The sequence below is a fragment of the Peromyscus californicus genome, unplaced genomic scaffold, assembly GCF_007827085.1.
Source record: "Peromyscus californicus insignis strain IS unplaced genomic scaffold, ASM782708v3 Scaffold_4__1_contigs__length_199733344, whole genome shotgun sequence".
Classification (NCBI taxonomy): domain Eukaryota; kingdom Metazoa; phylum Chordata; class Mammalia; order Rodentia; family Cricetidae; genus Peromyscus; species Peromyscus californicus.
In genome coordinates this window covers 22,356,573-22,478,468 of record NW_026294562.1, presented here as the reverse complement: position 1 = coordinate 22,478,468, position 121,896 = coordinate 22,356,573, and the positions used below count along the sequence as shown (strand labels likewise).

At 38.9% G+C, this 121,896-nt stretch overlaps 2 protein-coding genes and 1 pseudogene across 2 annotated transcripts; 2 read left to right on the top strand and 1 right to left on the bottom strand.

Annotated features, from left to right (window-relative positions):
- The first annotated feature begins 17,116 nt into the window (after positions 1-17,116).
- LOC128094761 (cytochrome P450 2C70-like) lies at positions 17,117-68,734 on the top strand. Its single transcript, XM_052713275.1, has 9 exons — positions 17,117-17,309; positions 34,745-34,907; positions 38,053-38,202; positions 41,875-42,035; positions 45,625-45,798; positions 46,669-46,810; positions 58,799-58,986; positions 60,444-60,589; positions 68,337-68,734. The coding sequence occupies exons 1-9, from the start codon at positions 17,142-17,144 to the stop codon at positions 68,512-68,514; spliced, it is 1,470 nt and encodes a 489-aa protein (XP_052569235.1). The 5' UTR covers positions 17,117-17,141; the 3' UTR covers positions 68,515-68,734.
- A 6,665-nt stretch (positions 68,735-75,399) lies between these two features.
- Positions 75,400-110,586, bottom strand: LOC128095198 (cytochrome P450 2C70-like). The gene is made up of 8 exons (XM_052713989.1): positions 110,419-110,586; positions 98,938-99,100; positions 96,812-96,961; positions 85,763-85,923; positions 81,980-82,154; positions 80,798-80,929; positions 76,878-77,065; positions 75,400-75,582 (listed from the first exon to the last, which is right to left on the bottom strand). The coding sequence occupies exons 1-8, from the start codon at positions 110,584-110,586 to the stop codon at positions 75,400-75,402; spliced, it is 1,320 nt and encodes a 439-aa protein (XP_052569949.1).
- A 4,741-nt stretch (positions 110,587-115,327) lies between these two features.
- Positions 115,328-117,680, top strand: LOC128095196 (cytochrome P450 2C37-like; annotated as a pseudogene).
- The last annotated feature ends 4,216 nt before the right edge of the window (positions 117,681-121,896 follow it).

The window sequence follows — 121,896 nt, the reverse complement described above, 5'->3', positions numbered from 1 at the left end:
TTTACCAGATTTCTTTTTAATAACAAATACAGGAGAATTCCAAGGGCTGGTTGATTCTTCAATATGCTGAGCATTTAACTGCCGTTGTACCAGCTTTTCTAAAGCCTGCAGTTTCTCTGTTGTTAAAAGCCTTTGCTGAACCCATACAGGCTTGTCTGTTAACCATTTTATTTTTGGTTGTGAGCCTAGCCTTTAACGGCTGAGCCATCTCTCCAGCCCTGTTAACCATTTTAAAGGTAGAGCTGTTGGTGTCTTTGGAAGATCTTCAGTTGTGCCCTGTTCTTGTACAGTCTGGATGGCTGGTGTCTGTTCTTTATAATACCTTCTAATTTATCTCTCAGAAACATGTGTTAGTTTATGATTGTTTCTGAGGTTGGAGGAATGTTAACCTGAGAATTCCATTGTAATAGATCATGGCCCCATAAGTTCATAGCTATGTTAGCCACATATGGCTTTAATTTTCCTCTCTGTCCCTCTGGACCTGTACATTCAAGCCATCTTCCACTCCAATCACTAACAGCTGAACGTTTACCTCCTGATAAGACCAATTTGGAAGCCAAAATTCTGGTGCAATTATTGTCACATCTGCACTTGTGTCTACTAAATCTACCAAGAAAACATCATTTATTCATGTTTTTAATTTTAGTCTTTGTTCATTTATAGAAGTTTGAAAAATTCACTTTATGGTTTCTCCTGAATTTTCTATTCTCTCTGCTACAGCTGTTCTATCACCTTGAGCAGCCTAGTTTATTCTAATAGGCATTTGGTTATTTAATTGCTCTGAGAAGGTATTTTTTCTATGATGGCAGGAAAGGTCTGAACTGAATTTGCTGTGGGGGCATACAAGAGGCCCCTCTGGGAGTTTCCCAAGGGCAGTGGCAAAGGATTACCTTGTCTGTCCCTTGTTGATCTACATTTGTTGGTCCAGTGTTTACCTTTACCATACCTTCTGCGTAATCCAGAAGGGAGGAGTATTCTGTTGCTGTTGTTCCTTGAATAAACATTCTTTCTAGGAACACCCTGTTTACACTCCCTTTTAAAATGACCTTGTTTACCACAACCAAAACATCTGACATTATTTTTCTTCAAAGCTTTTGAAATTACTTCTCTTATCCACATCTCATCATGGTCATGAGACTCAATATTAATTTTGTCCTTGATCCAATCCTCCAAGAGTGCTGATCTTGCCTTTAATGGCCTGATTATTCTTTTGCACACTACATTCACATTCTCAAAAGCCAAAGATTCAATTATTATCTGTCTAAGCTTCTGAATTTGATATCATTCTATTTACTGCTGGTGACAGCCTTTGTAAGAAATCCATGAAGGATTCACTGGGACCCTGTATAACTTTTGTGAATGATTCAATTTTTTTCCTGCTTCCTTAATTCTGTCCCATGCATTTATGGCTGCCATGTGGCATAGAGTTAAGGTTTTATTATCATAAACGTTGTTTTTGCATATCAGCATATTTGCCTTCTCCAAGTAGCTGATCCTGGGAAATTTCCACAACTCTAGTTCTACATTGTTGTTCTATTGTTTTAGCCTCCTGCTTAAACCATGTTCTCCATTGTAACTGTGCTCTGGACTCCAGGACAGCTGTTACCAATTCTTTCTAGTCCTGTGGAATAATCCCATTACAAGTTGACCACAAGTTTAACATTTGCTTTACAAATAGAGAATGCACACCAAAAATAGCTTCCTTAAATCTAACATTTCCACTGGAGTCCCATTAGCTTGTAAATGTCCTTGAGCAGGTAGTCCCTATCAGGTTATCAGATAGATTAAGTTTGGTTGTTTGAAAACAGGCTGTCTCTCTGTAACACTATAATTCAATCTTGAAATAATTTCACCTTTAAATTCTTCTGTCTGGGTCTGAATTTCTCTATGATTCACTTTAACAGGTTTTTCTAAAGCTTTTATCTTGGCACTTAAATTAACCAATCTTTTTAATATTAAAATAAGGATAATTAAACAAATAATATTCATAATTGATGTTACATATATCCCATCAACATTAATTATCCTCTCTTTAATTGTTCAAATTTTAGACTACCTAATGTGTTATCAAACAAAGACCAATTTCCTTCCATTGTAAAAATGTTTCCCATTTTTTAATGTGGGAAAAAATTATCTTTTAACTAGTTTTTCCCTTTAAGATATCTTAGTCGACTTCCCAAGTCTGTGTAGAACAGTAGAAGTTCAAGGGAATTTCAAAGCAGCTACCTAGTATGGTGGAAGTCTTAGATGGAAATCCAGAGAGAGCCCACCACCCACCAGGAGCTAAAGAAAGTCAAAAAGACTCCGGCCATGTGAGTTGGAGGTCTGGCTGCAACCAGCTCCAGCTGTGTATAGCTCAGATTGCTTGTAGTTCTGGCTGAGCTAGGGGGCCTGTAATCCCCAGCCTATAAGGCCACCAATGGTTTTTTAATGAATTCTTGCCACATGGGTGCCAATTGTAGACAAATTTCTAAGTGGTCATATTAAATACAAAGCACAGAGTGAAATATAGGGGTGAAAGCCTTAGAGATCAGGGAAATAGGGATAGTGACCAACAAACTTTACCTCACCATGCCACAGCTTCCAAAGTGAGCTACTTCCTGTCTACCCATGCCTATATTGCCTTTCTGTTCTGCCCTCTCATTGGCTCTTAGCCCAGCTACCTCACTTCCTTGTCACTATCTGTCTGTACAGACATCTAGGTCTCTATGATTGGTACTGGGATTTAAGGCATGGGTCACCATACTTGGCTCTGTTCCCTAGTATGGCCTTGAACACACAGAGACCCTGCCTGCCAAGTGATGGGATTAAGGGTGTGTGCTAACACTGCCTGACTTCTGTGTTTACTTAAAATGGCTTGCTATTTCCTCTGATCTCCAGGCAAACTTTATTAACATACAAATAAAATATCACTACATTTCAGCACAAATAAAATATCACCACAGGTCTTATTAATAAAAAACCTGGAGCCAGATATTGGGGTGAAAACTGAGAGATCAGAGGAATAGAGCAAGCCAAGCCACAAGTTCTTACCCCTAGGAAATCCTCAGCCTAAGAAAGAGCTACTTCATGTATACTCACACATACATACCTTTCTGTGCCCTGCCATCTTACTTCCTCTCTGCCCAGCTACATCACTTCCTCTTTCCACTCAGCTCTATCACTTCCTGTCTGTTCAGATCTCCAGGCCTCTATAGTTAACTAGTGCTGGGATTAAAGGTGTATGCCACCATGCCTGCCTCTGTTCCTAGTGTGGTCTTGAACTCACAGAGATCCAGATGAATCTCTGCCTCCCAAATGCTACGATTAAAGGCCTGTGCTACCACTGCCTGACCTCTATGTTTAATATAGTGGCTGGCTTTATCCTCTGATCTCCAGGCAAGCTTTATTTGTTAGAGTACAAATAAAATATCACCACAATCATGTTCATCCAACACATACTTGGGACATTTTGTCTGGCTTGATCCTCCATATGTCTTGTGTTTGTTGTCACAACTGAATTCATGTATGATTTACACATTTGTCTGCAAAGCACTTCTTCTTTGTGCTCATTCATGATCTCTGGCTCTTACAACATTCTGGCCCTAGATCTGCAGTGATTCCTGAGTCTTAGAATGTGATGATGTTGAAGAAACTGACCCATTTGGCATTGAGCAATTTACAGGCTCTTATTCTCTGTATCTTAAATAGCTGTGTGTCTTGGTGTTAATTGCCATTTAATGTGTTGTAAACATAAACAAAACCAACATGATCATTAGTATTCAGTTAAGTACTATGACCCTTTAAAGTATTAGTAGTTGGCTCTCCCCTAGCATAAATAATCTAGCTATAGGTTCTAGGCCCTGATAATAGTTTCAGTTAAGGGTTCTGTCTTGTGGGCTGTGTCTTAAATCCACTCAGAAAGTGATTGGTATCTCCCACTATATTCATATCACTGTATCTCTGGTACTTTCATGTCACTATAGCACTGGGGCCTTTGTCTTTCATACTGTTTGGTAAAAGGTTCAAAGCTGGACATGATTGGTGATCATAATTCTCTTCCATTAGTGTGTATAGCACCTTACAGTTCTATGAAATTTAGCCAGTATAGATAAATTTTCTACATCATATACATACATAAAAAGAATTTAAATGAATTGCTCTAAATTGTGGTAACAATGCCCTTAGTAGATAGTAAGGCTACTAAATAAAAAACTTTATACCAGCCACAAGCTACCTCTACTGTTGGTTTTGGCCAGTGAAGCCTCATAGACATAGAAATATTACAGGTTATTACAACTGTTCTGGGTTATCCTTTAAAACTCATTGGTAAGATCCCATTGCTGATGGTACCTCATTCTTGAGTCATAGACCATGGAAAATCAAAATAGTATATATCTGACAACAAAAATAATAAAGATAAGCTTGTCTACATTTTGCTTTGTGTTTTTGTTCAAGGAGCCATTTGTGAAGCATTGTGATTGTCATCAGTCATGTAGCAAAAAAACAAATACTAGATGAGTTGACTGTAAATTTTTTTCTTTCCTGTTATTGTATATCTTACAGTAACTTGTCTATTACACCATTAATATCACAGAGTCTTTGATCACTGTATGTTTGCTTTTATAATCATTTATTTTATGTAGACATAATTAGCATGTGTTCATTTTACAAACTAAAAGGATCCACAGTGGTATTTTCATTCAAGAGTCTCATGACCTTTGACAGTCATTCTCTTCCTCTATACTGTGAGGTTCTTCATCACTCTTCTCTCTAGTCAGCTTGTCTTTCCAAATAGCACCTATATTTTTAAGTATTCTTTAGAATAACATAAATTTTAGAGTAAATCTCTTTATATAAAGAGAAAGGAGATTTATTAGAATGGTTTATGAGTTTCAGTCCAGCTACTCCAACAATGGCTGCTTATGAACATATAGCCCAAGAATGCAATGGTTGTTAGAACAGGAGGCTGGATGTCACCGTGGTCTTCAGCATATGCTGGAATCTTGAAGAAGCAGGCTCTAATGCCATTGAAGAAATGGACTTTCTATCAAGGTGAGGACAAGCAGGCAAAGAACATAATTTTCCTTCTTACATGCCTTTATGTAGACTTCCAGTAGAAGTTGTGGCCCAGATTAAAAGTATTTGACTTCTTACCTCAAGATCTAGATTAGAAGTGGATCTTCCTACTTCAAATCAAGGAAAAATCCCCCACTTGTATGACCTTTGTTTTGGGATTTTAGTTAATTTCAGATTTAGTCAAGTTGACAAACAAGATTAGCCATTACAAGTCCATCCCTTCTCAACTTTACACTCAATCATAACTCTTCATACCATGAATAATTTCCAAATGAAAACAATATCCAGGTCATAATAATGCCTAAAAATAATATGACTATAACACATAAAATCACATATGTATCATATCTTTAAGCAGGTCATAATTATGCCTAACATGATATGACTGTCCCATATACAAATGAAAATGCATTATAAATTTAGACTAGGTGTCAATGTTCCTTGTTGGACATTTTTGTAGAATCTCAAACTGAAATATGATAACCTACCATATTACCTTAATTGATGTTATATGACATAATAAAGAAATTGAAAGAAAATACAAATGTCTGTATCAGAATATTCTTAACAAAATACAGTTTAAACACATGTCAATTCATAATCTTCATTTCTGTAGCTGGTCATGTGGCCTTAGCTGATATTTATAATTATCTTCCTCTACTACTTATTTTATTTTTACTCTCATCTTAGCAAACATCTCAGGTGGTCTTGGCTCTTTTCCTGACTAAAAGACCCGTCCCTTCATTCCTGACTGGTCTGTACCCCTTGTCATCCTGCCAGGTTTAGGTTGTTGTAGTTTCCCATTGAACTTAATCACAGGATTTTATATCACCAAGAGCTGCTCTAAGTGATCACCTTCACTCCAGATATAAATTTTCCTAACTCCATTGTGGAGAAGCAATCTAATTTCTCCACTACAATCTAGATCACTTACCCCTCCTAACATTTATTTATTTCTAAGTTTGTTGATTTAAGAGTACATAAAGTCCAAAGTGGCCAGGGCAAATTCTGAGCTCCAGTTCAAAGAAATGTTTGTTGTGGCTTTTGGCAGGAGTGTTCTCATAACTGGAACTAAAACTTCTAGGCCAGCAGAACTTAATATGAAGAGAAAAGAAGCAAAAGTTTTTCTAGTGGATCACTATGGGTGATAGTGTGTATAACTATTTCCTTTTCCTTACCTTGATGCATGGGCCTATGGATCTTGGCTAAAGAAGAAACTGTGCTATATATTAGATTATAATTCAAAGTATATACAGCCTTCTGGAGAACCCCATCAATGCCTTCCAGGTGCTGACACTTAATTGGCACTGTAACTATGACTTCCAAAAGCTATTCCATCTTTTTATTAGGACAGATGCTTCATGGTGGTGGGGAACATAGGAAGAAAATGGATGCCATAATATTGGGCTTTTGGTCATGCTTCTCTATCTGAGTGAGTTCCTTGGTCAGAAGCAATACTGTATGAAATAACATGAAAGTGGATAAGCCATTCTATAAGTTCACAGACGGTGGTTTTAGCAGAGGCATTATGTACAGGAAAGGCAACTGCATAGCCAGAATAAGTATCCACTCCTGTAAGGACAAAGCATTGTTCATTCCATGAAGTAAGTGGTCCAATGTTGTAAATCTACTACAAGGTCACTGACTGGTCACCCCCAAGTATGGTGCCATATCTGGATCTCTGTGTTTGTCTCTGCTGTGGGAAGATTTGGCACTCAGCAGCAGTTGTTGACAGGTCAGTCTTGGTCAGTAGATTCTGATTTTGTCTAAGCATGCATAAAATCAGTCTCAACAACCATGACTACCTTGTTCACGGGCCCATTTGTCAGTGGCAGGAATGGTTGAGGGAAAAGACTGACATCTGCAGAATGGGCCATCCTATCTGCTAGATTATTAAACATTTCCTCAGTTGAAGTCAAAACTTGATGAGCATTTACATGGGGCACAATTATTTTTATATCTTTCACCAATTTGGAAATAAATATCCCCAGACTTTCTCATCAATTTTCTAATCATGCTATGTCCAAGTCCCTGACCATCTAGCCAATCCAAGAATCAGTGAATAATCCTACATCTGACCATTTCTCCTCCATACAAAATGTGTAACCATGTGCACTGCCCAATGCTCTTCCCACTCTGAAGATTTTCCTTTGCCAAGGTCTTTCATGCTTGTCCTCAATAGGGGTTGTAGTACTGCACCTGTCCATGTCTGGATGGTGTCTGCATAATGTGGATGACCATTAGTAAACCAAGCACTAGTCTTCTCTTCCTCAGTCAGCTACTCATAGGAATACCACGTGAGGCTATGTGTTCATACCTGGAAGCAGACGGCGTTGTAATGGGAGTAGAAACAATAAGCATTTGGACAACTTCATCATGTAACTTGCTTGTGCTTTCAGTACCTAGTTGGGTTAGATCATAGATAGATAGATAGATAGATAGATAGATAGATAGATAGATAGATAGATAGATAGATATAGATATAGATATAGATATCACTTCCATTTGATAATAGATGGCTGCTGTGCATGTCCTGCTTTATGACATGGTGAGTCAGATAATACTGAGCTCATGATGGGCAGCTCAGGCTGCACAGTATTTTGGTAGCCCATTGTCAAAAGTTCAGTTTTTAATAAAGTCCAATAGCAGGCCAAAAGCTTCTCTTTCAAAGGGAGAATAATTATCTGCATATTGTGGTGGTATTTTACTTGTACTGAAATGTGATTTTAATTGTATGTTAATAAATAAAGTTGCCTGGGGGTCAGAGCTATCAGAGCCATAGCAAGTGTGTGGCGGCGGTGGCACACGCCTTTAAGGACCTGGAGAGCGGTACATTCAGGCAGTGACGAGGCAGTCACATGTTTGGGTTTACAACCAATGAGAAGGCAGAACAGGAAGACTTTAAAAAGACATTCACACAGGAAGTAGGTCTTTTTCGGAGAGCTCTCTTGGCTGAAGAGGATCCCTGAATCAGGAAGGGTGAGGCTCTTAGCTCTGACCTCTTGGCTTTCTTCTCTGAATTGGCTCTGTGTTTCTTATTTAATAAGACTGTTGGTTACATCTACAGCATATGATTGTAAAGACTTACTCCAAAATCTCCAATTTTTTTTCTGTGATTCACTATGATTCTGCCAAAGGTTCCAAACAGTATTCCTATCTGCTAATGACACCTCTAGTACCATCTATACTTCTAGATCATATATCCAAGTGATGGAGTGGACTACACAGAAGCCTGCACCTGCTGAAGAGCATTCTTTTGTACCAGGACACACACAAACCTAGTAGCTTTTGGAGACACTTGGCATAGGAGTCAAAGTCACACACCCAAGTAAAGAATGTGCTGCATCAAGAATCAAAAAAGGTCCACTAAATGTTGTCCTTTTTTCTTACTGGTAAGAGAGGCCAGGGAGATGCAATATGTTATGCTTCACATGGGAAGGAATATCTCTATATTATCCACACCACTGAATTCCCAAGAAGTTCACCAAGGTAGAGGGCTCTTAAATTTTGGTTAGATTTATTACCCATCCTCTGATGCACAGATGTGTTTTCAATGAGTCCCAAGTGGTTGTTACTCCATGCTTAGGTGGTCCAGTTATCATAATGTCATCACTATAGGACACCAAGGTAATATTTTGTGGAAGACACAGATGATCAAGGTCTCTTCTCACCAAGTTATGACACAGGGCTGGAGAGTAAATATATCCTTAAGGTAAAACTGTAAGTACATACTTCTAAACTTGCCAACTGAAAGTAAATGGCACTCTGTTGGTCTTCATGGACAGGTACTAAGAAAAAAACATATACTAGATCAATAACTGCAGAATATGTACCAGAATATGTATAAATCTGCTCAAGTAAGGACACCACATGTCGTTCACAGCTTCAATCAGAGTCATTCCTGGTTGAGTTTTTAATATTCAACTGTAATTCTCAACAATCCATCTGTCTTTTTCACTAGCCTGATAGTAGAGCTAAAGGGAGATGTTTTGGGAAACAGCATGCCTGCATCTTTCAAGTACTTAATGGTGGCACTAATTTCTGCAATTCCTCCAAGAATGTGATAAATTTTGGATTCACAATTTTCCTTGGAAGAGGCAACCTAAAGGCTTCCATTTAGTCTTTCTAACCATAAAAACCCTCACTCTGCAGGTCACTGAAGCAATGTGAGAATTCTGCCAATTTCTAAGTATATTTATCTCAATTATACATTCTGGAACTGGGGAAATGGTGACTAAATGAGAATGGGACCCACTGGACCTACTTGGAGTCAGACCACAGCCAATTCTCCTTTTATCCTGATCTCCATAAGCCCCTACATCAACTGGAAGGCCACAAGATTTCATGAAATCTTCTGAAATCAGCATCAATTCACAACCAGTATCCAATACACCCCAGAAAGTCTAATTGATTCCTTCCTCCAGTATATAGTTACCCCTATAAAAGGCCATTGGCCTTTCTTGGGAAGGACTAGAGAAAGGCAAATTTTAAAACATTTAGATATTTTATTTAGGTCCTTCCTTAGGGAGATATGGTCACTCCTTTATTCAAGGGGTTCTTCTGCAAACTGGCTCAAGTTTGGAAATTGGTATGGACTGAGATTCCCTTTTGCCATGATCCAGTGTAGTCTTTTGTCCATTTGTTTGAGAATATTTCCACTTATCTAGATCCAACAAATATTGAGTAGGCTTCATTTCTATTTCATGACTGGAAACACCACAATGGGTTAACTAGTACTGAAGATCTGTACTAGACACTCCACCATAAAATTCACTTTTCTTATTCTGACCAGTACAAGTTAGGTCCTTATGAACAAGTATTATTTTTTCTATGCTGTCAATTATATTAGTTACAATTACCTTGCCTTTTGTGATTTAGTGCTGCGACTTGGCCCCTACTACTAAGGGACCCAATTTAATGCATTGCATTTAATTCATCCAACCCAGCAGCAGCATCTCCAATCCTAAAGTTTGGCCCAAGGAAAGGGGCAACAAGAAAACTATTCAAATATGTTGGTACCCCTCTCACTATTTTGTGTCTTATAGCATTAGTGAAGAGTGTGTCTTCTGGACCTTCATATTGTGGAGGATTGGGTTTTATTCCATGTACTCATGCTAGCATTACAATTTCTCCAAGCCTTGAACACTAAGCTTAGGGATATCAGACATCTCTTACTCTTTTTCAGTAGGTCATGTTTTGACAAATCCTTCACCCAACCATTCTGTCAAACTTGACACCTTCTTTAACAGTGAACTTCCATATTAAACCTAGAATCATCACTTAAATGGGCCATATCAATAACTCACCTTGATCAAGTTTTAGGTTTCTTCCCCCATTATCCAACACTCTTAAAATCCATTGCCACGCATATTAACCTAACTTCTGCTTGAATGAATTAGCAAAATCATTAAGCTTTTCGGTAGGGCAGCAAACCTCCTTGTGTACTACAGTTTCTTCCTCCCCTATAGAAACCTGGTTTGCCTCAAGTTGGTTATACAACTAGAGGCAACTATTGGTGGGTCCTGAGTGACATCAATATTGTCTTCCCTGGTATTCCCTTCAGAGAAGGTCACTGCTGGTTTAGCAGCCATGAATATTTCAAGGGTTTCAGATGTGAGTACCTTTCTGCTCAGAGTGGAGAGACTACTTCCTCAGGTGAAACAATCCCTTGAGAATGTGAGTATTCAAAGTTCTCAACTTTAATAGGATCTTTCCACACATCTCCAATCCAAATTACAGGATCCTATTCTTTACCAATTAATGGCCTTATTTTAACTGCTGACACTCTTTGAGGCTACAACTTGAATTTTCACTTTAATTCAGCCAATTTTGTGATGAGGGCTTTGGTTTGATTTTCTGCAACTTGAGCTTTGTAACTGCCAGAGAGAAGATTTTATTCCAAAGAACACTTAGAAACCTTTTGACTATTTATGCCCATCTGGAGTCAGACAATTTTATTACCAATTTTATTGTTGTCCTTTACCATATTCTGATATATTACAAGTTAGTTAATTTTTTTCAAAGGAGCTCATCCCTATCCTTTGTCCATTTACCCAGAGATGCTAAGAACAACCAACCAAGGAGTGGTATTTTCATTATTTCCCCCCAAACTATTAAAAGTTTATTGTACAGCATCACCAAATCCATTTCCACTCCCTACTGGTGAATCAGGATAATCAAATTCACTTATCTCCTTAAATTTGTGATGTAGTTCACACCATGGGCTTTTAATATTCTCCAAGCTTCCAGGAGAGACCTCAGTAACTGTAGAGGCTTCAATAATTTTAAGTGTTGGAAAATTAGAAACCCTACTTCACATATGAGGCAGGTAAGGCCGAAAGCACTGGGCCATGCCTTAAACAAACAGAGAGCTCTGACATGCACAGTAGTATCCTGACCCAGAGGAGCCTAAAACCAGACCCCCAAGAAGACAGCTGCCGACGTAAGACCCAGAGCCAACCAGGAAATACCACAGCAGCTGGAAGCAGAGCCCGCCAAAAAATACACACTCAAATACCTCAGTCCTTTGTTTAATAAATGAGATTGCTTACAATCTCGCAGAGCCTGTGCCATTTGGTTCTGTGTCTATTCACCCCCTTCCCCTGGGGTCAGAGACAGTGGGATCCCAGCTGCAGAGCCAGAAACATTTCTGGTGCTCAACGTGGATGAAACCCTACCTGAGATTTGCACTTTGGGTATTTTCTTTTCTTTATTGCTATCCAGCTTGCTGTCATGATTCCTATTACAACTAGGCATTACGACACGCCTCCTCCGACTGTTTTTCGGTGAGTAGACCCCTTTTCTCAATTTTCTGTTTTTCCCCCCAAAGCAGTAAGTATTGGGGTGTCTCTCTCTCTCTCTCCTGCCTGACATGTTGCCAGTGGAATCTGTGCTGGAGGTAGCTGAGAATGAGGATATCAATCCCTCCGGGCCTGCCCCACCAGATATTCTACTAAGTCTGCCTTCTGTGGGCCAGGGAGAAAACAACCCTTGTGTCCTGAGGGCAGACTTTATGGCGTATGCATGTCATGTTCTCACCCATCCCACTGTTACTGGTTCTTGTGATCCTCCTACTCTATTTGTTCTTCATGATTTTCTTTCTCTCTCCTGCGGTGGTTTCCATGAAATTAGAAATGATATTGAGATTGTGACAATGGCACGAGTTAAAGCTGTTATGCAGGTCATGGGAAAAACCCAGAAGGCTGGAGGCAGAAAACTGTAGATGGAGTGACATATAGATAGGATAAAAGACAAGAGTTGCCCAGAACTAGTTAGAAGACAGCTTGATGAATTACAGAGTGATGAAGAAGGACTTAAACTGAGAGGAAGCTGGCAGTCTGGTACCTTAAACATAGTTTGTATTTCTGTGCTTTCTGAGAAACCACAAGTAGATGGCCTCTGGGGTGATTACCTCAGATGTTCTGATAATTTTTGACCTGCGAAAGAATAAGCTGGTATGCTTTGGCTTTTTTCCTGGGAACTTCTATGTGCAATCAAGGAGCATGGGGTACACTTTGCTGATTTACAAAAAGAACTTTTGAAACTATTGTGAAGAACCCAGTCACCTGTTGAATTTTCTCATCCCCTATTTCCCGTATTATTACAATAAAAGACTGGGGTTGAGTCAGATCGGGAGAAGGCAGAGAAGATGCACATCTCTAGATCTGACAAGACTTGTCAGCTTGCACCAACTCCTGTGTCCAAGTCTTTCCTTGTGCCTGCCAGATATCCCCTGCTCTTCAAGAAACTCGAAACTGCTGAGGCTGATCCCCGGCACTCTCCCTATCTTTTCATTCCTTTCCCTGTCTGTTTTGTCTGTAAAGCAAACACTGTTATGTATTAACCTGCCTGGCTTCTGAAACTTGTGGCCAGGCTTTTGTTTTTACAGAGGCTATAAATCCCCTGACATCTCTTCAAGGTGTTGGGAACATTTGCTCAGCAGATTAATGACTCTTTTAGTTTGTTTGTCCTTGATTTCTGTTTCACTGCCAGAGACCCCCAGCTCAGAGCTCTTTTTTTCTTTTATTTATTTATTTATTTATTTATTTATTTATTTGAAAAAATCATATATGTATATATATTTATATACAATGTGTCTTATTATTCATACCTGACTCCCTTTCTCCTATTCCTTTGAGGTTCCTCAACATACTTCCCTCCCAACTTTTTTTCTTTTTTTTTTTCATTTTTCTTCATTAGGACATTTTCTGCTCACTCTATATATCACCCACAGATCCCACCTGCTCCTCCCACTCCCCAGCCCTCCCTCCCAAGCCATCCCACATCTCCACATTCCCCAAATCAAGGTCTCCCATGGGGAGTCAACAGAGCCAGGCACACTGAGCCTAGGCAGGTCCAAGCCCTTCCCCACTGCACCAAGGCTGCGCAAGGCACCGGGCTCCCAAAAGCCTGCCGGTGCAGCAGGGATGGATCCCGATACCCCTTCCTGGGTGCCTTTTTAAAGCCTTAGTTCAGACCAGGGAAATAAGAGTTAAAATTTCCCATCTGGAAAAGTTTTGGAGTGAGGCTTCTGTTATCACACACTGGACATTGCCTGAAAACATCTGGAATCCATCAGGATGGCTACCAGTCCTCTTTTTAACTAGGAAACAAGAAGTGCAGGAAGGAAAAACATCCCAAGCAGCCTTTGTCCCAATACTTTTGGGAATCATAGCTTGTACAAAATCAGGCTTTACAGAAGAAGTCATCTGGTCCTTTAATGACTATTGTGAGGAACAAAAATCCTCATTGTCCCTCACCTCCCCACTGCGTTACAAGGGCCTTATCTCAGATGGGGAAGAGAACACTCCACAGACATCCCCTTCCTCCAAGAAAATACCCAGGAAATCCATCCTTAAGGACAATGAACTATGATGTACTGTTTATCCCTGGAGAAACTTACAGGATACCTCTCCACCCTCTGTTCCACATTGCCCCTCAGGAATAACTGAGACCACCAAGCAGGACACTCCTCAGTTTAAATTCTCTGGTTTTCACCCAAACAATCCTTTTGCATTTACAGTTAATGTTGGGGCCAATGCAGCTGCTCAGCCACGGATTCCTATCCCTCTAGCTGATCTTTCCTTGATCCGTAAGGCTGCCAATGAGTCAGGCCTTGACTTGCCATATTTTGAACAGGTACTGAGACAGTGGACAATGCATTTACAAAACTATTATGATTGATCACATTCAATAAAAGCTTTATTAGACCCCACAGTTTTTCTTAATTGGTGAGCAGCATATGAAGAACAAGCTGAAGCACAGACACACCTAAATATTCAAAATAATATTGCTATATCCCTAGACATGCTGACTGGCAGGGGCCAATATTTTAGTCATGACCCAAGCCCAAATTGGCCTGCATGCTTATTCAGGTCTCTGAAACTGCATTTAAAACTGATAAGGCCTTTTATGAGGATATAGTAACACATGACAAGACAGGTCAATCTGGTAGAAATTCTAGCCTTCACTCCCAATTCTAAGGGCCACTGCCCCCTGCATAGGTATAAATATTCTGAGGCCTATACCACTAAATTGGACATCACAGAAGCCTGTGTGGGTAGACCAGTGGCCTATTATGGAACCCAAACTATCAGAATTGAGAGAGTTAGTTGAAGAGCAGTTGTCACTGGGCCCCTTTAATTTCCCTCATTGCTTTCCAGCATTGACTGTTGGGCCTGTGTTTGGCAGTTGGCCACTATGTGGACCCAATGCTTACTTAGATATTACAGCATTCCTATTTTAAGGGGAGGAGCTTATTTTAATGGATCCTTTACTGCTAATGAATCGTTTGAGTCCCGCATTTCTATTAAACAACAAAAGAATTTTACCTTCAACGGCACCCCCATCCATGTAAAGACCCCCTTTTTCTTTATATTAACCAATTCTTCACAGCCTGAGATGAATTGCATTGAGACAAAATGCTGGTTCAGTGCCTGCTGGATTGCAAATGAGGCCCTTCATGCAGAGTTGGTACATATTCCTGCTTTCATTTGGATACTGCTAAATAATGTGACACAATTTCATAGAATGGAATTGACGGAATAAACCAGAAAAAAAAAGAGACTTTGGAAGAGCAGCAACTATAACTGCCACTATTCTGCTTGCTATGGCAGGTGGTACAGCAGCCACAGCCTCCCTGCTTCAAATGGGAGCCACTACCTCTACACTTAATACGGCCATAGAAGAATCAGCCTGAGCATTAAGCACTCAACAGCTGATTAGTTCCCATTTCCACTCAGCTATACTCAATTTACAGCTATATACAATTTACAACAATTAGATTTATTGGATGACAAAATCCAGACATTAAGATGGCTGGTAGGAGGAAACTGTGATCCCCAATTTTCCTCCTTTTATTTAACCCCTTACTGGGTCTCAAATATGACACAAGCCAGGAGTAAATTAAGGGAAATCATATTGGGATCATAAAGCAAAAAGTTCTTAAACCTTTCAGTACAACTCTCTAATGAAATCTTAATCTGAACTCCATGCATGTGAAACCACTGGAGGTGTCTACAACATTCTTTGCTCAAATTTGGAATCACATAAATTCGATCCTAGACCATTCAAAAATTATAGCATGAGGAATGATAGGAGGAATGATACTCTTAATAATTCAGTTGCTTAAGTGTTTCTTACAACATGTTTCATGGCAGTGCTACATCAACAAAACCACCCTTGAATTGCCAATGGCTCTGGAACACCCTGATCATCACCCCCTTAAGGAAGCAATAAGAGCTTGGCTCACAGAAATTCTTGATGCCTCTGTCTGATGCCTCTGTCTAATGCTCTTGCACCCTAGGCATTTTCCAGGGGAACCACCCTCCCAGGGCTGGTAGCCAGAGATGGTTAAGAGTCTGTTAGGCAGTCCAACCTGAGACAGACACAGTCGCCATGTTGGGGACCCCTGAGGTAGGGAAAACAAGATTATAACAAAGAACTCTAATTCCCACTAGTGGCACAAAATTTAAAAAAAAAAAAGGTGATATGAGGCAGGTAAGGCCAAAAGCACTGGGCCATGCCTTAAGCAAACAGACATGTGCAGTAGTATCCTGACCCAGAGGAGCCTGAAACTGGACCCCCAAGAAGACAACTACTGATGTAAGACCCAGAGCCAACCGGGAAACACTACAGCAGCTGGAAGCAGAGCCTGCCAAAAAATATACACATAAATACCTCAGTCTTTTGTTTAATAAATGAGGTTGCTTACAACCTCCCAGAGCCTGCGCCATTTGGTTCTGTATCTATTCACCCCCTTCCCTTGAGATCAGAGATAGTGGGATCTCAGCTGCAGAGCCAGTAACATACATACTTAAGAGATTCATCTTTATAATTCTGTTTCTCTAAAACCACTTCTGGTACCAAAATCTGTACTACTTAGGGTTCTCTAGAGTAATAGAACTTAGAGAATGAATCTTTCTATCATTATAGATCGAGATTTTTTTAGAATAATTTACAGACTAGGGTCCAGCTAATCCAACAATGGTTGGCTGTGAACAGAGAGTTCAAAAATCCAGTAGTTGTTCAATCCATAAGGCTGGATGTTTCAACTGCTCTACAGTATATGCTTGAATCCTAAAGAAGTATGTTCTAATGCCAGTGAAGGAGTAGACTTGCTAGCAAGGTGAGGGCAAGCAGACAAAGAACATAAGTTTCCTTATTCCATGTCCTCATATAAATTTCCAGTAGAAGATGTGACCCAGATTAATGATTTTTGTCTTTCAGACTTAAGATCTTGATTAGAAGTGGATCTTCCTACTTCAAATTAAGCAAAAAAACACTTGTGTGACATCTGTTTCTGGATTTTAGCTAATGATAGATTTAGTCAAGTTGACAACCAAAAATAGTCATCATAGATAGTATTTGTTAAATTACAGTAATTCATATTACACTCTGAAGAAGGGAGGGTTATGTTGAAATGACAACACAATGTTAGGAAATGGGAAGTTTTGTTTATACAGACCTATGTTTACTGAAGATAAAGAGGTCTCATCCAAAGTCCAAATACTTTATTTCTTTGGAGCTGCATTTATAGACTCTTGGAGTAGAAGATTTCCAGTGCATTTGTTCAAAGTATACCAATGGCTCTTTTCATAATCTTGGGGATTTGCCTTTCTTGTTTGAGTCTTCTTTTCTTATGGAATCAACACCATGGCAAAGGGAAGCTCCCACCTGGACCCACTCCTTTTCCAATTGTTGGAAATATTTTACAAATGGATATTAAAAATATCATCAAGTCTCTGAACATGGTAAGTGTGATTAGCTTCCTTTCAGTGATTTTCAATAAGTAAATGATATACATCCTTAGTGTTATGAAGTTTATGAACTCTGGGAAAAGACCATAAACTCAATTCATTTATATTGGAAAAAAAAGTGTTGATTATCAACTGGCAGGATGACAACTTGAAAGCTGAATCCCAGGCATGTCATGATGAGGGGTATATGAAAGGGTTTTTTTTTTTTAAGCAAAACTACAAAAAGACCTTCAGTATCTATGCAAGCAAGCAAAAACTAGTCTGTTCTGCCAAACTGAGAGGTTAATGAGACTCAAAACAATCTCTGAATATCTGTATAAGAAAGTTACAGAAGCCAAAAAGCAATTAGTCATATCATAACAAGTAGATGGTCATGGCTGAGTATTTCTTGGTGGGGATCATTCAGTCATGGTTACTGGGAGCTTGTGTTTCAGGAACTGGAGTTAGGGACAAACAGCTAATGGATCCCTACCATAAAATGGAGTTTCTTTAGCTAATAAAGTCTCCCACGGCTCTAGACCATATGAATCACATCACTGATTCACATTTACGTAGAGCTAAAGGTTAATGTTTTAATTGTGTTGAATTTTTTTGTTTGTTTGTTTGTTTTTTTTTTTTTTTTTTTTTTTTTTTTTTTTTTTGAGCGAGAGTTGTTGAGACCAAGGTTGGATAAAGCACAGGGACAAATGGCCAAATGAATGGAAACACATGAACTATGAACCAATGGCTGAGGGGTCCCCACTGGATCAGGCCCTCTGAATGGATGAGACAGTTGATTGGCTTGATCTGTTTGGGAGGCACCCAGGCAGTGGGACCAGATCTTGTGCTCATTGCATGAGTTGGCTGTTTGAAACCTGGGGCCTATGCAGGATTGTTTGGCTCGGCCTGGGAGGAGGGGACTAGACCTACCTGGACTGAGTCTACCAGGTTGACCTCAGTCTGTGGGGAAGGCTTTGCCCTGGAGGAGATGGGAATGGGGGGGGGGGTGTTGAGGGGAAGGTGAGGGGGACGGGAGGGGGGGAGAACAAGGGAATCCGTGGCTGATATGTAGAACTGAATTGTATTGCAAAATAAATTAATAAAAAAAAAAAAAGAAATGAAAGTTAGTAGTTAGACATTACAATAGAAGTTGTAGTCATATTAGATATGTTTTAAAAATTGAGCAGATATATTTTAGACAGGTCATCTTCAAACCCTTCAGAGATCTACAGAATATGGCATTTAAAATGTTTTAATAACTTAGAAAATTTTTCTTTTTTGTTATGATTATGTTTGTTTGTTTTTTGAGACAGGGTTTCTCTATGTAGCTTTGGCACCTTTCCTCGAACTCACTCTGTAGCCCAGGCTGGCCTCAAACTCACAGAGATCCACCTGCCTCTGCCTCCCGAGTGCTGGGATTAAAGGAGTGTGCCACTTCTGCCTGGCTGACTTTTTTATATATGTGCTTAGCCAGTTTATGATGCAAGAGCCTATAGTAACATTAATAATAACAGGAGAGGATTTTAGTTCATTACATTCCCCACTGGCTCTAGGAAAATGAGTTAGGAAATTTAATTTTAGGGCCCCTGAGATCTATAGTGTTTGACACTGACTTTTACAAATGATGCATAAAAATAGGATGTGTAAAGTGGAAAGGCAGAGAAAATAAACTTTTGTTTTATCCAGGTAAAATTTGGTGGCCACAAAGTAATCCATTTAATCAGATCCAAGCCCCCTTCTTGAGTAATCTTTTTTGTATGTTTTTGTTACTCTCCAATTTTAACAAGTATTTGTGATACTGAAGGATTCTGGAAGCAGCATGAGCTTTGGTATGCTAATAGATATCACAGATAGTCATTTGTCTCTTTGACAGTGATAGGGAAATGGCTTCTTTCATAGAAGGGAACTCTTTTCCCATGGACCTAACATTCCAGCCCTTTGTGGAAAGGAGCAACAACATACTATTTTCAGTAATTGCTTCTCAACTGAAATTAGGACATTATTGTCAGGGCCTAGGAAGGCTCAAATGCCGGTTAAAGGCTGAGACAGGGCAGGGTACATGTGATTTGCTGCCCAGGTTCTGTTTGAATACCTGGGGCTAGTGAAGTGCATGTAGCTTTCACAAGTCTGGAATGCTGGCCCAAAGCTGGGGCTCAAGCAGGCAGGAAATTTCACCAGAAGCATCTGGGTTACAGAGGTTTTCAGCAAGTCCAGGACTGGTTGATTCCAAAGAACCCCCTGAGTATGGTGTGTTTGGAGCAGTTTGCAGTCTTTAGTAGATTGGAAATATGCTGAGATAGATACAGACTAGGGATATTGACTTTATCTTGGGTGCACATTTGAAACTTCCTGGCCTGTGGTCCTGGTATTTGGGGGCATGGAAGAAGTCTCAAGATCATGGGGAAAATCATGATTTCTGCCATGATTATAATGGACTAAACTTCTGGACCTAAAATCCAGCCCAAATTAAATGGTTTTCTTTATAAGTGAGGCTATGATCATGGTGTCTCTTCACAGCAATAAAACCCTAACTAAGACAGAAGTTGGTACCAGGAGTGGAACATTGTTGTGCTAGGCCTGACCATTTCTTGCTGGGAGGAATTTGGACTTTGGGACTTGAGGTTAGGAAAGCAGTGGAGTGCTTTAAGAACTTCTTAATGGGCCATATTAGTAGAAACATGGAAGACAGTGGTGCTGAGGGTGATTTGAAATGTGAAGGTCTGGAACAAGAAGTTTCAGAGGAGAAGAATTTTAGTAAGTTGCCATTTTGGTGAAGAATGTGACTGCTCTTTGCTTTTGCCTGAAGGGTCTGCCTGAGGCTAAAGTGAAGAGATTTGGAATAATTCTGTTGGCAGAGAAAAATCTCAAAATAGCCTAATATTGACTCTATCATGGGGTGATTAGTGCTCACTCTTTTTGTTTTACTTTTTTTGTTCTGTTCTTTTTTTACTTTCTTTATTTTATAATTTAATTTAATTTTACATATCAGCCACGGATTCCCTTGTTCTCCCCCCCGCCCCCCCCCCCCCCCCCGCCTTCCCCACAGCCCACCCCACATTCCCATCTTCTCCAGGGCAAAGACTCCCCTGGGGATTGAGTTCAACCTGGTAGTTCTGTCCAGGAAGGTCTAGTCCCCTGCTCCTAGGCTGAGCCAAGTGTCCCTGTATAAGCCCCAGGTTTCAAACAGCCAACTCATGCACTGAGTACAGGACCCGGTCCCACTGCCTGGATGCCTCCCAAACAGATCAAGCTAATCAACTGTCTCACTTATCCAGAGGGCCTGACCCAGCTGGGGGCTCCTCAGTTATTGGTACATAGTTCATGTGTTTCCATTCGTTTGGCTATTTGTCCCTGTGCTTTTTCCAACCTGGGTCTCAACAATTCTCACTCATACAAACCCTCCTCTTTCTCGCCAATTGGACTCCTGGAGCTCCACCTGGGGCCTGGCCATGGATCTCTACATCCAGTTCCCTCAGTCATTGGATGAGGTTTGTAGCATGACAGTTAGGGTGTTTGGCCATCCTATCACCAGAGTAGGTCAGTTCGGGCTTTTTCTCAACCATTGCCAGTAGTCTGTTGTGGAGGTATCTTTGTGGATTTCTGTGGACCTCTCTAGCACTTTGCTTCTTCCTATTCTCATGTGGTCTTCATTTATCATGGTCTCTTATTCCTTGTTCTCCCTTTCTGTTCTTGATCTAGCTGGGATCTCCCGCTCCCCTAAGCTCTCTTTCCCTCAACCCTTGCCCTTCATTACCCCCACTCACGTCCAGGTTGTTCATGTAGATCTCATCCATTTCCCTGTCATTGGGTGATCCCTGTGTTTTTCTTGGGGTCCTGTTTTCTAGGTAGCCTCCCTGGAGTTGTTAGTAGCAATCTAGTTATCTTTGTTTTACATCTAGTATCCTCCTATGAGTGAGTACATACCATGTTTGTCTTTCTGAGTCTGGGTTACCTCATTCAGGATGATTTTTTCTAGGTCCATCCATTTGCCTGCAAACCTCATGATGTCATTGTTTTTCTCTGCTGAGTAGTATTCGATTGTGTATATGTACCACATATTCTTTATCCATTCTTCAGTTGAAGGGCATCTAGGTTGTTTCCAGGCTCTGGCTATTACAAACAATGCTGCTATGAACGTAGCTGAGCAAGTGCCCTTATGGTATAATTGAGCATTCCTTGGGTATATGACCAAGAGTGGTATAGCTGGGTCTTGGGGGAGATTGATTCCTAATTTTCTAAGAAAGTGTCATATTGATTTCCAAAGTGGTTGTACAAGCTTGCATTCCCACCAGCAGTGGAGGAGAGTTCCCCTAGCTCCATATCCTCTCCAGCATAAGCTATCTTCAGTGTTTTTGATCTTAGCTATTCTGACAGGTGTAAGGTGGTATCTCAGAGTCGTATGGGACCTCTTGAAACTGAGAAGCTTTTGTAGAGCAAAGGATACGGTCAACAAGGCAAAGCGACAGCCTACAGAATGGGAAAAGATCTTCACCAACCCCACATCTGACAGAGGACTGATATCCAGAATATATAGGGAACTCAAGAAATTAGACATCAAAATGCCCAACAGTCCAATTAAGAAATGGGCTATAGAACTAAACAGAGAATTCTCAACAGAGGAAACTCAAATGGCCGAAAGACATTTAAGGAACTGCTCAACATCCCTAATCATCAGGGAAATGCAAATCAAAACAACTCTGAGATACCACCTTACGCCTGTCAGAATGGCTAAGATCAAAAACACTGAAGACACCTTATGCTGGAGAGGATGTGGAGCTAGGGGAACTCTCCTCCACTGCTGGTGGGAATGCAAGCTTGTACAACCACTTTGGAAATCAATATGGCGCTTTCTTAGAAAATTGGGAATCAATCTCCCCCAAGATCCAGCTATACCACTCTTGGGCATATACCCAAGAAATGCTCAACCACACCATAAGAGCACTTGTTCAGTTATGTTCATATCAGCATTGTTTGTAATAGCCAGAACATGGAAACAACCCAGATGCCCTTCAACTTAGGAATGGATAAACAAAATGAGGTACATATACACAATGGAATACTACTCAGCAGAGAAAAACAATGGCATCATGAGGTTTGCAGACAAATGGATGGATCTAGAAAAAATCATCCTGAGTGAGGTAACCCAGACTCAGAAAGACAAACATGGTATGTACTCACTCATAGCAGGATACTAGACATGAAACAAGGATGACTTGTCTGCTACTCACATCACCAGGGAGGCTACCTGGAAAACAGGACCCCAAGAAAGACACAGGGATCACCCAATGACAGAGAAATGGAATGAGATCTACATGAACAGCCTGGACATGAGTGGGGGTAATGAAAGGCGAGGGTTGAGGGAAAGAGAGCTTGGGGGAGCGGGAGATCCCAGCTGGATCAACAACAGAGAGGGAGAACAAGGAATAGGAGACCATGGTAAATAAAGACCACATGAGAATAGGAAGAAGCAAAGTGCTAGAGAGGCCCACAGAAATCCACAAAGATACCCACACAACAGACTGCTGGCAGAGGTCGAGAGACAGCCTGAACTGACCTACTCTGGTGATGGGATGGCCAAACACCCTAATTGTTGTGCTAGAAACCCCATCCAACTACTGAGGGATCTGGATGCAGAGATCCATGACTAGGCCCCGGGTGGATCTCTGGGAGTCCAATTAGCGAGAATGAGGAGGGTTTATATGAGCGAGAGTTGTTGAGACCAAGGTTGGATAAAGCACAGGGACAAATGGCCAAATGAATGGAAACACATGAACTATGAACCAATGGCTGAGGGGTCCCCACTGGATCAGGCCCTCTGAATGGATGAGACAGTTGATTGGCTTGATCTGTTTGGGAGGCACCCAGGCAGTGGGACCAGATCTTGTGCTCATTGCATGAGTTGGCTGTTTGAAACCTGGGGCCTATGCAGGATTGTTTGGCTCGGCCTGGGAGGAGGGGACTAGACCTACCTGGACTGAGTCTACCAGGTTGACCTCAGTCTGTGGGGAAGGCTTTGCCCTGGAGGAGATGGGAATGGGGGGGGGTGTTGAGGGGAAGGTGAGGGGGACGGGAGGGGGGAGAACAAGGGAATCCGTGGCTGATATGTAGAACTGAATTGTATTGCAAAATAAATTAATAAAAAAAAAAAAAAAAAAAAGAAAATTTTTTGTTCATTTTGCATGCCAATCAAAGATCCCCTCTCTTCCCTCCTCTTGCCCCATCCAACCTCCCTCTCCCAATCCACCCCCCATTCCTCCTATAAGAATGTAAGGCCTCCCATGGGGGGATACATTTAGTAGAGTCATATGGTCATATTTTATTTGTACTGAAATGTAATTTTATTTGTATGTTAATAAATAAAGTTGCCTGGAAGTCATAGCTAATAGCAAGCCATAGCAGAAGCTGGGCAGTGGTGGTGCATGCCTTTAATCCCAGCACTTGGGAGGCAGAGCTAGGCAGATCTCTGTGTGTTCAAGGATACAGCCAGCATGGAGACACATGCCTTTAATCTCAATACCAACCATAGAAGACCTGGAGGTCTCTGTACAGACAGGCAGTGATGAGGAGGTCATGTGGTTGGGTTTACAACCAATGAGAAAGCAGAACAGAAAGTCAATAAAAGGACAGACAGACAGGAAGTAGGTCTCTTTGCTGAGGGGAAGGACGACAGCAGCAACTAAGGGTAAGAAAGGTGGTTTTAGGTCTTAGCTTTCAGCTACTACTCTGACCTCCTAGGCTTTTAACTCTGTAATTGGCTCTGTGTTTCTTATTTAGTAAGACTGTTCATCTACAGAGGCAGGTCCAAGCCCCTCCTCCTGCTCAAGGCTGAGGAAGGTGTCCCATCATGGGTAGTGGGCTCCAAAAAACCTGCTCATGCATCACAGATGAGTTCTGGTCTTACTTCCAGGGGACCCCTTAAGCAGACCAAACTATACAACTGTCTTGCCTATGCAGAGGGCCTAGTTCAGTCCCACGGAGGCTCCACAGCTGTTGATCTAAATTTCATGAGTTCCCACTAGTATGGTTTGGTTGTCTCTGTAGGTTTTCCCATCATGATCTTGATGCCTTTGCTCATAGAATCCCTCTTCTCTCTCTTCTACTGGACTCGTGGAGTTCCACCTGGTATTTGGCTGTGGATCTCTGCATCTGCTTCCATGAATTACTGGAGAAAGGCTCTATGATGACAGTTAGGGTATTCACCAATTTGATCAATGGGGTAAGCCAGTTCAGGCACCCTCTACACTATTGCTAGTAGTCTAAGCTGGGGTCATTTGGGGGAATTCCTGGGGACTTCCCTACCACCTGGTTTCTCCCTATTCCCATGATGTCTTCCTCTCATGGTATCTCTTTCATTGTTCTTGCACTCCATCCCTGTGCCAGCTCAACCATCCCATTCCATTATGTTCTCATCCCCCATGCCCTATCCTCCACTTCCCACCCCTCATTCCCAGTTTACTCATGGAGTTTACTCATGGAGATCTCCTCTATTTTCCCTTCTCAGGGTGATCCATGCATCCCTCCCTCTTTGTGTCCTCCTTGTTAGCTAGCTTCTCTGGAGCTGTGGGTTGTAGTCTGGTTATCCTTTGCTTTATATCTAGTATCCACTTATGAGTGAGTACATACCATGTTTGTCCATCTGAGTCAAGTTATCTCACTATTGGTGAAATTATTAAGGTCATGCCATGTAGTTAAAAGGAGATTTATTTAATGGCATAACTTACAAATTAAGGGATAGGTAGGTCGCGGAGTCTGGGGAAGGTGTATCGCAGTCCAGCAGTGTTCTCTGGAGCTCTGCTTGGCCCACCTCCACTGTCCAGGGTCCCGGAACAGAGGGAGCACTGGCCCATCCAGATCTCGGGTCTCCAGGCGCCTCCCTTGGCCCCGCCTTGTAGGCATGACAGTTGCCGAAGTCTTAATGGGGGTTGGAACTTCCAGATCAAAGCTGGAATGTCTACCCACTACACCTCACTCAGGATGATATTTTCTAGTTCCATCCATCTGCTTGTAAATTTCATGATGTCATTGTTTTTCACTGCTGAGTAGTACTCCATTGTGTATGTATACGTACCACATTTTCTTAATCTATTTTTCAGTTGAGGGGCATCTAGGTTGTTTTCAGGTTCTGGCTATTATGAATGCTCAACTGAATTACCAATGGGTCAAAGAAGAAATAAAGAAATTAAAGACTCCCTATCATTCAATGAAAATGAATGTACACCATACCCAAATTTATGGGACACTATGAAAGCAGTGCTAAGAGGAAAATTAATACCACTAAATGCCCACATAAAGAAGTTGGAGAAATCTCACACTAGTGGCTTAATGGCACACCTGAAATCTCTAGAACAAAAAGAAGCAAGCTCACCCAGGAGGAATAGATGCCAGGAAATAATCAAATTGAAAGCGGAAATCAATAAAATAGAAACAAAGAGAACAATACAAAGAATCAATGAAACAAAGAGTTGGTTCTTTGAGAAAATCAACAAGATAGATAAACTCTTATCCAAACTAACCAAAAGGCAGAGAGAGAGCATCCAAATTAACAAAATCAGAAATAAAAATGGAGACATAACAATAGACAATGAGGAAATCCAGAAAATCATCAGTTTATACTTTAAAAACCTGTACTCCACAAAATTGGAAAATCTGAAAGAAATGGACACTTTTCTGGATAGGTACCACATACCAAAGTTAAATAAAAATCAGATAAACAATTTAAATAGACCAATAACCCCTAAGGAAATAGAAACAGTCATTAAAAGTTTTCCAATCAATAAAAGCCCAAGACCAAATGGTTTCAGCACAGATTTTCAAAGAAGAGCTAATACCGATACTCTTCAAATTGTTCCACATGTTAGAAACAGAAGGAATATTACCAAACTCCTTTTATGAGGCTACAGTTACTCTGAGACCCTAACCACACAAAGATGCAACAAAGAAAGAGAATTATAGACTAATCTCCTTTATGAACAATTTTTATGTACTAATTAGTTGGTAACAATAACTTTCAAGAACTAGCAATTTGTATTACATTGTTAAATAAGTTGCATAAGTATAATATCTTAAATAAGAGCAGAAATATATGTACAATATTTTCTAACAAAATCAATCTCAAATTTGTATCAATATACATAATTTGTATATATACAATATACAAAAATCCAATCCAATGTAAAATATTTAAAACTAGTAGTTGCTTTCCAAAAGTGGATTCAATAATCTAACTTTTTATCTTATTATGTCTATATCCTCCTCTTTTTTCTTTTCAGAGTAGATTTAATAATCTACCCTTTACACATCATTTCCATATCTTTTTTTTCAGTGTAGATTCACTAATCTACCTTTATCTTATCAGATCTATATCCTCTTTTTTGTTTTTTTTTTTTCAAAAAAGAACCTGAATCTAATTTCCTTCATTTAGCCTATTTCCTGACCATTAACAATTAACAACTTGTAACCAACCATCCTAAACAAAGACAATTATCCATAGCCCATTGAAATGGCAAAACCTACCCATCTCACCTCTTGGGAATGTGGACATTGTGTTCTTAAAATTACTTTCTGTTGTGTGGGGGTGGGGCATCTTTAGGGAATCCTGAAAAGAAAATTTTTGGGTTACTTGTCAAGTCCTGGGAGAGTTAGGTGTATCATTTGTCCAGTCTCTGCATAATGGAAAAGTGCAGAGTTTGTCTCAAGTCCTTGCTTGAGTAGTCTGCGAGGCTGAATTATCTCAGCTAGCCATCTGGACATTGTCCTGAACAGTTTGTAGTCCAAAGTCAATCTTTGGGTGGTGTGTGTTGTCTTAGGGTATTATCCTGATAGACTCATCATTGTGAGGTCGAATCATCTTTTTGGAGACTTTGGATTCACTGTTAGGCATGGTCATGGTTCATTGCAGAAAATCATTTTCATGGGATATTTTTTCTGGATGATTTGTCCTTTTTCTTCAGATGTCTCATTTGTCCAGTGTTCTTCAGATTCCTTAGTTGGATGCCTTTATTCTCCTGAAAGACAAAAACAAAACCCTTCCCCAACCCTAACTTTGGGGAGGTTCTACATCTAATCTTTATCCATTTTGATTTATGATTTTTTGTTCTCTTTTCTATAGCTATTCTATCACCCTGAGCAGTATGGTTTTTTACAATAGGCATTACATTCTTTAATTGCTCTGGGAAGGAGTTTTTTCTATGGTGGCAGGAAAGGACTGAAACAAATTTGTCATGGGGGCTTTCAAGAGGTCCCTCAGGGAGTTTCTCAATGGCAAAGGCAAAGGATTACCTTGTCTGTACCTTGTTGATCTACATTCATTAATCCAGTGTTTGCCTTTGCCACACCTTCTGCATAATCCAGAAGGAAAGGGCATTCTGTTGCCATTGTTCCTTGAAAAAACATTGTTTCTAGGAATGCCCTGTTTATAGTCCCTTTTTAGGTGACTTTTTTTTTTAACCACAGTTGAAACATCTGACATTACTAATTTTCTTCAAACCTCTGGAAATCACTTCTCCTATCTAAGTATCATCATGGTCATGAGATTCAATATTCATTGTATCTCAGATCCATTCCTCCAAAGTTGCTGCTCTTGCCTTTAATGGCCTAATCACCCTTTTGCATTGTGCATTAGCATTTTCAAAAGCCAAAGATTCAATTATTATCTATCTAACTTCTTAATTTGGTGTCATTCTATTTACTGCTGAAAACAGTCTTTGTAAGAAATCAGTGAAGGTTTCTTTTGGGCCCTTTATAACTTTTGTAAATTTTCTTTCCTACTTCTCCAATTCTGTCCCAAGCATTCAAGGCTGCCATTCAGCATAAAGCAGGGGTATGGTCATCATATAGAGATTGCCTTTCTAGATTAGCATAATATCCCTCTCCAAGAAGTTGATCTTGGGTTATTTCCATACCTCTAGCCCTACTTCGTTGTTCAGTGGTCTTAGCCTCATCCTTCCACCAGGTCCTCCATTGTAATTGGGGATCAACTTCTAAGACAGTTTTAACCAAATCTCCCCAGTCTTAAAAGATAATTCTATTACAAGTAGACCAAGAGTTTAACATCTGCATCTGCTTCACAAATGGAGAATACATACCATATGAAACTATAGCTTCTTTGAGTCTCCTCAAATCTAACATTTACAATGGAGTTCAGTCAGCTCTTACACAGCCTTGAGCATGTGGCAGTCCTGGTAAAGTTACTGGATAGATTAAGGTTGGTTGTTTGAAAGCCTTAGACTGTTTCTCTGTAACCATATATTGCAATGCTGAGATTGGTTCACCTTTAAATTCCTCTGTCTGGGTCTGAATTTCTCTATGATCTGTTTTAACAAGTTTTTCTAAATTTTTATTCTGGCACTTACATTAACGGACTCTTTTAATAATGAAACAGAAATATTTATAATTGACATTATATAAATCCCATCTACATTAATTATCTTCTCATTTAATTGTTCCATTTTCAGACCATCAATTATATTATCAAACAGAGACAAAATTCCATCCATTGTAAAAATGTTTTCCATTTTTAATGTGGGAAAACATTCTTTTTTTTAAACTAATTTCTCCCTTTAAAAAAATCCCAATTGTCTCACCAAATATGCCAACAATGACAATTCAGATATGAGGCTGACTGCTTCTGCATAGAATAGTAGAAGCCTGAGTGGGTTTCAAGGCACCTACCTAGTATGATAGCAGCCCAAGATGGCGATCCAGGGAGAGCCCGCAACCCACCAGGGAAAAAGAAGCCAAAGATCCAGCTGTCTGCACAAGGGTACACAAGAAAGCAACTAACTTCTATGGATTTTGAAGCCCCCAAAGGTAATGGAGTTTGCTGCAGAGAGTCTGCAACAAAAACTTTGCCAGCAGGTTAGGGACTCTGGCCCATGTGGCATGGAGACTCCGGCCTCATGCAGCTCAGACCTCAGCCAGGGTCTGCAAGGCCACAAGCAAGTGCCTTTTTCATGAATTCATTCCCCACAAGTTGGACAACAGATGTTGTTAGAATCTTTGATGGTCTTTTAATGAAAAAACCCAGGGCCAGATATCAGGGTGAAAGATGAAAGATCAGAGAAGCAGAACAGTCAGCCACTAGTTCTTACCTCTGTGAAATCCTCAGCCTAAAGACAGTGAGTTCGTGTTTCCACATGCCTTATATACCTTTTTCTGCCCTGCCATATTACTTCCTGGGATTAAAGCATATGTGCTTCCCAAGCAAAGGCATGAGATTTCAAGTGCTGGGATTAAAGATGTGTGCCACCACTGCCGGACTCTGTGACTAAACTAGTGGCTGTCTCTGTCATCTGATCCTCAGGCAAGTTAATTAGGGTACACAATATATCACAACAGGCAACCAAGACAGTCTGCCTTGTGGAAAACCTAAAAATGTGGCATGCAGCTCAGAGGTGATTGGGCTGTGCTCAGTCTGACTGTCATCTCTGCAACAAACTTGAAAACATAAGTCTAACAGAAAAGATAAGAGCATGAAAAGACAACACAACAACAGAATCAGGGAGACCACATAAACTCCATTGTGTGGTAGCCACCTTCATTCATATACCCAAACCAGAAAGGCAGGAGGGAATCACCTCTGTTATGGAAACTGGGTCTATGATTGCATCCAATCACACCTTTCTCTCTTCAAATGTCTAGGCTCCAAAAAAGAACAGAACAACTCATTGATCTGTCAGAGCTTCAGAATTGTGTTACCTGGAAAATTTTGTTTTGTTTTGTTTTCAGTTTGCAAACATGGCGTAGTTGAAATCTAGGCTCCCTGGGACCTATCAAGCCCACCTTTGGCTTCCTCCCTCAGGGGCCTATGCCCTATTAATTTTTGGCAGCCTTGTAGCCTGGGTTTCAGGACACATAAGTCTACCAGGTCCTGTCCTAAACCCCAGGCCTTAGTCTAGGGTGTCCTAAGGATCTTGCTGGGGCATCCAAATGTTATAGAGTTTGTGACCCCTGGAAAAAGACCATAGACTCAATCCAATTATAATTGAAAGATTTATTGATTAGCTGCTAGAAGGACAATAACCACAATGTTGAATCTCAGACATGCTATTAAGGAAGGGATGAGGAAGGATTTTTTTAATGTAAAAACCACAAGAAGGCCTTTAATATCTATGCAAGCAAGAAAAATTGGTCTGTTCTGCCAAGTTAAGAGGTTAGGTGACTCAAAACAATAGTTGGGTATATAAGTAAGCAGATTACAACCCCCCAAAAGCAGTTAGTCATATCATAACAAATAATATGGTCACAACTGTAAATTTCTGGGTTGGGGGTTCACAGAGTCAGGGTTACTGGGAACTTACCATTCAGGGACTGGAGTGAGAGACAAATGGCTAGTGGGTACCAAGGTGGATGTCTAGCATAAAATGGAGTTTCTTTTGCCATCACACTTAGTACTAAATAATATGTGCTCCTAGATTTCATTCAGATGTTACCAGGGGCCAAGAAGAAAAGCTTAATACTTGGGGTTTCAACTGACTGGTTTTAATCATTTGTCTTAAAAGAGATATAGGTATAGAGGTTAACAGTATGACAAGGAAAGGTATTTTTATATCACTGTAGCCACTCTGACAGAGAGAGACTCAGTGGCTTTCTTTGGGTTGACAGTTTTCAGTGGGTTTTTTGTTTGTTTGTTTGTTTTTTGTTTTTTGTTTTTCGAGACAGGGTTTCTCTGTGTAGCTTTGCGCCTTTCCTGGGACTCACTTGTTAGCCCAGGCTGGCCTCGAACTCACAGAGATCCGCCTGGCTCTGCCTCCCGAGTGCTGGGATTAAAGGCGTGCACCACCACCACCCGGCTCAGTTTTCAGGTTTTTTACAGGTGAAAAAAAAGGCAAGACTTACAGGTTTTCACATCATAGTCTTTCATATCAGTGTTGAGGAAGTTTCTGGTTCCTGAGGGTAGGGAATGATGCTCATCTCATGCTGGGAAAATTGATTTCATTTTTGTCCAGGAGGTTGCTAAACTACTAAGGAGAAATCTCCTGTGACTCTAGATGGGGTACTTTGATTCCCATGATGTGGCTACCCTTATTTAGGAAGTATATCCTTCACAGAGTGAGCTGTCTGCAGAGAACTGCTGTTCCTAATGATTTAGGATAATAACCAAAGGCTTCCAGGATCACTGTAGAGGCTCTATAACAGAACCTCTTGAGCTTGAAAAGACTTTAGTCATGTCTATGGCTTCAACCTTGAAGCAGGAGGATTGGCCACTTTAGATAAACACTTGAATGCTTACCTAGCCTACAGGTAGAGTCCAACAGGAATTGAACCACAGTATAAGGTAAAGGGAGCAGGTACATACTGAAGGCAGACTGTTAGGTTTTGTACTGCTTTTAGTTACTCATCAAATATCTGAAGGCCCAAGTGAAGAGTGATAGTGTGTGTATATGATGTGTATACATGTGTGTGGATATGTGTGTTTGAGTGGGTGCACATGTGTCACATTGAGGAGCAATCAGAGGATAACATTGGGTACGTGCCTATTTTCCACTTTATTTAAGACAATGCCTTTGTCACTGCTGTGTATCTGTCACTGCTGTGTATGTCTGGCTCGATGGCCATGAGCTTCTGGGGATTCTCCTCTCTGTTTCTCTTCTTGTCATGGGAGTGATAAGATTGCCTATGTCTGTGACTGTGCTTTGCTTTATGTGAGCACAGCAAGTGTTTTATGCATGAAACCATTTCCCCAGTCCAAGAATGAAAAAAACATTATTTTATTTTTTTAAATTTTATTTTGTAATTTAATTTAATTTTACATATCAACCACGGATTCCCTTGTCCTCCCCCCCTCCCAACCACCCCCCTACCCCCACCCCCACGCCTTCCCCCTAGCCCACCCCACATTCCCATCTCCTCCAGGGCAAAGACTCCCCTGGGGATTGAGTTCAACCTGGTAGATTCAGTTCAGGCAGGTCCAGTCCCCTCCTCCCAGGCTGAGCTAAGTGTCCCTGCATAAGCCCCAGGTTCCAAACAGCCAGCTCATGCACTGAGGACAGGACCCAGTCTCACTGCCTGGATGCCTCCCAAACAGATCAAGCTAATCAACTGTCTCACTTATCCATGGCTCAGTCATTAAAGGCTAGGCTCACAACTAAAAATATAAGAAAAAAAATTTTAAGACAAACCTAAGAATAATACGTGGATCACCCTGGAAAGAGTAAATATATGAGTTTTCCTGAGTAAACGGGGTGCAATAGGAGGAAATAGAGGGTAGGGGATAGGTGATGAGAACATAAGGGAGCAGGATGGTCAAGCTGGAACAGAAACCGAGTGGGAGAGTAATGAAAGAGATACCTTGATAGAGGGAGACATCATGAGGATAGGAAGAAACCTGGTGCTAGGGAAGTTCCCAGGAATCCACAACGATTACCCCATCTCAGACTACTAGAAATAGTAGATAGGGTACCTGAGCTGGCCTACCCTGGTAATCAGATTAGTGAATGCCCTGTCATCATAGAGCCTTCATCCAGTAACTGATGGAAGCAAATGCAGAGATTCATAGCCAAGCACCAGGCTGAGCTCCCGGAATCCAGTCAAAGAGAAAGAAGAGGAATTCTATGAGAAAGAAGTATCAAAATCATGATGGGGCAAGCTAGTGTGAACTCACAAACTTTAGAGCAACAATTGTGGAGCATACATGGGACTGGACTAGGCCCTCTGCATAAGCAAGATAAATACGTAGCTTGTTCTGTTTAAGGGGCCCCTGGCAGTAGGATCAGGATCAGTCCCTGGTGCATGAGCTGGCTTTTTGGAGCCCATTACCTATAGTGGGACTCCTTGCACAGCCTTGATGCAGTGGGCAGAGGCTTGGGCCTGCCTCAACTGAATGTACCAGGCTTTCCTGACTCCCCATGGGAGGCTTTACCTTTTCGGAAGAGGGGATGGGACTGGGATGGGGGGAGCTGGGAAGAGTGGGAGGAGGGATAAGAGGGGGATCTGTGGTTGGTATGTAAAATGAATAAAAAATTTCTTAATTAAAAAAAGTTAAAAAAAAAAAGTCAAACCTGGGCAGCTGGCAAAGTTTTGCTCTACATAATGCTAGAAGGAAATGGGATCCAGAAGGTGATTTTTGACATTCTCAGGGTCAGAACAGTCTCTGTTCACATCCTGTCCAAGGTCCCTTTTCAGTAAAGCAATTATTCTCTGATAAACTGCAGTGCAAATGGAACTGTGTTCACTTACAAAAATCTGTTGATTTATAAGTTCTCAAGTCTACATTTTTCCTAGAGGATATATTGATTTGAAGCCAAAGACATAACTTAGGATTCAGGAATTTTGAATTATTATCATATTTTCTGGATAATGAGTCAATGACTGCTGTATCATTGATTCCGGTGGCAGTCATTCCCTAAAGTCTAATGGAATGACCAGAAATCTATCTTTTCTCTGAGACAGCCAATCACCAGAGGACTTACTGCCACCATAGCACATTCTTCCTTGGCTGGATACTCAGAATTAACTGATGGCTTGGGGCAAGTTTTAAAATCTCTCTGAGCTTTAGTTTCTATTTCTTTAACATGTAATTATTCCTCACAGGTTGCTTGACTGTGTTTACATTTAATATTAACGAATCGCTGCTTGGCATCAGGCACCATGCTCTGTGCATGCAACTGATTGTAAGGGTGATTGGAATGTATAAAGCCTTCTATAAGGTTCAGTCTGGAGAGCAGACGGTCCTTCCTGCTGTGTTCTAAGTACTGTTAAAACTCAGAGACCTTATCATAAAGGATGACATGGAAAATGGATGATAGGAGATGATTATTAGTTTACAGGTGGAGCAACAGAGAGTGATATCTTATACTCAGGGGAAAAAAACATATTGTTTATTATAAGAGCAGGCAGGAAGAGAAATGTGATACAAACATAGGTTTGACAGGGAAAGGAAAAAAAATGAGCAAATATGTTGCATAGAAGAATAATAGTAACAGCAATGTTAGAAGACCATAATCATGATGGCTGTTTAAGTGAAATTTCTAATTAAATTACTGGGTCTATGGAAACACATAAACTATGTACCAATAGCTGAGGAGCCCCCAACTGGGTCAGGCCCTCTGGATAAGTGAGACAGTTGATTAGCTTGATCTATTTGTGAGGCATCCAGGCAGTGGGACCGGGACCTGTCCTTGGTGCATGTGCTGGCTGTTTGGAACCTGGGGCTTATGCAAGGACACTTAGCTCAGCCTGGGAGGAGGGGACTGGACCTTCCTGGACTGAATCTACCAAATTGAACTCAATCCTCAGGGGAGTCTTTGCCATGGAGGAGATGGGAATGTGGGGTGGGCTGGGGAGAAGGCGGGGGGGGGGGGGACAAGGGAATCCATGGCTGATATGTAAAATTAAATTAAATTATAAAAAAAATTACTGGGTCTAAAGATAATTAGTAGATAAATATTGAAATGTCTCTTCATTATGAATAAATATATTTTCTCTCGTTATCATTCCTGCTCTGTTTCCAGCTAGCAGAAGAGTATGGCCCCGTATTCACTGTGTATCTGGGCATGAAGCCCACGGTGGTGCTGCATGGATACGAAGTATTGAAGGAAGCTCTGATTGACCGGGGAGATGAGTTTTCTGGCAAAATGCAATCATCATTACCCAGTATAGCCAACCAAGGATTAGGTATGGCTCTGTGTTGGGGCAAATTCAGAACTTTATATATTAAAATGAAGTCATATAGGCAAGGAAACAGAAACCACAATTATTTATAAGTCCTTGAATAATTTTGTAAAAATTGAAAATTATTTAAAGATACATATGAAGAGGATTTCTTTATGTCATATTTGTGCTACCTTTGCTCTAATTTTTAATCCCACTGCTCTCTCCCATTCCTGTCCCTCTTACCAATTCCCAAAAGCCCCATCTCTGCTTTTATATATTATATTATTCTTTCTTTTATTATTCTCCTTTTGATCTTTTCTTCCCCTCTCATGGTATTTCTTCTCTCATTACACACACTTATAAACACACACATGCACACAGATACACACCTGCATGCATTCACACACACATACCTTGAGGCTCTCTATAACAGAAAAATGAGGTATTGTTTTTAAGATTCTGGCTTCTTTTACTTGAAATAAGTCTTTATAGTTTCTTCCACTTTGCTGTAAATGTGATATCATTTTTCTTTATGTTTGGACAAATTTTGATTCGCATACATTAATAGATTTTAATAGCATTTTGTGTTCTATTTTAGTACACAGAGATAGCATCCACTGTCTATTTATAAATTTCTGCTCCTTTTTCTTAGCTTTCACCATCCTCCCTTCCCTCTGGTGAATGAAATGTATTTTTTTACAAGGGATCATTAAACCATTTCTAAACTGATTAACATTATACATATTGTCCTCATCAAACATTGAGTTCCAACTTGTTACTAAAGCATACTATTTTATGTTACATGCAGTAAACATAATGACATAGATACTGAGACAAAAGAAAGGAAAAGAAAAGAAAAGTGACAATATCCAAGTCACCAAATATTATGCCTCATGTACTGAAGCATAAGTCTATTGTGATTTTAAAAGTGTATATAGTGTGGTAACCAGTATAGATATGAATAATTTATGGCCTGTGATATGGGCTTAGATCAGTGATTATCAATATGTGGGTTGTGACCCCTTTAGGGGTCAATATCAGACATTCTTTATATCAGATATTTATATTACAATTCATGACAGTAGAAAAATGAAATAGCAATGCAATAATTTTATAGTTGGGTGTCACCACAACATGAGAAACTATCTTAAAGGGTCATAACAACAGGAAGGTTGAGAACCACTGATCCAGATGATTTTTAAAATGTGTATAGTGTGGGAACCAGTATAGATACAAATATTTCCAGACTTGTAACCAGTCTTTTAAAAAATCATGAGGAATATTTGAATATAGTGGAAATAAACAAAGCATAGCCATACTCTGTAGCTGAAAGTTTTCTCTGGTCCTGCCCTGTAGAAGTAACCATCTTATTAAATAAGAAACACAGAGCCAATGCAAAGATGAAAGCCCAAGAGGTCAGAGCTAAGAGCCTTACCCTTCACTGTTGCACCTATCCCCTTCAGCCAAGAGAGCTACTTCCTGTGTGTTTGTCTTTATATAGACTTTCTGTTCTGCCTTCTCATTGGTTGTAAACCCAACCACATGACCTCCTAGTCACTGCCTATCTGTAAAGACCGTCAGGTCTTTTATGGTTGGTATTTAGATTAAAGGTGTGTGTCTCCATGCCGGCTGTTTCCAATGTGGCCTTGAACTCACAGAGATCCAGAGGGATTTCTACCTCTGGAATGCTAGGATTAAAGGTGTGAGTGCCACCATTTTCTAGCCTTTGTATCTAGTGGCTGTTCTGTCTCTGACCCCAGATAAGCTTATTAGGGTGCACAATATTTTAGGGAACACAATACCACCACACTGCCCAGCCCCACAGACCCCACAGTGCTTATAAAATAATTAAATAAAATAATCACTCAGAAGCTTATATTAATTAAAACTGCTTTGCCATTAGCTCAGGCCTACCACTGACTAGCTCCTACACATAAACTCAGCCCTGTTCTGTTAATCTATATGTTGCCACATGTTCCATGGCTTTACCTGTGTGCCATTACATGCTGCTCCTTGGGTGGCTTGCTGGCATCTCTCCCAGCCTTCTTTCTATCTCTCTCTTTGAATTTCCCACCTGCCTCTAAGCTGCCTTGCCATAGGCCAAAACTTTATTTATCAACCAATCAGAACAACACATATTCATAGCATACAGAAAGACATACCGCCATCAATACTCCTTTAAGAGAGGTCCACAGGAATACTCACGTTTATGTAGTACATTGATATTGTAAATGTGTTTTCCTGTAAATCATTTCTAAGATTATAATAACATAATTACAACATGTCTCCCTTCCCTTTCCTCCCTCAAAACCCTAGCAAAGAAGTTAGAAGCTGAAAACTGATAGTTAGAAACCAAATGTATGCTAGTTATTGGTTTTTGGAGCTGATATAAAGATGTTCAATTTTTTGATAGAGCACTGGGTACCAGCAAAAGTGACAAGGGATATTTTGTTCTCTTCATTGTTCTCTAAGATTCTTCCTTGACAATCTTTCATTTTTAAATGAGCTTATCTTGTACCTTGATCATGTTTTAAATTTAGAGAATTCATGTTAAAATTTCTAGATGCAAGGTTAACACAATACACGAAAAGTTTAAGCAAGCAGAGAGTGAATGTTGAAATACAAAGAGCAAACAATCTGTCAGTTACTATCTCCCTTATCCAGGCACATAGTTTTATGAGAATACTTCCAATGCAGAAGTCTTGCACTCCTACCCCATCTCTGCTCCATGCTAGGCAACCACTTCACTACCCAAACATATTTCAGTATTCACTTCTCTAGAGAATTACCTCTTGATTATTTTTCTAAAATTCACATACAGTCAGAAAAGCTAGCCCTGACTTGGTCTCACTACAATTTACTATCTGTGTGATCTTAAAGGAAGCATTTAGATTTCATAGTCTACATCATTGTTAGCAAAATGAAGGAAACTATAGATTCATAAAATTATGCTGAGGTTTTGAGATATTAATGGGGGAAACAAGCACTTCAGTCTTTGAAATCTAGAGTCCTGGTGGCGAAATACTAGGTTGTGTTAAGAGAGGTGTCAGATAAGTGAGTCTGATACAACCTTGTCTTCTATGCCTGAATAGGAGTCAGTATTATTTCCTGAGATGAATACTCTCAACTAGAATTCATGATAATAGATTTTTTTTTGTCCCCACAGGAATTGTTTTCAGCAATGGAGAAATATGGAAGCAAACACGACGTTTCTCTCTCACAGTCTTACGGTCTATGGGGATGGGAAAGAAAGCTATTGAAGACCGAATTAAGCAGGAAGCACTTTGTCTGGTGAAAGCATTGAGAAAAACCAATGGTGCATTTCTATTTCTGTAATCAACAGATAGGGAAGAAGAGCTACGACAAATAGGCTTTTTATAAAAGTCATGGGATCAGAAGTATAATTTAAGGTTACTCTGCTCACACAACAATAGTAAGAAATAAAGTAGTTATAATGCCAGCTTTTCAAAGACCCATGCTGACTCTTTTACCCAATTAACTTTCAGTATTATCCATGTTTCTGGTTTTCATGTGATTATGGAAAGAGAGAAAGCTACAGAAAACGAAATATTTTTAAAGTTAGACATGGAAGTAGCACAGAAAATGAACTTTACATTAGTAGACTCTGTCTAGTGACAGGACCACACTTAACTGCAGAAGAATGTTGGAAATGTTACTAACTATACACACAGGAAGGAAAACATGCATTTTGGTTGCATTAATTTTGAAAAGTAAGAAAACTGTCAATTAATTTCTTGAGAAACATAAAGGGTGACCAAATTATCTAATATATCAGGTACAATTATGATATAGGATGTTCTGTATGTTAAAATTGATGCTCTGATTGGTTAATAAATAAAACACTGATTGGCCAGGAGTGAGACAGAAAGTATAGGTGGGACAAGCAGAAGAGAAAATTCTGGGAAGTGGAAGACTGAGGCAGAGAGGCATTGCCAGCTGCCACCATAAAAAGTGAGATATAAGGTACCGGTAAGTCATGAGCCACGTTGCAATTTATAGACTAATAGATATGGGTTGATTTAAGATAGAGGAACAGCTAACAAGAAGCCTGAGCCATTAGGCCAAACAGTTTAAATAATATAAACATCTGAGTGATTATTTTATAAGTGGGCTGTCGGACTGCTGGGGTTTTGCAGAACCTGGAGAGAAAACTCTAGCTACACAATTATTCACATGGGAGGATATAAAATGATGGAGAAGCCTCAGGAATAATCTCAGTGCATGACTATGTGCACATATGCAAGTATAAGGCATGGGAAAGGAGAAAGAGTGGGCAGGAGAGCAGATAGGAGAGGATGAGGTCAGGGTCACAAAAATATATAGCTCTAGATCTTCAGTATCTAAATATTTTTAACAACATCATTAAAATAATAATATTTTGTTTTCTATGGTGAATTATGTTTTAAATCAATATTCTAAAATTGTTTAAATACATATTTACCATTTTTATTGCATAAAATGCAATTATTACAAATAATGTTCACATAATCTGGTTGATCTGTGGAAAAATATGTGGAAGTGAAGTGAGTGTGTCAATGAAGGTTATTTGGATGATATGTAGTATCATGCTATGCATCAGGCATGTGCAGAAATCAAAAAGAACATACTGCATGCATTGTGTATGTTATTTTTATGAGTCCATTTTCAAATGCAATGTGTTGTTTATCCTCATGTGTTTATCACTTGATGGATTCCAGAATGTTAGTAGCTGAGTAGTCTAAAGTTCTGCAGATTTAGATGCAATGTAGTTCATTCAATCACTCTACTTCTGGTTGATGAATTTATCTCAGTCTTTGATGTTAGGAACATAAAAACATACAATGACTGAAAATCAGTGAAGATCTTTGTGATCTCTGTGAATTTCTTAGAATAATATTTTCAAACTTGAGTAAGTAAAACAATGTGTTGGGATACAAACATATAAGGGAAGTGATTTTGCATATATATAAATTATAATATAACAATATAATATAATGAAATACAATAAAAATCTTGTCTGCAAATGCTATGAAAGAACAGGGAAGAGGTAGTGCTTTGAAGATTCCATCTTAAGAGGTGGGTCTAGGATGAGAAGTCTCTGTGTCACCCAAGGCTAGCATGAGTTGAATATACTGCCTGCATTAAACTAAGGCAAACTGAGCCTTTTAGTCCAAATGTCCAGATGTGGGTACAAAAGGAATCGTGTGGGATGGACCTGAGAGCTGGTAATGTGTGCATCACATTTTTTAGTACATTTTCCAAACTACCACTTACACTTTCAAATATTTAGCTATATTTGCATTTTCTGACATCCTTACACAAGAAAAGCCCATTTAATCTGTCTTAAGTGTACTTTGTTAAATGCAGTTGCATGTTTCTTATATTTGTTGATTCCCATCTCCCCCCCCCCCAATTACTGATGTCCTCATATCAGGCTGGGTTATGTGAAAAACAACACACAAGAATACATGCTTTGTAGTTGGCAGTACCTCAGAGGACAAGGACATCTGCTACTGGAAATTATCCCTTAGACACGACAGGGAAAAATGTACTGATGAACTCTTAATGATATAGTTGCCTGAATAAGAGCAGCATATATAAATATTATTTTTGAGAACTTGGTACATGAGTCCTGGTCTATATCACTTCCACTACCTTCTCAAATTCATGATCTCATCTTTATTGTTTTTGTTATTGTTACACATATAAACACATATATGCACACTTGCATACTCAATCTACTGAGTTCATTTATCATAGCTTTTATGTACATATGCCAAGACTTGACCACTGGGATTTGGACAACCTCTGTGGGGGTTTATCCTTGGAGTAATGATTGTCCATCTTAGCAGTCACTGATTGCTTGTAGCTTTTTTATCTGTAGATAGGAACATGTGAGATTTCCATTGTCCTGGTTGCCAAGTTAACTACTGTCATGCTGCTATTATTCAGGCAACCATATCATTGAGAATTCTTCAGTGCATTTTTTCTGTCATGTCTAGGGGATAATTTCTAGTAGCAGATGTCCTTGTCCTCTGGCTCTTACTCTGTTTTGTATCCCTTTTCTGTGATTTTCCCTGAGGCTTAGGTATAAAGTCTGCTACTTTATTATGTATTGCACAAACATCAGTTAGGGTACCCCACAGTCACTTACTCTCTTTATTCAGTTGTGGATTCTGTAAAGTCTCAATCTGTCAAAAAAGAAGCTTCTTCTGGGAAATATGAAGATAAGTATCCATGATATTGCTATAAATTAATTAAGAACCTAATTGAGATTTGTATTTAGAAGACAATTGGAAATTGATAATTCCACTTCCTCTCTAACACAAGAAGGCTCTACCCTGTTATCTCAGCTTTCCCACAAATATAAGGAACTGTATTTCCTTATGTATAGCAGATCTCAGCCTATGTACCCTGCATTATGCTCTGTCAACTCCCACTTCCTTCACTCCAGTATTTCCTAGGTAATTGAGGAGCCCCAGTCTCATGGAACTGCCCAGGGTACTGTGAAAGTAGAGAAACTGCAAATGTAAGGTATACCATGGGTTTGCTGAGAATGTGAATATCTCATTTCCAAGTTTAAAATATTTATCACACACTGGCTCTTTTAAATATTTTGGATTTAATAAAACATATTATAAAAGGTTTTAGAAGAATAGAAATTGATTTGAAACTTGTTAAGATCTGTATACTCACTAGGAGGAACAGCCATAATTAGATTTAAATTGAACACATTTATAAATATTTTAAGTGATCCATCTTTATGGTTTTCCTCTTCTGAATGAGGACTTAAAGAGCTTCTATAGACTACAAATTAGATGGGATTCAGATAGTTTACTTGGGGGACACAGAATAAAGTGTCTCTCAGTCCTATGGAAGTCACAGTGATGATTCCTCTCTAAGTATCTCACACTCCCAACTGTTTTAATTTGAAAATTTAAGGTCTGTATAAGGATTGTATATTAACTTTGAACTTCCTTTGTTCTAGGGTCTCCCTGTGACCCAAACTTCCTTCTGGCCTGTGTTCCCTGCAATGTGATCTGTGCTGTCATTTTCCAGCATCGTTTTGACTATAATGATGACACTTTCAGAGGCTTCATGAAGAATTTTCAAAGAAATATTGAAATTTTAAATTCTCCTTGGATTCAGGTAAAGTTCAGTTTTATTCATATGTGGTGGTTTGAATAGGAATGGCCCCCATAGACTCCTGTGTTTTAAAGCTTTGTCCATTGAGAGTGGCACTATTAGGAGGTGTGGCCTTTTGGGAGTAGGTGTGGCTTTGTTGGAGGAAATGTGTCACTAGGGTGTTGGCTTTGACTTCTCAGATGCTCAAGTCACACCCAGGGTATCACTGTCTTTTCCTGAGGCCTGCTGATCCACATTAGAACTCTTAGCTCCTTCTCTAACACCATGCCCACCTGCATGCTGGCATGTTTCTCACCATGATGATAATGGACTAAACCTGTGAAACTGTAAGCCAGCCCCAATTAATTGGTTTCCTTTATAAGAGGTGCTGTAGTCATGGTGTCTCTTCACAGAAATAGAAACCCAAACTAAGACATTATATGTGAAAATATTATATGACACAAGTCTATACCTTCACTGTTCAAAAGCTAATACTCAGGTTATGAACTTTGTGCATCTGAAACAGGTTTTGAAGGGCTGGAACTCTGAGAAAATGTGGGTAGTTTTCACCTTCAAAAAAGAGGCCATTTGAGTAAACTCTGGAATATGAAACGTCTTCTACAAGGAGTTGAGGGAAGTAAGAAGCTGTGCACTGACTGGTGCATTCTGTTCTATAACTGCCCCCTTTACTGGAGGATCCTTTCTTTTCCTCTTTGACTCTCTTTTTTCTTTTCATCCTTTCCTCCTTGCCTCCCTTATTTATTTATTTTCTGTTAGAATATACTTGCCCCAAACTGATTTTCATCTGTTAGGTGATTTTTGTAACCATTTAGCTAAACACATCCTCACATTAGTTCTCCATTTAAAGACCACTATTAGCAATTCCTTGGCTCACATATTATGACATAGCCAATGGGAGATTAAAATGTTGGTATGCTTTGTAACCTGCAATGTTTGTTTGTATTATTATTTTCTGTAGGTTTCAATATATAGGCCAGGCTAACCTTGAACCCATGATCTATCTGATTCAGTCTCCTGAGAAGCAAAAATTACACATTTTTGTATTAGCATTTTATTATAGCATTAATATAGTATTAGCATTTTAAAAATGATTTTATTTTAAATTATGTATCTACCTGAGGACATGTGCATGTGTGAGTGCAGGTGCCCTTCATGTCTAGAAATATGTGTTGAATTTCCTGGACCTAGAGTTATAGGTGGTTATGAGCTGCATGACATGAGAGCTTGAAACTGAACTCAGGGCCTCTGTAAGAGCAGCACATGTTCTTAACTGCTAAACCATCTCTCCATGTACACACTACTAGTTTATATTTTGTAGAGACAACTAAATTGCTGGGTATAGTGATATAACCTTGGCTACATAATAATGTTGAGGCCAACCTGGGATGCAGAGTGAAACTTTCACAAACCATATTTCCAAACAGACAAACAACAAGAACAAAACAACAAAGAAAAAAACCAACCAACCGTATTTGAAGATGATTTGAATGGTTTTTGGTTTCTTCTTGTTTACATAATTTCTAGATTATTTATTGCTCATTCTTATTTGTTATTATTCCTAACCAATTTATGAACTATCAACTCCAGTTCATACTGAAAGGGGAAAGATAATATAAAGTAGAACATAAAGAAAATGTACTATCAGAGGGCTTCAGTTTTATCAAAGTATTTATTTTGGATAACAACAAAAACAACCCTTTTATGATTTGCCGAATATTTGGGGATAAAGCTTCAGGCTACAGAATTAACTTCTTACTATGGTACATGGTCAGAAAATGTTTTGAACCTATGCCTACAACCATGAAAAACAAATGTTTCTATAGATTATAAAGGCAATATATGTTCCACAAAACAAGGGCCATCGAGGGCAAATACATTACTCCTTTCAGTATTGGTGCAACAATTTGAACCTAAGCAATATGAAACACATTACCCAAAGCAGCTCTGACTTGCTTTAATTTATCAAAATAATATAATTAATATTTTACTCTTATTTGTAGTAAGATGGCAATTGAGTATAGAATGTCCCTTCTTCATATTTTTCCCAAATTCAAAAATTACAGATTTTAAACATCTATCCAGTGGGAATATTTTAAAAGCTACACACACACACACACACACACACACACACACACACACACACACACACATATATATATATAAAAAATGTAACATATATATAATCACATCATTTTCCACTTCCTTTTCTTCCCTCCAAACCTTCCCCTATATTTATCCCCCCCCTGCTCTCATTCAAATTCAAGGTATCTTTTTAAGTGCATATATATATATATAAACATATGTATATAATTTTTATAACACCAGTAGGCAAAGACAAATTCATTAATAATGACTTCAAGCTTTTCACATTATCGCCAGAAAATTAATCGACCTCTTGACCCCTTTATAAAAATGAAAGATTTGTATTCATTTATACTGTTGTCCTGGCAGTCATCTAATTCTATTACAACGAACACAGCATTGGAATACTTTCTGCGAGGAAATGAAAGAAGGGTGTTGTCATTTGTGGGGTCAGCACCATGTGACTGAGAAGTCCACCATCATAGCTTATCTGGTGCAGATACAAAGGCCTCCTTAAAAGTGCCTTGCTCTTGGTTGGCTTCACCACCTTGGACTTTGGGGTGGGAAAGAATCTGAGGGGCTCCTGCTGGAATGGATAGAAGTAGAACTGATGCTGGACTGAGCTTCTGATGCACTGTTTATTAATTGCAGAAAGTGTTGGATCCGTGATGAATTAGTTAGTAATTTAAATTAAAAATAATAGCTGTGGTGGTAGTGGTGCATGCCTTTAATCCCAGCACTTGAGAGGCAGAGGCAGGCATATATCAGTGAGTTTGAGGCCAGCTTGGTCTATAGAGCTAGGTCCAGGACAGGCACCAAAACTATACAGAGAAACCCTGTCTTGCAAAAAATTACATTATTTTCTTCTGTTTATACATATATACATGTACATATATATGCATACATATGTAAGAATCATATCAATATATAAATAAAACTTGCTGAGCAGGTCTGTTTAGTGTTGCTTATATGTATATAATTTCAGGCTGACCACTTGGTGTTAGGTAACCAGTTAGGAGTCATCCCCCAGAAGACTTATTCTCTCTCTCTCAGCAGTCCTCACTTGTTTTGAGTGGAGCCTCATGAGATTTCCCCCTTCCACTTCATCATGTCTTTTGATTTTGCAATTTTTAGGTGACTGGAGAAATATGCACTGGATAAATTGAGATAAAGACTACTTTTATACCTGCTATCACTAATTCACTGTCTGAGAAAAACTGACTAGTCATTCTGTATGTTAGTGTTCTCAGTAGGATAGAGGGAACAGTGGAATTATCCCACACATTCCTTTGGAAATCTGCTGTCAGAAATTGAGTATGATCAGAAGTTGCTTCACAAGCTATGTGCATGGCAGCTCTAACCATTTGATCCATGCTGTTCCTGCTCCTCCAAATGGCAGGCATATAGAAGCACAGGAGGCATGTGAAACTCACCTTTATGATTGTTGGACAGACAACTATGTCCTGGAAGGGGTGCTGTTTACACTGATGCAAGTTTCTTTCTCTTCCAGCTGTGCTGTGCATACCCTGTTTTATACCGTCTCCCAGGAATCCATAATAAATACTTTAAAATTTGTACTGAAATAAAAGAGTTTATTTTGAAGGAAATAAAAAGGCATCAAGAATCGCTGGACATAAGTATCCCTCGTGACTTTATTGACCACTTCCTGATTAAAATGGAAAAGGTACGAGGGATGTTGACTTGCTACATCACATTTGTGGGAGTTCTGATTGAGCTTTCTTCTTCTTGGTAAAATTGGGATGTTCAACCTAATGTTCCTTCTAGCAGTAGTCATTGTTTGTCAAACCAATTTCTTAGACAAATCATACGGAATATTTAGAGATCCTTATGGTTCTCAGTTTATTTGGAATTAGAAAATCTCTATTTTCCATGTTTAAGGTTAGTTCTTACTAACGCATACACATCAATTCAAGAGTGATGAGAACATGTCATTATATGTAAATGGACCTTCATGAATAGCAGATGTAACTTTAAAGAGACTCTAGGAAGCCTTTGCAGTTGAGCTCAGCCTTGAAGAAACCACAGTTTAGATTAACAGAAGGATAATCTAGAGGATGGTAATTGTAGTCTTCAACTGATCTGTCTTTGAGAAGGTGACATTGGTTTGAATTATGGTGGTGGATGTAAGAACTGAAGAGGTTAAAAATAACAATGAAGTTTGTATGTGTGTAGTCCTGAAGACTTTAAATGTAATAAAGATTCAATAGGTGCTACAACTGATGTTATCACAAACTGACTCAACACACATGAAAAGATCACAGAGGAACTTACTTCTTCCCAGTGAGTGAAAAGTGAGGAACAACAATAACAAAAAAAACCCTTGGAATTTTGTAACTCTAATTGTGTATTAACTGTGTGAAGGAATCCTAATGCTCACTCCAGCATCTACTTTTATCTTCAGATAGAACATTCTTTAATGTCTAACTTACCCACAAAAATGTTGTGCTGTATTAAATTGTTACCTGTAAACCTTTAAAACAACCAAAAAAATAACAAAAAAACAAAACTAATTCCTCTCACTTATAATTATTAGGAAAAACACAATCAAAATTCTGAATTTACCATGGAAAACCTGGCCATCACCATATTTGATCTATTTTCTGCGGGAACAGAGACAATGAGTACCACAATGAAATATGGGCTTTTGTTCCTGCTGAAGTACCCAGAGGTCACAGGTATGATCATAGATGGGCAGATGAATGTCCAGGTAGAAATGGGCAGATGGCACTAGAAACTATCCCACTCTTTCCTAGAATAGACTCTGTACTAGCAACATTTGCATGATCAATGCACTTATTCCTCACTGGATGAATCCAATTCATACCAGATCACAGTAAAGAAAGAATGAAATATTTAAGCCACAGCAGAGAATGGAAGGGCAGTGGCCACTGTTCTCCCTGCTATAAGTTGGAATTCTTGATTTGGGTTATGACAAAATCATAACAGTTTTCCAAATAGAATTAGCCTCCCTCTCACATTTTTCCATATATCTTAATACATACTTATTTCTTTTTCAGAAAATATCTATCTTTAAACTTTAACATATATTAATTATAGTCAATGATGTGTTTCATTACAACATTTTCATACATATATAATTATTTTCATTATATCCCATTATTCTCTTTTTTCCCCATCCCTCCCAGTAAACCCCTTCCTCTTTTCAACTTGTCCCATTTTACTTTCATGTCATTTTTAAATTTTTGATAAAGAAATGTTTTAATTAGGTTTATTTATCTGATCACTGGTGAGGGGTTATTTACTGAATTATTAGCAATTTACCAGTGGCTACATTACTCAAGAAAATCTCTCTCTGCATCTCAGGAAATATTAACTCCCTACAGATCCTCAGGAAGTTTTTAGGCTTCATGAACCCCTGCCCTCTCAATGAGGGAAGATTGATGGGACCAGTCTCGTGTGGATTATTGTGGGTAATTTTAGCTCCTGACAGGTCAAGAGAGCAATGGCCATGTCACAGCTGGTACACAGCATTCCACACTAAACATCTTTCTCCCATCTTACATTCTTTCTCTCTCCTCCTGTCAGGTGCTTTCTGAATCTTGGAAAAAATGATACAGATGTCCCATTTGTAGCTGTGCATTCAAATGTCTCTTATGTCTCTTGTCTTTTAAATAGCTACCACCCATTATAACAAGAGGCTTTCTGACCAAAGTATGGAGTAGCACCAATCTATTGATATTAACATAAATCTTTAGAAGGCAATTGAAGGGCACATCATATTCATTTTGCAAAACAACAGTAATAGCTTTCCCTCAAAGGCCTGTAACAGTGTCAATCATAGGTATTTGACCAGCTTTGCAACACCAGATATCAATGTTCCTTTGGAGAGTGACTTAAATCTAATCATTTTAGTTTATTAAGAGAACACTAAAGAACAGTGAAGCTGGTAAGAGTACCCAAAGCTGGTGATCAGCATGAACAACCCACAAAGGGCCGCTGGGGTCATTGCTCTGTCTCTGAAAGTGGGATTCATCTTTCTGGGCCTGGATTTTCTTACTCAGTATATTTTCTAGTTCTATCCACTTACATAAAAATTTTATAGTTTTATTTTATCCTGAACTGAATAAAATACCACTGTGTATATATGTAATATCTTATTGTTTTATTAATTAATGGGCATCTAGGCTGACTCCATTTCCTAGCTATTATGGATAGAGCATCAATGAACAAAGATAATCAAGTATCTCTGTAGTAAAATATAGAGTCTTTTGGGAAAATATCCAAGAGTCGTATATCTGACTCATTAGTAATCCAATTTTTAGCATTTTGAGAAATATCCACACTGATTTCCACATTCCTGGACCAGTTTGCACTCCCACCACCAACAAATAATGGTTGGTTCTTGACCACACCCTCAACACATTTAGTGTTAGATATCTTGATGGTAGTAGCCATTCTCACTGGAGTGAGATGGCATCTCAAAGTAGTTTTAATTTGTATTTCCTTGATGGTTAGTGATGTTGAATACTTTAAAAAATGTTTACAGGCTTCTTATGCTTCATTTGTTTAAGAACTCTGTTCAGAACTATAGCCCATGTTTTGATTGGGTTGTTTTTGCGTTCATTGTATATTGTATATATCAATTCAGTGTCAGAGTGTCCTGAAAATGATTTTCTCCTGTCTTGTCAGACACCTCTTCACTTGATTGACCATTTCCTTTGCTGTAAAGAGACTTTTTATTTTCACAAGCTCTTTATCAATTGCTGACTTTATTTCATGAGCAACTGGGGTCCCATTATTAAGTGCTTTGTTTCTCCAGTGTAGCCATACCTATTGCAATCTGAAAGACCAGCTTCCAGGCTGCTCCAGGGTTAGTAAAGATAATACCACAGAGAAGCAAGGGCTTCACTAACTTTTTCTATCCCAGGGTCTTAGGAAAAATATCATTCACATACTTATGGTAACTTTTATTATCTCATTTCTTTTTCTCATCTTGGCTTCTCTATTTTCTCATGTGACTCTGGCTCCTCTTTGTCTCAACAGCTATATATATTCAACAGAAACATTCAGGCAATATAAAATTTACATTTGGGGATCACATTACATTTCCTAAGTAAATGATAAGAAACCATGACTACATAAACATTTTGAACTAACTCCCAACAATTAGAGGGTAGCTTGAGAGCACTGAGCCTTCAGGCAAGGAGCCCATAAATCTTTCAATTAAGGCTTAAGCCACCATTCCTGAGAAGATGTTTGTCTTTTATCTAAAGTCTGTATTCTACAGGATACTATGCAATATGTTTAAATCTTAGAATGTACTTTTTTTTCATTTTTCTTTATTAAGACATTTTCTACTCACTCTACATACCACCCACAGGTCCCACCTCCTCCCTCCTCCCATCTCCCAGCCCTCCCTCCCATGCCACCCCACAACCCCACATTCCCCAAATCAAGATCTCCCATGGGGAGTCAGCAGAGCCCAGCACACTGACCCTAGGCAGGTCCAAGCCCCTTCCCACTATACCAAGGCTGTGCAAGGCGCAACACCACATGCACCAGATTCCCAAAAGCCTGCCCATGCACCAGGGACAGATCCCGATCCCCCTGCCTGGGTGCTCCCTAAACAGTTGGAGCCAAATAACCAACTTCTGTATCCAGAGGGCCTAGTCCAGTCCCGTGGGGGCTTCACAGCCCCTAGTCTAGAGTTCATGGGCCTCCAATAGTGTGGCCGGTCATCTCTGCACTTCTTCCTGTTATGATCTCCACGTTCCCTTCCTGCAGAATCCCTTCTCTCTCTCATCGACTGGATTCCTGGAGCTCAGCCTGGTGCCTGGCTGTGGATCTCTGCATCTGTCTCCATCAGTCACTGCACAAAGGCTCTATGATGATAGTTAGGGTATTCGCTAGGCCCGTCACCAGAGTGTACCAATCCAGGCACCCTCTGGACAACTGCCAGCAGTCCAAGGTGGTGGTGTCGTCCTTGTGGGTTCCTGAGAGCCTCCCCAACACCCTGCCTCTTCCTTTTCCCATGATGTCCTCATGTATCATGATATCTCCCTCCCTCCCTGCCCTCCCACTCTGTCCCTGTTCCAGCTCAACCCTCCCATTTCCCCATGTTCTCATTCCCCACTCCTCGCCCTCTGCCACCACCCCACACACACCCAGTCTGCTCATGTAAATCTCATCCACTTCTCTTTCGCTGAGTCATCCATGTGTCCCTCGTAGGGTCTTTCCCTGTTAGCTAGACTCTCTGGAGCTGTGGGTTGCAGTCTGGCCATACCTTCCCTCTCATCTGGTATCCACTTATGAGTGAGTACATACTATGTTTGTCCTGAGTCTGGGTTACCTCACTCAGGATGATATTTTCTAGTTCCATCCATTTGACTGCAAATTTCTTCGTATTGTTTTTTTACTGGTGAGTAGTATTCCATTGTGTATATGTGCTACATTTTCTTTATCCATTGTTCAGTGGAGGGGCATTTAGGTTGTTTCCAGGTTCTTGCTATTATGAATAGTGCTGACATGAACATAGTTGAGCATGTGTCCTTGTGGTAAGATTGACCATTCCTTGGGTATATGCCCAAGAGTGGTACAGCTGGATCTTAAAGAAGACTTATTCCCAATTTTCTGAGAAACTGCCATACTGATTTCCAGAGTGGCTGTACAAGTTTGCATTCCCATCAACAGTGGAGGAGTATTCCCCTTGCTCTACATCCTCTCCAACATAAGCTGTCTTCAGTGTTTTTGATCTTAGCCATTCTGACAGGTGTAAGATGGTATTTCAGAGTTGTTTTGATTTGCATTTCCCTGATGACTAAGGATGTTGAGCAATTCTTTAAATGTCTTTCAGCCATTTGAGATTCTTCTGTTGAGAATTCTCTGTTAAGCTGTGTAGCCCATTTTTTAATTTGATTGTTCAGTATTTTGAAGTCTAGTTTCTTGAGTTCTTCATGTATTCTGGAGATCAGCCCTCTGTCAGATGTGGGGTTGGTGAAGATCTTTTCCCATTCTGCAGGCTGTCGTTTTTGTCTTATTGACCATGTCCTTCGATAGACAAAAGCTTCTCAGTTTCAAGAGGTCCCATTTATTAATTGTTGCTCTCAGTGTCTGTGCTACTGGTGTTCTATTTAGGAAATGATCTCCTGTGCCAATGCATTCAAGACTACTTTCGACTTTCTCTTCTATCAAGTTCAGTGTAATTGGATTTATGTTGAGGTCTTTGATCCACTTGACTTGAGTTTTGTGCATGTCGACAGATATGGATCTATTTACAATCTTCTGCATGTTGACATCCAGTTATGCCAGCACCGTTTGTTGAAGATGCTTTCTTTTTTCCATGGTACAGGAAAATCATATGCTCATGGGTGTGTGGATTAATGTTTGGGTCTTCAATTCAATTCCTTTGGTCCATGTGTTGGCTTTTATACTAGTACCAAGCTCTTTTTATTACTATAGCTCTATAGTAGAGCTTGAGGTCATGGATCATCATGCCTCCAGAGGTTGCTTTATCATACAGGATTCTTTTTAGCTATCTTAGTTTTTTTGTTTTTCCATATAAAATTAAGTATGTTCTTTCCAAGTCTGTGAAGAATTGTGTTGGGATTTTGATGGGGATTGCATGGAATCTGTAGATTGCTTTTGGTAAGATTGCCATTTTTACTATGTTAATTCTACCTATTCATGAGCATGGGAGATCTTTCCATTTTCCGATATCATCTTCATTTTCTTTCTTCAGAGACTTAAAGTTTTTATCATACAAGTCTTTCACTTGCTTATTTAGAGTTACTCAAAGGTATTTTATATTATTTGTGGTTATTGTAAAGGATGATGTTTCTCTGATTTCTTTCTCAGCCCATTTATAATTTGTATATAGGAGGGCTACTGATTTTTTTGAGTTAATCTTGTATCCTGCCACCTTACTGAAGGAGTTTATCAGCTGTAGGAGTTCCTTGGTAGAAATTTTGGGGTCATTAATGTATACTATCATATCGTGTGCTGCTGTGGAATGTTCTGTATGTCAAATATGTTGCTCTGATTGGTTAGTAAATAAAACACTGATTGGCCAGTAGCCAGGCAGGAAGGATAGGTGGGACAAGCAAAGAAGAGAATTCTGGGAATTGGAAGGTGGAGGAAGGACACACTGCCAGCCGATGCCATGACAAGCAGCATGTGAAGATGCTGGTAAGCCACGAGCCACGTGGCAAGGTATAGATTTATAGAAATGGGTTAATTTAAGATATAAGAACAGTTAGCAAGAAGCCTGCCACAGCCATACAGTTTGTAAGCAATATAAGTCTCTGTGTTTACTTGGTTGGCTCTGAGCGGCTGTGGGACTGGCAGATGACAGAGATTTGTCCTGACTGTGGGCCAGGCAGGAAAACTCTAGCTACAGTCTGCAAATAGAGAAACTTTGACTTCTTCCTTTCTAATTTGTATCCCCTTGATCTCCTTTTGTTGTCTTATTGCTCTAGCTAGAACTTCAAGTACTATGTTGAATAAGTAAGAGGAGAGTGGACAGCCTTGTCTTGTTCCTGTTTTAGTGGAATCGCATTGAATTTCTCTCCACTTAGCTTAATGTTGGCTGTCAGCTTGCTGTAAATTGCCTTTATTATGTTTAGGTATGTTCCTTGTATTCCTAATCTTTCTAGAACCTTTATCATGAAGGGGTGTTGGATTTTGTCAAAGGCTTTTCCAGGATCCAATGAGATGACCATATGGTTTTTTTTCTTTCAGTGTGTTTATATAGTATATTACATTGACATATTTTCATATGTTGAACCATCCTTATCCCTGGGAGGAAGCCTACTTGGTCGTGATGGATAATTTTTTTTTGATGTGTTCATGGATTCAGTTAGCCAGTATTTTATTGAGTATTTTCGCATCAATGTTCATGAGGGAGATTGGTCTGTAATTCTCTTTCTTTGTTGCACCTTTGTGTGGTTTGGGTATCAGGGTAACTGTAGCCTCATAAAAGGAATTGGTAATATTCCTTCTGTTTTTATTGTGTGGAACAATTTCAAGAGATTGGTATTAGCTCTTCTTTGAAAATCTGGTAGAATTCTTTGCTGAAACCATCTATTCCTGGACTTTTTTTGGTTGGGAGACTTTTGATGACCATTTCTATTTCCTTAGGGGTTATTGATCTATTTAAATAGTTTATCTAGTCTTGATTTAACTTTGGTATGTGGTACCTATCCAGAAAATCATCCATTTCTTTCAGATTTTCCAATTTTGTGGAGTACAGGTTTTTGAAGTATGAAATGATGATTCTCTGGATTTCCTAGTTGTCTGTTGTTATGTCTCCCTTTTCATTTCTGATTTTGTTAATTTGGATGCTCTCTCTCTCTCTCTGCTTTTTGGTTAATTTGGATAAGGACTTGTCTATCTTGTTGATTTTCTCAAAGAACCAAATCTTTGTTTCATTGATTCTTTGTATTGTTCTCTTTGCTTCTATTTTATTGATTTCAGCCCTCAATATGATTATTTCCTGGTGTCTATTTCTCCTGGGTGAGTTTGCTTCTTTTGTTCTAGAGCTTTCAGTTGTGCTGTTAAGTCACTAGTGTGAGATTTCTCCAACTTAATGAATAAGTGGGCATTTAGAGCTATGAATTTTCCTCTTGGCGCTGCTTTCATAATGTCCCATAAGTTTGGGTATGCTGTACATTCGTTCTCATTGAATTCTAGGAAATCTTTCATTTCTTTATTTCTTCCTTGACCCATTGGTGATTCAATTGGGCATTATTCAGTTTCCATGAGATTGTAGGCTTTCTGTAATTTTTGTTGTTGAAATCTAACTTTAAGTCATTGTGGTCCGATAAGACACAGGTTATTTCAATGTTTTTGTATCTGTTGAGATTTGCTTTGTGACCAAGCAAATGGTCAGTTTTAGAGAAGGTTCCATGGGGTGCTGAAAAGAAGGTATATTCTTTTGTATTAGGGTGGAATATTCTGTAGACATCTATTAAGTACATTTGAGTTAAAATGTCTTTTAGTTCCCTTATTTCTCTGTTACGTTTCTGTCTGGCAGACTTGTCCATTGGTGAGAGAGGGGTGTTGAAGTCTCCCACTATTGATGTATGAGGTTTGATGTATGATTTAAGCTTTAGTAATGTTTCTTTTATGAATGTAGGTGCCCTTGTATTTGGGGCATAAATATTCAGAATTGAAACTTCATCTTGTCAGATTTTCTCTGTGATGAGTATGTAATGCCCTTCTTGATCTCTTTTGATTGATTTTAGTTTGAAGTCTATTTTATTAGATATTAGGATAGCTACCACAGCTTGCTTCTTAATTCCATTTGATTGGAAAGTCTTTTTCAAGCCTTTTATTCTGAGATAGTGTCTGTCTTTAAAGTTGAGATGTGTTTCTTGTATGCAGCAAAGGGATGGATCTTATTTTCATATCCATTCTGTTAGCCTGTGTCTTTTTATAGGTGAATTGAGACCATTGCTATTAATGGATATTAATGATCAGTTATTGTTAATTCCTGTTATTTTTTGGTGTTAGTGTTGTATGTTTCTTTTGTTTGGTATTTGTTGGTGTGGGTCTATCTCTTGCCTGTGTTTTCATGGGTATATCTAACTTCCTTAGGTTGGATTTTTCCTTCTAGTGCTTTCTCTAGGGCTGGGTTTGTGGACAGATATTGTTTAAATCTGGTTTTATCATGTAATATTTTGTTTAATCCGTCTATGTTGATTGAGAATTTTGCTGGGTATAATAGTCTGGGTTGACATCCATGGTCTCTCAGTGTCTGTATAACATCTGTCCGGGATCTTCTGACTTTTAGAGTCTCCATTGAGAAGTCAGGTGTTATTCTTATGGGTCTGCCTTTATATGTTACTTGGCCTTTTTCCTTTGCAGCTCTTAATAAATTTTCTTTATTCTCTATGTTTGTGGTTTGATTATTATGTGGCGAGGACTTTTTTTTTTTGATCCAGTCTATTTGGTGTTCTGTAACCTTCTTGTATCTTTATAGGCATTTCCTTCTTTACGTTGGGAAAAATTTTCTTCTATGATTTTGTTGAATATATTTTCTGTGCCTTGAGTTGGTATTCTTCTCCTTCTTCTATCCCAATTATTCTTAGGTTTGGTCTTTTCATGGTGTCCCAAATTTCCTGGACATTTTGGGTCATGACTTTGTTGGCTTTAGTGTTTTCTTTGACTGGTGAATGTATTTCCTCTATTGTATCTTCAACACCAGAGATCTGCTCTTCCATCTTTTGCATTCTGTTGGTTATGCTTGCATCTGTAGTTCCTGTTCATTTACTCAGATTTTCCACTTCCAGCATTACCTCAGTTTGTGTCTTCTTTATTGTCTTGATTTCAGATTTCAATTCTTGAGCTGTTTCCCCTCATTTGTTTAATTGCTTTCTCTTGGCTTTCAACAGATTTACTGATTTCTTCTCATTTTTGTTTGAGTTTTCCTCGAATTCTTTAAGGGAATTTTTCATTTCCTCTTTAAAGATCTCTGTCATCTTCTTAAGGTCATTTTTATGGTCGATTTCTTCTGTTTCTTCTGTGTTGGGATGTTCATGTCTTGCTGATGCAGGTTCTAATGGAGTCATGGTGGGATTTTTGTTGTTGACTGTATTTTTACACTGGTGTCTACCCATCTCTTTCTCCACTTGGTACAAGTGGTATCTGTGTCTGAGGTAGACTCTCTAGGTTTGATTGATACTCTTGGTCCAGTGGGAGTTCTTGGTCTAGTTGGTGCTGATGGACTCTGTCTCAGGGAGAAGCACTTAATCCAATTGACCATTGTGGGCTCTGTCTCAGGGAGTAATTGTAATCTTGACATGTGGGAGGGTTGGGAGGGGTGGGACTTTTGGGTTACAAGGTCTTGTGGGGAATGGTGGTAGTCTGACCTATCGACAGTAGGTATGCCTGCCAACTGGCCTGAAACTGGGACTGAAATGGGTAGTGGTATAGGGGCACAGGGTTGTGCCCCTGGCCCCAAAGCCTAGGAGCTGGTGTGTTCAGGTTTGATGCTAAACACTCACCTCTTAGTTCAATTTGGTGCTGGCAGTCTCTGTCTCAGGGAATAGTTGCAGTCTCAGAGGGTGGGTGGAATTTGGGGGAAGTGGGGCTTGGTTTACAGAGTCTGATGGGGGACAGTGTTATTTTTGACCTGACTGCAGGAGGTCTGTCTGCCCAACTGGCCTGAAACTGAGACTGCAATGGATGGTGGTGTAGGGGCACAAGTTTTTGCCCCTGGGTCCCAACTAGACAAAGACTCAACTCTTAGTCCAATATGGTTCTGTCAGTCTCTCTAGAATGTACTTTTTGTCATGTATGTAACTTTTAATTATATGCAGTCCTCATTAGGGGCTACAGAGCCAAGTTATTTTCTGTAGCCTGGGCTAGTCAGAGTACATTTTCACAAATTGAGGTCAGGAATGGGTGCAAGGACTTAATCATTAGCCAGCAATAGAAATTGGCCTTTTTTTTATGTATGACCTAGCCAGATATCTCAGTATGTCCTTGTGAACTAAACTGCTATTTCTGGAAATGTATATGTTAAACCCATTAGCAAAGCTCCTGATTTTAATCTAAAGTTCTTTTGAAGCTTTGTTTTACCTATTGATGTACAAGAAACCTGTAATTGTAATTTTTAGCATAAACATTAAAGGAATTTGAACCAGTCTTGATTCAAATGTTTTCCTAAATCATAAATCTAAACTGTGACTAAAGCACCTTCTTAGTGGAACTCAATAGACCCTGACTGTGTCAAAAAATATACAGCAATTTTCTGATAATCCACAGATATAAATTCCCATACATTGAGAGTAATCATGAGATAGACACATTACAGTACAGGTAGTGGGGAGATTCCACAGCTGCTTTTGCACATGTGAAATTATAGACAAGAGCAAACATTATTCAATCTGTGGCTCTTAAGCCTTGCTTGAATAAGTTTCCTCCATCAGAGAATTATTCACCTGCTGGGTTGACCCTTGAATATAATTTGTCATGTGCTATATTACGCCATGGCCCATGACACTTGCCCAACCTTCTTTTCCTCTGTCATGCCCATGTGTTCTTTTTTATCTGTATTTTATCCTTCCTTATCATCTAATACTACCCTGGTTTGGTCTCCACACATACAACTCTTTATACAATACATATAGACATAATAGGTTAGGGTCCACCTATGAGGAAGAACATGCAGTTCTTCTCCTCTCTGAGTTTGGTTCACCTCAGCATTATGTTCTCCTTATCGATTTCTTTTACTGAACAATTTTATGTTGTAGTTTTCCTTCACAACTGAAAACTCTTCTGTCTCTATATGTATTACATTTTCATCATCCATTCATCTATTGATGAACATCTAGGTTAACTCCATTTCTTTGCTACCAATAAATAAGGAACTATAAATGTGTATGTGGCAGAGTACAGAGTTCTTGGGTATCCATAAATGTGCATATGGTAGCATAAAGAGTTCTTGGGTATATGTTCAGGAGTAGTATGGTAAGGTCATGTGGTAGATATATTTTCAACTTACAGAGGAACCTCCTAATCATTTCCATAATGGCTGTACAAATTTGCACTCACATCAGCAGTGTGTAAAGGTCCCTTTCCCTATATCCACAGCAGCATTTGCTGTCAGATTCCTTAAGGATAGCCACTCTGACTGGGGTGACTAGTATCTCAAGGTAGTTTTAATTTGCATTTTCCTGCTGACTAGGATGTCGAACACTTAAAAAATACTTTTGAGCTAGTTGTGTTTCTTCTTATGAGAACTGTGTTCATCTGTCCACTTGCAGATTGGCAGAATTTTTTGTGTGTTTAATTTTTACAGTTCTTTGTAGTTTCTGAATATTAGTGCCCTGTTTGAAAAATAACTGGCTGTTAGTTTCTTTTGCTATGCACAGACTTTTTATTTCATGTGCTCCTAAGAGTCTTGTTGATTCTTGGGTCCAGTACCCTGTTATCAAAGCTCTGTTCAGAAAGTTCTTGCCCACACTTTCTTTTTATTAAATATTTATGTATGTATATATGATGTATACAGTGTTCTGCCTGCATGTATGCTTGCATGCCAGAAGAGGGCACTCAATATCATGATAGATGGTTGTGAGCCACCATGTGGTTGCTGGGAATTGAACTCAGGACATCTGAAAGAGCAACCAGTGTTCTTAATGTCTAAGTCATATCTCCAGCCCCAACACCTACTTCTTGAAGTGTATTTTTGATGATTTCCTTAGAAGTTTCATCATTTCAGGGTTTAATTTGAGTCTTTGATCTGGTTTGAATTAATTTTTGCATAGAGTGAAAAACATAAATATAATTCATTGTTCTGCAAATGGATGTCCAGTTTTAACAGCACTGTGTAGTGAATAGGTGTCCTCTTTTCCCCATTGCTTGTTTTATTTTTTGTGTCAGGTTGCTGTGAATGTGTTTATTTTCCTAATTTATTCTTCAGTGTGCTTTTTATTGGCTTATGAAAGGTATGGATTTTATATATTAACTTTCTATTCTGCCACTTTGCTGAAAGTGTTTATTATCTCTATTAGTTGTGTGGTGAATTCATTCATGTCTCATGTATAGAATCATGTTACCCATGCATTAGGTTTTCTTCTCTTAGGGGAATGAAAGGATTTAGATTACTCAACTCTACTTCCTACCACAACATAAAATGATCAAGAATCACACAAAAATAATTCTTTTCCATTTTATAAAAATTATGATTTCTGCCCTGGAAGCTAAAATTCAGGAAGAAATTGAACAAGTGATTGGCAGACATCGGAGCCCCTGCATGCAGGACAAGAACCACATGCCCTACACAAATGCTGTGCTGCATGAGATTCAGAGATGCATTGATCTTGTTCCCATTCCCTTGCCTCGTGAAACAACACAGGATGTGGAGTTCAGAGGATACCACATTCCCAAGGTGAGATACATTTCATGTTTCCTCACTAGGCATCTTTGCCTGTCAATAATCAATTAATATTGTTGTAGGTGGCTTGACCTTCCACAGAAATGCCAGAATCATACCTCAAACATGTCACTCCGTCACTTTATGTTCCTTTGCCTGTCATCTGTTGAAACAGGCAACTCAAAACAATAGCAAACAAACAAAAAAAAAAAACCCACTACCAACAAAAACAAACCAGAATAGAACAAAACAAACAAAAGAAAAGGAGACAAAGAAAAGGCACAGGAAAGACACATGCAGAGGCACACATTTGCACCCACAGAAATTCCATTAAAACACAAAGCAGAAGCCATAGTATATAAACAAAAGACCTGTAAGTTAAAAAAAATATGCCAAGAGAATGCATTATGAATGAAACAAAATGTTCCAAAAATACCATTTAGTCAGTTTTCTGTTGGCCATCTACTACTGTGCATGTTGCCTGCTCTAAAGTGTGGTTGGCTTCCCCAGTGCGACTGTTGGAGAAAACTAATTTTTCCTATGTGAGTGGTTATTAATTTGAGATAGCTTCTGGGTTAAGGATGGGAACATATGTCCACTTCCCTTCTCAGAGCTGGAACTCTATCTGCCTTAGACCTTTAAAGGTTCTGTGCATGCTGTCAGTCTTGGTTAGTTCATAAACACACAAGTCCTGTTGTGTCTAAAAGGCCTTATTTCCTTGGTATCCTCATTCCCAACTGGCTCTTGCAGCCTTTGTACCTCCTCTTCTACAAAATCAAGTAGAATTTTCAATGGCAGTAACCTGTGAGATGTCACTAGTGAATATTATCAAGACCAATGCACTCCAGGAACCTTCTTCAATTCTGCAAGCTGCTGATATCAGACCACAAATTAGTGATGGTAGCTGTGAAGACAATGCACAGAGACCTGGAAAAAGAATTATAGGATATAAGACCATTAGGACTTGTAGCTGAAAGTTTTTCTGTATTCTGCCCAGATCTGCAGCCGCTCAGACCCAAGTAAACACACAGAAGCTTATATTAATTAAACTTGCTTGGCCGTTAGGTCAGGCCTACTACTGACTAGCTCTTACACTTAAACTCAGCCCATTTTTGTTAATCTATATGTTGCCATGTGTTCCATGGCTTAACCTGTGGGCCATTACATGCTGCTCCCTGGACAGCAGGCTGGCATCTCCTGACTCAGCCTTCCTCTTCCCAGAATTCTCCTTGTCTGCTTATCCCACCTATACTTCCTACCTGGCTACTGGCCAATCAACGTTTTATTAAACCAATATATAAAATACACAGCAAGGCCTGGTATTGATGTGTTCTTTAACATGGAACAAATGACTTCATTTTTGTGACTTAATCTGCTCATCTACAGAACAAAGAGATCAAATGAGAGATGTTGGAACTTTTTTTTAGGTTTACAATATTCATCATAAATGGCTTTGGTTTTCTTTCTTTCAGAGTACAAGTGTAATGGCATGTCTGACTTCTGCCCTGAATGATAACAAGGAATTTCCTCACCCAGAGAAGTTTGACCCTGGCCACTTTCTAGATGAGAGAGGCAACTTCAAGAAGAGTGACTATTTCATGACTTTCTCAGCAGGCAAGCAAACTTTGTTTCCACGTGTGTTAGGGCCCAGGTGAAGTGAGAAGCACTGTGCATGGAGGCTCCCATGGGTGGTATAAATAGCCATTTATATGAGACCAGAGGCAGCAACCCCAAGGTGAAGACTGCTTCTCATCAAATTAGAGTCTTCACCCACTGATTCTGATTCCTGACCCAGAGCTGAGCTTCTCAAGTGCTCTTTCTAAAACAAATCCTATTTTCCTGAGGCCTTTCTCTCCATACAGAGGATCCAGGTCACTGTAAACTCAAGGAACACCCTACATGGAGTGCCTGCCTCATTGTTCTGTTAAGTGAAGAGACATTATGACCATGGCAACTTCTATAAAGGAAAGCATTTCATTGGAGCTGGCTTATAGTTTCAGAGCTTTAGTTTATTATTTTGATAGCAGAAACCATGGTGGCACATAGGTAAACATGATGCTGGAGAAGTATTTGGAAATTCTGTATCTAGATTGGAAGGCAGCAGGAAGAGAGAGACACTGGTACTAGCTTGAGCACTTGAATCCCCAAAGTCTACCCCCAGTAGCACACTTCCTTCAGCAATGCCATACAACTCCAACAAAGCTACACATCCTAATGCTTGTCAAGTAGTGCCACTACCTAATGGCCAGAATTCAAATATATGAGTCTATACCAGCCATTCCTATTTGAACCACCACAATCTACTCCCTGGCCCCCGTAAACTTGTAGCTATATCATATTGCAAAGATGCATTCAGTCCATCTTCAAAAGTCCCTATAGTCTATCACAGTTTCATCACTGTTTAAAAGTCCAAAGTTCAAAGTCTTTTGGAGACTCATAGCAATCTCTTAACTGTGATCACCCCTGTAAAATCAAAATAAAATAGCACATCACATACTTCCAACATATAATGGCACAGAATATCCATTACTGTTCTAAAAGGGAGCAAAGGGATCACAGTGAGGAAATACTGGACCAAAGCAAGACCAAACGCCATCTGGGCAAACTCCAAACACTGAATCTCCATGTCTGATGTCAATGAGCTCTTTAGATCTCCAGACCTCTTTTCACCTTTGTTGACTGCAACATACTTTTCTTTCTTGTGATTGTTGCACACCCTGTTAGCAGTTTTCCTTGGCAGATATCCTGCTGGGGTCCTGCCCTGACCTATCAAAGGGTCCTTGAAGTGAGGAGTGAGTAATTGAGTAATGCTAGATAGGAAAAATATAGACATAGATGGAGAAAAATTTAGACACAAGATAGCTTTGAGAGGGCTCTGGATCAATACCCAGTTGCCTCGAGTTTATTTCAAATGGGATTTTTATACACTAGCAAGGGGAAATGCGAGAGACCTCCCCCTTTCAAGATCAAAGTATGAAGTACAAACAAGTATAGACCCTTTCTTAATTCTCTAAACACCCAGTAACCATGCCTAATGGCAAAGCATTTTGTAAATAGGTCTTGAAGCATAAGACAACTGGTAAGCATGCCTTTGGCCTCAGCATCCTGTTATAGAGCCTGAGCAACATAGGCTCTGACTCTCTGACCTTGAATCTAAAGAGAACAAACCACAAGTTGGAATCTTTGTGGGCTCCTACAGTATCCCATGATTTGGACATCTCCAGCATCTTAGGATCTGAAGTGAAATCTGTTGTTTGAATCTTAGATTATCTTATAATAAAAAAACACAGAGCCAGATATTGGAATGAAAGCTGAAAGATCAGAGAAGCAGAGCAAGCCACAGCCAACCTCACCTCCACAACTCCTTAGCCGATCCTTTTCCTCAGACTGAAAGCCCCTGAGTCCTCACTCAAGGGATGTCAGCTGAACTGCTTTACTACCTGATTCCTCACACCTTATATATCTTTCTCCACCCGGCCATTTCACTACATGTGATTAAAGGTCTGTGTGCTTCCCAGTACTGAGATTGAAGGTGTGTGCCACCACTGCCTGGCTCTGTTTACAGTGTGGCTTGAAGTCACAGAAAACCAGATGGATCTCTGCCTCCTGAGTGATAGGATTAAGGGTGTGTGCCACCACTGTCTGGCCTCTATTTCTAATCTAGTGGCTGGCTCTGTCCTTTGATCCTCAAGCAAGCTTTATTGGGGTACACACTATATCACCAAATTTCCCCTTTTTGTCTAAAACAATAAAAGAATGTTATAACTAATACAAGAAAAACTATATACAATAAGTATAATAAGTATATACAATATATACAGGCAAGAATTACATTAACAATGTCTAGTCCACTAACATTTAACAAATTCAGAAAAAATACTTCATTATTTATTCTAATTTGGTGAGTCCAAAATGTTGTATCTAATTTTTTCTGTTCTAACTTGTATTAGCAACCCAAAACAATCTTTTGATGTCTTTAAAACTTACACATTTTACATATCTTTAGTGAGTTTCTTTTTTGAATTTTTTAACAAGGAAAACTATATAATTATCTAGTCTTCAACTTCCTCAGAGATCCAAAAAGGAAATATTACCTAAGTTAGCAGAAAGTGGAAACAAATGACTTCCAAAAAACTGGAGAAATGACAGAAACAGCTGGTTGCCGGGACAGTCACCCAAGGTTCCTCTGCAACATTGGGGCATCCATCTTCAGCTTACAGGCCTAGCATATCAGACAGACTTACCTGTGAAGCAAGATTTTTCTGAAGGGCCTTTACCTTGTCTTAGGAAGGTTCAGCATTCCTTTTTTGTGTGTGCTGCTTCTCCACTTTGGAGAGCATACTGTCAGCAATTGAGGCAAGGGCATTTTCTTACCCCATGGATAACTTTTGCCACAAAGAAAGTAAACTCCATAAGTAGTTTCTTCAATGCCCATCATCTTCTCTGAAGTAGATTAGTGCGGCCAGGAGCAAACATGTCTCCTAGTCATAAAAAAAGAAAACAAATCTATGTTATTAAAACATCTTAAATGCCATATTCTGTAGATCTCTGAAGTATTTGAAAATGACCTATTTATCTAAAATATATTTCTGTTTGACCTTAAAAACATACCTAATATGACTTGCAAGTTTGATTTTAATAGGTGACTAAATGCTAACTTGCATTTCTTTATATCCTAATTAGTTGGTAATAATAACTTTCAAGGACTAGCAATTAATATTACATTGTTAAATAAGCTGTATAATAACTTGAATAAGAGTAGAAATATATATACAATATTTTCTAACAAAATCAATCTCAAATTTGTATCAATATACATAAATTGCATACAATATACAAAAATCCAATCCTGTTGCTGGAGTTTTCCTGCCTGGCCCACAGTCAGGACAAATCTCTCTCACCTGCCAGTCCCACAGACGCTCAGACCCGACCAAATAAACACAGAGACTTATATTGGTTACAAACTGTATGGCCGTGGCAGGCTTCTTGCTAATTGTTCTTACAGCTTAAATTAATCCATTTCCATTAATCTATACCTTGCCACATGGCTCATGGCTTACCGTCATCTTCACATGCTGTTTCTCATCATGGCGGCTGGCAGTGTCTCTCTGACTCAGCCTTCCACTTCCCAGCTTTATTCTCCTCCTTGTCCCGCCTACACTTCCTGCCTAGCCAATGGCCAATCAGTGTTTTATTTATTGACTAATCAGCAACACATTTGCCGTACAGAACACCCCACAACACAATCCAATTTAAAATATTTAAAACTAGTAGTTGCTTTCTAAAAGTAGATTCAATAATCTACCTTCTTATCTTATATCTATATCCTCTCCTTTTTTAGAATAGAGTCAATAATCCACCCTTTGATCCTATTATTTCTATGTCTCTTTTTTAAGAGTAGATTCAATAATCTACCTCTTATCTATATCTTCTTTTTTTCTTTTTCTTTTTTTCCAAACAAGAACCCTGAATCTATTCTCCTTGTTTAGCTTTTGTTTCTGACCATTATCAATTAACAACTTGTAACCAACCATTCTAAACAATGACAACTATACATAACCCATTGAATGACAAAAAACACTCACCCTAACCCTTGGGAATTTGGACATTGTTTTCTTAAAATTACTTCCAGCTGTCTGGGGGCAACAACATCTTTAGAGGATCCTGAAAAAGAAAAATGTTGGGTTAATTGTCAAGTCCTGGGAGAAGTAGCTGTATCATTTGTCGTCTAGTCTCTGCATAATGGGAAAATGCAGGGCTTGTCTCACATCCTTGCTTGAGTAGTCTGTGAGGCTGGATCATTTCAACTGCCCTCTTGAAATTGTCCTGAGCAGTTTGTAGTCCAAAACTGACCTTTGAGTGGTGCTTGTCATCTTAGTGGTATTATCCTGATGGAATCATCATGTGGTTCCATCATCTTTTTGGAGACTTCAAAGATCGAATTGGGTCAGACTATTTGTTCTTTGGTAATTTTTTCCAGATAGTTCTCTCTTCATCTTCAGATGCTTATTTGTTCAAAGCTCTTTAAATTCTTCAGAATGGTTGTTTTTATTTTCCTGAAAGACAAACACAAAACCCTTCCTCAACTCTAACTTTGGGACGGTTTCCTTTTCTAATCTTTATCAATTTTTATTTATAGTTTCTCCCTAAATTTTTGTTTTATTTTCTAAAGATGTTCTATCATGCAGAACAGTATGGTTTTTTACAATAGGTGTTAGGTTTTTTTAATTGCTCTGGGAAGGGGTTTCTTCTATACTGGCAGGAAAGAACCAAACGGAATTTGACATGGGGACTTGTGAGAGGTCCCTCATGGTGTTTCCCAATAGCAAAGGCAAGGGATTACCATGTCTGTCCCTTGTTGGACTACATCTGTTAGTCCAGTGTCTGCCTTTGCCACAGCTTCTGCATAATCCAAAAGGGAGGAGCATACTATTGGAATTGTTCTTAGCAAAAACATTGTTTCTAGGAATGCCCTGACTACAGTCCCTTTTAAGGTGACCTTGTTTACCACATTTGAAACATTTGACACAATTATTTTTCTTCAAACCTCTGGAAATCACTTCTCCTATCCAAGTATCATCATGGTCATGAGATTCAATATTCATTGTATCTCAGATCCATTCCTGTAAGGGTGCTGATCTTGCCTTTAATGGCCTAGTTACTCTTTTGCATCATGTGTTAGCATTTTCAAAAGCCAGAGATTCAATTATTATCTGTCTAGCTTCTGAATTTGGTATCATTCTATTTACTTCTGAAGACAACCTTTGTAAGAAATCAGTGAAGGTTTCTTTTGGGCCCTGTACAACATTTGTAAATGACTCAATTTTCTTTCCTACTTCTCCAATTCTGTCCCAAGTATTCAAAGCTGCCATTCAGCATAAAGCCAGAGTGTGGTCATCATGTAGAGATTGCCTTTCTACATTAGCATAATCTCCCTCTCCAAGAAGTTAATCTTGAAAGATTTCCATACCTCTAGCCCTACTTCATTGTTCAGTGGTCTTAGCATCCTCTTTCTACCAGGTCCTCCATTGTAATTGGAGACCAGTCTCTAAGACAGCTGTAACAAAATCTCTCCAGTCTTGAGAGGTAATTCTATTATAAGTGGACCACAAGTTTAACATCTGCTTCACAAATGGGGAATGCATACCATATGAGACTATAGCTTCTTTGAATCTCCTAAAATCTAACATTTGCAATGGAGTCCAGTCAGCTCTAACACAGCCTTGAGCATTTGGCAGTTCCTGTAAGGTTACTAGATAGGTCAAGGTTGGCTGTTTGAAAGTCTTATGCTGTTTCTCTGTAACCATACATTGCAATGCTGAGATTTGTTCACATTTAAATTCCTCTGTCTGGGTCTGAATATCTCTATGATCAGTTTTAACAAGTTTTTCTAAAACTTTTATCTTGGCACTCATATTAATCAACTTTTTTAATGATAAAACAAAAATAATCAAACAAATAATAATTATAATTGACATTACATAAATCCCATCAACATTAATTATCCTCTCATTTAGTTGTTCCATTTTCAGAAAGTCAATCATATTATCAAACAGAGACCAAATGCTCTCCATTGTAAATTGTTTCCCATTTTTTAATGTGGGGAAAAACTTTCTTTTAACTAGTTCCTCCCTTGAAGAAATCTTAATTAATGTACAAAATCTGCTGATAGTGACGATTCAGATGACAGTGTGGCAGTAGCCCAAGGAGTGGGCCCAAGGAAAATCAGAACCTACCTAGAGAGAAAAGAAGCCAAGTGTAGTGATATATTGTGTACCCTAATAAACTTACCTAGGGATCAGAGGACAGAACCAGGCACTAGATGGGACATAAAAGCCAAAAAGCCAGCTTTCTGCACTGGGGAACATGCAAAAGCAGCTAATTCTGGGGTGTTTGGAGCTTAAGCCTGGGGAATTTGTTGCAGAGAGGCTGCAACAGAAATTTAGCCAGTGGATTAGTGACTCCAGCCCATATGAAGACCCTGGCCCTGTGCAGCTCTAGGTAGGTTCTGATTTTCCTGGGATTAAAGGTGCGTGTGCTTCCCAGTACTGAGATTGAAGGGGTGTGCCACCACTGCCTGGCTCTGTTTCCAGTGTGGCCTTGAAGCCACAGAAAACCAGATGGATCTCTGCCTCCTGAGTGATAGGATTAAGGGTGTGCGCCACCACTGTCTGGCTTCTGTGTCTGATCTAGTGGTTGATTCTGACCTCTGATCCTCAAGCAAGCTTTATTGGGGTACACAATATATCACCACAAAATCCATGATTCATTTTCACAACTTCACACACTGGCCTCTCTGCGCCTCCATGCAGGGGCCCCCATACCACACACCTTGACTCAGCTGCTTTATTTAGCTGTGGGGGGAGATTCCACAACCCCTTTCTTACATCCTTGACTCTAAAGTCAGAACCACGTTCCTCTGGTTACTGGAGCTGGAATATGGCCCTCTTGTTCAAATACATTTTTACCAACTTCCTGTTTTTGATGGTTTCCTTCACGTTCTAATCTCTGCTATCCTGGAATTAGCTCTGTAGATCAGGTTGGCCTCAAAATCAGAGATCTTCCTGCCTCTGCCTCCTGAGTACTGAGACTAAAGGCGTGCACCACCATTTTCAGGTGTAAGCTCTTCCTCAATTCCTTTTCAGAAACTGTGTGCTTTGCAGGGTGGGGTCTTGCCCTGAGGAATTTGGGAAGTGTATGGAAAAATAAGTGTGACCAGAATTTATTATGCACATGTATGAAAATTTCAATTAATAAATTAATGTCAAAATATAAAAATACTGAGATTAAACAAATCTACATATGAGCAAAACTAAATGGACTCAGTAGGGTGTCTCTCTGTATTCATAGTACACACACATGCATAATTTAACAAGAATAATCAGCCAGACATGGTGGCATATGCCTTTATTCCCAGCACTCAGATGGCAAGTGGATCTCTGTGAGTCAAGGTCAGCCGGGTCTCCACAACAGTTCCAGCATAGTCAGGGCTACAAAGATAAATTATGTCTTGGAAAAAAAAAAGAATAATTAAATTAGTCACCATTTTAAGAGTGAGCAAGGTGGGGCACAGAAGCACTAGAAGTCAGGAAATGGAGGGGTAAAAATGATGCAAATACATTGCTCATTTATGAAATAAAAATATTAAAATAAGGAAAAAAACAAAAAGGATTCAAAAAAAGAAAATAAAGAAATTTGTCCTGAGGAAAGGAAGGACAGGAAAGAAATCAAGGCAGTGCAAAAATGCAATCAGTTGTTGGGTAATTAGTCTGGGTTAATTAGTCATTCATTAGCATCTATTCTATGTGTGTTAATTCAGAATCAGAATTAAATGACTTATCAGTTGTCACATCTTTTTTAGGAAGAAGAGCTTGCCTTGGAGAAGGTCTGGCCCGCATGGAATTGTTTTTAATGCTGACCAACATTTTACAGCATTTTACTTTAAAACCTCTGGTCAATCCAGAGGACATTGATACCACCCCAGTTCTAACTGGCCTGTTGTCTTTGCCTCCATCCTATGAGATTTGTTTCATTCCAGTCTGAAGTTGGGTAGTCTTTCTCATGGATGACTGAGACCCTGCTTCTATTTGTGAGCAAACAGGTCTTTCCTGTCCTATATACCTGTATCTTGCAATCCTTCTTAATGGCAGAGCTGCTATCTCTGAACTACAATACAATTTTCTCAATTCATAGGAACCAGTTCCAATTTTCAAATATTAAAAACCCTCACTGATTCAGCACTAATAAAATTTTGTTGCAGTGTTTGTCAGATCATTAACTATATTTTCATTTGGGTGCATTCTAAATGGACAATACATGTTTTGTTTTAGTAAGAGTTAGCAAACAGAAGTTATTCTGTGATTGTCAAGAAAACTAATTAAGTATTGAACCCAATCATCACTCAATCCTGTGTCAATAACTAGGAGAATTATCTCTTGACAATGTGTCATGTATACATTTTGTTTTTTCTCCATAACCTATTAAAGTATGATTAGATGTACAAATCTTCCTAAGTGATGTGCATGGATATGTACATAAGCACACTGGCAGATGTCTGTGTATGCACACAGGGAGATAGCAAGGGAAGATCATGCCTACCAAGAGGAGAAACATGAGACAAAACTTGAATTTCCCAGTTTCCAAGGGTACCCTTCTCCTATCTTCCTCCAGAGCTACCGCTCTGTACTTCACACATGACTCTATACAACATTGTATACATAAAAATAAGTATATGTATATATGGGTTTAAAGTTAACTGTGCTTAGTAAGTGCTATTTATATGATATATTATAGATGTTTTTATAAACATATAAACATAACTCATAACTTATTGCTTGACTATTCTCTAACTTTCCAATTTATTTCCTATTTAAGTACATATCTATCTATTTAATGATATTTAGATTACTTTTAAAATGCTAATCTTCATATGTTACTATGCCCACATATCTTTTATGACTTCATATAGTTTAAGAGTAGCTTGTTATCTGTGCAACGGCCACTCAATAGTAAATATAAATTGGTAGATTAAGAAATATTGAAAATTATTACATTAAATCTAATGTAATTGTTCATCTAACTTATTTATAGATCTAGTTAATTAATAATTATTGGATCAAACACATGTATATGTGGTAAAATGAATTATTTGGTATATTCATTAATTTTGGTTGCCTGTCAGTGACATTTTGCAGTATAGAAATCCTATCATCTGCAAATAACATTTCACTTTAATTCTAGAAATAGTATTTATTTGTATGTTTACATTTATTTTGATTCTCTGTTCTTCCTCCTTAAGCACATATATATATATCTGCATGTACACACACACACACACACACCATTGCTTGTGAGCATATGTCAATGATAGATGTTGTAAGGCCTTTTAAAGACAAAGAGAGCAGAGTGATTGGGAAATTCTTGTTGGGTAGTCTGATATTTGATCTAATTTTAGACTTGAAATGACTAGTAATTTGAGATCAGGAGCTGGGATGCTAAAAGCTGACTGTAAAATGGCATTCTAGAGTGTTGAGACAGAAAATTTTTGCCAGATTCTCAGAACCAGGAAAAACACAAAATGGAATCTAGAGTGCATCTGTAGAGAGACAAATAAACACGTTGACTTCAGTAAATTCTGGGGGTAATCATGAATTGTTACAGCTAAAGATTAAGACTAGATCTGATGATGAAGAGTTTTTCCAAGACTATAGTCCTGATTTAAATAACTTTTTCATGGGTTACATTGATCCACTTCTTCATACTTTCTGATTCCTGAACAGGTAGTCTTGGTTGGAGATACACATAGTCACCATAAGGCTTAAGTTACCTTTGCATTTTTTGATGTACACTGATGTATCATGAATCTTAAAGAGTTCTTATTAATAAAATCAAACCTGAAACCAGTTATTGGGGTTAACACTGGATGATCAGAGAGACAGAACAAGCCACAGCTATCTCACCTTGCCAATTCCTCAGTTGGTCCTGTTTCCTCAGACTGGAAGCTTCTGTGTCCTCATCCCAATGGCTCTCAGCTGAACTGCTGCTAGAAGTCCTGAACGCTTAACCAGCCAAATGCTTAACCAGTCAAATTCTTAACCAAGCAAATGCCTCTAGTTTCTGGTCATCATGCCTTATAAACCTTTCTGCTTTCTTCCACCACTCCCTGGGATTAAAGGCTGCTTTCTGAGATTAAAGGCATGAGTCACCATGCCTGGCTGTTTCCAATGTGGCCTTGAACTCACAGAGATCCAGAGGGATTTCTGTCTCTGGAATGCTAGGATTAAAGGCGTGAGTGCCACCATTTTCTAGCCTCTGTATCTAGTGGCTGTCTCTTCTCTGACCCCAGATAAGTTTATTAAGGTACACAATATTTTGGGGAACACAATACCACCACACACTGAGGAGCAAATAAGAGAACACTAGTGTAATTGGTGATCATCCCAATAAATCCTCATAACCTTCTGGACATTTCCTCCACACATCTTGTTTAAGACCAACATGCCATGTAAACTAATAACAAATGAAGAGGCTTCCTCCTTATTCTAAAAGATGACCTCTCCATAATTTTATGACTCCTGGTGAAATATTGAACTCTTCATAATACTAAGAAGTGAGAGTATTCACTCTCTATATTAGATACATTTTTTAACTATTGGGAAATATCATATACTTGATCTTGATCATATTCACCCCTCCCTTACACTGGAGAATATTAGTAAAATGATGGAATTGAGACATCTGAAAATTCTCTCCAAAGTTGATAACTAGAGCACAATAAAGACTGAGCATCCATTTCAGACACTGGAAACTAGCCTAAGATTTCAACAGTCTGCAAGTTTTTATTTGTCACAAATGAAGCCTGTGTTGTTCTCAATAGGCTCATTGACTTCTTCCTTCTCCATAGCACTGAAGTAAACTTAGAAGCACTCAGCTCACAGTCACAGGAAAAGCTGCAGCTTCAGAGCCACTTAAAGCACAGAGTGGGTCTAGAACACTTTCTTGTTTTGTGATTCTCTGAAGGATACCATGTGCAGGACTGTCCCTATTTAACTTGGTTCTGAACTGGCCCAGTACAACAGTGTTTTCTTCAGGGGCATATGCTGCAACCAATCAGAGGCAGTTTTGAAATATATTGTGAGTGCTTGTAGTTATGGATAACAGTTGAAGAAATTCATAGGATACTTAAGAGTCTTAAAGAAAAATGGACATGAATGTTCATAGGGGGTGTTAAAGATACTGATACATTCCAGAGTCACTAGAAGTCCGTTCACAATTAGGAAAGAGTTAATATATAAAAAGGACCAAAACTCTCACCTGTGGGTAACTTTGAGGCTTTGTACAAGCAGAGAGTAAAAGGGCAAAGCACTGCATGTATCTTGCAGACAATTTCACTATGCACAAGGGTCTCTTGTAATACTAAAATTTGTTTGCAGCAATTACAAAATTCTTTGTTCAAAATTAGCTGAGACAAAGACTAACTGAACAAAGCTGTTAGTAGCTGGATATAACATAAAATAGAGAATTGATAGAATTAGTTCAGAAAATCCATCAAATGAGTATCAAACCAAGAAACTCATAGTATAGATGACTCATTTACATCTTGAAAGTGTAAATGCATTGCTGAAGAAAAACACAGTTAACACTAAACAAAGCAGACATAAAAATTGGATTCAAGTTTATGTAGAAATATAAACTTCATTTCTTCACTTTCAAAGAGATGACTAGATGGTACTGCTGAAAGGGCCATTCACAGTAAACCCTCCTCCCTCCCAGATTCATGACCTCTTCTTAATTGTTATTAGCACACATACACACACACACACACACACACACACACACACACACACACACACACACAGTGCCTGCTGAGTAATTAATATATACATAGTTATATAGAGAGATATATAGTTAAATATATACATATATATGTTTAGGGTTGGTCACATGGGTTTGCATAACTTACCTACTCATCCCTGGAGAAGACTGTTTTATCTTCTCTCAGTAACCATTAATTTTGTATATCCTTTCATCCAGGGGTGGGGTCTTGTGAGATATTCCCCACACACTTTGACATATCAACTGTCGGTGTTGTCATTGTGCAGGTCTTGTTTAGGTGACCATATCGTTGAAATTTCACGGGTGCAGATTCTCATTCATACATAGAGGATACTATCTTCTATGTATCACCTATACTATCACCCACTATCAGCAGGTGGCCTGAGTCTCTGGCTTTTACCGTCTTTCCATTCCTTCTTCCTTGATGTTGCCTGAGACTTAGGTGTAGGAGTTGTGATGTAGCTGTACAGGGGTTGGGAACCCCACTATCAGCTGTTCTCTGTATTTTGAGCAGTTGTGGATTTCTGTCATGGTCTCCATCTGCTGAAAAAAGCACTTTCTTTGATGAGGGGTGAAAGCTAGATTTACCTGTGGTTACATGGATAAGTATTTAGAATGAAATTAGAAATTATGAAATGGTTTATGAAATGACAGTCTTAGGCCTGTTTTAAATCTTTAGCCGTAGACATTCAATATACCTTCAGGTTTCAACTGGGTCTTTTCTTATTGATGTACTTTAGGTTTCATTATTTTGTTTTCATCTTGTTCTGAGACTATGATATAAATTCTTGTCTGTTTTATTCTCTGTGATGGGTACTTTTGGCTGCCAACCTGACATACTAGGCAGAGGGAAACTCAACTGAAAAATTTCCTCAATCACATCAGCCTCAGGGGCATTTTTTATTGCTAATTGATGGAGGAGGGTTCAGCCCACAGTGAGAAGGGCCATTCCTGGGCAGGTAGGCCTGGGCTGTATAAGAAATGTAGCTGAGCAAGCCAGGGGAAATAAGACAGTAAGCAACATTCCTCTATGGTTTCCTGCTTTCAAGTTCCTGCCTTGAGTTCTGTGGTGATTTGAACAGAATGGCCTCTCTATAGGCTCATATGTTTGATTCTACAACTGATCACCAGTTGGTGGAATTGTTTGGGAAGTATGGCCTTGTTGGAGTAGGTGTGTCACACTAGGGGCAGGCATTTGATTTTAAAAGTCAACACCATTTCAAGTTAGCCTTCTCTGCCTCATTTTGCTTGTTGATCAGATATAAGTTCTCAGCTACTGCTCTAGCAACAAGCCTTCCTGCCTGCTGCCACACTTCCTGACACGATGCTCATGGACTCTGGAACCATAAGCCCCAAATTGAATGCTTTCTTTTAAACGTTTTCTTGGTCAAGGTGTTTTTTCACAGCAATGGAAAAGTAACGATGACAAGTTTCTGCCTTGGTTTTCCTCCATGAAGAACTATAAATTGTAAGACAAAATAAACCCTTTCCTCTCCAATTTGATTTTGGTTAGTGTTCTATCACAGCAACAGAAAGCAAACTAAGACACTCTCCCAAATGACATTCCATAGTGAGTTTTTCTGCCTCACAGCTACTGATTACAAATCAACAATTATTTTAAGGGTAAAATCAGATAAAACATCAGGCTTCTCAACATGAATTTACCAAGCACTCTGATATTTGGGGATTTATTAAGGCAACTGTGCCATTAGGCATGATTACCAGGTGTTTAGAGAATTAATAAGAGGTCTATACTAATAGTTTGTACTTTGTACTTTGATCTTGAAAGGGGGAGGTCTGTTGCATCACACCTTGCTAGTGTACAAAAATCCCATAAGGGATTAACTCAAGGCAACTGGATATTGACCCAGAGTCCTCCCAAAGCTATCTTATGTCTTATCATTTTCTCCATCTATGTCTATATATTTTCCTATCTAGCATTTCTTAATTCCTTACTCCTCACTTCAAGGACCCTATGATACATCAGGGCAGGACCTCAACAGGATATCTGCCAAGGAAAACTGCTAACAGGGTGTGCAACCATCACAAGAAAGAAAAGTATGTTGCAGTCAACAAAGGTGAAAAGAGGTCTGGAGATCTAAAGAGCTCTTTGACATCAGACATGGAGATTCAGTGTTTGGAGTTTGCCCAGATGGCGTTTGGTCTTGCTTTGGTCCAGTATTTCCTCACTATGATCCCTTTGCTCCCTTTTAGAATGGTTAATGGATATCCTGTGCCATTATATGTTGGAAGTATGTGATGTGCTATTTTATTTTGGTTTTGTAGGGGGCATTATAGCTAGGAGATTGCTGAGTCTCCAATAGACTTTGAACTTTGGACTTTTAAACAGTGATGAAACTGTGATAGACTATGGGGACTTTTGAAGTTGGACTGAATGCATTTTTGCATTATGATATGGTTACAAGCTTACAGGGGGCCAGGGAATAGAATATGGTGGTTCAAATAGGAATGGCTGATATAGACTAATATATTTGAATTCTTGATCATTAGGTAATGGCACTACTTTAAAAGGATTAGGATGGGTAGCCTTGTTGGAGTTGTGTGGCATTGCTGGGGGAAGTGTGTCACTGGGGGTAGACTTTAGGATTTCAAATGCTCAAACCAACACCAGTGTCTCTCTCTTCCTGCTGCCTGCCAATCCAGATATAGACTTCCCAAATACCTTTCTAGCATCATGTCTGCCTATGTGTCACCATGCTTGCTGTCATCAGAATAATGGACTAAAGCTCTGAAACTGTAAGCCAGCTCCAATGAAATGCTTTCCTTCATAGAAGTTGGCATGGTCATGGTATCTCTTCCCATAATAGAGCAATGAGGCAGACATTCCATGTAAGGTTTCTTTGGGATTACAGTGACCTGAGTCCTCTGTATGGAGAGAAACACCTCAGAAGAATAGTATTTCCTTTAGAAAGAGTTCCTGAGAAGCTCAACTCTAGGACAGGAAGTAGAATCAATGGGTGAGGCTTCTAATTGGATGAGAAGCAGCCTTCACCTTGGGGTTGCTGCCTCTGGCCTCATGGAGATGGCTATTTATACCACCCATGGGAGCCTCCATGCACAGCTCTTCTCACCTCACCTGGGCCCTAACACACGTGGAAACAAAGTTTGCTTGCCTGCTGAGAAAGCCATGAAGTAGTCACTCTTCTTGAAATTGCCTCTCTCATCTAGAAAGTGGCCAGGGTCAAACTTCTCTGGGTGGGGAAATTCTTTGTTATCATTCAGGGCAGAAGTCAGACAGGTTATTACACTTGTGCCCTGAAAGAAAGAGAACCAAAGTCATTTATGGAGGAGGTTGTGGAATCTAAAAAAAGTTTCAGCATCTCTTAGAGTGGAACTTGGGCAAAACTGTGGATATTCTGGAACATAGAAGTTTCTTGAAAAAGGAAAATAGTACAAAGTAGGGTTTCCATTATCATGATTTTATCCAGATATCAGGTTCTAAGAGGAAAGGAAAGGATAAAATAACTACATCTTGGCTATATAGCATTAGTCTCACTGTTTAAACAACCAGTGTCAAGCTTCCCTTGTAAGGCCCACACAGAAGCCAAAAGGGAAAGGGATACATCCTAGAAGTAGAAAGGTCATAGTAAGAGAACTCTAACTTTCTGGGTGAGATCAACAACATCTTTGGAGACTTTATGTATTAGGCATGTTGGGCCAAACGTTAAAATGTATGATTAATTACTCAAAACATTCCCTGTGACCCCTACTGAATGCAAAGACGTTTTCAGGCAGAGATAAGCTCTGTCTTTACCTCCTGCAAACTTCAATTTCAACAAATATTAATCAATATTTAGTAATATTAATAATACAAAGGCCAGGGAGATGGTTCAGTGGAGAAAGTGATTACCAAGCAATTTGAGAATTGGGAAGGTGTTTGATTGGCTTATTTAAACTAGCTGTTTTAATTTGTGAGTTAATTGGAATAAAGTGGTTTTATTTATTAAAAGCAACAAATTATGGGTTGGTTAAAACTAAGTAGAACATGGTGGCACAAGCCTGCAAACTCCAGTGTTCAGGAGGCTAATCCTGGGATATTATTTTTTGATCCAGAATACACTCAAATTTTAAAATAAAATATGGATACTGGTGTGTATATAAAAATAATACCAATGTATTTGATAACATACTAACTTATTGAGATTCATAGATGAGTTCCTCCAAAGCAAGGAAGAGAAAAGCCACTGTTAGATTGCACTTCTCTTAAGTAAGTGAAACAAAAAGTATGTAGGAAAATGGAAATATACAATTGGGGCTAATTGGTAAGGGTATTAAAACCCACTGGAAAGCAAGGATGTGGATAGCAGATTGCATTAACAGACAGGAAGTATGTGAACATATCAATGTACTGAAAAGTTTGTGAGAACCCAAGCCTGTGACATTTAGAAAGCTGTATCAACAAATGACAGGCAAAGGAGCATAACATGAGGGGGTGACATGTTTCAGGCATGATTCTGGCATGCCTGAGGAAGGTCAAGCCACCTACAATAATATTAATTGATTATTGACAGGCAAAGATGCCTAGTGAGGAAACATGAAATGTATCTCACCTTGGGAATGTGGTATCCTCTGAACTCCACATCCTGTGTTGTTTCACGAGGCAAGGGAATGGGAACAAGATCGATGCATCTCTGAATCTCATGCAGCACAGCATTTGTGTAGGGCATGTGGTTCTTGTCCTGCATACAAGGGCTCTGATGTCTGCCAATCACTTGTTCAATTTCTTCCTGAATTTTAGCTTCCAGGGCAGAAATCATAATTTTTATAAAATGGAAAAGAATTATTTTTGTGTGATTCTTGATCATTTTATGTTGTGGTAGGAAGTAGAGAGTTGAGGAATCTAAATCCCTCCATTTGCATAAGGGAAGAAAACCTAATGCATGGATGACATGGTTCTATATATAAGACATGAGAGAATCCACCATACAACTAATAGAGATTATAAACACTTTCAGCAAAGTGGCAGAATAGAAAGTTAACATGTAAAATCCATATCTTTTCATAAAACAATAAAAAGCACACTGAGGAATAAATTAGGAAAATAAACACATTCACAGCAGCCTGACACAAAAAATAAAACATGCAATGGGGAAAGAGAACACCTATTCACTACACAGTGCTGTCAAAACTGGACATCCATTTGCAGAAGAATGAATTATATTAATGTTTTTCACTCTATGCAAAAATTAATTCAAACTAGATCAAAGACTTAAATTAAACCCTGAAACGATGAGACTTCTAAGGAAATCATCAAAAATACACTTCAAGAAGTAGGTGTTGGGCCTAGAGATACGACTCATATGTTAAGAGCTCTGGCTGCTCTTCCAGATGTCCTGAGTTCAATTCCTAGTAACCACATGGTGGCTCACAACCATCTATCATGATATTGAGTGCCCTCTTCTGGCATTCAAGCATACATGCAGGCAAAACACTGTATATATCATACATACATACATACATACATACATACATACATACATACATATTAAAAAAAAAGAAAGTGTAGGCAAGAACTTTCTGAACAGAGCTTTGATAACAGGGTACTGGACCCAAGAATCAGCAAGACTCTTAGGAGCACATGAAATAAAAAGTCTGTGCATAGCAAAAGAAACTAACAGCCAGTTATTTTTCAAACAGGGCACTAATATTCAGAAACTACAAAGAACTGTAAAAATTAAACACACAAAAAATTCTGCCAATCTGCAAGTGGACAGATGAACACAGTTCTATAAGAACACAACTTGCTCAAAAGTATTTTTTAAGTTTTCAACATCCCAAGTCAGCAAGAAAATACAAATTAAAACTACCTTGAGATACTAGTCACCCCAGTCAGAGTGGCTATCCTTAAGGAATCTGACAGCAAATGCTGCTGTGGATATAGGGAAAGGGACCTTTACACACTGCTGATGTGAGTGCAAATTAGTACAGCCATTATGGAAATGATTAGGAGGTTTCTCCATAAGTTGAAAATATATCTACCATATGACCTTACCATATACCTAAGAACTCTATATGCTACCACATACACATTTATAGATACCCAAGAACTCTGTATGCTACCACAGACATATTTATAGATCCTTGTTTATTGGTAGCAAAGAAATTGAACTAACCAAGATGTTCATTAATAGATGAATGGATGATGAAAATGTAATACATATAGAGAACAGAAGAGTTTTCAGCTGTGAAGAAAAACTACAACATAAAATTGTTCAATAAAAGAAATGGATAAGGAGAACATAATACTGAGGTGATCCAAACTCAGAGAAGAGAAGAAATGCATGTTCTTCCTCATAAGTGGATCCAAACCTATTATGTCTGTATGTATTGTGTAAAGAGTTGTAAGTGTAAAGACCAAGGCAGGGTAGTATTAGGTGATAAGGAAGGATGAAACACAGATAAAAGAGAACACATAAACATGAAGAAGAAAAGGAGGTTGGATAAGGCTACAAGGACGGGGAACAAAGGACTAAATAGGACTCCAGTGTCTCGTGAAATAAAGTCAGCAATTGATAAGCACATTGTGAAATTAAAAAGACTCTTTACAGCAAAGGAAATGGTCAATCAAGTGAAGAGGTGTATGACAAGACACTAGAAAATCATTTTCAGCTAATACAGGATTGATATCTACAATATACAATGAACACAAAAATCTAAACACAAAACAATTTAATCAATACATGGGCTATAGTTCTGAACAGAGTTCTTAAATAAATGAAGCATAAGAGGCTTGTAAACATTTTTTAAAGTATTCAATATCATTAACCATAAAGGAAATACAAATTAAAACTACTTTGAGATTCCATCTCACTCCAGTGAAAATGGCTATCATCAAGAAATCAAATACTAAATGTTGCTGATGGTGTGTTCAAAAAGCAACCATTATTTGTTGGTGCTGGGAGAGAAAACTGGTCCAGGAATTGTGGAAATTGATGTGGAGATTTCTCACAAGGCTAAAAATAGGATTACTAATGACCCAGATATACCACTCTTGAGTATTTTCCCAAAAGACTCTATATTTTACTACAGAGATACTTGCTTATGCTTGTTCATTGCTGCTCTATCAACAATAGCTAGGAAATGGAATCCAGCCTAGATGCCCATTAATTGATAAATCAATAAGATGTTACACATATACACAGTGGTATTTTATTCAGCCCTGGGTGAAATAAAACTATGAATTTTTCAGGTAAGTAGACGGAACTAGAAAATATTATACTGAATAAAAAAATCCAGGCCCAGAAAGACAAATGTCATGTGTTCTCTCACAAACTAAAATGATTAGATTTGAGTCACTCTCCAAAGAAGAACATTGATGTCTGGTGCTGCAAAGCTGGTTAAATGCCTGTGATTGAGAAAGTTACAGGCTTTTGAAGGAAAGCTATTAAGGTTGTTTTGCAAAATGAATATGATGTGTCCTTCAATTGCCTTGTGAAGATTCATCCATAGATTGGTGCTACTCCAAACGTTGGTCAGAGAACCTTCTTGTTGTAATGGGTGGTAGTTATTTAAAAGACAAATCAGAGAAGATAAGAGACACTTGATTGCTTAGCTATAAATGGGTCATCTATCACACCTCCTCCAAGACTCAGAAAGCATCTTAGAGGAGGAGAAAGAAAGAATGTAAGATGGGAGAAAGATGTTTAGTGTGGAAAGCTGTATATCAGTCATGAAATGGTCTTTGCACCCTTGAACTGTCAGGAGCTAGAATTTCCCACAAACAACTACACAAGACTGGTCCCATCAACCTTCCCTCATTGAGAGGGGAGGGGTTCATTAAGCCCAAAAACTTCCTGGGATCTGTAGGGAGTTAATATTTCCTGAGATGCAGAGAGAGATTTTCTTGGGTAATATAGCCACTGGTAAATTGTTGATAATTCAGTAAATAACCCCTCACCAATCATCAGATAAATAAACCTAATTAAAATTGCTTTATCAAAATTTAAAAATGACATGAAAGTAAAATGGGACAAGTTGAAAAGAGGAAGGGGTTTACTGGGAGGGATGGGGAAAAAAAGAGAATAATGGGGATATATTGAAAATAATTATATATGTATAAAAATGTAATGAAACATATTGACTATAATTAATATATGCTAACAAAGTTTAAATAATAAATATTTTCTGGAAAAGAAATAAGTATGTATTAAGACACATGAAAAAATGTGAGAGGGAGGCTAATTCTATTTGAAAAACTGTTATGATTTTGTCATAACCCAAATCAAGGATTCCAACTTATAGCAGGGAGAACAGTGGCCACTGCCCTTCCATTCTCTGCTGTGACTTAAATATTTCATTCTTTCTTTACTGTGTGTGATCTGGTATGAATTGGAATCATCCAGTGAGGAACAAGTGCATTGATCGTGAAAATGTTGCTAGTACAGAGTCTATTCTAGGAAAGAATGGGACAGTTTCTGGTGCCATCTGCCCATTTCTACCTGGACATTCATCTGCCCATCTATGATCATACCTGTGACCTCTGGGTGCTTCAGCAGGAACAAAAGCCCATATTTCATTGTGGTACTCATTGTCTCTGTTCCTGCAGAAAATAGATCAAATATGGTGATGGCCAGGTTTTCAATAGTAAATTCAGAATTTTGATTGTGTTTTCCCTAATAATTGTAAGTGAGAGGAATTAGTTTTTTTGTTGTTAGTTTGTTTGGTTGGTTGTTTCAAAGGTTTATAGGTAACAATTCAATATGACACAACAATTTTATGAGTAAGTTAGACATTAAAGAATGTTCTATCTGAAGATAAAAGTAGATGCTGGAGGGAGCATTAGGATTCCTTCACACAGTTAATACACAATTAGAGTTACAAAATTCCAAGGTTTTTTTTTTTTTTGTTATTGCTGTTCCTCACTTTTCACTCACTGGGAAGAAGTAAGTTCCTCTGTGATCTTTTCATGTGTATTAAGTCAGTTTGTTATCACATCAGTTGTAGCACCTATTGAATCTTTATTACATTTAAAGTCTCCAGGACTACACACATACAAACTCCACTGCTATTTTTAACCTCTTCAGTCCTTACATTCACCACCATAACTCAAACTAATGTCACCTTCTCAAATTTTGCTCACGTGTAGACTACAATTACCATCCTCTAGATTATCCTTCTCTTAATCTAAACTGTGGTTTCCTCAAGGCTGAGCTCAACTGCAAAGGCTTCCTAGAGTCTCTTTAAAGAAAAGTCCTGTATTCCCTAAGTCTTTACACCTGCTATTCATGGATGTCTCTTTACATATAATGACATGTTCTTGAATTGATGTGTATGTATGTTAGTAAAGAACTAACTTTGAATATGGGAAAATATAGAGCTTCTAATTCTAAATAAATTGAGATTTTTTTTGGCTTTTTTCGAGACAGGGTTTCTCTGTGTAGCTTTGGAGCCTATCCTGAAACTCACTCTGTAGACCAGGCTGGCGTTGAACTCACAGAGATCTGAATGCCTATGCCTCTCGAGTGCTGGGATTAAAGGTATGTGCCACCACCGCCCTGCTTAATTATCTCTGAATATTCAGCTTGCCTAGGAAATGGGTTTGACAAATAGTGAATATTGCTGGAAGGAACATTAGGTTGAACATCCCAATTTCACCGAGAAAAAGGAAAACTGAGTCAGAACGCCCACACATGTGCAGGAGCAAGTCAGGGTCCCTTTTCCATTTTAATCAGGAAGTGGTCAATAAAGTCACGAGGGCTACTGAGGTTCAGAGTTTCTTGATGCCTTTTTATTTCCTTCAAAATGAACTCTTTTATTTCAGTACAAATTTTAAAGTATTTATTATGGATTCCTGGGAGATGGTATAAAACAGGGTATGCACAGCACAGCTGGAAGAGAAAGAAACTTGCATTAGTGTAAACAGCACCCCTTCCAGGACATAGTTGTCTGTCCAACAATCATAAAGGTGAGTTTCACATGCCTCCTGTGCTTCTATATGCCTGCCATTTGGAGGAGCAGGAACAGCATGGATCAAATGGTTAAAGCTGCCATGCACATAGCCTGTGAAGCAACTTCTGATCACATTCATTTCCTGATAGCAGATTTCCAAAGGTTATGTGGGATAATTCCACTGTTCCCTCTGTCCTACTGAGAACAGTAACATACAGTATAATTGGTCAAAATTTCTCAGACAGTAAATTAGTGATAGCAGGTATAAAAGCAGTCTTTATCTCAATTTATCCAGTGCATATTTCTCCAGTCACCTAAAAATTGCAACACCAACAGACATCATGCAGTGGAAGGGGGAAATTTCATGAGGTTCCACTCAAAACAAGTGAGGATTGCTGGGAGAGGGAGAATAAGACTTCTCAGGGGATGACTCCTAACTGGTTACCTAACACCAAGTGGTCAGCCTGAAATTATATCCATATCAGCAACACTAAACGGACCGGCTCAGCAGGTTTTATTTATATGTTGATATGATTCTTATATATGTATGCATATATATGTACACACACACACACACACACACACACACACATATATATATATATATAAAACAATTTTTAAAGAGGCTATGAATTTGAGAAAGAGAAGAGTGGTAGGAACATGGAAGAGGTTGAAGGGAGGAAATGGAAGAAAATAATGTAATTATTTTTAATTTAAATTAAAAGTCATCAGGGATCTAACACTTGCTGCAATTAATAAACAGGGCATCAGAAGCTCAGTCTGAAATTTCAGGTCCATTTACATCCAGTCCTAAAGGAGCCCCTCAGATTCTTTCCCACCCCCAACAGCCAAACTAAGAGCAAGGACACTTTTAAGGAGGCCTTTGTAGCTGCACCAGATAAGCTATGATGGTGGACTTCTCAGTCACATGGTGCTGACCCAGCAAATGATCACACCCTTCATTCATTCCCTCTCAGAAAGTATTCCAGTGCTGTGTTCGTTGTAATAGAATTAGATGACTGCCAGGACAACAGCATAAACGAATGCCAGTCTTTCCTCTTTATAAAGGGGTCAAGAGGTCGATTAATTTTCTGGTGATAATATGAGAAGCTCAAAGCCATTATTAATGAATTTGCCTAATCATGTCGTAACATATATAGAGATAAATATAGATATATATTTAAAGAAAAAGATACCTTAAATTTGAATGAGAGGAAGGGGGGACAAATATATAGGAAGGTTTGAGGGAAGAAAGGGAAGGGGAAAGGGATGTGATTATGATCTCAATTATACATATACATACATATAATTTTTTAAATATTCCCAGTTTAACATCTGTAACTTTTTTAATTTGGGAAAAGTATACGGTAGGGACATTCTATACTCAACTGCCATCTTATTACAAGTGAGAGTAAAATATTAATTATACTCTTTTGATAAAAAGAAAGCAAGCTAGAGCTGTTTTGGATAATGTGTTTCATATTGTTTAGTTTCAAATTGTTGCTCCAATAATGAAAGGAGTAAACTATTTGCCCTCGATGTCTCTTGTTTTGGGGAACACGTATTGCCCTTATAATCTATAGAAACAAGCCGGGCAGTGGTGGCGCATGCCTTTAAACCCAGGACTCGGGAGGCAGAGGCAGGTGGATCTTTGCGAGTTCAAGGCCAGCCTGGTCTACAGAGCAAGATCCAGGAAAAGGCGCAAAGCTACACAGAGAAACCCTGTCTCAAAAAACCAAAAAAAAAAAAATCTATAGAAACAGTTCTTCATGGTTGTAGAGCATAGGTTCAAAACATTTTCTGACCATGTACCATAGCAAGAAGTTAATTCTGTAGCCTGAAGCTTTATCCCCAAATATTCGGCAAATCATAAAAGGGTTGTTTTTGTTGTTATCCAAAATAAATACTTTGATAAAACTGAAGCCCTCTGATAGTACATTTTCTTTATGTTCTACTTTATATTATCTTTCCCCTTTCAGTGTGAACTGGAGTTGATAGTTCACAAATTGGTTAGGAATCATAACAAATAAGAATGAGCAATAAATGATCTAGAAATTATGTAAACAAGAAGAAACCAAAAACCATTCAAATCATCTTCAAATACGGTTGGTTGGTTTTTTTCTTTGTTGTTTTGTTCTTGTTGTTTGTCTGTTTGGAAATATGGTTTGTGAAAGAGTTTCATTCTGCATCCCAGGTTGGCCTCAACATTATTATGTAGCCAAGGTTATATCACTATACCCAGTATTTAGTTGTCTCTACAAAATATAAACTAGTAGTGTGTACATGGAGAGATGGTTTAGCAGTTAAGAACATGTGCTGCTCTTACAGAGGCCCCGAGTTCAGTTTAAAGCTCACGTCATGCAGCTCATAACCACCTATAGCTCTAGGTCCAGGAAATTCAACACATATTTCTAGACATGAAGGGCACCTGCACTCACACATGCACATGTTCTCAGGTAGATACATAATTTAAAATAAAATCATTTTTAAAATGCTAATACTAAACCTGATTATATGTGTAATTTTTGCTTCTCAGGAGACTGAATCAGATAGCTCATGGGTTCAAGGTTAGCCTGGGCTATATATTGAAACCTACAGAAAATAGGAATATAAACAAACATTGCAAGTTACAAGGCATACCAACATTTTAATCTCCCATTGGCTATGTCATAATATGTGAGCCAAGGATTTGCTAATAGTGGTCTTTAAATGGAGAACTAATGTGAGGATGTGTTTGGCTAAATAGTTATAAAAATCACCTAACAGATGAAAATCAGTTTGGGGCAAGTATATTCCAACAGAAAATAAATAAATAAGGGAGGGAAGGAGGAAAAGATCAAAAGAAAGAAGAGAGTCAAAGAGGAAAAGAAAGGATCCTCCAGTAAAGGGGGCAGTTATAGAACAGAATGCACCAGTCAGTGCACAGCTTCTCACTTCCCTCAACACCTTGTAGAAGACGTTTCATATTCCAGAGTTTACTTAAATGGCTTCTTTTTTGAAGGTGAAAACTACCCACATTTTCTCAGAGTTCCAGCCCTTCAAAACCTGTTTCAGATGCACAAAGTTCATAACCTGAGTATTAGCTTTTGAACAGTGAAGGTATAGACTTGTGTCATATAATATTTTCACATATAATGTCTTAGTTTGGGTTTCTATTTCTGTGAAGAGACACCATGACTACAGCACCTCTTATAAAGGAAACCAATTAATTGGGGCTGGCTTACAGTTTCACAGGTTTAGTCCATTATCATCATGGTGAGAAACATGCCAGCATGCAGGTGGGCATGGTGTTAGAGAAGGAGCTAAGAGTTCTAATGTGGATCAGCAGGCCTCAGGAAAAGACAGTGATACCCTGGGTGTGACTTGAGCATCTGAGAAGTCAAAGCCAACACCCTAGTGACACATTTCCTCCAACAAAGCCACACCTACTCCCAAAAGGCCACACCTCCTAATAGTGCCACTCTCAATGGACAACGCTTTAAAACACAGGAGTCTATGGGGGCCATTCCTATTCAAACCACCATATATGAATAAAACTGAACTTTACCTGAATCCAAGGAGAATTTAAAATTTCAGTATTTCTTTGAAAATTCTTCATGAAGCCTCTGAAAGTGTCATCATTATAGTCAAAACGATGCTGGAAAATGACAGCACAGATCACATTGCAGGGAACACAGGCCAGAAGGAAGTTTGGGTCACAGGGAGACCCTAGAACAAAGGAAGTTCAAAGTTAATATACAATCCTCATACAGACCTTAAAATTTCAAATTAAAACAGTTGGGAGTGTGAGATACTTAGAGAGGAATCATCACTGTGACTTCCATAGGACTGAGAGACACTTTATTCTGTGTCCCCCAAGTAAACTATCTGAATCCCATCTAATTTGTAGTCTATAGAAGCTCTTTAAGTCCTCATTCAGAAGAGGAAAACCATAAAGATGGATCACTTAAAATATTTATAAATGTGTTCAATTTAAATCTAATTATGGCTGTTCCTCATAGTATCTACAGAAATCTTGACAATTTAAGTTTCAAATCAATTTCTATTCTTCTAAAACCTTTTATAATATGTTCTATTAAATCCAAAATATTCAAAAGAGCCAGCGTGTGATAACTATTTTAAACTTGGAAATGAGATATTCACATTCTCAGCAAACCCATGGTATACCTTACATTTGCAGCTCATCTACTTTCACAGTACCCTGGGCAGTTCCATGAGACTGGGGCTCCTCAATTTCCTAGGAAATACTGGAGTGAAGGAAGTGGGGGTTGACAGAGCAGAATGCAGGGTACATAGGCTGAGATCTGCTATGCATAAGGAAATACAGTCCCTTCTATTTGTGGGAAAGCTGAGATAACAGGGCAGAGCCTTCTGGTGTTAGAGAGGAAGTGGAAATATCAATTTTTAATCATTTTCTAAATAAAAATCTTAATTAGGTTCTTTAATTAATTTATAACAATATCATGGATAATTATCCTCATATTTCACAGAAGCTTCTTTTTTGACAGATTGAGACTTTACAGAATCCACAGCTGAATACAGAGAATAAGTGACTGTGGGGTACCCTTAACTGATGTATCTGGAATGCAGACTCTACACCTAAGGCTCAGGGAAAGTCACAGAAAAGGAATAGAAGAGAGAGTAAAGCCAGAGGACAAGGACATCTGCTACTAGAAATTATCCCCTAGACATGACAGAAAAAATGCACCAAAGAACTCTCAATGATGTGGTTGTCTGAATAATAGCAGCATGACAGTAGTTAACTTGGCAACCAGGACAATGGAAATCCCACATGTTCCTATCTACAGATAAAAAGCTACAAGCAATCAGTGACTGCTGAGATGGGCAATCATTACTCCAAGGATAAACTCCCACAGAGGTTGTCCAATTCCCAGTGGTCAGCTCTGGGCATAAAAAGCTACGATAAATGGACTCAGTAGTGTAGCTAGAGTTTTCCTGCCTGGCCCACAGTCAGGACAAATCTCTCTCACCTGCCAGTCCCATAGCCTCTCAGACCCAACCAAGTAAACACAGAGACTTATATTGGTTACAAACTGTATGGCCGTGGCAGGCTTCTTGCTAACTGTTCTTATAGCTTAAATTAATCCATTTCCATTAATCTATACCTTGCCACATGGCTCGTGGCTTACCGGTATCTTCACATGCTGTTTCTCATTGTGGCGGCTGGCAGTGTCTCTCTGACTCAGCCTTCCACTTCCCAGCTTTATTCTCCTCCTTGTCCCGCCTACACTTCCTGCCTAGTCAATGGCCAATCAGTGTTTTATTTATTGACTAATTAGCAACACATTTGCCATTCAGAACATCCCACAGAACAGTAGGTTGAGTATGCAAGTGTGCATACATATGTTTATGTGTGCAACAATAATAAAAACAATAAAGAAGAGATCATGAATTTGAGAAGTGTGGGGTGTTTACCCACCAACCCCACAGCTCCCCAGAGTTTTCTTGAGTGTGAGCAGCAGGAAATATTAGATAGAAGGATTTATTGTGGAGAATATTGTGGAGATAAACAGATAGAAAATAAAGGATAGCCTCGAGAGGGCCTGGAACCTTTTCCAACGGGTCCCGAGTGTCTCTGCCCCAGGGTTTTTTGGTTTTGTTTTGTTTTGTTTTTCCGTTTTTCGAGACAGGGTTTCTCTGTGTAGCTTTGCGCCTTTCCTGGGACTCGCTTGGTAGCCCAGGCTGGCCTCGAACTCACAGAGATCCACCTGGCTCTGCCTCCCGAGTGCTGGGATTAAAGGCGTGCGCCACCACCGCCCGGTTTTTATAGAGACGCCAAGGGGTGGCGCAAAAGACCTCCTCCCCCAGCACAGCCAACTGCAGACCATCTCAGACACCTGTACTCAGGCCGGTGGTTCTAATCATCCTCTATGCGGACCTGCTGGGTAAAGCCACGAGGAACCCGAGAACGGGCTCCCACAGAGAAGGTAGTGGAAGTGATACAGACCAGGGCTCATGTACCAAGTTCTAAAAAATAATATTTGTATATGCTGCTCTTATTCAGGCAACGTATCTTTAAGAGTTCATCAGTACATTTTCCCTGTCGTGTCTAAGGGATAATTTCCAGTAGCAGATGTTCTTGTCCTCTGAGGTACTGCCAACTCCAAAGCATGTATTCTTGTGTGCTGTTTTCCACATAACACAGCCTGAAATAAAGACATCAGTAATTGGGTAGTAATGTGGATCAACAGACATAAGAAACATGCAACTTCATTAAACAAAGTACACAAGACAGCTTAAACGGGCTTTTCTTGTGTAAAGATGACAGAAAGTACAAATATAGCTAAATGTTTTAAACTGTAAGCAATAGTTTGAGAAATGTACTAAAGAATGTGATGCACACATTACCAGCTCTCAGGTCCATCCCATACTAATCCTTTTGCACCCACATCTGGACACATGGACTAAAAGGCCCAGTGTGCGTTAGTTTAATGCAAGCAGTAAATTCAACTCATGTTAGTCTTGGGTGACACAGAGACTCCTCATCCTAGACCCACCTCTTAAGATGGAATCTTCAAAGCACTACCTCTTCCCTGTTCTTCACAGCATTTGCAGACAAGATTTTTATTGCATTTCATTATATTACATTGTTATAATTTATATATATGCAAAATCACTTCCCATATATGCTTGAATTCCAATACATTGTTTTACTTATTCAACCTTCAAAATATTTTTTTTTGAGACAGGGTTTCTCTGCGTAGCTTTGAGCCTTTCCTGGAACTCACTTGGTAGCCCAGGCTGGCCTCGAACTCACAGAGATCTGCCTGCCTCTGCTTCCCGAGTGCTGGGATTAAAGGCATGCGCCACCACCGCCTGGTCAAAATTTTATTTTAAAGAGCCCTCCAGCACCTAATTGGACTAAGAGGTGAGTCTCTATCCTCATACCCCAATACCGCAGCCCCTAGGGTATTGTGCCCAGTGGTACAGCCCTGCACCGCTACACCACCACATATTGCAGTCCCAGTTTCAGGCCAGTTGGCATGCAGACGGCCTGCAGACAGGTCAGACTACCACCATCCCCCATCAGACCCTGTAACCCACAAGCCCTACTTCCCCCAAATCCCACCCACCTTCCCAGACTCCAACTGTTCCCTGAGACAGAGCCTGCCAGCACCCAATTGAACTAAGAGGTGAGTCTCTATCCTCATAACCAAACACCCCACTTCCTAGGCTTTGGGCCCAGGAGCACAGCCCTGCACCCCTACACCACCACCCATTGTAGTCCTAGTTTCAGACCAGTCGGCAGGCAGACCTACTGTAGACAGATCAGACTACCACCAACCCCCACCAGACCCTGTAATCCACAAGGCCATTTTCCCAACCCACCCATGGCCAAGATTGCAACTACTCCCTGAGACAAAGCCTAGGAGTGACAATTGGACTAAGAGCTGCTCCCTTAGACTAAGAGGCCCTCAGCACCTATTAGACCAAGAACTCCCACTGGAACAAGAGTATCGATCAGACCAAGAGAGGCTCCCTCAGACACAGACACCACTTACACCAAGTGGAGAAAGAGATGGGTAGATACCAGTGCAAAAATACAGTCAACAACATAAAAAACAATATGGCTCCATCAGAACCTACATCAGCAAGACCTAAACATCCCAACATGGAAGAAACAGAAGAAATCAATCTTAAAAATGACCTTAAGGAAATAATAGAGATCTTTAAAGAGGAAATGAAAAATTCCCTTAAAGAATTCGAGGAAAACTCAAACAAAAAGTGGGAAGAAATCAGTAAATCCCTTTAAAAAAAAAAAAAAGCCAAGAGAAAGCAATTAAACAAGTGAGGAAAACAGTTCAAGATTTAGAAACTGAAATCAAGACAATAAAGAAGGCACAAACTGAGGGAATGCTGGAAATGGAAAATCTGAGTAAACGAACAAAAACTGCAGGTGCAAGTATAACCAACAGAATGCAAGAGATGGAAGAGCAGATCTCTGGCATTGAAGATACAATAGAGGAAATACATTCATCAGTCAAAGAAAACACTAAAGCCAACAAAGTCATGACCCTAAATGTCCAGGAAATTTGGGACACCATGAAAAGACCAAATCTAAGAATAATTGGGATAGAAGAAGGAGAATACCAACTCAAAGGCACAGAAAATATATTCAACAAGATCATAGAAGAAAACTTCCCCAATCTAAAGAAGGAAATGCCTATAAAGATACAAGAAAGTTACAGAATACCAAATAGACTGGATCGAAAAACAAGTCCTTGCCGCATAATAATCAAACCACTAAACATACAGAATAAAGAAAAAATATTAAGAGCTGCAAGGGAAAAGGGCCAAGTAACATATAAAGGCAGACCCATAAGAATAACATCTGACTTCTCAATGGAGACGCTAAAAGCCAGAAAGTCCTGGACAGATGTTATATAGACACTAAGAGACCATGGATGCCAACCCAGACTGTCATACCCAGAAAAACTTTCAATCAACATAGACAGAGTAAACAAAATATTCCATGATAAAACCAGATTTAAACAATATCTTTCCACAAATCCAGCCCTACAGAAAGCACTAGAAGAGAAAGTCCAATCTAAGGAAGTTAGATACACCCATGAAAACACAGGCAAGAGATAGTCCCATACCAACAAATACCAAAGAAAGGAAACATACAACACTACTACCAAAAAATAACAGGAATTAACAATCACTGATTATTAATATCCATTAATGGCAATGGTCTCAATTCACCTATAAAAAGACACAGGCTAACAGAATGGATATGAAAATAAGATCCATCCTTCTGCTTCATACAGGAAACACATCTCAACTTCAAGACAAATACTACCTCAGAATAAAAGGCTGGGAAAAGACTTTCCAATAAAATGGATTTAAGAAGCTGGGGTAGCTATCCTAATATCTAATAAAATAGACTTCAAACTAAAATCAATCGAAAGAGATTGGGAGGACATTACATATTTATCACAGGGAAAATCCAACAATATGAAGTCTCAATTCTGAATATTTATGCCCCAAATTCAAGGGTACACACATTTGTAAAAGAAACATTACTAAAGCTTAAATTGCACAGCTCCCCATACACTGGTAGTGGGAGACTTCAACACCCCTCTCTCACCAATGGACAGGTCTGCCAGACAGAAACTTAACAGAGAAATAAGGCAACTAACAGACACTATGGCTCAAATGGATTTAATAGATATCTACAGAATATTCCACCTTAACACGAGAGAATATACCTTCTTTTCAGGATCCCATGGAACCTTCTCCAAAATCAACCACTTGCTTGGTCACAAAGCAAATCTCAACAGATACAAAAAATTTAAATAACCTCCTGTATCTTATCAGGCCACAATGGCATAAAGTTAGATTTCAACAACAAAAATTACAGAAAGCCTACAATCTCATGGAAACTGAATAATGCCCAGTTAAATCACCAATGGGTCAAGAAGAAACAAAGAAATTAAATATTTCCTAGAATTCAATGAAAATGAATGTACAACATACCCAAACTTATGGAACATTATGAAAGCTGCGCTAAGAGGAAAATTCATAGTACTAAATGCCCACATAAAGAAATTAGAGAAATCTCACACTAGTGACTTAACAGCACAACTGAAAGCTCTAGAACAGGAAGAAGCAAACTCACCCAGGAGAAACAGACACCAGGAATTAATCAAATTGAGGGCTGAAATCAATAAAATAGAAACAAAGAGAACAATACAAAGAATCAATGAAACAAAGAGTTGGTTCTTTGAGAAAATCAACAAGATAGACAAGCCCTTATCCAAATTAACCAAAAAGCAGAGAGAGAGAGAGCATCCAAATTAACAAAATCAGAAATGAAAAGGGAGACATAACAACAGACAACTAGGAAATCCAGAGAATCATCATTTCATACTTCAAAAACCTGTACTCCACAAAATTGGAAAATCTGAAAGAAATGGATGATTTTCTGGATAGGTACCACATACCAAAGTTAAATCAACACCAGATAAACTATTTAAATAGAGCAATAACCGCTAAGGAAATAGAAAGTCATTAAAAGTCTCCCAACCAAAAAAGTCCCAGGACCAGATGGTTTCAGCACAGAATTCTACCAGATTTTCAAAGAAGAGCTAATACCAATACTCTTCAAATTCTTCCACACAATAGAAACAGAAGGAACATTGACAAACTCTTTTTATGAGGCTACAGTTACCCTGATACCCAAAGCACACAAAGATGCAACAAAGAAAGAGAATTACAGACCAATCTCCCTCATGAACATTGATGCAAAAATACTCAATAAAATACTAACTAAGCAAATCCAGGAAAACATCAAAAAAAATCATCCACCATGACCAAGTAGGTGCATCCCAGGGATGCAAGGATGGTTCAACATATGACAATCTGTCAATGTAATATGCCATATAAACAAACTGAAAGAAAAAAAACCACATGATCATCTTATTAGATGCTGAAAAAGCCTTTGACAAAATCCAATACCCCTTCATGAAAAAGGTTCTAGAGAGATCAGGAATACAGGGAACATACTGAAACATAATAAAGGCAATTTACAGCAAGCTGACAGGCAACATCAAAATAAATGGAGAGAAACTCAAAGTGATTCCACTAAAATCAGGAACAAGACAAGGCTGTCCACTTTCCCCATACTTATTCAACATAGTACTTGAAGTTCTAGCTAGATCAATAAGACAACAAAAGGAGATCAACAGGATACAAACTGGAAAGGAAGAAGTCAAACTTTCCCTGTTTGCAGATGATATGATAGTATGCATAAGTGTCCCCAAAAAATTCTACCAGGGAACTCCTACAGCTGATAAATTTCCTCAGTAATGTGACAAGATACAAGATTAATTCAAAAAATCAGTAGCCCTCCTATATACAAATGATAAACAGGCTGAGAAAGAAATCAGAGAAACATTACCCTCTATAATAGCCACAAATAATACAAAATACCTTGGGGTAACTCTAACTAAGCAAGTAAAAGACCTGTATGATAAGAACTTTAAGTCTCTGAAGAAAGAAATCAAAGAAGATATCAGAAAATGGAAAGATCTCCCATGCTCATGAATAGGTAGAATTAACATAGTAAAAATGGCAATCTTACCAACAGCAATCTACAAATTCAATGCTATCCCCATCAAAATCCCAACACAATTCTTCAAAGACTTGGAAAGAACAATACTTAACTTTATATGGAAAAACAAAACACCTAGGATAGCTAAAAGAATCCTGTATAATCAAGCAACCTCTGGAGGCATCATGATCCCTGACCTCAAGCTCTACTATAGAGCTATAGTAATGAAAACAGCTTGGTACTGGCATAAAAACTGACACATGGACCAATGAAATAGAATTGAAGACCCTGACATTAATCCACACACCTATGAAGATATGATTTTTGACAAAGAAGCCAAAACTGTATCATCAAAAAAAAAGAAAGCATCTTCATCAAATGGCATAACTGGATATCCACATGCAGAAGATTGCAAATAGATCCATATCTGTTGTCATGCACAAAACTCAAGTCCAAGTGGATCAAAGACCTCAGCATAAATCCAGTTACAATGAACTTGATAGAAGAGAAAGTAGGAAGAAGTCTTGAACGCATTGGCACAGGAGACCATTTCCTAAATAGAACACCAGTAGCACAGACACTGAGAGCAACAATTAATTAATGGGACCTCTTGAAACTGAGAAGCTTTTGTCTAGCAAAGGACATGGTCAATAAGACAAAATGACAGCTTACAGAATGGGAAAAGATCTTCACCAACCCATGTCTGACAGAGGGCTGATTTCCAAAAGTATATAAAGAACTCAAAAGCTAGACTTCAAAATACTGAACAATCCAATTAAAAAATTGTCTACAGAGTCGCAGAGAATTCTCAACAGAAGAATCTCAAATGGCTGAAAGACATTTAAAGAATTGCTCAACATCCTTAGTCATCAGGGAAATGCAAAACAAAACAACTCTGAGATACCATCTTACACCTGTCAGAATGGCTAAGATCAAAAACACTGAAGACAGCCTATGTTGGAGAGGATATAGAGCAAGGGGAACACTCTTCCACTGTTGGTGGGAATGCAAACTTGTACAGCCACTCTGGAAATCAGTATGGTAGTTTCTCAGAAAATTGAGAATAAGTCTTCCTCAAGACCCAGCTATACCACTCTTGGGCATATACCCAAGGAATGCTCAATCTTACCACAAGACACATGCTCATCTATGTTCATATCAGCATTATTTGTAATAACAAGAACCTGGAAGCAACCTAGATGCCCCTCAACTGAAGAATGGATAAAGAAAATGTGGAACATATACACAATGGAGTACTACTCAGCAGTAAAAAAAATAATGATATCATGAAATCTGCAGGCAAATGGATAGAACTAGAAAATATCATCCTGAGTGATGTAATCCAGACTCAGAAGGACAAACATAGTATGTACTCACTCATAAGTGGGTACTAGATGTGAGGGAAGGTATGGCCAGACTGCAACCCACAACTCCAGAGAGGCTAGCTAACAGGGAAAGACCCTAGGTGGGATACATGGATGGCCCAGCAAAGGAGAAATCATTGCGATCTACATGAGTGGACTGGGATTTGCGGGGGTGGGCAGAGGGCAAGGATTGGGGGATGAGAACATAGGGAAATGGGAGGGTTGAGCCAAAACAGAGACAGAGTGGGAGGGCAGGGAGAGAAATACCATGATAGATGAGGACATCATGGGAACTGAAAGAGGCAGGGTGCCCAGGAGGCTCTCAGGAATCCACAATGATGACTCCACCTGGGAGTACTGGAAGTGGTCTAGAGGGTGCCTGGACTGGTCTACTCTGGTGATTGGGCTAGTGAATACCCTAACTGTCATCATAGAGCCTTTGTCCAGTCACTGGTGGGGGCAGATGCAGAGATCCATGGCCAGGCACCAGGCTGAGCTCTGGAAATCCAATGGATGAGAGAAGAGGGATTCTGCAGGTGGCAGATGTCGAGATTGTGATGAGAAGACATCAGAGATGACCAGCCACACTGGTAAAGCCCATGAACTATAGACTAGTGGCTCTGGAGTCCCCATGGGACTGGACTAGGCCCTCTGGATACAGAAGATGGTTGTTTGGTTCAAACTGTTTGGAGGGCACCCAGACTGGGGGATTGGGATCTGTCCCTGGTGGTGCATGGGGAGGCCTTTGGGAGTCCAGTGCCCATGGTGTGACACCTTGCCCAGCCTTGGTGCAGTGGGGAAGGGCTTCAACCTGCCTAGGCTCAGTGTGCTGGGCTCTGATGACTGCCCATAGGAGACCTTGATTTGAGGGGTGTGGGGATGTGGGGTGGCTTGGGAAGGAGGGCTGAGGGTGGGAGGATGGAGGAGATGTGGGATCTGTGGGTGGTATGTAGAGTGAGTAGAAAATTTCTTAATAAAGAAAAATGAAAAAGAAGAAAAAAATATTATTTTAAGAAATTGACAAAGATCTCAAACATACAGTGACTTTCATATACTGTATATTTTTATGTTCTTAATATCAAAGACTGAGATAAATCCATCAACCATAAGTAGAGTGATTGCATCTAAATCTGTAGAACACTATACTGCTCAGCTACTAACATTCTGAAATCCATCAAGTGGTAAACACATGAGGATAAACAATACATTCATTTGAAAATGAACTCATAAAAATAACATACATAATACATGCAGTATGCTTTTTTATTTCTGCATATATCACCCAAATATCCTTTACTGACACACTCACTTCACTTCTACATATGTTTCTACAGATCAACAAGATTATGTGATCATCTGTAATAATTGAATTTTATGCAATAAAATGGTAAATATGCATTTAAACAATTTTAGAATATTGATTTAAAACATAATTCACCATAGAAAACAAAATATTATTATTTTAATGATGTTGTTAAAAATATTTAGATACTGAAGGTCTAGAGCTATATATTTTTGTGACCCTGACCTCATCCCCTCCTACCTGCTCTCCTGCCCATTCTTTCTCCTTCCCCATGCCTTATACCTGCATATGTGCACACAGTCATGCACTGAGATTATTCCTGAGGCTGCTCCATCATTTCATATCCTCCCATGTGAACAATTGTACCTGACATATTAGATAATTTGGTCACCCTGTAATGTTTCTCAAGAAATTAATTGACAGCTTTCTTACTTTTCAAAATTAATGCAACCAAAATGCATGTTTTCCTTCCTGTGTTCATAGTAACTTTTCCAACTACCTCCTGCAGTTACATGTGGTCGTGTTACTAGATAGAGCCTACTAATGTAAGGTTAATTTTCTGTGCTACTTTCATGTCTAATTTTTAAAATATTTCATTTTATGTCGCTTTCTCTCCTTCCATCCATTTCAATCAAATGAAAACAAGAACCATGGATAATACTGAAAGTTAATTGGGTAAAAGTTAGTCAGCATGGGTCATGAAAAAGCTGGCATCATAACTAGTTTATTTCTTACTGTTGTCATATAAGAAGAGTAACCTTCAATTATATTTCTGACCCAATGACTTTTATAAACAGCCTATTTGCCATAGCTCTTCTTCCCTATCTGTTGATTACAGAAATAGAAATGCACCATTGGTTTTTCTCAATGCTTTCACCAGACAAAGTGCTTCCTGCTTAATTCGGTCTTCAATAGTTTTCTTTCCCATCCCCATAGACCGTAAGACTGTGAGGGAGAAACGCCGTGTTTGCTTCCATATTTCTCCATTGCTGAAAATGATTCCTGTTGGGACAAAAAAAATCTGTTATCAAGAATTCTAGTTGAGAGTATTCATTTCAGGAAATAATACTGACTCCTATTCAGGCATAGAAGACAAGGTTGTATCAGACCCACTTACCTGACACCTCTCTTAACACAACCTAGTATTTCACCACCAGGATTCTAGATTTCAAATACTGAAAACCTTGTGTCCCCCATTAACATCTCAAAAACTCAGCATAATTCTGTGAATCTTTGATCTCCTCCATTTGGCTGACAATGATGTAGATCATGAGAGCAAAATGCTTCCTTTATGATCACACAGATAGTAAATTGTAGTGAGACTAAGTCAGGGCTAGCTTTTCAGATTGTATGTGAATTTTTTTTAAAAAATCATCAAAAGGTAATTCTCCAGAGAAGTGAATACTGAAATATGTTTGGGTAGTGAAGTGGTTGCCTAGCATTGAGTAGAGATGGGGTAGGAGTGCAAGACTTCTGCATTGGAAGTATTCTCATAAAACTATGTGCCTAGATAAGGGAGATAGTAACTGACAGATTGATTGCTCTTTGTATTTCAACATTCATTCTCTACTTGCTTAAACATTTCATGTATTATGTTAGCCTGGGATCTAGAAATTTCAACATGAATTCTCTAAATTTAAACATGATCAAGGTACAAAATAAGTTCATTTAAAAAACCAAAGATTGTCAAGGAAGAGTCTTAGAGAACAATGCAGACTAAAAGATCCCTTGTCACTTTGGTGGGCACCCAGTGCGCTATCAGAAAACTGAACATCTTTATTATATCAGCTCCAAAAACCAATAACTAGCATACATTTAGTTTCTAACTATCAGTTTTCAGCTTCCGGCTTCTTCGCTAGGGGTTTGAGGGAGGAAAGGGAAGGAAGAAATGTTATAAATACATTTATATAGTCTTAGAAATGATTTACAGGAAAAAAACATTTACAATATCAATGCACTACATAAACAGTGAGTGTCCCTGTGGACCTTTCTTAAAGGAGTATGGGTATGCTTTCTTTCCCATTCCACTATGTTCAAATATTACTCATGATTTTTTAATATAAAAGACTGGATACAAGTCTGGAAATATTTGTATTTATAATGGTTCCCACACCACACACATTTTTAAAATCATCTGGATCAGTGGTTCTCAAACTTCATGTTGTTATGACCCTTTAAGACAGTTCCTCATGTTGTGGTGACACCCAACCATAAAATTATTTCATTGCTACTATATAACTTTAATTTTTATACTGTTATTAATTGTAATGTAAATATCTGGTATAAAGGATGCCTGATATTTGACCCACAAATGGGTCATAACCCTCAGGTTGATAACCACTGATCTAGCTCCATATCACAGGCCATAAAATATTCATATCTATACTAGTTACCATGCTATACACACTTTTAAAATCACTATAGACTCATGCTTCAGTACATGAGACATAATATTTGATGACTTGGATATTTTGTCACTTTTCTTTTCTTTTCCTTTCTTTTGTCTCAATATCTTTATCATTATGTTTACTGCATGTAACAAAATATTATGCCTTAGTCACAAGTTCAAACTTAATCTTTCATGAGGACAGTGTATATAATGTTAATCAGTTTAGAAAATGGGTTAATGCTAATTTCATTAGCAATCACTAGAGGGAATGGGGGATGGCAAAAGGTAAGAAAAAAACATGAATTCATAAATGGACAGTGGATGCTGTATCTGTGTACTGAAATAGAACACAAAATGCCATTAAAATCTACTAGTGTGTGTGAACCAAAATTTGCCCAAACATAAAGAAAAATGAAATCACGTTTACAGCAAAATGGAGGAAACTGTAAGTTATTATTTCAAGTAAAAGAAGCCAGAATCTTAAAAACAATACCTCATTTTTTTCTGTTTCTAGTTTCTCAGTTTCCTTATCTATATAGCTTCATTGCCACTTGTATAGACCTGGATGTGTCCCAACACAAAGCCATACCTAACCCTTGCCTGACTTTACTGAGTAACGATGATTGCATTTTGCCAGAAAACTCATCTCCCCGGTCAATCAGAGCTTCCTTCAGTACTTCATATCCATGCAGCACCACTGTGGGCTTCATGCCCAGATACACGGTGAATACAGGGTCATACTCTTCCGCTAGCTGGAAGCAGAGCAAGGGTGATCATGAGAGAAATACTTTCATTCATAATTAAGAGACATTTTAATATTTGTGCACTAATTATCTTTAGACCCAGTAATTTAATAAGAAACCTCACTTAAACAGCCATAGTGATTATGTTCTAACATTGCTTTTACTGCTATTCTATGCAACATATTTGTCCAAATTTCATTTTTACTTTTCCCTGTCAAACATACATTTGTATCACATTTCTTTTCCTGTCTGATCTTGCAATACATGATATGTTTCTTTTTCTGAGTACAGGGTATCATTCTCTGTTACCCCACCTATAAACTAATAATCATCTTCTGTCATCTATTTTCCATGTCATCATTTACGATGAGGTCTCTGAGTTTTAACAGTATTTAGAATACAGAAGGAAGGGCATTCCTGATCTCCAGACTGTATCTTCTATAAGGCTTTATACATTCTAATTGTCCTTAAATTCAGCTGCATACACAGAACATGGTATCTGATGCCAAGCAACTATTCATCACTGTTGAATGCAAGCACAGTCAAGTAACCTGAGAGAATAATTACATGTTAAAGAAACAAAAATTAAAGTTCAGAAAGATTTTAAAACTTGCCCCAAGTCATGATGTAATTCAGTGTATCCAGCCCAAGAACAAGGAGCTATATAGGGGCAGTGCTTATATATAAGTGCTCTAGTGACTGGCTGTCTCAGAGAAAAGATGTATTTCTGGTCATTCCTTTAAGCTTCAGTGAATGACTGCCACTTGAATCAATGATACAGCAGTCATTGACTCATTACCCAGAAAATGTGATAATAACTCAAAACTCCTGAATCCTTAGTTATGTCCTTGGCTTCAAATCAATTTTTACATTAGGAAAATGTAGACTGAGAACTTATAAATCAACAGATTTATATAAGTGAACACAGTTCCATTTAAACTGCAGATCATCAGAGAATAATTGCTTTACTGAAAAGGGAAATTGGACAAGATGTGAACAGAGACTGTTGTGCCCCAGACAGTGTCAAAAATCACCTCCTAGATCCCATTTCCTTCTAGTATTATGTAGAGCAAGACTTTGCCAGCTGCTCAGGTTTGTCTTAAAAAAATGTTTTATCATTCTTGGGCTGGGGAAATGGTTTCATATATAAAGCACTTGCTGTGTTCCCATAAAGCAGAGCACAGTCACAGACACATGCAGTCATATTGCTCCCACAAGAAAGGAGACAAAGAGGAGAATCCCCAGAAACTCGCAGCCATTGAGCCAGAGATACTGACACAGTGACTGATACACACCAGTGACAAAGATACTGTCTCAAAGTCAACAATAGGACAAAAGGTTCAAAATGGGACAGGTACCCAAGATTGTCCTCTGACTGCTCCTCAATGTGACACATGCGCACTGACTCAAACACACATATCCGCACACATATGCATGCATACACACCATATGCACACACAATCACTCTTCTCTTGGGCCTTCAGATACCTGATGAGGAACTAAACACAGTAAAAAACTTAACACTCTGTCTTCAGTATGTACCTGCCCCCTTTACCTTAAACTGTGGTTCAATTCCTGTTGGTCTCCACCTGAAGGATAGGTAAGCATTCAAGTGTTTATCTGAAGTGGCCAATCCTCCTGCTTTAAGGTTGAAGCCATAGACATGACTAAGGTCTTTTCAGGCTCAAGAGGTTCTGTTACAGAGCCTCTACAGTGACCCTGGAAGCCTCTAGTTATTATCCTAAACCACCAGGAACAGCAGTTCTCTGCAGACAGCTCACTCTATGAAGAGTATACCCCTAAACAAGAGTGGCCACATCGTGGCAGCCACAGTACCCCACCCAGAATCCCAGGAGATTGCCCCTGAGCAGTTTAGCAACTTCTTAGACAAAAAAAAAATGAAGTCAATTTTCCCAGCATGAGAACCCTCAGGAACCAGAAATTTCCTCAACACTGATAAGTAGCACTGTGATGTTAAAACCCCTCAAGCCTGACTTTGTTCTTTTTTACCTGGAAAAAACCTCAAAACTGTCAACCCAAAGAAAGCTCCTGGATCTCTCTCTGTCAGACTGGCTACAGTAATATTAAAATACCTTTCCTTGTCATACTGTTAACTTCTATACCTACACTTCTTTTAAGACAAGTGATCAAAACTAATCAGTTGAAACTCCAAGTGTCAAGCTTTTCTTCTTGGCCCCTGGTAACATCTGAATGGAATTTAGGAGCACATATTATTTAGTACTAAGTGTAGTGGGGAAAGAAATTCCATTTTATGCTAGGAATCCATCTTGGTACCCACTAGTCATTTGTCTCTCACGCCAGTCCCTGAAAAGGTAAGTTCCCAGGAACCCTGACTCAGTGAATACCCCCTCACCCAGAAATTGTGACCATATTATTTGTTATGATATGACTAACTGCTTTTGGGGGGATTGTAACTTCCTTACTTGGATACCTAAATATTGTTTTGAGTCACCTTAACCTTTTAACTTGGCAGAAGAGACCAGTTTTTGCTTGCATGCATAGATATTAAAGACCTTGCAGTTTTTATATTTAAGAAAATCCTTATCCCCTCCTTCACAGCATGCCTGAAATTCAACTTTATAGTTATTGTCCTTCTAGCAGCTAATTGATAAATCTTTCAATTATACTTGGATTGAGTCTATGGTCTTTTTCCAGGGGTCACAAACTCCACAACATTTGAGTGCCCCAGCAAGATCCTTAGGAGACACTAGACTTAAGGCCTTGGGTTTGGGAGAGGCCCTGGTAGACATGTGTCCTGAAGCCCAGACTACAAGGCTGCCACAAATTAAAGGCTGCTAATAGGGGATAGGTCGCAGAGGAAGCAAGTCAAAGGTGGGCTTAATAGGCCCCCGGGAGCCTAGATTTCAATTACCCTACATTTGCGAACTGAAAGAAAAACAAAAGTAAAATTTTCCAGGTAACATGATTCTGAAGCTCTGGCATCTAAGTGAATTGTTCTGTTCTTTTTTGGAGTCCAGACATTTGGAGAGAGAAAGGTGAGATTGGACATAATCATAGGCCCAGTGTCTATAACAGAGGTGATTCCCTCCTGTTCTTCTGGTTTTGGTATGTGAATGAAGGTGGCTACCCCATGACGGAGTTTATTTGGTCTCCCTGATTTCACTGTTGTATTGTCTTTTCATGCTGTTATCTTTTCTGTTATATTTATGTTTTCAAGTTTGTTGCAGAGATGACAGACTGAACACAGCCCAATCAACTCTGAGCTGTATGCTACATTTCCAGGATTTCCAAAAGGCAGACTGCTCTTGATTGCCTCCATTCTAGCTCTCCCCATGGAGTTCTCTCTCTCTCTCTCTCTCTCTCTCTCTCTCTCTCTCTCTCTCTCTCTCTCTCTCTCTCTCTCTCTCTCTCTCACACACACACACACACACACACACACACACACACACACACTGGCTTGCTACAGCCTGCTCCCTATGCCCACTTGTTTGCAATAATTTTCCCTGACTTTGCTTCTGAAGAATGTCTTTTCCCTGCTTCCTCTATCTCCTAGCTGGCTCCTCTCTCTGACCATGGAGCTCTGGCTGTTGCCAATCCCCATGCCACCAGGCTGTGACAATGTGGGTCCCCCAGCACACAGTCCTAGAGTGCGCCATAGGCTTCCTTTTCCATCACCTACTGCTCTCTGCATTTACAGCTGGCCTGTGCCCAGAATGTTTTATCTCTAAACCTTCTTTGTTCTCTGCTCTCTCTGGTCTCTCCCTTGATGATCACTAAATTCAGTTTTGCAAGGATTCATGTTTCTTTCCAGTATGGATAATATTGAAATATTGTTTTACACTGATCTATGATATTAAAAAGCTTGCTCTGGAGTTATGTAATACCTAACCTCTCACAGTCCAAAGATATTTGCTTAAAAATTTCCTCCAATATCTCTGTCCTAAGTCAGAAGGCCATCTGACTCTAGGGCAAAAATAAGAACAAAACAGCCCAAGGAAAAAATGCTATGTGCTTTAAAACATCTAAAATATAAACTTTCTGTAAATTAAGACTTGAAAACTTATTGAATATAGTTTAAAATCCACAAAGAAAACAAAAACAATGATGTCAACATTTTCTGAGTTCCTGTAGACGTCTGGTTTTTAATAGTTTTCTGTTTTATGGCCTCTATGTTACAGATAATTATATCATTCTCCAACTTAATGACATTATAATATAAAAATTTATTAAGCTTTTCACTTATCTGCCTCCATCTGCAGACACATAACTGATTATCAAATAAAACAAAACCCTCTGACTAAAATCTCAACGGCAATTCCAGATACACCTGCTTAAAATAATCCGAGATGAAACTCTTAAAAGTTAATGCTCCTTCAAAATGAGGAAGACAAGCAAGGTCATCGGACCTTCACCTCAATATCCAGGCACTCCTCCCGCCTGGTTGTATGCAAATGAGCCATAATCAATTAATTAAACCTTAAGGCCTCGAGGTTCTGAGGGAAACTGTGGTATAAAAGGTAAAAACTAAGAATAAGGATTGAGTGCACCTACCTATGCAACAATGGGAAAGCTGTTATATGTACTGGATAAAGGGTCCAGATAGTGTCTACCACCCACATAGGAAAATTTTGTTATAACCAATGGAAAATTTATTTGTTACTGATATGTCTCCCTTGTGTGGCAATGACAAAATTAATGGTATCCTGCATGGCTGCCAAAGATCAATGACGTCTGCCCCCAAAACCACCATAGAGAAACCTATGGTAACCATCTAGGTAAGTCACTGTCATTTTAATTGATACAGAGGACATTTGTATTAAACTCCCTGCTCAAACTTATCCTTCTCAGTTCTCTGATGATGTTGATGGATGTAGCTTTATCTGTTTAACAGCAGCAAGCACCCAACTTCCCTCTCTCCTATGACTCCAGCTGTCTATTCAGGCCATCGAATGCATAAAAACCAGGCCTTCCTTCTTGAGATTTAGGTCTCCTAAATTAGGTCTCCTCCTAAAAAATGGCAAACTCATGCATTTTACTTTTCTGACAGGCTTCACACTAAAAGAGATAAAGCAACAAAATAGGCTTCAATGCAACTTTTACTATTCCCTTTTTTCAAAATCCTGTTTTTCAATGACTGCTCTCAGTAATAACCACCTATGTTTCAAGACAAATGATTAAACAAACCAATTTCTTATTGTGCTTAAAACATCTCTGTTCAATCTATATGCATCCAATCCTTTGGACAGAGGAAAGAATGTTCATGATTTTAACCTCCAAAATACTTTTGGGTCCCAAGCTCAAGCTTTTAATATGACTGACAGGCATGAGACATTCCAACTGCTTACAGACAAATGTTAGCTGCTTTTTTCTTTTACAAAGCAGATTTCAATACAGATTGCAAAGAACAATAATGCTGATATCTATGGTGGTATTTTATTTGTACTGAAATGTGATTTTAATTGTATGTTAATAAATAAAGTTGCCCGGGGGTCAGAGCTATTAGAGCCATAGCAAGAGCGTGGCGGTGGTGGGGCACGCCTTTAATCCCAGCACTTGGTAGACAGAGCTAGGTAGATCTCTGTGTGTAAAAGGATACAGCCAGCATTGGAGATACATGCCTTTAATCTCAATCCCAACCATAGAAGACCTGGAAGTCTTTACAGACAGGCAGTGACAAGGCATGGGTTTACAACCAATGAGAAGGCAGAACCGAAAGTCTTTATAAAGACAAACACACAGGAAGTAGCTCCTTTTTTGGAGAGCTCTCTTGGCTGAAGCAGGAAGGGTAAGGCTCTTAGTTCTGACCTCTTGGCTTTCTTCTCTGAATCGTCTCTGTGTTTCTTATTTAATAAGACAGTTGGTTACATCTACAGATATCACTTTTGTAAACTTTAAAAATTCATGTAAACTTTGGGAAGTCACAATTTAGATCCACCTGTAGCATGTCAAATGGATTCCAGATAAGTACTTCTGTTGTGTTAGTCAACAGCCTAAGTGTCTCTACCTGTCTTAGTTAGTTAGGGTTTTATTGTGTGAAGGGACACTATAATCACAGCAAGTCTTATAAAGGAAAACATTTAATTAAGGCTGGCTTACAGTTTCAGAGGTTTAGTCTATTATCATCATGGCAGGAAGCATGGCAGTATGCAGGAAGACATGTGTTGGAGAAGGAGCTAAGAGTTCTATAACTTGATCCATAGGCAGCAAAAGGAGATTTATAAAATAGCAGGCATAGCTTGAGCATATATGATCTCAAAGCCTGCCTCCATGGTGATACATTTCCTCCAACAAGGCTACAGCTACTCCAACAAGGCCATACTTCCTAATAGTGCCATTTGGTCCAAGAATTCAAACACATGAGTCAATGGGGGTCATTCCTAATCAAACCACCACATTCGACTCCGTGGCCTGCGTAGGCTTGTAGCCATACCACAATTCAGAAATGCATTCAGTTCAACTTCAAAAGTCCACATAGTCAATAACAGTCTTAGCCCTGTTTAAAAGCCCAAAATTCAAAGTCTCTCTTAAGATTCCTCTAATCTCTTAACTATAATCCCCTGTAAAATCAAAATCAAAATGCAGATCACATACTTTCCACATATAATGGCACAAGATATACATTACCTTTCCAAAATGTAAGGAAGGGGGCATAGTGAGGAAATAATGGACCAAAGCAAGACTGAAAACGAGCTGAGAAAACTCCAAACACTGAATCTCCATGTCTGACGTCAAAGCATTCTTCAGATCTCCAACTCATTTCAGATTTGTTGAGTGCAACACACTTGTTTTTCTTGGGCTGGTTCCTCTCCATTAGCAGCTTTTCTCAGGAAGGATCTCATGACTGGCATCTCCAAAATTTTAGGGTCTCTAAGGTAATCCAGGCTTCACCTTCACAGCTTACCACAATGCACGCCTCCATGCAGGGACACCCCTGACATATGCCGGCATCAGCAGCTTTCCTTAGTTGTGGAGGGAAATTCCATAACTCCTCTCTTCTATCCTTAACTCTAAAGCCAGAATCACATGACCGAAGCTGCCAAGGTTTGCTGCTTGCTGGGGCTGGAACACAGCCTGCTTGTTCAATTACATCTGCACCAACTTCCTGATTTTGATCATTTTCTTCAGTGCCAAAGATTGCTGTCCTGTAACTTGATGGTAAACCAGTCTGGCCTCAGATTTAGAGATCTGCCAGCCTCTGCCTTCTGAGTAGTGGGATTAAAGGCATTCATTGGCATGCTTGGACCTAAGCTGTTCTTTAATTCCTTTTCACAAGTTAGAAGCTTAGCTGTGTGGGGTCTTGCCCTGAGGTCACCATTTCCTTTGTTCCATTTCTTAATCTATTATCTCCTTGAACACAGGACTTAGTGCTTTTGCACTTCCTGGTGCCTCTTTGATCCTCAATCTGCACATTTTATATTTTTTATTTCTTCAGCTTAATACTTTTCATTATAAATCTTCATAAGAGTGAACATTAGTAACCACGTGACTGAGTCAATGTTAGGCTATTTTCAGATTTCCTCTGCCAACAGAATTAATCCAAATCTCTTCACTTTAGCCTCAGGCAGACTCTTCAGACAAGGGCAAAAAATGGCCACATTCTTCATCAAAATATCACAGCATCACTAGGCAACATACTTACATTTTTATCCTCTAAAACTTCTTGATCAAGACCCCCACAGTTCAAGTCACCCTTAGTACCACTGTCTTCCATGCTCCTACTAATATGGCCCATTAAGCAGTGCTTAAAGCACTCCACTGCTTTCCTAACCCCAAGTTCCAAAGACCAAATTCCTCCAAACAAGAACATGGTCAGAACAACAATGTTCCACTCCTGGTACTAACTTCTGTCTTAGTTAGGGTTTTATTGCTGTAGAGACACCATGATCATAGCCTCTCTTATAAAGAAAAACATTTCATTGGGGCTGGATTATAGGTCCAGAGGTTTAGTCCATTATCTTTGTGGCAGGAAACATGGTCTTCCCCATGATCTTGGGACTTCTTTCATGCCCCCAATTACCAGGACCACATGCCTGGAAGTTTCAAATGTGCACCCAAGATAAAGTCAATATCCACAGTCTGTATTTGTCTCAGCAGATTTCCAGTCTACTAAAGACTGCAAACTGCTCCAAACACATCAACTTCAGGAGGTTCTCTGGAATCAGCAAGTCCTAAACTTGCTGAAAACCAATGTAACCCAGATGCTTCTGCTGAAATTTCCTGCCTGCTTGAGCCCCAGCATCGGGCCAGCATTCCAGACTTGGGAAAGCTACACTAGCTCCAGGTGTTCAAACAGAACTTGGGCAAGTCAGATGTACCCTGCCCTGTCCCAGCCTTTAACCAGGATTTGAGTCTTCCCAGGCCCTGACAATAATGTCCTAATTTCAGCTGAGAAGCAATTACTGAAAAGGGTATTGCTGTGGGATGGTCTATATGTCAAATGTGTTGCTGATTGGTCAATAAATAAATCACTGATTGGCCCGTGGCCAGGCAGGAAGGATAGGCGGGACAAGGAGGAGAATAAAGCTGGGAAGTGGAAGGCTGAGTCGGAGAGACACTGCCAGCCGCCATCAGGATAAGGAAGATGTAAAGTACCGGTAAGCCACAAGCCACGTGGCAAGGTATAGATTAATAGAAATGGATTAATTTAAGCTGTAAGAACAGTTAGCAAGAAGCCTGCCACGGCCATACAGTTTGAAACCAATATAAGTCTCTGTGTTTACTTGGTCGGGTCTGAGTGCTGTGGGACTGGCGGGTGGCAGAGATTTATCCTGACTGTGGGCCAGGCAGGAAAACTCCAGCTACAAATGGCGTCCAACGTGGTGGCAAGAGTTTCCACCTAAAAACTGAGAAAAAAGATTCTAAAACGGAGCTAAAAACAGTTCCTAATTGTCTCTCTCAAATGAGCGGCAGCTGCTGGTTTGAGCTACTGGCGGGTTCCTGGTGTGTGGGTTCCTAGCGTGTGCGCTCGACCTACGGTATGGTGGGAATGAGGCCTCTGCAAGTGGCACATTAAGCTGCTTGGTGGATTTAGCCTTTGCTAGTACAAAACAAAAAAAAAAGAGGTTTCTGGGCTACATGCTGCTTGGATAAAAGCATAGACCCACGATGGCTCCCAGAGCTGGCGGTAAGCATACCGCCGCCATGTTGGGAAGCTGAGGTGGGCGGAGCCAGCAGCCACAGCTGCTGCAGTTTAAGGCAATAGATTCACAATAAGACAGATTCAGATGTAATAGTTTAAAATGTATGTAAAATATACGTAGGCTTAAAGAGACAAAAAAAGGTGATATATACAGTATAGAAACAAATACATAGTTTTAAAAAATAAAGTCTTTAAAGAGACAGTAAAATTAATATAAAAAATAAGCCATGTGAAGATGAATATTACACAGAGAATCTGGATTGTGTTGTCTTTGGGATTTTTAACTGCAGAAAATCATTTGATTGTAAAAGATGTTGAGTTATGCCAAAATGTATATTTTAAAGGTACCTTGACTTCAAAATTTGGATATAAGGATATGTTACTTTGGAAAGGAGACTCTGCTTTTGTTTCCACAGAAAGCCAGAGGCTATGGATTTGTTCCAGATTAAGACACATCTGGTTTGACCAGCCAAGACCACCTGAAAGGTCTCAGATGACACCATGGCCCAGATGATCCAACATCCAGAACCGTTTCAAGGCAACTGGCTCAGATGATACACCCTCATGAACTACTCCATAATCCTAAAATATTCTTTGTTTCCCCATAAGATACAGCGCCCCCCTCCAGCAGGAAGTAGTAAGAGAAGCTACGCCCAAATTCCCAAATATACCAAGCTGACTTTGGAGATGTGTAAAGGTTAAAACCTTCCTTTTTAAGAAAAGAAAAGGGGAAGTGCTGTGGGATGGTCTGTATGTCAAATGTGTTGCTGATTGGTCAATAAATAAATCACTGATTGGTCAGTGGCCAGGCAGGAAGGATAGGCAGGACAAGGAGGAGAATAGAGCTGGGAAGTGGAAGGCTGAGTCGGAGAGACACTGCCAGCCGCCATCAGGATAAGGAAGATGTAAAGTACCGGTAAGCCACAAGCCACGTGGCAAGGTATAGATTAATAGAAATGGATTAATTTAAGCTGTAAGAACAGTTAGCAAGAAGCCTGCCACGGCCATACAGTTTGAAACCAATATAAGTCTCTGTGTTTACTTGGTCGGGTCTGAGTGCTGTGGGACTGGCGGGTGGCAGAGATTTATCCTGACTGTGGGCCAGGCAGGAAAACTCTAGCTACAGGGTATGTTGTTGCTCATCTCCACAAAGGGCTGGAAATTTAGGTCCATAGGAAACTAGTTCCCTTCTACCAAAGAAACAATTTCCCTGTCACTGTCAAAAGAGACAAATGACTGTCTGTGGTGCCTATTAGTAATCCAAAGTTCATGCTGCTTATTACAGGTACTTCTTAAAATTGGGGAGTAACAAAAACGTACAAAAAGGTTACTCAAGAAGGGGGCTTGGATCTGATTAAATAGATTACTTCATGACCACCAAATTTTACCTGGGTAAAACAAAAGTTTATTTTCTCTGCCTCTCCACTTTACACATCCTATTTTTACACATCATTTGTAAATGTCAATGTCAAACACTATATATATCAGGGGCCCTAAAATTAAATTTCCTAACTCATTTTCCTAGAGCCAGTGGGGAATGTAATGGACTAAAATCCTCTCCTGTTATTATTAATGTTACCATAGGCTCTTTCATCACAAACTGGCTAAGCACATATATAAAAAATTCAACACATTAAAATATAAACCTTTAGCCCTATATAAGTGTGAATGAGTGATATGATTCATATGATCTAGTGCCACTGGAGACTCTAATAGCTAAAGAAACTCCATTTTATGGTAGGGACCTACTAGCTGTTTGTCCCTGACTCCAGTTCCTGAAAGATAAGCTCCCAGTAACCATAACTGACTAAGCCCCCACCAAGAAATACACAGCCATAACCATCTACTTGTTATGATATGACTAATTGCTTTTTGGTTTCTGTAACTTTCTTACACAGATATTCAGAGATTGTTTTGAGTCTCATTAACCTCTCAATTTGGCAAAACAGAGCAGTTTTTGCTTGCTTACACAGATATTGAAAGTCTTTTTGTGGTTTTGCCTTAAAAAAAAAAAAACCCTTATACCCCTCATCACGACATGCCTGGGATTCAGCTTTAAAGCTATCATCCTGCTACTTGGTAATCAGCACATTTTTTCAATATAATGAATTGAGTCTATGGTCTTTCACAGGGGTCACAAATCATAACACTAGTAATGTATCATTCACTCATTGAAAACCCCTGAAAGGAAGCTAATCACATTTACCATGTTCAGAGACTTGATGATATTTTTAATATCCATTTGCAAAATATTTCCAACAACTGGAAAAGGAGTGGGTCCAGGTGGGAGCTTCCCTTTGCCATGGTGCTGATTCCATAGGAAAAGAAGACTCAAACAAGAAAGGCAAATCCCCAAGATTATGAAGAGAGTCATTGGCACACTTTGAACAAATGCACTGGAAAGCTTCCACTCCAAGAGTCTATAAATGCAGCTGGAAAGTAATAAAGTATTTGGATGAGACCTCTTTATCTTCAGTAAACATTGGTCTGTATAAACAAAACTTCCCAATTCCTGACATTATTTTTCTATGTATTTGCCATTTCAACATAATCCTCCCTTCTTCAGAGTGTAATATGACTATAATTTAACAATAAAGTTAAATCCTATCTACAATGACTACTTTTGTTTGTCAACTTGAGTAAATCTAGAATTAACTAAAACCCAGAAATGGAGGACACACAAGTGAGGTATTTTTTATTAATTTGATGTAGGAAGATCCACTTCTAATCAAGATCTTGAGTCTGAAAAACACACATCTTTAATTTGAGCCACACCTAATGCTGGAAGCATACATAAGAAACCTTATGCTCTTTGTCTGCTTGTCCTCACCCTGCTAGCAAGTCTACTCCTTCACTGGCATTAGAGCCTACTTCTTCAGGATTCAAGCATATACTGAAGACCAGCTGAGACATCCAGCTGAGACTGAGCAACTACTGGATTACTTTACTTTCTGTTTACAGCCAATAATGCTAATAAATCTCCTTTCTATAATGATAGGGAGGTTCATTCTATAAGTTCTGTTACTCTAGAGAACCCTGACTAATACAGATTTTGGTACCAGAAGTGGTTCTAGAGAAACGGAAGTATAAAGAGAGTCTCTTAAGTATCTGAAATAGGCTTTCCAATTTTCCAACACCTAAAATTACTGAAGCCTCTCTAGTTACTGAAGCCTTTCCTGGAAGTTTGGAGAATATTGAAAGCCCACAATGTGAACTATATTCCAAATTTAAGGAGCTAACTGCATTTGATTATACTGATTCACCAACAATGAGTGGAAATGTATTTGGTGATGCTATACAATAAACTTTTAACTGTTTGGGGAAAATAAGGAAAATACCACTGCTTGGTTGGTTGTTCTTAGCGTCTCTGGGTAAACTGACAAAGGATAGGGATGAGCTCCATGAAAAAACTAACCAATATCTAACATCTCAGAATATGGTGAAGGATAACAATGAACTTAGTGATAATATTGTCTGGCTCCATATGAGCATAAACAGTCAAAAGTTTTCTAAGTGTGCCCTGGAAGAAAATCTTCTCTCTGGCATTCACATAACTCAAGTTGAAGAAAATTGAACCAAAGCCCTCATTATAAGATTAGAAGAGGAGAATTGGCTGTGGTCTGACTCCAAGTAGGTCCAGTGAGTCATTATTTCCTCAGTCCCAGAATGTATAACTAGGATAGATATACTTAGAAATTGGCAGAATTCTCACATCCCTTCACTGACCTGTGGAGTGAGAAAAGGTGTCTATTGGACCTCACAGGCACCTTACTTGTGCCTGGCATGAAGCTTTTTATTTGATAGCCTTACTGTCCACTAGGGACATTGTTATCACAATTTAGAGCATCTCATTTAAACTCTTTTTATGCACTTTTATGATGTGGGAAATTTATCTGTACTGGCTAAATTTCATAGACGTGGAAGATGCTATACACACTAATGGAAGAGAATTGTGGTCACCAGTCTTCTCCAGCTGTGAACCCTTTGACAAACAATATGACAAGACAAGGGTACCAGTGCTATAGTGACATGAATATAGTGGGAGTTACCAACCGCTTTCTGAGTGGATTTAAGGTCTAGCCACAAGACTAAACCCATAACTGAAACTGTTATCAGGACTGAGAAGCTATAGCTATATAGGTTATAGATGCTAGGGGAGAGTCAACCACTATTACTTTAAAAGAACATAGTACTTAACTGAATACTAATGGTACATGTTGGCTTTATCTTTTTACAATACATTAAATTACTATTAACACCAAGATGCACAGTTATTCAAGATGCAGAAAATAAGAGCCTGCAGAGTGCTCAGTACTAAATGGGACAATTTTTTCCACATCATCACATTCCAAGACTCAGGAATCACTGCAGATCTAGAGCCAGAATGCTGTAAGAGCCAGGCATCATGAATGAATACAAGGAAAAAGCGCTTTCCAGACAAAACTTGTAACAGCATACATGAACTCAAACAGTTGTAACAGCAAGCACAAGACATGTGGAGGTTCAAGCCAGACAAAATGCCAGCAAGTACGTGTTGGATGAATGTGATCACAATGTCTCACCCCTAGCTAAAGAGCTACTACTAATTGAAAGCTACCAGGAATAGGAGACTTGGTTTTCTTAAAAGCATATCCCCTGAATTTGGGGGATTTTGGAGTAATATGAGTCAATAATAAATTAGTGATTATTGTGCTGTAGATAGTGGAGATAACCAAGAGTTTGATTCACTAATTGATTACATAAAGCAAACTGTTCTGAAACCCATGTAACAAAAATTATGACGTTATTTACTAGATTCTTGTTTATTTTGACTGTCATTGAGTACATTCAATATTGAACTGAAGAATTCATTGATACAATTAAATGGGATGTTTCTGTGCAGGGAAAGAGGTGAGGCTCAAGTAGAGTAGCCTCAAGCCCCACTCTACCTACCTTCTGCAATCTCTACTTTTGTCAGGTTCTACAGTTCTCTACAACTGTCCAGGTTCTCATCCACAAAGTGGAATAATTTTGCCTCAGTAAAGAAGTAAGCAAACTAAGTAAAGATCAATTGTAAATAAATGAAAGAGTGAAAATTGACAGAACCACTTTAGGAATCACTAATAAAATGTAATGTTTATATGTATCAATAAGACAGTTTCTCATACTGAAGAAGTTTATGAGAAGCTGCTTAATTATAACAAGCATAACTTCTTTAGAGAAGGAGCCTTTGCTTGCGCAATGCCATTACCACTTAAATAATAAATGTCATGCTTCTGGTATTCGAGTCCCTTCAATGCTTTTCTCTACCCATTCAATTCTTCACACTTTGGTCCTTTCATACTAAGATTTTAACTAGCACCCATGCTCTATTATAGTCTTGGCAACTACTCCACATTTAACAAATACTCATTATTGTGCACCAACTGTTTATAAATAATAACAGAATAAAAAAGAACAGAGGTAATGTCTCTTGAAAAGATTCAAAGACTGCCAATTACACTTCCTCAGGTGCTTGCAGATAGGACTTCTGCTCTGTGATGCTGAGCCAGGCTCACTTCTAAACTGATGAGATGTAGAGAAATCTAATACATGCAAAGCTGTGTGAAAGTCAGAGGGAGTACCTGCAGCCACAAGACTGATTTCTCAGTTATTCTAGCTAAGAGCTGTGGGACACTGGCAGACCTTCTGTTACACTGTCCCCAATAGTAAATAAATAAATAACAACAACAAAAAGAATAGCCTAGATTTTCCATCTTTGAATTCCACAGTGGAAAAATCCATATAGCTTTCTCTAAGTAACAACTTAATGTTTTATTCTTATTAAAAATTTTGAGCCGGGCGGTGGTGGCGCACGCCTTTAATCCCAGCACTCGGGAGGCAGAGCCAGGCGAATCTCTGTGAGTTTGAGGCCAGCCTGGACTACCAAGTGAGTCCCAGGAAAGGCGCAAAGCTACACAGAGAAACCCTGTCTCAAAAAAAAAAACAAAAAAAAAATTTTGAGACTAATATAAGGTATTTTGTCTTAGTTATGTTGCTCAAAGCACATATTATGGACTTTTAATGCTTCCATTCTTGAGAACATGTGTCCAAAGTTTTAATTTAGCAAGAACTATTTTAAAAATCCATTAAATATGCATATGGTCTTGTGTGCATATATATCTAGCCATGGAAGGAAGCACAAGAAGAGTTATGACTTTGAGACCAGCCTAAGGAACACAGTAAGACTTTATTCAACAAGCACGTATTATAAGATACACAAAATATCCATAAATATTAATTCCTACTTGACAATAAACTTAGAATAAATAGATATGAAGAATCTTCATTTATCAAAAAGTTAACACGTGATTATTTCTCCTAGGAATGTCAGAAAGTACAGCCATAAAATCTTACCCAAAAATCTGAGGGGCAATAGAAATAGAGAGGTGTATATGGATGTGGAATCCTAAGGAGACCTCAACCCATGACAAGCAAATAATAATAATTAATGTATGGTGACAGATGGGAAATAGGTTTCCATAAGGAAGAAAACAACAATTAGTTATCCAATTTGAAACAGTCAGTCCTGAGAACATAATCAATATTATACAGATTTAACAGGCTGTATTTGTATCTTTAGAAATATGCATACATATATATGATGTAAACAATATATATATATTTAAATCCATAAACATATATATAGTATGTATACAAAAACAATTAAAAACAAAAGAGGACATGGACTAGAAAGATAACAAGAAAATATAAATATGGAAGCTTTTGCATGAGAAAAGAAAAGTGGAAAATGATATATTTACACTACACTCTCAAAATGAAATGCTTTTTAAAAATTCACTATTTTCAAAGAAAGACATTCAAAACATCAATACCTTTGTTAAATATTTATCACCAATATTTGGTCATAACTCAGTAAAATTAAGCCAAAATCACTACAGGGCACCCTATAAAAAAGGACAAGGTTAAAGAACTTGAATTATCTTATCATTGGGACAAAGCATATTTGGAAGAGAGATTAAACAGTGCTTAGCTGATTAGTCAATCAGGCCCCAAAGTACAAGAGGTCAATTCTGCACCTGCATTAAAAACATCTGTGCTATCTGATCACATCTGTGTCCATCATAAGGGTCACCATGGATCCAGTCATGGTCTTCCTGCTCATTCTGACCTATCTATCTGCTTCTCCTCTCACACTGGAGACAGAGCTCTGGAAGAGAGAAGCTACCTCCTGGGTCTACTCCTCTCCAAATTATTGGTAATATCCTCCATATAGATGTAAAAAATATCCACCAATCCTTTACCAAAGCAAGTAGCTTTATGCTCCTCTAGTACTTTGCAAAAGGAGTCAAATCAATGAGAGAAAGGAGGGATTCTATAAGCAAGGGATATCGAGATCATAATGAGAAAACATACAGAGACAGCCAGCCAAACTAGTGGAAACCCATGAATTGTGGACCAATAGCTATGGAGCCCCCATGGGACTGGACTAGGCTTTCTGGGTATGCAAGACAGTTGTTTAGTTTGAACTATTTAGGGCCCCCCCCCCGACTATGGGATCGGGATCCATCTCTGGTGCATGAGCAGGCGTTTTGGAGCCCAGTGCCTATGGTGTGACACCTTGTGCAGCCTTGGTGCAGGGAGGAGGGGTGTGGACGTGCCTCAACTGAATATACCAGGCTTTACTGACTCCCCATGGGAGACTTTGCCTTGGAGGAGGTGGGAATGAGGGATGGGTTGGGGAGAAGGCTGCGGGGAGAAAGAGGGAGGAAAGGGATCTGTGGTAGGTATGTAAAATGAATAGAAAAATTTAACAATAAAAATTTTAAAAAAGAAAAAGAGGAGATATAAGTTATGCTGCTTTCACAGAAATGTTAGTACTAGAGAAAATGTTTTTAAAATTGAGTGTAAAGTCAAAATCAGTAAAGGTTTATGACTTTCCTGCCATTTGCCTCTTGTCCTACTCTGGGAATTAGTAAGGAGAAAGGTTTCAGGTTGAAAAACATTTAGGTCATTGCATTTTATAACATAATCATAGAATTCAAAGTTTTGTCTACTTCTTCAAATCCTGATTTCATACTTATTTTCTATTATTGTGGCTGATAGTGAAGAAAGAGGACTATTTCATTCAATGAGTCATAATTTTAGATATGGATTGTTCCTCAATTATTCATTCATGCTTTACTCTGAAGAATTAATTGGATCCTGATTTGAAATAAAATCAATGGGCATGGGCTCACACAAGAAATAGATGACATAAACAGTGTATCTTAGCTTATACTGTAGTTTCACAATCTCCCTTGATTCCATACAAAGCCTGTGCTTCGAGCCAAGAATGCTGCATGGTGAGAATGCGTTTTTTTCTACAGATGCTGCATGCTGTGGTGCAGCTCCTATGATGCCACCCTCTATAATTTTGTAACAATAGATGAGAACTGCGTTGGAACACTTGTGGTGACCCAAGATTTTAGATTTCTACTCTTCATTACAGCCTTTTGAGTTTCAACAGGAAGTGTTTCACAGCTTGGTCTATAGCAGTCATCTGACTATTGATATCTATTTCAATATGTAGTTGGTATGAGAAAGATGTGCAGTAATCAAATAATGAATAAGCATAGTATGGATTTTGAGGTTTTATTCATTTGCAGTAGAACCCTAGAAATGAGTATGGAATTTTTATATCAGTTTCTTTGTGAAATAAGACAAAGTTACCTGTTGAATATTATAGTATGGTGGTTCTTTGGCTTTAGTGTGTCAACTGCCTGCTCTATTGCCTGGCACATGGTAGGATATCTATATGTGATAATCATCATAATGTGAGATATACATACAGACTTCAAACTTAGGTTTTCTGGATAAAAATATTATAAAACAATACTATTACAAGTCTAAATAGGTTGACTCTATGGAAACTAGAGTGACATTTTTACTATTTGTGTTTTCTATTTTCATTCCAGTTCTCTAAAGCTTATGGCCCTGTGTTCACTCTGTATTTGAGCATGCAATCCACTGTGATGTTTCATGGCTAAAATTCAATAAAAGAAGCTCTCCTTGAACATGAGAAGGAATTTGCTGGAAGAGGAAGGCTCCCAGTTTTTTATAAGGTTTCTAAAGACTTGGGTAAGTATGCACATGCATATGTGTTTACTGGGAAGTATGCATAAAGAGCTGGAGTGTGGAAGGCAGAGGCTATGCTTTCTCTTCGGGCATAGTTTGGGGACTCTATATCTGCCACCAGTCTGCTCCTTCTTCTGTGTCTCAGACCTACTCCCTAGCATATGTTCCAATTTTTTAGGCATTGCTTTTAGCAATAGAAATGCACGGAAAGAAATAAGGTGCTTCTCGCTCATGACTTTTCAGAATTTGGGCATGTGGAAAAGAAGTATTGAGGACTATGTTCAAGAAGAAGCATGGTTGCTTGTGGAGGAACTATTAAAAAAAATTCCAGTGGTAAGTGCAGGTGTACGCATGACACCATCAAGGAATTAGAATTTTCTATATACAGAAAATAGAAAATAACAAGACTGTCAAATAATTTATGGTATCCGTATTGTAAGACAATAAAAATGAAGCTTATTAGAAAACATGGAAATGAACAGAAGATTGTAAAAGTGCAAAAGAGCAAGAACCAAACAGAGCTACCAATGTGGTAAAATGTTTTTGAGAGTCCAAGTGCTATGACATTTAAGAAAGTGTCAGTGAAAAAGAAGGAAAAAAGCATGTCATCAGGGGTTGGGTTGTATAGTTATGATTGGTCCATACTCGTGGATGTTAGGCCACCTGTCATCATACTGCTGTGGTTGTTGATAATCTAAAATGCCTAACAAAGAGTACAGATAAAGTACTTCTCATGTTTGGAACATGGTATCTTCTGAACTGAATGTCTGAGATGATATATAGGCCATATTCATGGGGACAGCAACAATGCATCTCTCAGGCGATACAGCATATGTGTAGGGCATTTGGCTGCTGTCCTGCATGCAGGGGCTCTGTGTCTGTCAGTCACATGGTCAATCTCTTCTGAGATTTTAACTGTCAATGCAGAAATTAGAATTAATATAAAATAAAAAGAATTGTCCTTTATTTGATACTTAATTATTGTAGCCTAGTAATGGGAGACAGTTGGGAAAAATAAATGCTGTGATCTCCATAAAAAGATATAAAGAATGAGTTAGGTTTCTGGACAAACAGGAAGCTCATAAGACATTTAAATGTGTGAACAAGCCATGAAATTATAACCTGTGACTCATTACTGAATTATTATTCTCTGATTGTACATTTTTTTTGAGAAGACTCAGGGACCTGGAATCTTGAAAGAAATCCACAAATAACTATGTAGTTTACTAGATCGATGCTAATGTTTTTATATAAATATGCAAAGTCCAAGAAGGTACAAAGTACCTAGTGCAATACATGCATAGTAAATAAAACATTAGACTATGATTTTTAATTAATTTAACATAAAAGAAATATAAGTAAGTTAAGACTGACATATAATACAACATATGACTGATTTAGTACACTATTAACTATATTAGTTTATAATTAGTTAAAATATATCTGGATGTTAGTATTATTTTATACAGTTAACAAATGCAGAGGTAAGAATGGCATTTGTAAAATGGCCCCTGAAAAACTGTCTAAATATGTGACCTGAAACATAAATCTAATTAAATGTTATCAATAAAAACCAGGAGTCAGATATCTCAGTAAAACCAGAAAGATCAGAGAAGCAGGAGAGCAAACAGACTCTTCCTTCCTCTTCCATTCCTCCAGTCTAAAAGGGCCAAGATCCTGTCTCTACCCCAACTTATCAATTCCTGTTCTTCTCTGTACAGACCCCCAGACCTCTAGGGCCTACTAGTGGCTAGCTTTGCCCTCTGACTCCAAGCAAACTTTATTTGTCAGAACACAAAATATAACACATTTCCCCCTTTGTCTAAATAAAAAGCACAAGTTTTAACTAGCATAGAAAAACTATATACAATAAGTATAATAACTATATACAAATATAGGCAGGCAATAATTACATTAACAATGTCCAGTCCATTAGCATTTCACAAATTCAGAGAAAATATTCCATTATCTATCCTATCTTGGTGAGTCCAAAGTGTTGTACCTAATTCACTTTCTGGAACTATCATAACTTGCATTACCAACCCAAAATTATCTTTTTGTGCCTTTCAACCATATATAGTTCATACCTCTTATGTGAATTTCTTTTCTGAATTTGGTAACAAGGAAAACTTTAACTATCTAGTCTTCAACTCCATCAGAGACCTGAGAAGGATATATTACCTGAGTAAACAAGAAGTGCAGAGCAAACAACTTTCAAAATTAAGAAATGGCAGGAACAGCTGGCTGCCTGGATAGTCACTCAAGGGTCCTCTGCAAAGTTGGGGCATACATCTTCAGCCTGCAGGTCTAGAATATCTGATGAACTTATCTGTGAAGTAGGATTTTTGAAGGACTGCCCCATCTTGTCTTGGCAAATTTTGACTGTCACTTTCATTTCTGTCCTGCTTGTCCCATTTAAACAGCATGTTGTCAGCAGTCAAGGCAAAGGCAATTTATTCCTGAGTGGCTAATTTTTGCCATAAAGAAAGTAAACTCCATATGGAATTTCTTCAATGCCCATCATCTTCTTTGAAGTAGATTGATGTTACCCGGAGCACACACATCTCATTGTCATAAAAAAAAGTTATTAAAACATCTTAAATGCTATATTCTGTAGATCTCTGAAGTGTTTGATGACTACCTGTCTATCTAAAATATATCTCTGTTTGACCTTGAAAACATACCTAACATGACTATAAGCTTTATAATAAGTGACTATTAACCTACATTTATTATCCTAAATAGTTTGTAATAGTAACTTTCAAGGACCAGAAATTTACATTATATTGTTAAATGAACTATGTAAGTACAATATCTTGAACAAGAGTAGAAATGTATGTACAGTAGGTTCTAACAAAAATAATCTCAAATTTGTATCAATATACAAAAATCCAAGAGAATGTAAACTATTTAAGACTAGTGGCTGCTTTTTTGGCTTAAAAGTAGATTCAATAACATACTTTTTTATCCTATTATTTCTATATTTCCCCCTTTTTTTTTCCAGAACAAGATCCCCAAATCCAATCTCTATTGTTCAGCTTTTTTCCTGACTGTTACAAATAACAACTTGTAACCAACCCCCTTAAATGATGAAAAATATCCATAACACACTAAACAACCAAAAATCACCCACCCCACCTGTCAGGAATGTGGGCATCATGTTCTTTTTTTCATTTAAGAAATTTTTTTTATTCATTTTATTTACCAACCACAGATTGCCCTCTCATCCCTCCTCCTGCCCCCCTCAGCCTTTCCCCCCGACCCACCTCCCATCCCTTCCTCCAAAAGGGTAAAGGCTCCCACAGGGAGTCAGCAAAACCTGGTATATTCAGTTGAGGCAGGACCAAACCCCTTACTTCTACATCAAGGCTGAGCAAGGTATCCCACTATAGGTAATGGTCTCCAAAAAGTCAGCTCATGCACCAGAGATAGATCCTAATCCCAGTACCAGGAGCCCCTCAAACAGACCAAGATATACAATGGTTTCCCATGTGCAGAGGTCCTAGTCCAGTCCCATGCAGGTTCCACAGTTGTCAGTCTAAAGTCCATGAGATCCTACAAGCTTGGTTCAGTTAACTCTGTAGATTTCCCCATCATGATCTTGACCCCTTGTTCATATAATCCCTCTTCCCTCTCTTCAACTGGATTCCTGGAGCTCAGCCTGGTGCTTGGCTGTGAATCACTACATGTGCTTCCATCAGTTACTGGATGAAGGCTCTATGATGACAGTTAGGGCATTCACCAGTCTGATTACCAGGGTAGGCCAGTTCAGGCACCCTTTCCACTATTGCTAGTAGTCTAAGCTGGGGAGATGCTTGTGATTTCCTGGGAATTTCCCTAGCACCAGGTTTCTCCCTAACCCCATAATGTCTCTATTGGTGAAATTATTAAGGCCACTCCATGTAGTTAAAAGGAGATTTATTTAATGGTGTAACTTACAAATTAAGGGATAGGTAGGTCGCGGGGTCTGGGGAAGGTGTATTGCAGTCCAGTGGTGTTCTCTGGAGCTCTGCTTGGCCCACCTCCACCATCCAGGGTCCCAGAACAGAGAGAGAGCGCTGGCCCATCCAGATCTCGGGTCTCCAGGTGCCTCCCTTGGCCCCACCTTGTAGGCGTGACAGTTGCCGAAGTCCCAATGGGGGTTGGAACTTCCAGATCAAAGCTGGAATGGCTACCCACTACATGTCTCTCTCTATCAAGTATGAGAGGCCAGCTCCTACCTTTTGAAGGGTTCATAGGAGAGAGGGATAAGAAATATCAGATATAGAGATCTAGTAGGAAAGACAGAAACACAGGATAGCTTCGGGAGGGCCTGAATCACAACCCAATGGCCTTTTCTGTTTATTCAAAAGGGCTTTTCATAATATTGCCAAAGGGCAGGGCAAAAGACCTCCCCCTTAAAGGTCAAATCACACCACACAGCCAAGTGTAGACCTTTCCCTTCCAAGCACCTGGTAACCACACTGTGGTCAAATCATCCCGTATTCAGCCCTACTGAGTAAAACAAGCTCAGATTTTCAGACCCTGAGTACGTTCTCACTAGAAAACCTCTGTGGGTCTCCACAATCAAGATATCTCATTCATTGCT

Bases quoted from the DNA above. Each gene is read 5' to 3' on its own strand.
- LOC128094761 (XM_052713275.1), top strand. From the start codon at position 17,142: ATGGCTCTTTTCATAATCTTGGGGATTTGCCTTTCTTGTTTGAGTCTT. The intron at 34,908-38,052 runs GTATGGCTCTGT...TTGTCCCCACAG, and splicing joins TATAGCCAACCAAGGATTAG to GAATTGTTTTCAGCAATGGA. The intron at 46,811-58,798 runs GTATGATCATAG...CTGCCCTGGAAG, and splicing joins GAAGTACCCAGAGGTCACAG to CTAAAATTCAGGAAGAAATT.
- LOC128095198 (XM_052713989.1), bottom strand. From the start codon at position 110,586: ATGACTCTCTTCATAATCTTGGGGATTTGCCTTTCTTGTTTGAGTCTT. The intron at 82,155-85,762 runs GTAAAGTTCAGT...TTTCTCTTCCAG, and splicing joins TAAATTCTCCTTGGATTCAG to CTGTGCTGTGCATACCCTGT. The intron at 75,583-76,877 runs GTGAGATACATT...TCTTTCTTTCAG, and splicing joins GAGGATACCACATTCCCAAG to GGCACAAGTGTAATAACCTG.